The sequence below is a fragment of the Rhinolophus ferrumequinum genome, chromosome 25 (assembly GCF_004115265.2).
Source record: "Rhinolophus ferrumequinum isolate MPI-CBG mRhiFer1 chromosome 25, mRhiFer1_v1.p, whole genome shotgun sequence".
Taxonomy (NCBI): domain Eukaryota; kingdom Metazoa; phylum Chordata; class Mammalia; order Chiroptera; family Rhinolophidae; genus Rhinolophus; species Rhinolophus ferrumequinum.
The window spans coordinates 31,181,942-31,326,120 of record NC_046308.1 but is presented as its reverse complement, the minus strand read 5'-3'; the positions used below and the strand labels follow the sequence as shown (position 1 = coordinate 31,326,120).

At 39.6% G+C, this 144,179-nt stretch overlaps 1 non-coding gene and 1 pseudogene across 1 annotated transcript; both read right to left on the bottom strand.

Moving 5' to 3' along the window:
- Positions 1-26,161: 26,161 nt before the first annotated feature.
- LOC117017354 (histone-lysine N-methyltransferase SETMAR-like) lies at positions 26,162-92,961 on the bottom strand (annotated as a pseudogene).
- A 21,358-nt stretch (positions 92,962-114,319) lies between these two features.
- Positions 114,320-114,427, bottom strand: LOC117017905 (U6 spliceosomal RNA). Its single transcript, XR_004422139.1, has one exon. It is a non-coding gene; the product is annotated as a U6 spliceosomal RNA (small nuclear RNA).
- Positions 114,428-144,179: the final 29,752 nt, after the last annotated feature.

Genomic DNA, 144,179 nt, shown 5'->3' with positions numbered 1-144,179 from the left:
TATGGACATTGGGGCTCGGACTGTGGGGGTTGCAGTAATAGAGTGGGTTTCTGTGCTGCTCACCATTAACATGACCAGCTCTATTCCTTCATTTAAAGGAGAGCATGCTTGTGCATCTGCAGACTGACAATAAGAAGCGTCTGAGTGAGACTCTCAGGCCTGACTACTGTCAGGGACAAGACACAGAACTAAATGATCCATTGTTGGGTTCCGGTCTGGCAATTCCCATCTAACCTGCAAGTGCCAGGTAATTGGATTGGTAATGGGATATGGAGACTTTCACCTTGAGGTCACTGTTTCACTTCCAGCCCAAGGGACGACTGCAGTTGAGTCATTGCTCTTGGGGAGCAGTTCCAAAATCACTGGGAAACATCTGAATCTGAGTGTCAACTTAAGGCTGTGCCTGGTTTCAAGGACAGAGCTGGCAAGCCAGTTTCTACACTATTTGCACCTGTGATCCCCTAGAAAGTAACATAAGCCCTGGCTTAAGGACTAGCCAGGGCCATAGAGGAAGGTAGGAGCCCTGGTCAGACCCAGAGTCACAAACCCTCCTCAGACGTTGTGGGGACAGAGCCAGGAGTGCAGTTTCCAGGCTCTCGCCCTCACGTGGAAAGGTGCTGGCTCAGGTAGTAAATGGCCATCAACTGTGATTGGATGGCCATCAGCTGTGACTAGTTGGCTGTCAGCTGTAACCAGTGAGCCATTGGCTAATAATATAACTGCCGTGGCTATGCTAGCAGTAAATGGGGGGCTAGCAAGAAGATGGTGGCTGAGCTAGCACGTGAGGATTGTGGTTAGCATGGTGGGTTGCAGTTAGCAGGGCAGATTTCAGCTAGCAAATGGGGTTGTTCACTTGACAGAGAAGCGGACAGCAGGTTGCAGGTCATGTGGATCCTGCTTCCTGTGTCTCCAACCCAGCCGCCAGCAAGACTATAGTGGTGTGACTCCCCTTCCTATGGCTCCGTGGGTGTTCCTCTTTGGCCTCACCATGCCCTGCGTTCTTATGTGGGGAGCAGGAGCTGAGACCTAGCATGACACCCTGCATGACAGACGTGATGTGACACAACATCAAGATGCCACTGTTGCAGCAGCAGACAGCTGGGCTGTGACTTTACCTCCATTGTTTGACTTTTCTTATATAACTGTCATGTGGGGTCTCTGGTCCCACTCCATGCATAAGAACGCAGGATATGGGCAGACCAAAAAGGAACACCCACAGAGCCGTGGATAGGAGGGTTTGTACGCCTACAGTCTCTCTGGCGGCTGGGTTGGAGACACAGGAAGCAGGAGCCACACGATCTGCAACCTACTGTCCACTTCTCTGCCAACAAACCAACCCCCTAGTGTAGCCATGGCAGTTATATTAGTGGTTAATGGCTAACCGGTAACCGCTGATGGCCATCTACTACATAAGCCAGCACCTTTCCATGTGAGGCCGAGAGTCTGGAAACTGCACTCCTGGCTCTGTCCCCACACTCCACCCCTACAGGGTCTCGCCTCACAATCTACGTGACAAGCATCTTCCGCGAGCGGCCCTGTGCGAGGAAACTGGAAGTGAATGCAATATCCTGGGCACAGCCACACCCCCTGGACACAGCCAGGGCCTCTCAGGGCACTGCCACTCTCTCTGGGCCTCTCAGGGTACCGTGCTGGAACAACAGTGACTCACAGTCAAGGTGCTTATTCTCTATGGAAGCAGGTCAAGACACAAAAGAAAACATCCACCAGTTCCACTACATGGTGCTATGTTCCCAAACAAATAGTCAAACGGTCCATTAAATTAGGGATGGAAGGCAACTCCCCATAGTCCATAGTCATTCTCCAGGGCTGTCCTGGGGGTGAGGGACGACCTTGACCTCACCCTCATCTCCCATGGAGGACTCAGCAAGCCTTTCCTCCTGGGACTACAAGTCCTGCATCCAGGCTACCTCAGCAAGCACTTCACAGCCCACAGTGCCACAACTATCTTCGCTTTCTCCAGCCTATGCTGGTTGGGGAACCATCCACGTCTTCCCACCCCTCCATGGGGGTCCAGCTCTCGGGCAGCTGCTCCTGCTGGTCTTCCTGAGAATGAGTGTTCAGCACAAACTGCTCCTCTGCCCGTCGCGTAGCTTTGCCACCACCGTACCCTGCTCATTGCGCCATGTGTCATGCAGGGTATCATGCAGGGTCTCTAGTCCTGCTCCCCACATAAGAACGTAGGACATGGTGAGGCCAAAAAGGAACACCTATGGAGCCATAGATAGGGGAGTCACACCACTATAGTCTCGCTGGCGGCTGGGTTGGAGACACAGAAAGCAGGAGCCACACTATCCTCAAACTGCCAACAACTTCTCTGCAAACCACAACCTGCACTCCACCGCTTGCTAGCTCAGCCACCGTCTTCTTGCTAGCCCTCATTTTGCTGCTAGCATAGCCACAGCAGTTATATTAGTGGCCAATGGCTCACTGGTTACAGCTGACAGCCAACTAGCCACAGCTGATGATCTTCCAATCACAGTGGATGGCCATTTACTACCTGAGCCAGCACCTTTCCATGTGAGGGTGAGAGCCTGGAAACTGCACTCCTGGCTCTGTCCCCACAGGCTGGCCTAATAGTCAGATTGTTTTATCTGGTCATACACAGCAGGGGAAAGCCCATGCCTCTGAAGACTGAACACTGTGGTTTTGAATCCTGCAGTGCCCGTTCCTTGTTATGTAACCCTCGACCAATTAGTTAACTTCTCTGCTTTTTCCTTTTCTCATCTATAAGCTGTGGATAAAACACTCACCATGTAGCACTGTTGTAAAGGTTAGAGCTGATGTATCTAAATCATTGAGCAGAGTGGCTTACACAAGTAGGTGCTTGTCACGCAGGTTGTCATGCGGGGTCTCTGGTCCCACTCCCTGAATAAGAACGCAGGGTATGGTGAGGGAAAAAGGAACAGCAATGGAGCCATAGATAGGGGAGTCATACCACTATAGTCTCACTGGCAGCTGGGTTGAAGACACAGGAAACAGGATCCACACAATCTGCAACCAGCCGTCCACTTCTCTGTCAACCAACCGACCCCATTCATCAGCTGCAATCTGTGCTTGCTAGCTCAGCCACCGTCCGCTGCTAGCATGACCACGGCAGTTATATTAGTGGCCAATGGCTCACTGGTTACAGCTGACAGCCAAATAGCCACAGCCGATGGCCATCCAATCACAGTTGATGGCCATTTATTACTCGAGCCAGCACCTTTCCACGTGAGGCCGAGAGCCTGGAAACTGCACTCCTGGCTCTGTCCCCACCGTGCTTAAGGAATTGTAGCAACTGATCAGTAGGGACCCTCCTCCCAGGACCTAGAAAGAGGTATATTTATGGCTCTACCCAAGAAGTCCATTTATCTGTCATTCCTCAAATATTAATGGAGGACAAGCTAAGCGATGGGCAGAGTACTGGGTACTAACTGAATAGCTGGTATGCTAAGAGTAAAGAATGGGGGCACAGAACGAAGGGGTCACTGCTTCAGGAAATTAGGAAATAGTCATACAGCAATAAAACCACAGGCAAAAGTCCCCCCCCCCCCCCGCATGGGAACAAGAAACCATCTTTGGCCCTCCTCAGGGCCTTTGAAAGGGCTTTGCACGTAGTAAGTACTCAAAATATATCTGATCGATTTAAATAAAAATGACAAGGAATGCGAGCAGAAAGAAAGTCTGTGGCCGGACCAACCTCTTCCTATGCAACCAGAGTTAATTCCCAGGGACCTAAGTTTGAAGTCTCTCCCACCCTGATCACTGCATCCCATTCTGCAGGTTTCTGCAGCTAGGCTGGGCCGAACTCGCTGTGGTGTGCGGCTGCGGAGCTGACAACAGTGGCCTGATTTCGGACATGTGACTGTACTGCAGGCTGGCAGAGCAGAACGCAGGAGGGTGTGAGGAAGAAGACTCCCTATTGTATAAGCCAGGCCATCTGGGGACATGCCCCAGGCAAGAAGAGGTGTTTAATGGAGCTGTGAGCCACTCCAGCCACCTCTGCCCACATCTCTGCTGCACTGCACCTGGAGGCTGAGGGCATTTCAAAGACCAGCCTCAGGTGAAAATCAGGATGCAAATGTGTCCTGTTCTGAGATCTGTAAACCGAGCACAACCAGGCAGTGAGCTCAGCGCCTGAGCCTGAGGAGACAGAAGGGGGAAAGTGGAAAGGGCACTTGCTAACTGAACCAACAGGACTTCTCACCCAGCCCTCCAGCCAGTCCCCTCAAAGGAGAGTTCCACCGTCCTCTCCTTCTCTCCTCCAAAACGCCACTCTGCAAAGGCCGTGGCCTGCCACTGTGAAGCATGTCTCTGTAAGAAAAATGACTCTGTCCCTCCTGGTCCCCCACAGGAATGTTAAGAAGATAAAACTAGATGGCAGTGGTGGAAGCCCTCTAGAAGTAAAAACGCAGCTGGTGTCCAGTAATGCCCTCACTTCAGCTCCTCCGGGGTCTGTCGGAGGAGGGGCCACTCTCGAGCCCAGATGTCCCGCAGAGTGAGGACCATCTGGCCAGCACTGACGACAGAAACTCAAGGCTTTAGTAAACAGGTCCGCATAGCGCCAGACACAGCCATAGGAAAAGACATGGGGACGTAGGGAAAGCTTGTCGTGATTCTGTCTCTGTGCCAAGGCCCATGACTCGCTCTCATTCAGGCTTCCAGGACGTCTTCCAGTGACTGGGAAGTTGCGGCAGCTACCTATCCAGGAACTACTGCCTTTGGAAAGGCCACGTGGAGAGGACAAACTACTCAGCAAGGTAGTCTCTGTGGAGGTTCACCAGTGGAGGTTCAGCTGGATCACCCGGGATGGGGAATACTATTTGAGAGTGAAGGTTTTTCCTGCTCAACCATGAAGAATCAGAGTGCCTGGGGAGGTTGCTAGGCTCCGAGTCAACCGGTCACTATGCTGCTCTCCCCACTCCCTGCTTTCCTCTGTGCACCTGTGACTTATGTTCCCCTCCCACTAACCACAGATGTGCTGTGGCCTCGAGGTGCTTTCAAAGCATAGATTTCACGGAGGGCAAAAGTGGGCACAGGGAAGGAGTGTGAGGAGGGGTAGAGGTGTGAGAGGGGAAGGAGGACAGCTGCTTTCTAATGATGCATTTTTCATAACTGCAAGGAGACAGTTTTAATGCTCTTGTTTTTGTGCATATTAAACCACTAATCCACGTCCTGTTTTGGCAACACAGGCTACCTCACATCTGTATGCCTTACCTACAATCTGTAAAGCTAATTTGTTAAACAGCTTTCTTCTCCCATGGGAATGAGGTCGTTGGTCACAGAAGATTGATTAAGCTCTTGGAGAATCAACATTAATGAAAATCAACATTGCCTAATGAGTGCTTTTATGGCAGCCTCATAAAAAAGAATTTTAAAAGGAGAAACAAATAAACAAAAACCAGGAAGAAAGACCAGAAGCCTTCTTTCCTGATGTCTCTCAATCCTCATTGTGAACTTGGTATTAGGACAGTGGTAGAAATCTTGGTTCTGCCAGCTTTCCTCCCTACCACCCAACTCAAACTCATTGGCATGAGGTCTGAAAAGTTGGCAAGTGTATGTGTGTGCACATTAGTTTCAATAATGTGTGTACACATTAATTCCAAAGGCATTTGTTCAGTTCAACTGCTGTGTGGAGAGAGAAATAGACTCCAGGTCAGAAAACATGCTGTTTGAACACCAGCAGCACCATTTACTGTGTGACTTTGGGCAGGTCATTTAACCTCTGTGAGCCTGTTTGCAAGTCCCTAAAATGAGTATCCCAGTTTCCTCATATCTGTCCAGGAACTTTGTTGCAGTGAAAATCACATAAGCTAGTGTGTATAGAAAATTTTTAAACTGTAAAGCCCTTTGTAAATAGGCTTCTTATTGTTTGAAGTCACTGTTGGGTAATAGATAATAGGTCAAAGACTGGAGTAACACAAACTCGCTTTGAATCCCGGCTCTGGGGCTGGCTCAGTAACTTACCAGCTGCATGACTTCAAGCAAGCTACTTAACCTTCCTTAAGCCACACTTTCTTCATCTAGGAAATATAATAATTATAGCTTTGTACTTTTAGTGTTTGGGAGATGATTAAATGGAGTAATGAATACAAAGTGCTTAGAAGAGTACTTGGCACTTGATAAACAGTTAAGAGATATGAGTCATTATGATTAGAGTTCTTAGTCTCCTTCATCCACCAACCAACAACTTATCCACAGACCAAACTGGCAAGATCCATGAGTATACACACAGAAGCCAAAGGGAAACAGACAGCTGGTCAACACCAGCTCCCTTTGGGGCCCTGGGCTTGAGAGCAGGTGGCAAGGAATTGGTGGGGTGAAGCAGAGCTGGAAGAGAAGATGGGGGAGAAATTGGGATGCCCAACTGTAGAGACATGTGAGAAGTCTCCGAATAACTACAACTTGGGAGGATGGTTTAAGGGAGATGATGGCTAACTGTTTTCCATTGCAGTGCTTATAACAAGAAATGGGCTTAAATTGAAAAGGGAGTGTTTTAAATGAAGATGTGAAGACCAAGGGGATGGGGGTGGGAGAGAGAGAGAGAAAGGGGGGGGGGGGAGAGAGAGAGAGAGAGAGAGAGAGAGAGAGAGAGAGAGAGAGAAGAAAGGAAGGAAGGAAGGAAGGAAGGAAGGAAGGAAGGAAGGAAGGAAGGAAGGAAGGAAGGAAGGAAGAAAGAAAGAAAGAAAGAAAGAAAGAAAGAAAGAAAGAAAGAAAGAAAGAAAGAAAGAAAGAAAGAAAGAAAGAAAGAAAGAAAGAAAGAAAGAAAGAAAGAAAGAAAGAAAGGAAAATGTCTGGAAGGAACCTCTCCCCGCAACCCCCGAGAATGCCTTTTGTGAAATAAATATATAAAGAAAATGAATCAGTAAAAAATCTGTTCTTTCCTATTTTTTCCATTTTGTTTTTCCAGTTCTTCACATCTCTAATTTTACTTAAATGATAATTTTATGAGCAAATCAAGTTATACATAATACATTTTATGTTTCTTCTTAGCAAAATGATTTTAGATATGTAAATTGTACTACAAAAATAAATATTGCATGTTTTTCTAATTTTTCACCAAATTTACATTCCCTCCACACACACCCCCCCCAAATTCTCCAAGCCTCATCTCAATGGTTTTAATATTTCCAAGACCTTGACATTTATAAATTTGGCTTGAGTCTGAGGAAGAAGTGACTTCACATGAGGTTGGGTAATGCAGTCTGTTAATTGCCAAGGTTCTAAAATCTTCTTGGCAAATATCATTATTTCGTCTCTGGACCAATGATTAGAAAGGTAGATACGAGTATAATTATATGGAATAGAGTAGGTTGGAATCTGATGGCCCTCCTACATTTCTGTGGCAAGATTTTTGAAATATCTTCATTACATACAACATCTTCTTGAAACTCAAGTGTATTTGAAATTCCAGCAAGACCCCGTCTTCTTTCCCTGAGGAGTATGTCCAGTAAAATGGATATGTTCATTCTCCCGAGGCCTCAGAGGCAGAGGCGCATGGCAGCTGCCTGCCTCTGTCTTGCCCCTAATAAAAGCTGCTAGTTAAATTATATAGAGCTGTGCCATCCAATATGGTAGCCACTAGCTCTATAGGGCTATTTAAATTAATAAAACTAAACACAACTAAAATTTTAGTTCCTCAGTTGCACTGGCTCCATTCCAAGTGCTACTTAGGCATATGCAGCTGGTAGCTTCTATGCTAGACACACAGATAGAAAACACTTCTGTCATTGCAGAAAATTCTGGACAGACTGATGTAGTGGAAAATTGAGAAGAGTGAGGGCACTAGTAATTGTTAAGTGCAGGCCATGTACCAGGATCTCTGTACCACAGTGGCTCATTAAATGATCTGATAATCTATGCAATGAGTGGTATTATCCTCACTTTCCAGATGAAGAATTGGAGGTTCAAGAAGATTAATCTACCCAGAGTCCCATAGTTATTGGCAAAGCTGGTGAATCTATCTAATCTTGAAACTGCAATAGCTCTTACAATGGGACCAAAGTGAGTAAGATGGAAGTGTACAGTAAGTGTATAGGGGTACAGGGGCGAGAGATAAAGGATTGCGCCAGAAATGCAAATAACCAACTTTGAGAGAAGAAGTAGACTCTCTCTTCTTCACCATGCACCTCCAAAGGGAGAAGCAGGAGGTGTCATTTCCACGGATACGGAGAAGTCCATGAATAACAGCAACAGCTGTTCTGAGGCCGCTGAGGGCACTAGCTTGCAGAAGCAGGTTTGTGCAGCATAGAGGCATACACGTAGCTTTACTCACACACCACAGTGGCCAAGATCAGGGGTCTAAAGCTGCTTGGGTTAGGGATGGAGGCCATGATGTAATGATGGGGGTTCAGGGATGGAGTGGTAAGATCTTGCTGGATGATGAGATCACATCTGCAGGGTGCTTTACGAGGAGCACAGACTATTGTAAGGGTCAGAGACATGGATATACGTGTGGCTGATGGTCTGTGTCTCCTGCATCACAAGGCCCCAGAAGGAGGAGCCTTGTGTTAATTACCCTTCCCCTCACCCCCATTCATAGAACATGGCAGACACTGTGTAAATGTCCTGCTTCTTAACAATCACATTAACCAGGATTTCTCAAAGTTCATTTTATGGAAAACTAGTTCTGAAAAATGCTAATGGGTATTTTTTAAAGAGAAGGAAATTAAAAAAAAAAAAAAGAAAGAAAGAAAAAAGGAAACCTTCCATGGTCAACTTAGTTTGGAAAGCTTTGGATTAAACAACGCTCAACAGGGCAATTTACTGTAGGATCTCTGAGCCTTTTAAATGATAATGAGGGGAATATAGAAAGCAGCATTTCCTAAGCTTAATTGACCGTGGAATTCTTTTTCCACAGAGCTTCTTTTGGGACCATTGTTCTGTGGAGGCACTCATCAAGACCTCTAACTTCAGCTCACTGTTGCACTCTTTAGATAAAGTAAGCATGCTACTTTGGGGTTGATTGGCTAATCAATGAAATGCACCATCGTATAAAACATTACTGGAGGCACACCATCCCTGGATTTACTTATCCATCTAGGCAACTAAAGGGTGCCTCGTCTGTATTAATGTTCGTCCCAAGAATATAGTTTTCTTCTTCTCTGTTTTCATACCAATGTCACAATGATTACCAGCTTAGCAATCAGCCAAATTCATCACCACATCAACACTGAATTAATTCATCTATTAATATTTTTGAGCATCGACTATGTGCAAAATATTGTGATATGCAACCTGGGAAAACACAAATTTGTAAAAGATGAAAAGATTGTTCTAGCTATCTAAGAATTTGCAACCTAATTGAGGAGATAAGAAATGTACATTTCCCCCCAGGATATCTGTTTCCTGCTGCTGCTCAAACCCCCACCTTCAGATGCCTTCTCTCTCATCCCTTTACTCAATTATAGTTCTCCAAATGCCTTCATTTTCAAAATCTCAACTGGAGATAGCTCTGTGTTTTTGGGCCTGTGTACAGTATGTATTATTCATATGTTCACTTGTTCCTGAACAACTTCTGAAAACCAACTAGAGATTAATTCATAAAAATAAGCTTTTTTCCTCTCTCCCTTTACAGGACCAAATCTGTTTCTCTGCCACAATTCTACTGGCTGATTGGGTTTCTGCTCTCCCTTTGCCCCCATTCTGTAGGAAAATCATGTCTCTTTAGTATTGCTGCCACATATCCTTTCATGTGCCTGAAATATATACCATTGTGTTCTGACTTTTGTTTTGTGCTGAATCCCTTTCATGCTCTATCTTCTGCAAGGTCCCTCTGTCTTGGCAGCCAAAGATACTTCTATTTGCAGCTGGGAGAATTCCATTGTACTTTGCACATCGCAATTTTTTTGTTCTGTGAGGTGGCCTTTTGTAGTTGAGTTTGCTAATGTTTCTAACTGAAAACAGACACAGCCATGCTTCATCAGTCTCATTCTTCCCTAAGGCACAGTTGTCAAGCCCACTGAGGAAACCAAGATCCTCCCTGTTCACAACGGGGAAGGTGGGCTAAAATCAGCAGCATAAGGCATCCCTGTGTTACTCATTAAAGGTGAAAGATGCAAAAGTGTTTGATCGCTGGGAATTTTAATCTTCTGAGTTCCAGACACCTTAATCTTTTTTCTACATGAAAACATGCCTGTTACTCTTCTTCCTGAAAGACGTGCCTCAGCTTCCTCTTCCATCTTCCTGCTGTGGGATAACCATCATGGAGTTGCTCCCTGTCTGATTCCCAGGAGAGCTTGTGAAGAGAATTAGAGACAATGAGGTTCTTTCCCTGCCTAACTCCCTAAATTTCACTCTCAATTATGGACACAAACACAATTTCAACTTCACTGTGGTCACAAACCATATTTGTTCCATTCTCTAGTACCTCGTGCCCAACATATAGTTGGATTTGGGAATTCACAAAATACCTGTTGAATGAATAAATACACTTACCTCCTGAAGTTTAGCAGCGCAGACTTTAAGGAAGCTATCAGGCATGGCTGCTGCTTCTCATCCCATCTTCCAGGTACTATTCTCGCTTCTTGCTGGCACAGTTCTCCAGGCAGCCGGGCGGGGAGTAAATATGACACAGAATAGTGGTCTGTGAGGTGAAGGGGAAGGCATGAAAAGACATTGACCTATGAGGACAGAATGCTACCCCCACATATAATGCATCAATTCAGTCATGGAAAGGAGTACTCTTAGAAATTGTGACACAAATCATCTAAGTAAATTTGGCCTTGTATGATGTTTCCAAGCTGCTACTCTCCTGGAGTGTGTATGCGCACAGGTGTGCACACGTGTGTGTTTGTGTGTAATATTCCTCAAGTTTGTTATCTCAAATTAACTTCCTCACTGTTAGAACTTCAACTTTTTAAAACACACACACTTACACTAATAGTTGTCATTTTCTTCATCTCTCCTTCCATATTTTGTTTATTATCCTATGCCCCTACAAATATGTTATAAAACACGTATATCAATGCACACTGAAAAAGTATTCTTTTTTTTCCTTAAAGGTCTCTCTTTCTTTCTTCTTGTTTTTGGCTTGGTTTTTCTCTTTTTCCTTCTTCTTCTCTCTTTTTTTTTTTTTTTTTTTTTTTTTTTTGTACTCTTGACTTTATCCCTCTTCTCTGACTAATTACAGTTTATTAGTTGTTATGGCAACCCCAGATTGCTCTCTCTCCTGATGTGGCTACAGATGAAGATGTTAGCAAAATACAGATTTTATTCTCCCCAGAGTCTCTTCCCAAAGCCTTTCCCATCCTCATTATTGTCTCTACTTGAAACTTCCTGCCCCTCCCCCCCCCCAACCTACACACAGGTAACAAAGAAGCCAAAGACCAAATAAATAAAAGGCTATATGTCTCTGGTTGCCCACAGCAGTATTATTTACTACTGCAACAAAAATGGAACTGTAGAATGCGTGAGTTAGAGTAGCAAGTTGTGATTTGTGGTATCTTAGGATATGTGGTAACTTTGGAGGCAGCTTCTGGGTTTTGGAATAGCAATCATCACAGCAGGCCAAATGTGTTAGGGTAAGACAGGTGGCACATTCAATTCTAATTCTTTCTGGCATCAGTTTCTACCATTCATGCCCTACCTAAGACCCCTATGGGTGACTCAGATCACTGCTCATTAGGACTGCTTCATTTCCTTAACTTTAGCCAAGATCCTGTCTGCATCAGGACTAAGCTGCCTATCTACTGAATTCATAAAAAGATCTGCAAACTTTTCACTAAATTATTCCAGATCCCATGCTCCATACCCCTTGAGGAATGCACTCCATTCCTATATGTCTTCTTAACAAGTTATTTTGCGGTCACATTTTTCTCTGACGTCTGTCACCTTGGTATCTAAGCACTCTGGAAAATTCATGAAGCTAAAAACAAACACTTATGTGGAAAAGGGGAAGAAAGCTCTTCTCTTCTGCTCTCTCATCTCCATAGGGACGGACAGAGCAGGACAAAGAGGCTACGATTCTCCAGGGTCACTCTGTGCAAAGACAGCATAACAGAGCCAAGAAAAGACAGTGGAAGCCTACCTTCCAGTCCTCGGCCTCCATAATTCAACAATACCTGTCTGGAACCAGTGTTTCTATAGCAAGTATTTTGTAGCTGCTGGCCATAGCCAGAAAGGAATCTTCACAAAAATCACACATAACTCCTTCCCTTCCAAGCTTTGGATCTTTCCTCTTTTTCTCACTGCTGAGTATTCAAGCATTCTTTCAACTTTAATACTTATTGACATTAACTAAAATGTTCAAAGTTTTTATTCATTCATCAAATCATTCAATCACTGTTAATTGAGGCCTTTCCATAGGTAAACAAATGTTAGAGATGGGTAACACTCTACATATGCTCAAGGATTTATAATCTAGCAAGAATAGAAAAGATATACATGAAAAAAAATGTTTACTGAGAACATTCTATTTGTTATTTACACTCTGAAGAGAGAGTAATAGATAAAAACCTACAATGATTCTGTTCTAATGGACCTTACCAGTAGAGTGAGAAAAATAGACAATAAACAAATAAACAGATAAATTAATAAAATATATTACATTAAAGCATACTACAAGATGATATGTGATATAATAGAGAAATAGATGAAGTGCTAAATATTTCTTTTCACACAGGATTAAATAGATAAATCAGAAGTATGATCTAGTTTCAGAACTGGATTTGTTACACCTCAGACCTCTAAATATAAATTTCCTTCTCTAGTTAGCAAATATTGTTGCGCTTGTTTCATTTTCACTTTGTGACCTATGGGAAGCAAGAGATTCAGCACCTATAAGGCTAGTGACCCAAAACTTTAGAAGAATGTGTATGTAGTTCAAATATAAATGGTCCAATTCCAGCAGAGAATGGGTAAAAAATATAGGATCTGTGGGAGCTATTGCAGTCCACTGGCTATCTGATAGACTGTTCTCCAAAAGAGAATGAAAGTATTCCTCTACCCTAATTACTTAAGCAGATTCCCTTGTAGTTGCTGAAAATAACCTCTTTGTCTTTAAAACTCAGTGAGAATTGAAAGCACTTTTTAAAAAATATTGAAGTGCTCAGGTGTACAGTAGGTTGAAAGTTCTCTTCCAACATTGATTATTTCCATTATAAGAAGCTAGGGGGAAAAAGAGAAAATTAAATAGAAAATAAGTAGAAGAAACATAAAACAAAAAGTGGTCTTTGAAAGATTAATAAAATTGAGAAAATCTGAGCAAGACCAATCAAGAGAGAATATTGTAATTACCACTATCAGAAATAAAAAGGGGAACATTATTGTATATCCTACAGACATATACAGGATAATAAGGGACATCATAATAATCTTATGCCAATAAATGTAACAATTAGATGAAATAAACAAATGCCTTTAAAACACAATGTTATAAAACTGACAGAAAAAATACAGAAAATAAAAATAGCCCACATCTAGTTTTTATAATGTGAAATTCATAACCACAAGGAAAATTTATAGTTCAGATTCTTTTACTAGTAATCATGTATATACTTAAGAAATAATACTGGTATTCATAAACGCTTCAAGAAAATAAAAAAGGGACTATTTCACATTTGGTTTATGAAGACAGCAAAATCCTAATTTCAAAACTTGACAAAAGTATTTTAATTAAAGAAAAATTGTGATCATATATCCTCCCTGAACATAGACACAAAAATCTTTCACAAAATATTAGCAAATCAAACCCACCATTATACAAGAATTCCAAGTAATGACCATGTGGGATTTATATCATGAAACAAAGGTTGTTTAATATTCAAAAAACATTCAATATAATTTATATATTAACAAAACAAAGGAGAAAATTATATATTATATCAATAGATGACCATTTTAACTTAAAAATTATTTGACAAAACTCAATACCCATTCACAATTAAAACCCTGAGCAAAGTAGAAATAGAAAGGAAGGTCTTAATGTGGTAAAAGATATCTACAAAAAAATCCTATGATTAACAATAAATTAAATGGTGAAATATTAAACTCTTTCCCCTTTATTTTCGGAAAAGAATGAGAATGCTCTTTTTTTTACTTCTCCTATTCAACATTATACTAGAGATTCTAGCCAGTAAGATAAGGCATGAAAAGTAAATAAAAAGCATAAAGACTGAAAAGAAAGAACTTGTGTTTATTCATAGGTATTATGAGAATTTATGTAGAAAATCCTAACAAATCTACTGAAATAAAAAACACATATTAGAATTTAGAAGTGAATAAAGTAAGGTCACAGAATACAAAGTCACTATACAAATATTAGCATACAAAATATGGATAATAAATACTTTAAATACTATTTACAATAATATCATGAGTCATACAATACTTAGGAATAAAATTAACAAAAGATGTACCAAAGACTGCATTGAAATCTACAAAATACTGCTGAGGGATATTAAGGAAAATATAAATAAACGAAGAGATATACAACGTTCATGGATTAGAAGACTCAACATTGTTAAAACGTCAGTTTTTCCCAAATTTTCTATAAAGTTATTGCAATACCAGTAAAAATTCCAACCAGGTATTTTACAGAAATGAGCAAGTTGATTCTAAAAATATACGAAAACACAAAGGGCCTACAATAGCCTAGATAATCTTAAAAAGAACACATTACCTGAGCTCTCCAATTTTCTTCTTTTTAAGATTTTCAGGTTTTCAAGGTTTCAATGGGGTGTTGATTACACAGGTGTACAGAAGGTCCCCAACTTACAGTGGTTCAACTTACAATTTTTTGACTTTATGATAGTGAAAGCAATACACATTCAGTAGAAACCATACTTCAAATGTTGATCTTTTCCCAGGCTAACAAAATGTGGTGTGATTCTCTGTCAGGATGCTTCCAGTCAGCCAAGTAGCCCCCATTCAACCACGCAATTATGAGGGTAAACAATTCATACTCTGGAATATACGGTGTTGCCCACATTTTTTGGATATTGAGTTTTGTGTTTTCACATGCCATGATGTCTACAAAATGCCCATCTGTGCCACCTGCTTCTGGTGAAAAAGAGAAAGGCAAGTAAACGTGAGATGAAATTCAAGATAATTGCCCAGGTATCAGCTAATGGAAGTGTTCTTAACATGTTTAAGGTAGGCTAGACTAAGCTATGATGTTTGATAGGATAGGTGTATTAAATCCATTTTCAACTTATGGTATTTTCAATTTACAATGGGTTTATCAGGACATAACAATAACATAATTCAAGGAATATCTATATAATTTTTCAAAGTATACTGAATTGCACATGAAATCTGGGCTTATAACTGGGCCTATAACTTCACTATAATAAAAATGTAATGAATAATTCCAACATCCTATTGGAAGACTACATCACAAGAAGGTAAGGGGACTTTCAAGTGAGTATAGATGAGAAGACAAGCATATATGCAACAAATCTCTTTTTCTTTTTTGTCTCCTTTAGTAAATAACTCTGATAGATTATTCTGTGTCAACTTGGTTAAACTAAAACAACTTATCCAAGAAGCTCTTCTCTATATAGTTTCAATATAGAATTGGCCAAAACAAGAATTTGCACAAGATTTGGAAGGCCAAAGTGAAACAGTAGCTAATATTCTCTGAAGGCTGCCATAATCCAATGTGGTGATGGACACAGGCAGAATTGCCAATGGGTTCTCTTGTTCATTTTCTGGTTCATCTTGTTCTCATTCTTGTCTGTTCCTTATCCAGCCCTTTTTCTCAACTACTGACCCTGCTGAACAACAGCAGACTTAGACTCACTACTAGACACCTGTCTCAAGACCCACAGAGGTGATAGCTGCATAGAGGCAACATTTCCTCTAGCCCCGCCAGAGTTCCCTTTTATATTTCCACTTCAGAGAATGGACATATTCTCAGGTTGCCCAGTTAGTTGTTGGCTCATTTTCTGTTTTCCCGGGTCCCTTTCTGGACCTTCACTTCTCCAGTTCATTCCCAATTGTGAGATCTGACTACCAAAATAAATCCCTTTTCCCACTACACTTATAGAGATGGATTCCCTGACTTATGACATAGCAACCCTTTCAAAGGTTTGATGGGACGCAGTGCACTGCATGCAGGTGAGGAACGGGGTACAGCCCTGGAGCAGGGATAGATGTCAATCAAATGACATAAACATCAGGTGAATTTTCATGTATCATCAGAGCATCCGAAAATCATAAGATGTACCCTTGTATTAAAATATGCTTCTCCCTGAGGTCAGCTAACATAGGTTCTGATTTCAAAAATGAAGGCTCCAATATACCGTATCTTAATTCTTTGAGTCAGCCAATATACATAACAGAAAAGTCAGACAGTGTTGGGAGATGATAAAGTTATGTGTGTTCATACAGGCATACATTTATATTTACTTTTTTTAAAAAAAAGGAAAAACAATGCACCTCTTTAGAACAGAAAAAAAGAATAGCATATCAGAAACAATTAACCGGGCCTTTGCATTGAGAAAACTACGAAACCTTAGAAAAATCATCTTACCTTTTTATTCCTTATTTTGTTTACCATAAAACAGTATATAATACCAGTCTCAACTTCTTCATAAAGGGTATAAAATAACTTTAGTTCCACTATGTGCTAAGCATATTTCCTTTTTACAACTGTCCTGTAAAGAAAGTATTATTAGCCTCATTTTACACATGAAACTGTGATTCAGAGATATTAAATAGCTTAATTAAGGCCATACAGTTTCTAAGTAGGAGAACAATGATCTGATCTCATCTGTCTGAGTGACTCCAAGGCTTATAGTCTTTCTACTAAACCACCCTCATTTTGAGCATCGGCCTCCATTTTAGAAAAGGAGTAAAGCTATTGCATAGATGTCATCCCCATGAAATCATTTTGAAATAATTATTTAAAAAAATAATTTTTAAATACCTGAAGACTTTTGTATGCATGTATGTATTCGTGGCCAAATTAGGCACTTTGAGAGAGTGTAGATATATAACCTAATGGGTGCTAACAATAATGCCATTTTCCAAAATGTTTTTGGAACTCCTTTCTCAGAATTGTAGCTCAATTGCTATATATATGTACATTTTTACATGTGTGTGTGTGTATATATATATATACACACATATGTATTTATATATAATATATATACATACACAAATTTTATGTATTGTTATATACACAAATTTTACATAGATAGATAGATAGATAGATGATAGATAGATAGATAGATAGATAGATAGATAGATAGATAGATAGATAAATGTATATGGAACTAACTTTATATTCTCTAATGTGCACATAGAACCCAAAGTGACTTTTTTGAAAAACAATACTCCTTGGAGATGTTCATGCAGAATCTGGGCAAACACATATCAGGCATATTGTAGAAGAAATAACTGCGTCAGAAAGTTGAACAATATCGCTTTTGAGGTCCTTTCCAATGCTGAAATTCCCTGTAATATAATTTGGTATGTTTGTTTTAAAAAATCACTCTATTGCTTATGGTCACACCTCATAAAAAGCACTATGCAAATAGAAGGTGGATCTTTGTTATGAATAATAATATTACCATTGTCCTTTTAGTAGAATCTCTAATTGCTGAATTAATTTTCATTGATTCTCACAGTGAGGCCAGATAGGCCCCTGCTGGGTATTCTTACAGCACCCTGATCTTCTCTTATACTTAGCAGGAGTCACACTTGCTTGTTTGTTGTCCAAAGTCCCCTCTAGGTCTTAAGTTCTTTAATGATTAGTGCATACTTGTTTATCGCTATGAATTGGACTGGATTCAGAGGAAAACTTAATAAGTATTTTTAAATGAACAATAAATATTTGTTGAATGACAAAACTATAGCTTGAAGAATCAACATGAAAATTTTCCTGTCCCATTATCCCATGAAATAATTTATGTGGCATTTATTAAAAGTTCCCCGTGTGGAAGGCAGCAAGTGGATCCTGTGAAGGATGGAGAGTTCTCACGTGTAGGGAGCCTGCAGCTTAGCAGGGAAGCCAGTAAGCACCTTACACAACCAGAGGTAAGCAAGACCACAGGAATGGCATCCACTTCAGAGGGACTTGTTCTACCTGGGATGAACAGGGAGGGCAGATCATCATGGGGGAAAGGGAGCATTTCTGGTCCAAACAAAGAGAAAATCATAAGCAAAGACCCAGAAGCAGAAAGATGAAAAACTTTTGGAAGAGAACTGAGCCGTCCAGTTTGACTAAAGCATATGGTTAGTGGTGAGGAGTGATGGGAAATTAGATGTTGACTTTGGTCACGTGGAAAGAGCTTTCATTGCCAAGTGTGGGTAGGCTAAATAATGGCCCCCAAAGATATCCAAACTCTAACTGGAATCTGAATGTTACTTTATACGTCAAATGTGATTTTGCGGATATGATGAGATTCTCTTGGATTATGCCAATAGACCTTAAATGTGATCATAAGTGTCCTTATAAGAAGAAGGAAGAGGGAAGTTTGAGAGTAGAGAAGAAAACGATGCGAAGATAAAACAGAGAGAGAACTAAAAATGCTACACTGCTGGTCTTGAAGATGGTGAAACGGGCCATAAGCCAAAGAATGCAAGGAATACAGGCCTAGGAGTAGGAAAGGTAAAAAGACAGATTCTCCTCTGGCACCTACAGAGAGAGAGCACGGCCCTGCCAACACCTTGGTTTTGGCCCAGTGAAAGGAATTTTGGACTTCTAGCCTCCAAAACTGTAAGAGAATAAATGTGTATTGTTATAAGCAACCACATTTGTGTAATTTGTTACAGCCACCCATAGAAAATTAATATAACCAGGTTAAGTCATTTGAGTGTTATTTGTTAAGTAATGAAGAGTCTTAAAAGTTCAGGTGGAAATTGTTGGAGGGGAGGCAAATAGAAGGGGTGGGGTGAAAAAAAAAGTAAGGAACATGGTTTGATTTTAGAAATGGTTAAAATCTCCCTGGATATTTTGTTAGCAAAGCATTTTGGGATCCTCTGGGATGAAAGGTGCTGGAGAAAATGTAATAACACTAATAAATATTCTATGATTTCCAGAGAACATGTCCTCGGGTGAACTACAAGGCAGCTCTAAATGTTACGATAAGAGATGTGGGAGACTCAGCAGTTTGGGGTCTCAGGGGTGCCATAGAAACCACAACTATGTTTGTCTCCAGTCCCCAGGGACTGGCATCCTCGCATGTCTTCCTTTCCAAACCATAATTCATGGGAGCTCCAGGGAGCTGCAGCAAAGGGCAGAGTCAAGAGCTGTTCAAGGCAACAATAGCAGGAAGAGTGTCATGAATTATTTAGCATTTAACCAAGGCAGCTCCAGGCCTGTTCCAAATACTGAGCAAGCGAAGACTGGGTTAATCAGGACAGACTTGTCATGAATGGTCCACCTAGATCACTAACATTTATGTTCGGGACACTTGTCCACGTTGGGGCCTGAGACCTGCTAATTCATCTCCCTCACAGACAACAAACTGGCAATTCGGGCTCCTCACTCCAAACAGCTGATTTGTAACCGGAGATTCAAGATTCTCAACTCTCCATCACCTTCTGAGAGTCCTTAGAGAGTCAACAGAGACCATGACCTTGAAGATAAAAGACCCCGTACTCCAAAACAGGAAATATCCATTCCATGTTAGAGCTTAAGGAAGCCTTGGAGGTCGCCCAACCCTCTAATTTCAAAATTGAGAAAACAAGATCAGGAAAGTCATATGACCCAGTGAAAAAGCCTCTGGTTTCCCAGCCAGAGATGTTGCTCCTGGACCACACCCCTCCGGTCAGTTTCTCCTTAGGAGCAGGAAACCCAGGCATTGCTTGAGGCTGATGTTTTGGAGAAGTATGTACCCAAATATCATTGCCCTCTGGAGAAGGAAGAGATTTCTCCATAGAGACCTGGCTTTTCCTTTTGCATCAGGGTCCACTTTGGAACTGAGCCCTCCTGTAAGCAGAATTAATGGGAAAGAAAGTGAGCATGGATTCAAATAGACCTGCATCCAAATTCTAGCCCTGTCTCTTACTTTCTGTGTGATCACAGATATGTTATTTGATCTCTCTGAGCCCCAGTTTCCTTAGGTATAAATATGGGATAATAATTCCTACCTCAGAGTTGCTGTGAAGATTAAATTGCATGATACAATGAATGCCAACGTGCTTAATGGAATGCTTAGAATATACTAATACTGGATAAGCACATGCTAGATCTGAATTTAAATGAGTTGTTAGGAACACAAGTATGAATATGAAGGCTTCCCAAAATACCTTCATTCACAACCTGTTGTAAATATCTAAAAGTCTACCATTAGCAATATAGACCTTAGATTTTAGAAGGACTGCCCATCTTTGAGGATTCCCATTAAAATAAAGACACGCCAGAACCTCAAGCCAATATTACTTAACACCTCAGTAGGAATTAGTTACTAGGGGGAAACAATCAAGGTCCTGCAAAAATAAGAGAAAAGAGGTACAAGAGAGGGGAATGAGAAGTGGGCTGTGCTGAACAGAAGAAACCTCTGTCAAATTCTCAATTTTCCTTAGGCCAAAGGACATGAGAGCTAGAAATCCAATGGGATTTCTATATTCTGAAATAATCCTGAAACCAGTTTGTTTTATTTTCTTGTTTCCATGTTTTGTAATGGTAAAATTGTTGGTAGGGAAAATGGGCAAGACTCACCAACCTCCCCTAGATCTGTACACTTGTTTGGGCCTTGTGTTTGGAAAGCAGGGAATCTGCCCACTGCATTCATTTCTTCATTCATACATCTGGACTTTCACAATTTGACATGCATGTATGGAACTCTTGGAGACATCGAGAGTAGTAAAGCAACATCCTCCTCTTGAAGAATTCTCCTTCAAACAGAACATACAGGCATTGTAGTTTACAATTACAAGCAAGTAATTGTAGTACAATATGATAATTGCTTTATAGAAGCAAGAATACCAGGAGAAAACAGATAAGGAAAGGATTTTTTCTGGCCTAGGGGTAAGAAATAGGGGGAAACCTGGAAGGCTTCACCAACAGGGGTCAGTTTAGTGTTGATATGGGCCAAACAGACTGTGGTTAGGAAGAACATTCTAATGAGATAGGGTAGCATTAGTGAAAACTGAGATGTTTAAGAGCAAGCATATTTGGTGGCTCCACCACTTCAAGGGTCATGCCAGTTATTAAGCTATTGTCTCTCAGCACAGAAGCACCACATCTACTCAGCTACACATGGTGCTGGGGCTGGGCATCTGCAGATTACCTGTCTCCATTGTCAGCTGGCTCCCTTTTAGGTTACACAAACAGGGAACACTAGAGGGAGACTGGGAGGCAAAGGGAAGTATGAGATTTGCCTCTTCCTATTGGCTTGCTCTTCTCGTCAGCATTACCCCATTAATGGCTTTTCACCCTTCCGGTAGTAATTAGTTCTAATCTCTAGGATCCTCTGACTCCCAGCTTTATTGTGCCTCCTTGGAAGTACAAACCCCCAGGTCCCATCATCAGAGATGTAAGCCCAGGAGCACAAGGTCTTTTTCAAATTCTGGAGTACAGCAGAAGTTGAGTAACTCCTTCTCCCCAGATGTGCAGGTACCTCCTCTGAGGATCCCTCCTCGGAGCTCCTAAGGTACCAGTAGCTATAAGGTATCTCTCCCCCATCACAGAGCCTCATCACCACAGAGCTCCTTCTCTGAGCTTCTACGGTCCAATAATCCCAATCTCTTTTCTTTGAACGTCCGGTTTTAGGATTGTAGGTACTTCCTGTAGCTACAATCTCTATAATACTCCAAAGTTCTCTTTTCATTTCTCTGTTCAAATACCTAGAAAGGTTTCTGTTTTCCTGCCTGGATGCTGACTGATACATCATCCATGAGATACAGGATGAAGCCTGAAACTGTAGGGTGGGACCTGGATTGCGCAGGGCCTGGTATCTCATCAAGAGTGTTTGACTCCATTATATAGATTAGAAATGAGGAGTCTTTGCAAGTTTCTAGGAAAGAGAGTGGCATGGTAAATTTTGTGTTGGCAGTGGGTCACAGGACTAGAGGAAATGATGATTGAAAGCAGGGAGATGAGTTAGAAAGACATTGCAACAGTCCAGGCATGGGATGTTAAGAACCTGACCATGACAGAGGAAATGATGAGAAAGGAATTTATTTGAAAAGCTATTCAGAGGCTTCATTCTATGGGTAGGTAACACAGACGCCTTTGATGGGAGCAGGGTTAGGATTCTATAATTCATTATATAATGTGTCCCACCCTTTCCCTCAAGGTAAAGAGACATGGCATCTGAAAAAGAAAGAGGTCCTGGAAGAAGCAGTGGGACACTGAGGTAAAGAGAAGGCACTAAGTTGGAATTCTGCTTCCACCACAATATAGGAGGAATACTGTAGAAACACTTAATAACACATCAAGTCTCAGTTTTCTTACCATCTAAATGGAGCAAATTACACCTACATTAAATGGGCTCTTAAGTGCCATGTTTCTTAAACACATTGATCATGAAAATTACCTGGAGACCCTTTGAAAAATGACAGTTATCAGAACTTGCCCTAGACATACTTAATTAAAATTTCCCAAATATGGGTCCTAGAAATCTGAATTTTTCTTTTTTTCAGTTTCCCATGTAACTTGAGCAGAAAGCTATGTTTGGGAACCATTGACTTTGAATTTAATACAGATAATGCATGTGACTGTGTCTAGCTCACAGTTTGCTGTTGCCAATTCTCCACCCATATTTCCTCTTGGCATTTACCCCTCTAGTACATGCAGGTGGCATCTTCATGTGAGTAGCTGTTACTCTGCCTGAGAGCTTTCTCTGGCTGTAGGAGCTTGCTTGGCCCTCAAGTAAGACAACTCAGGAGCATGTTCTACACATCGAGACTAAGACGACTGTTCACAGAAGCAACCTGCTCATTATCACACACTGTCTCACTCAAACACTCTTCTACCAATACATCCTGACAGCATATCTCAAATAAACTACTTATACTCGAATCCTTTTCTCAAGGTCAACTTCTGGATGAACCAAACATATTTATTTAGTCACTGTTAGTCTCTCCCCTTCATACCGTAGGCATGACTAACCATCCCACATCGGTAAGGTGATTTAGAGATGACAACATTCCTCTATAGACATTTTTCATCTCTTCTGAGCATTACAACAACCTTGGGCATTGGGAAGCACTAGTGTCCTATTTCTATAGGAGGAAATTGAGACCACCCCCCCCCCCAATTATTAAATGATTTAGACAAGGCAACTTAAAATTCCGTTTTTTCATAATAGCAACGCTTATGAGAATCTGATAAACTGTGTATGTCTTCCCCTAATTCCCTCCCCCAAAAAATGCAGCCACTGACCTACTCACAAATTTTCATGAATTTCCAGATATTCATGGGCGTCAAGTGTGTTTACAGATCTCTATGGGAGTAGATGTTAGGGGTCATAGAGCCCTGATAAGAAGCCGTTATTTCTAGAAGGCTCTAAGTTTCTTCTTACTGGGCTCACCTTTCTCCCAAGATTTCACTCAAGACCACGTGACCCACCATAACCATCTCCTGATGTTTTGAGTTAGAATATCAGTGGGCAGTAGTGCTTATAAACACCTGGTCAATGCTGTACGTATAACAGAGAGGAAAGGAATGCCTCTGCTATCTCACAGCGTTCATAAACAGATAGAACTGACACCAGCAATCAAACTACAAGGGAAATAAATAAATAAATAAATAAATAAATAAATAAATAAATAAATAAATAAATAAAATCTATGAACAGATTTGTTTTCAGAACCCAGTCTGCAACAATAACGGATACTCAATAAATGCTCACCTTTCGATGCAGAGTGTTATAAGAATTTCATTTTGAAAGAAATAACACCTCTCCTTTATTTGTCAGGAAAGACTTTCTAAAGGTGCCAGTCCATATGGTATTTGAAATCTGAAGATCTTAGCTAATGCTCTGATAGTGGCCATTCTTCAAGCAGCGAGAGCATAACCTGAGGAGCCAGAATGTCTGACCTAAATTTTGGTTCTTAGGTGGACTTTTATGGTGACCTTGGGCAAGTCACCTAAACTCTGTTACACTTTCTTTATCTGTAAAATGAAAATGGCAATAATACCTACTTCATTGTGTTGTTATGGGGAAGAAAAGAGTTAATACACACATAGCACTGAGAACCATGTCTGGCACTCATCAAAAACTCAGTAAATACCAGGGTGCCAAAAAAATGTATACAAGCCACTTTGGTCAACATTGCTCAAGCAGTAGTTTGCCATAATCAAAAGTGTCTGGATACTGATGGTAACCACTTTGAGCACCTCTTGTAATTGCAGAAGTCAAACATGACTTGTACTCATCTTTTGTTATCAGTATATATTGAGTATTACCATTTTAATACAGTTTTCCTTTCTTAAAATGTCTATACATTTTTTTGGCACCCTCTGTATTAGTTATTTGCCTTAGTTTGAGTTCCCTGGGAAACAGTTCTTGGGATGAAGCTCATATGATATCATGTAACTGGGGAGGGGGCAGGTAAAAGATCAGGAACAAGAATGAGGAGGAAAGGAAAAGAAATAAGAAAGGACGGAAAGCAAATACAAGGTCCAAGGTCATGTGTTACCAGGATGACCACAGCTTCATAAGAAAATACCACTGGTTGTTCATCCTGATGGTCATATCCAGAGAGGCCACACAGAACCACCATATTTAAGAATAAACCATTAGGAAGAGAAAGACTGACCAACTTATCTGCTCTCTCCTTTCTATCTGCAGTCTTTTCCAAGTCATAGTTCACCTAACAGAGAATTACTCTATGTCCTTAGCTGTGTGGCCAGGCCTTTCCAGGTCACTTCTAGAGAAACCAAAGCCTCTGTGTGTCTGGTCAGTTCAGACGCAGACCCAAGAAAGAGGTTAAGACCTGGAGGAGAGGACAGCAGAAGTAATCAAATGGATCTAGGACATCATATTACCTGAATCTGCTAAAGTTATTATTGTTGTTCTCTCAAAACCATTATTTTCAAAGATACACACTTATCCTTCTCTGCCAACCAAGTTGCTATGGTCTTACAACCTACTTATGAACAGAAGTTTTTCTTCTATTTTCTGCTCCAATCAAAGATACACTGGATTAAACTTCATTCACTGAATTAGATTTAAATTCCATAAAAGAACCACAGTGAATTTATAAGAAGGAATGGATTTGTAGCTAAGAATCAGATGTGTGGTCAAGATCAATGGGGGATTTTCATTTTGAAACTAAAGACAAAATGTTTTTAACCATTCAGGCTTTCTTTTTTTTTTAAATTAAATTTATTGGGGTGACAATTGTTAGTAAAGTTACATAGATTTCAGGTGTACAATTCTGTGTTACATCACCTATAAATCCCATTGTGTATTCCACTCAGGCTTTCTAAACACTGTGTTTCAGGACCGAGCTGGAGCTAGAGAAGAGGTTTACCAAGACCAATTCAGGCTACCTTCAGCACCAGAATCTCAATACTGACCAACAGAAGCTAAACATAAGGACTGGAAGCATCCCAGCCAGAGGCTGAAAGGCTCATGCTAATGGGCAGTGCCATAGGTCGGGTCCTCTGGAAGCAGACTGTGAGACAGAGTGTGGGGTACAAGAGGTACATTAGGGATCAGCAACAGTGAAAGAAAAGAGAGGATTGGGCAGAGGGAGAAGGGGATCTATGATGCAGACCCAACAAGCCTCAGCCAAGTCAACCCAGCAGAGAGCTCTGGAGTGAGCAGTGCCTATCAGGGTATCTTGTGTTGGTCCCAAATGGCCTGGTCTTTAAGCCCCGTCTTGCTCGGGTAGCAAACACTTGCTGCCTCAGAAATATATGCCCTCAGGTGTGGCCACCTCTTCATCTGGGATAGACCCTGAGAAGCTGAGAGTGGAAGATGCCTGTCCCACATCTGAGCAGCAAGGTTTTCCCTGAAGGGGATCTCGATGACGCATCTCCATGTCTTCCACATTATACCCCCTTGCTACTTGGATCTATTTCTCAATGTACATTCAGAAAGTAGCTCCTCCAGAATTGTGGTGGGCCCCATCTCCCTGAGGAGAAACTTAGAAGAGGGTGGCTGGTGGGAAAACCAACAGCCCAGTTGTCTTGGGTTGTAATTGATGATTATTGTCTCCAGCCCCCAGAATCCAATCTATTAGGTTGTTGTAAACATAATTGTGGTTTCAGACTGTGAATTCTAAATCATTATAACTAGGCTCAAATACATCTTTATTAATCAAAATAGGAACCATTACAATCAACACATTTTTGCCAATGAGAAATAAGTTTGTTTATTCCCATAGCATCAAAATCCATGCTTCAGGATTCAATAAACTCTTGGAATACATTTTCTGCATCCTGTTAGTTGTGGAAGCGTTCTCCCTGCAAAAAGTTGTTGAGATGCTTGAAGAAGTGGTAGTCAGTTGGCGAGGGCTCAAGTGAATATGGAGGATGAGGCAAAACTTCATAGCACAATTTGTTCAACTTTTGAAGTGTTGGTTGTGCGACGTGCGGTTGGGCATTTTTGTGGAGAATTGGGCCTTTTCTGTTGACCAATGCCACCTGCAGGCGTTGCAGTTTTTGGTGCATCTCATCGATTTGCTGAGCATAATTCTCAGATGTAATGGTTTCGCTGGGATTCAGAAGGCTGTAGTGGATCAGACCGGCAGCAGACGACCAAACAGTGACCATGACCTTTTTATGGTGCAAGTTTGGCTTTGGGAAGAACTTTGTAGCTTCTTCTCAGTCCAACCACTGAACTGATCATCGCCGGTTGTCATACGAAATCCACTTTTTGTCACACATCACAATTTGATCGAGAAATGGTTCACTGTTTTTGTGTAGAATAATAGATGACACCTCAAAAAGACAATTTTTTTGATTTGTTGTCAGCTCATGAAGCACCCACTTATTGAGCTTTTTCACCTTTCCAATTTGCTTGAATTGCCGAACCATAGAATGGTCGATGTTGAGTTCTTCGGCAACTTCTCGTGTAGTTGTAAGAAGATCAGCTTCTATGATTGCTCTCAATTGGTTGTTGTCAACTTCCGATGGCCGGCCACTATGCTCCTCATCTTCAAGGCTCTCGTCTACTTTGCAGAAATTCTTGAACCACCACTGCATTGTATGTTCATTAGCAGTTCCTGGGCCAAATGCATTGTTGATGCTATGAGTTGTCTCAACTGCTTTACGACCCATTTTGAACTCGAATAAGAAAATTGCTTGAATTTTCTTTCTGTCTAATGTCATTTCCAAAGTCTAAAATAAATATAAAATAAACAGCAAGTATTAAATCATTAGCAAAAAAACATAAAGAGAGAAATGCACGTTAAAATGATGTATAACATAACCACACTTATTTAAGAATGTATTCCAATATCAAACAGCAAATTTCAACAATGCAAAAACCACAATTACTTTTGCAGCAACCTAATAGATTCCCCTATCCTTAGCTAACACCTTTCTGCTGGCCACAATGGCTTATCTAGCTGCATGGTTCCAGTCCAAGAGGATCCTGAGCCTCTAGTCATCATGCCGTTCTCAGGACTGGGTGGCTAGTCCTGTCCATTTACAGTCACAATTATACAAGGCACCAAATTGACTGGCACTTTGACCTGGGACTTTCCAATCTTCACAACTTTGGGAAATAAATTCATGTTGTTTATAAGCCACCCAGTTTATGGTACTTTTGTTCTATTAGCTAGAACAGATTACGATGGTAGCCAACTTACCATCACACGTCCAGTTAATCTCCTTAAGGAATCATGTTATTGAAGGCAGGTTGAACACTCAGCAGAGGCAGAAGTCAGCCTTGGTGAGTGGGAGTCCATGTTGTTGGGCCCAAGCATGCCCTCCATCTCTGCCTAAGAAATACCCACAAATATTGACGCCTGGCCTTATCGTGTCCTACAACTCCATCCAGTCCTGATTATCATGATTGATTACTTATGCAAAGCTGGGGACGCCTCTTTGTGTCCATTAACCCATGAATACAGGCACCCAAAGTGTGAAGAGCACAGTCACAGCACATAATTTCATGGAAGTCTTCCTCTTTTCTGGTGATGGTGTACCTTTAGGGGAACTAAGACCTATAACCCTGTAGAGCCTACAGTTGCATAAGTTCCCCAGTGGGTATTAAGGATGTCCTAGTGGGGTCAGTTCTGCTTCCACCCTTTGATTACTGGAATCGTGTGCTTTTTGTTCTTTCTTTTTTGATTTTCTATTGGGGACACAATGCCATGTAAAGGTTTTAGATTCTGTGAGTATAATGCATCACAAAGGATGGTACCCCACCCTTGCAAATTGTTGCCTCCAAACTAATGCTTCATATGCCATTAGCAAACTATTCCAATGCGCTATCAATTCAACAGAAGCTGGGAAGTGTGGAATATGATGTGTATGTATCCCTTAGTCATGGGACCACTCCATACCTCCTCTGCTGTAAATTGGGTTCCCTAGTCTGTTGCAATGAAATTAGGAGTCAGAGTGAATCGATCAAATTCTCCATGTGCTCTCTGATGATAGTGCTGGCTGAGACATGTAGACCAGAAAGGTAAACCCATGTTTAAAATTTTGTCTAATCCTGTGAAAATGAAATTCAGGCTCTTTCAGGATGGAAATGTAGTTGTAATGGACTAGATGTTTATGTCCTTCCCAAATTCATACCATGTTTCCCCAAAAATAAGACCTAGCCGGACAATCAGCTCTAATGTGTCTTTTGGAGCAAATATTAATATAAGTTCCAGTCTTATTTTACTATAATATAAGACCCGGTCTTGAATAGAATAGAATAGAATATAATAGAATAGAATAGAATAGAACATAATATAATATAATACTGGGTCTTATATTAATTTTTGCTCCAAAAGATGCATTAGAGTGGATTGTCCAGCTAAGTCTTATTTTCGTGGTAGCAGGGTATGTTGAAATTCTAACACCTAATGTGATGGTATTAGGAGGTGGGGCCTTTGGGAGATGCTTAAATTATGAGGATGGAGCCCTCATGAATGAAATTAGTATCTTTATAAAAGAAACCCCCTAAGGCCACCTACCCTCTTCTGCCATGTGATGACACAGCAAGAAGACAGCAGTCTATGAACTAGAAAGTGGGTCTTCATCAGACACCAAATTGACTGTACTTTCCAACCTTCACAACTTTGAGAACTAAATTCATGTTGTTTATAAGCCACCCAGTTTATGGTACTTTTATTCTATTAGCCAGAACAGACTACGATAGTAACCAACTTACCATCACATGTCCAGTTAATCTCCTTAAGGAATCATGCCGTTCTGGAGTCTCAGTGTTAGACTCTGTTGCAGGCAAGTTGAACTCTCAGCAGAGGCAGAAATCAACCTTGGTGAGTGGGAGTCCATGTTGTTGGGCCCATGCATGCCCTCCATCTTTTCCACTCTGACCCCTTCATTCATATGCACATGGTAAATGTCAACATGGCAGTCATTTTGTCTTGGCAATTGTTTCGTGCCTCTTCCTTGGGGGATAATCTCTGGTAGGCATTAACGTGTGGTACAAAGATCTTCACCCGCGGTGCTCAATTCCACATACCCATCCACATGCCCCCTAGTCTCCAATCTTCCCATCTTTGTCATTGCATGCCCCGACCAGTCAGCCAGGATCTCCGGTGTTACTAAACAGGCTCTGCCCACAGCTAATCTTCCTTGATTGTGTTGGGGTAAGTTGGGCCATTAACCATGTGATTGAAGTTCAACTGCTCTGCTGGGGAGTCCTGGGTTTTGTCCTCAGCTTTCCTCGCTCAGCTGCCAGAGTTCCCTGTATGCAATCAAAGACACCCTCTGGCTTTCACACCTGGTTCTCAATTGCCTGTTACTTTTAGCTATTTATTTTCATTCTGCAGAGTGTCAATAACCCCTAGCAAAGCCACCCAATCCTGTTATCCTTACAGCTAATATTTTCTCCATTCCTTTCAAATGTCTGATATATTGTACCCACTTGTGCATTCTCTTCTCAGTATATCACCAGTGACTTTTAACCATTGGACCCCCCCACTTTGTGCCAGAGGCTTTCTTTAGTCCACTTGCCTCCAGTGAAGGAGTCCTCTTGCCAGCCAGGAAGTGAGTGATGCAGCTCCAAAATCTCATGTTAGACAACATCTTTGTGGTTAGAAGCATCCTAGGTTGGATTCTCTAAAAAACCAGCTCTGAGATGGAGTTCAGGGTACAATATATAAGTCAGGGGTCAAAAATCTAAGAAAAGAAAGGATAAGAAGTAGGACTGGAAACAGGGAAGTCCAATTGTGATTCAGACCACAAAGCCTCAGCCAACCTACAGGGAGCGTTGAAGGGACCATTGCCCATCCGTGTTGTCTCTTATCAGGCTGAGGTGGCTGGGCCTCTACACCTCCACCAGGCTCAGTTACCAGGTGGGGGCCTCTCTGGGAGGGGCATGACTGGTGAGGCAGACAGCCCTTGGCAATTGAGATAAACCCTGAAGGAGCTGAGAGCTGGAGGCTGACTGCCCAGGGCCTGCCCCAGATATAGTTCTCTGGGTTTGGGCAACGCTTCTCTACTTCTCCACACCCAGGATGTACTGCATCCAATTCCAAGTTCACTTTGACCACTTCAAAGATAAAATATGCCTGCAGTAGCACTTCTGCTTCCTCTGTGGCTCTCTCTGTGCCTTCTTTGTGCTGATTAGAACTCACAATGAGGATGATTACTTAAGGTCTGTCCAGAATCCAGGGCTCTTGATTACTAGTCTCTGATTAGCAGTCCTTTGCTTATTCAGGTTTCTCCCTCTCAAACGTTCCTCTCATCTTCAGGGCATGTATTTGCATGGCATCTGTATACCTTATGAATATTTCACTTTGTAGGTCCCCTCCCCAGGCTGCAAGTAAATGCCATGTGCCCTGAGGGTCTTCATTTAGATAATAATTAACTTAAAAAGAGAGAACGAGGACCTGCTGTGAGCCCCAGAGTTCCTCATATTCTCTCTCTCTCTCTCTCTCTCTCTCTCTCTCTCTCTCTCTCTTTCTCTTTCTCTCTCACACACACACACACACACACACACACACACACCAGTCATTCCAGCTGGCACTTGATTAGCACCACCACCCTATAGTAGTAATGCTAGTTGTGGCTTCTATTCATTCACTGTGGCTTCTGTTTACTCACTGAGTGAGAGGCACTGGGGACACCTATGAGTCCTTGACCTCGTGGAGCTTGCAGTCTCTAGGGGAAGACAAATAAGGCGAGGCAATTGTAATGACGTGTGATAAGGGCTTTGACAAATATGTCCTGGGACTCTAGTAACACCTGTTCCTGCAGGGATCAGGTCAGGCTTAATCCAAGGGATGAAGAAAATGGGCTCTATTTAGTCAAGGAGGAGGAGAAATGTCTCTGCAGGGACATGAGAATATGACAGCAGGACTGGAGGGAGCTGTAGGGACTGCTTGAGGTTGGAGCACTCAGTTGTGGGAGAAGCCCCAAGACATGAGGCCCTGGAAAGCAGAAGGAGCAGAGGGCACCTCTGGAAAAATTTGATAAGATGTGCTAGAGGCCTGTGAAGGGCTTTTAAACAGGTGAGGGACATGAGCACCTGGTGTGTTAAGAACAACCTAGCTGTGTCATGGATGGAATATGATGGATTATGAGTCCCAAGAGTGGATGCAGGAAAACCAGTGGGACACCATCACTAAGCTCTCGGCAACAATGGGACAGTTTGGTTATAACAGTGAGAACAGAGATATGAGGAAGTAAGAGTAACCAAACTTATAGGTAGGAACTGGGAGAACGGGAGAGTGAAGACTCCAGGATTCTCAGGTTTCAGACGTATAGGGAGGGCTGAGGGATGGGTCCAGTTTTGCACATGCTGAGTTGGAACTGCCTGTATACAATTAGGTGGAGCTATCCAGTAAGCAACTGTATATATGGGTCTGAAGCTTGGGTATAATAGCTGTGTAAGAAACACAGATTTGGGGCAGCAGGTATGTCGATGTGACATTTAATGTCTTGGTTACTTCTACCACATAGGGCATCCACACCTGTCCTTATACCTTCAGTTGTTGGTGGGAGAAGTAGCAAGCAGCAGGAAGGCACACTGAGAATTAGGTACAAGTAGCTACTTAGATTTTGAAACCGGAAGAAGAAGTCCAGATAACGCAGAGGAAAGTAAAACCTGCCATTCAGAACAGTTTGCAAATCAAATCCCTCTCTTGGCCCTTCAGCGGAGAGGAAAGAGAGAACAAAGAATGGCAAACAGAGGGTTTTTAAATAAATCATAATTAGTAATACTCACATGGGCTCAGTGTAGGCGAACAATTAGGCAACTAATTATATTGAAGCCGCATGTTTATGAATCCAGAGAGTCACACCCCAAAATGAGGAACTTCCAGCTACTGCAAAGATGCCTGGAGGGACGGAGGCTGCCGATGGGACACATCCAGACCTCCACTAAATAGTTGGTAAAGGTAATGGGGGTGTGTGTGTGGAGAGGGCGAGACTGTGTATAAATCTACATACTGAGAATTTTTGAGCACCTGTAATGCAGCTAGGCTTCTGGCCTAACTGTAAGAGAAATGGATTCTCTTAACCAAGTACCATTCTTAAAAAATGCTGCCCTCCAGCTGAGGCTTCACTGGCTACCCCAGGGCCCTTGGGGGCTGGATTTATGCATAGCAAGGGCTCCATCTAGTGATGGAAGCTAGAATCACTCAGAGTGTCTAGGGCCCTGCAGCTCTTCAGGATTCTATCCTAGTGGTACACAACCGGAGGTCCTGGTGTGGTAAGGAAAGTATCTGTGTAGTTAGAGGACTGATTCCCGGTGACCCAGGTCCTGAACTACTAGTAGAAACAGACTAAATGTTTATTAACAGTGGAATTGTACAAATAGGCCAGACTCAGGGAACAACTGGGGGGTTTTCTTTCTTGTTTCTCTTTTGCAATTTCTTTTGCACAATCCTTTTTGTCTTCAACAGCCTCAGGCTCTGGGTAGCATTTGCAGTTTAATTGTGGTTTTTCTCTCCATTTTTAGTCTTTGTCTCTGTTTAAAAAAATTTCAACTAAGTAAATTTAAATATTTAATTGGGCTTATTTAATGATTCATGAATTGGGCAGCATTCCATCTAGCAAATAGAAAGGAGCTCCAAAGAGCTATACCAAAAAAAAAAAAAAAAAAAGAAGAAAAAAAGAAAAAAAGGCTTTTACAGGGAAAAAGGGATAGGAAAAGAAAGTTTCTAGCAAAGAGTGAATTGTTTCAGGCAAAACAGCCTTCCATTAAAGGACAGAGGGATCTATAGGGCCAATTACCTCACTTGTGCTGACCAGGTAATTCCAGATTGACTAGTTAAAGGTTACATTCCTGGGAGCGGCCAAAACTGCAATTAGGGTAGGTATTAAGTCTTGGTTTGCTGATGTGGAGTTTAGCACAAGTGACTCCATTTTTGGCCTGTTGTCTCTTTTTTAATATCTCTCACGAACATAAGTAACAAAGGCTCCTTCAGAAACAATATATTCTGGGTTCCATCAGGCTGGGTGCCAGATACAAGTATCCTGAAAATCTGTGATTAAGAAACCCCTGAAGGGGCGATAGATGGGTTCTCTCAAGAAGCTCCCCTTGCTTCAGTCTCTCCCTTCACCTCACCTTGATTTTCTCCCCTTGAGACTTATGTATCCAAACACAGGCTGTGCTTGGCCAAGGATGCACTGTGAAGATACCAGACAGAAGCCAGAAGAAAGGTGAGCAGACTAATGAGGTCAATGCTGGGGGGGGGGAAATTGGGGACAAATTTTTTTATTGTTGGTGGAGAAAGGAATTTGGGAATGAAGGCCACCTTAAGAAAAAATAGAGGGCAGAGGGCACTCCTGAGCAGAGAAACCAGTAATTAGGAAAGCTGGGGGTCTTGAGAGAGGGGGATTATTGGCAGGTCTGGAAACAGCAGCAAGTCAGCAAAGCTTGTGCGGCTTTAAGAGACCTCACCTTGGGAGAAATGACAATAATGTCCAGTGCATTCTGGCTCTAACATACACATACACAGAGCAAGTTGATTGTCAACCCTGCTGAAGGTGATTCAGGATAAAGAAGAGGAAAACAAGTTGACCCCCCACTGAACCATCCACCACGAGGAAAATCAGAGGTGAAAAGGTAAAAGGAAAGAAGAGCTGAGGGGACTCCCTTCCCCTGGAATGCATGTGGATCCCACCATGTCTGCCCCTGACACAGACCACAGCCCTCAAGAGTGGAACTACCACTCGGAATTCAGATGCACTGTCTATTTTGCACGTATGTGCAGAAACAAGGTTGTTGCCAACACTTCTAATGGAAAAAAATGGTAGTCTGAATACAAAAGGAAAGCAGACTGTTTCACTCTATGAAATTGTCTATATGAAATCAGAAATAAAACTGCAAGAGAAGCAAGAAAAGCTTGAGTACAAACTCTTCCCTGGGCATAAAAATGAGTTGAACTGAACAAAATCATAAATGCAAACCATCCACATCACCTTTGCCACAGGGGACGATGCCCCAGAATAGAATTTAATGCCAAATTAAATGTTCCATCCACCTCTTCTAGCAACAGAGCTGTAAAAGAGGAAAACAAATCAAGGTTGTTGCCGCTGTTGCTGCAGGATATTGGCTGACAGCACATAAATAAGTTTATAAGAGCCAGCTAATCCGGGTGTGGGATGTCTTGGGCCCAAAGGGTCAGAGAATAAGGGGGCAATCATCACAAGAGGCACACCTTAGAGGTAAGAGAATCCGTCACATTGATTTTCCTTCTGGCACTTCAAATGGCATTTACCTTTTCTTTGCAGAGGTTGTGGAACTTCCCAGACTTTGCCTGATGCACTGGAAGACTACCAATTACAATCAGCACAGCTGGACACAGGGAAATGAGGGGGGGGGGGTCTTAGCAGGGACTTAGTATCAGATACATAGTATCACCTTCTGCACTAGCTTCAGCAACAATTGCACCATGATAGTAAGGAGAAATGTGAATAACAAAAACCACCATGGACTTGAATTCAGATCTGCTAAATTTTCCAGCTCTATGGTCCAGGACAAGTAATTTCAGTGAGAACTCCAGACCTCAGCATTCTTTCTGTTTGTGCAGGTTTGGACTTAGACGGGATGTTCTCAACAACTGTCACCCCAATATACTTTAATTAACAATGCGATATATAGATGATGTATTACAGAATTAGACACCTGAAACCAATGTAATTTTACCCCAATAAACTTCAATTTTTTAAAAAAATTCCTGTCCAGTGTGTTATTTGATGTGGGAGCATTTGCAGAAGGGTCGAGGGAGGAGTGGCTCCAAATAGAACACCACTAAAGACCGACACTGGCCACGTCCACTGAGAGATCGAGAATCACTGTCACGTCCATGGGGCTTATCAGTAGTTCTTTCATGAAGAACTGTTATCTTTATCTTTAGAAAACAAACAGAATCAGCAATTCACCTCTAGTGAAAAATGCATATAGCTGCCTCATTTTGTAACTGCGTTCCTAGAAATCTCATAATAAAGTGGATTCTTATGAACCAAATATTATTTTCCCTGTAGGAAGATTGCTATAATTGGGAATTGTGTTCCACATCAGGCGTTTGGCATCAAATAATCATAGGCATCACCAACAACGGGATATAAGGGGAGAAATATAACAATAAACTTCTATAATAATTTAAAATACTAATAGTGTGCTCCAACTCACATAAGATAAGCACAAGTGTATTGTACATGTCGATTATACAAGAGACCCCAATGTGATATAAAGTAGAACGTTAGTATACCATAAATTCAACCTGAAATCAGTACACTAGCTATAATAAATTTAATTAAAAAATAAAAGAACCATAATTTGGTTTTTCTTCTACAATTTAGAAGGGCTTATTGAGGCTAATGCACGTAATTTGGATCTCTTAAAAAAAACAACAAGTTAGCTTAAGTTGATGTGTTCTTTTTCCTTTTGATAATTTCTTATAACAAGCAGGGGAATTTGAACTATTCCACTAACTATGGAGCCATCTTAAAGAGAGTCGATGCCAACACACGTTTGTTTTTTGAAGACAATTATGATGGTACCTCCCTCCAAATAAACATCATTTAAGTAAAAGTTTATTAAGCAAATCTCCCCTTCACCCCTTCTTGTTCAAAAGTTGTACTCTGTATTGGACCAAATAAAGGCCAACCAATAAGAGAACGGTAAGTGCTACTTAAATGACTCCACATGACACTTCGTTGACAGCTATTAGAGACCTTCCCACCTTATCAGAAAAAGGAAAACAATTACAAGTCATTCAAATGGCCTTTTAAAAAATGTTAAAACATTTTTCTCAGACATAAGACCGTTACAGGGATGCACATTGATTATCCATAGTTTTGCTAGAATACAAAATAAACTCTTATATTTTCATATATTTACAGTTTATAACTATTATGTAATTTGTTTATCATAGTTATCTGGTTAGGAAAATAAGTCAGGCACTATGGTTTCCTACTTTATGATTGAATAACTAAAAGTTTAGATAGTTTAAGGGACTCATTTGGGATTACAAAGCTAGAGAAAGGAATTAAGAGTTGAGGCATTATTATAGAAGCATGGAGAGGTGCAGTCCACAAGTATTTCATGAATATGAGTCCATAAATACCAAAATAATTAATAATAATGATAATAATAATAATAATAATAATAATAATAATACAAGGTAACTTGGAGGTAACACTCCATTCAGGAATATCCTGAATGGGGATTCAGTTCATTTAAATATTCAGTTCATTTAAAATGGCTAATGGTGCTCCACTTTCTGCAAGGATACTTCTAAGCGGGGTTATTATCCCACAAGGCAAAACTCCTCATTTTTTAACAAACTATTTTAATTGTTAGAAAAGTCTTTTTTCATTTATCCTAATTCTGCTTTCCAGAATCTCAAAGAATATGCAGAATCCTTCTTCCACACAATATTTCAAATATTTGAAGATAGTATCATGTTTCCCACTCACAAGTCATGGCTTCTAGACTCTTGGTCCTCCTGGTGTCTATTCTTTGAGTTGTACATGCTACTCTTAAAGCCAGGTGCCCAGAAGTGACCATCAAACTCCAAGAACACTTTTCTCAGTATATGGTGGACTGAAATTTATATTAATACAGCTTAAGATAACAGTGAGTTTGGGCTCTTGGTAAACTTGCATCCAACTAAAATCTGTCTTCTCTTTCACGTAATCTGCTATTCAGTCAGTTCTCTCCTGTCATAATCATATTAGGTTGTGACATTAGCAAATGTGGGAGGCTTATCTTTATGTATTCAGTGTTTCTCAATAGGAGTGCTAATGAAATTTTGAACCGGTAATTCTTTGTTGTATGGGGCTGTCCCATATATTTCAGAATGCAATTAAGTATTAGTGATATCATTTGATTATCATTGTGACAGTCCAAAATAACTTTCTACACCACCCAAAACAGTCTTAGGAAAGAGATTCCACTGAAGTTGAGAAATCTACATCAAATTATCAATTGAAATGTTGCACTTTGAAGAACAGAGCCCTTGGTCATGACAGTATAGACTACATTTAAAGTCGACATGTGTTTTATGGTGAACATTCTATGGATATGATTTTCATCCAGCTACATGTCCACCTAAATGTACAATAGTAAACCCTCATTTCTCCCATCTTATTTATAATGGTAGGATGGAAATGCTTGAAAATCATACTTTCAGAATAATAGCAGAGAAACTTAGCATAGTAAGACATGACAATAGTTGATTATCGTTAGCTGTAGGAGCTACCAAATCTCCAAAGTTAGCTCCTCCAATGAGCCATGCTACCTGCTATTCATGACATTCTGGTCTCCTCTTCTTGGACATGGGTTGGCTCTCTGACTTGCTGAACCAATAAAATACAGTGTAAATGATGCTCCCAAGGCTAGTTCAGAAGAAGCCTTGCAGCTTCTGGCTATGTCTCTTGGAATGCTTACCTACCATACAAGAAATCTGACTACCCTGAGCTGTTGTCTGATGAGACCACACATACTTGTAGGTACTTTCAGCTGAGCCCAATCTTTTAGCCATGGCTAACAAGGTGCCAGTCACAAGAGTAAAGCCATCTTCAACTTTCCAGACATGCTTATATATTAGTGAAATTTCATTGAATGACTTCACTCAATGCCATATGGATCAGAAGAATTGCTAAGAGGAGCCTTCCCATAATCTTGACCCACAAAATTGTGAAATACAATAAAATTTATCAGAAGAGCTTGTATTTCTTTCTCCCTAAAATTCATATTCTGCAGCCAATTGTTCATTCATTTATTCACTCATTCACTACACATTTATTAAACTCCTATTGTGTTCCATTTTGAGTGATATTGGACATAAAATGGGTAATAAAAAAAATCCATCATCACAGTAGAATGTAGGAGACTTATAAGCCAATAATTATGGTAGAATTTAAAGTAGCATGATAGAGGAGGATGTGGGGTGCTGTGAAAGCACAGAGAAAGACACAGAGTTTGGGGATAACGATGTCACCAGAGGCCCTTTGGCTGTAGGGAATCATAAAAGGCAAGATAGAGTTACCCAAGCAAAATAAAGAGAGTTAAAAAAAATTTTCAGGCAGGCGGAACAGCATGTAACGGCAAAGAGTTTTGAAAGACACAATGCATTGAAGGTTAACTCTGGCTAAAAGCCAGCGTGCAAGGCAGTACACTTGACCTTGAACAACATGGGGATTAGGGGCACCGACCACCCGCAAAGTTGAATATCCATGAATAACTTTTGACTCCGCAAAAACTTAACTATTAATAACCTACTGTTGACTGGAAGCCTTATCAATAGCAATCAATTAATACATATTTTGTATGTTATATGTACTATATACTATATTCTTACAATAAAGTAAGCTACAGAAAAGAAAATTCTCTGCAGAGTGTGTGTGGAGTAAGAATACAGGAAACCAGCAGAACCAAAGCCTGTTTAGTAGTTGGACCACATTTCTTCTAAACCCTGAACTAGACACATGGAGATTTAGCTCCTTCTCTGTAGTGAGAAATTAAAATAATTTTATTATCAGATGAGAAAATCACTCCTTACCCTAAATATGTGAGGAAGAAAGGAAATCTTTAAATATTTTATAATCATTTTCATTTTGTTTATTGCTTTTCTTAAGTCAAAGATGATTCCTATAAGCTTGGATGCTCTTTGCAGAAATCCAAGCCTGTTGTTAGAGATATAGATTAATTTTTTCACCAAGTCTCTAAGGAAATAGTGAGCAATGCTGCTATGGGAGAACCTGAACCTAGTCATAGACAACTTCCTCCAGAGGGAAATGTGCCCTAAAAAGTAACAAATCAGGTGAAAGAGAGAAGTGTAAAATATCTCTATTAGTCAGGGTTCTCCAGAGAAACAGAATCAATATTGTGTGTGTGTGTGTGTGTGTGTGTAGAAAAAAATATTTATTTTAAGGAATTGGCATACGTGATTGTGGAGGCTGGCAAGTATAAAATCTGCAGGGTAAGCTGGCAGGCTGGAGACCAAGGGGACATTCAGTATTTCTGTTCCAGTCCAAAAGCTATCTGCTGGCAAAATTTGCTATTGCTTGGGGGAGGTCAGACTTTTGTTCTAGTCAGGCCTTCAACTGATTGTCAGAGGCCCACCCACATTGGGAAGGGCAATCTGCTTTACTCAAAGCCCATCAATTTAAACATTAATTTCATCCCAAAGAAAACCCTCACAGGAACATCCAGAGTAATGTTTGACCTTATATCTAGACACCATAGCCTAGCCACATTGACACATAAAATTAAACCGTCATGATGTCTGTGGTGGTGGAAGTAAACTAATGTTTGCTGTTGTTTATCATTGAAGTCTCCTTTGCAGCCAATGCAGCACGCTGTACAGTGCACTGCACATAGTAGACAATCAGCTAAATGGTTCCTGATGACACCCATCGTCTGACATGTCCAAATAGTTAATTTGACAAATACAATGAAGTCATGGATAGCAATTTCTCCATTGCGTTTATCAAGAAGGTCAATAAAAGCTCACCCTAACAACCATGTCCTTTTCTGACTGTATTCCTTTCCCGGTTGTCTTCACAGCAGCAGGTGACGGGTTAGGACAGTTGACTGTCACCGGTGCTCCTTCTCCCATCCCTAGTGAACCACGCTTTGGTTGGGGGAGGGAGGTTGCTGACTAAGTCCACCTCTACTGTCAAAAGTGAAAATAAAATGTCCTGGAAAGAGACAAATTTCGCTGCATCTGAAAAGATACCCATCATTTTATGTGTGTTTGCTTTGCTTTCACTTAATGAGAGAGTGAAGGGAAACTAAGTGAACTGTTCTCACTTAGGAACTATGCAAAATTCAGAAAGGAGCAGGTTGTGAGAGGCTGCTGAGGGCACGGTGAACTAGAGAAGAAATGGAAAAAAAGTCAGGGCATATCTGGAGCTGAACAGGGGTAGAGTGGTGCACCTGGGGCCAGACAGACAACTTGCCACCCTCCTCCCCCCCCCCCAATTGATTTGAATCACCAGTGGAGATGCATCTAGAGTGGTAGTCAAGGTATCGGAGTCTTTGAAGCCTTGTCAATCCCTTAAAAATGCTTGTTGATGTTTTCCTTGCCCATTGAGTTGCTTCCTAAGGAAGAACTACCTAATCTAGGATATACAGACACCTCAGGAGTCCAAGGATAAAATACAGGGGGTCCATGAACTTGGATGCCAAAAAAAAATATTTTTTTACTATTCTCTAGCTGAATTGAACATTTCTCAATAATTTAAATGTATGCAACAAACCCCAGAAATATTAGCAGTTATCTGTTAGAGATGTTTGAAAATGTCTTTTATGTTCATCTCTGTTTCATCCTGCTCAACTTAGTGGTCCATGACCACACCAGGATTTTACAAGTCCCAAAGTTTAAACTAATTGAATTTTCCTGTATTATCCAATCCAGGTGTACCAATAATAAAGAAAATGCTGTATTTTTATCTCCATCTGGATCCTGGGATCCATCTCTAATTAGTTAGAAGCCAGAAAACAAAAGGAATGAATAAATTCTTTCTCCAAAACACCTCCCAGAGCAGGTGGGTTTATCATTCATTTGAATACCAAATTATACAACCAAATTATTGTACTGAGCTCCCATTTGCATAACTGCAAGAAATCCAGTCCCTTCCCCAAGTAGGAATACTTGAACCTTGCACAAATCTATTCAGAGCTGTCCATTAGCTTTCTCTCTATGTCATTGCTTCAGGTTTTTTCTGCCCATTACCACAGATTTCTGTAGCCTCTTTTCAGCTCTGCCACAGCCCTCCTCCATCTCCTTTCCTCCAAAGTGTAGACATAAATACTTCCATTACGGCTCTAAGCACAGCTCAGCTACAACTGTAATAGTTCAAAAACATGACTGAAGAATAGAGAAAAATGAAACTATAAGAATTAAAAGGGAGATTGTACTCTTTCTTGGACAACTCTCAGAAGTGCATGGGCCCCAGGCAGGCAGCGGCTGGCCTCGGTGTGCTCTGAGACTTTTGCTGAGTAGCTCCAGGTTCAGAACTGTCATCAAACCAGAATCTAAATCAACCTGGTGAACAATACTAATCCCACCATGGTGACTCCCTGAGACCCTGCCTCACGAACTTGTGAATCGCACGAGGCTCTATCAGAGGCTGAGCCTTACAGGAGTTGGCAGGTGGAAGCAGGCCTCAGGGTGTCCTGGGTTTTTGTGGAACTACCCCAGGCATCATACTTGTGGCAGCCATTCTTGGTTGGCAACATGGCCTCTCCCATGAGCCTCCAGTCCCAGCACAGGCAGTGACCAAGTGCAGACCACTTTGTAGCTCCTACAAGGTAGTCCCCAGCCAGTGGCAAGCAGTGGGTGTGATCTGGGCCTGCACCAAAACCTCTCCCAAGAGGCCCCAGAACCAACATGCCTGCCGGTCGGTTTCAGACCACAGTATAATACCACCCAATTAGCCCTACAAGTGGCATACCCAAAGGATGGTCTCAACAAGTACCAGAGCCAGCTACAGGATAAGCCTCCCACACAGCAGCCCATAAGCTGTGGATGTGGCCAAACCCCACAGCCAACCAGCCTGAGGGTCAATTCTACCCATTCACAGGCCAATAGCAATCAAGATTCAACTATAACAGGAGGGCACACAACCCACACAAGGGAAACTCTTGGAACACCCAGCACAGGTGACCAGGGAGGCTGTGCCACTGGGCCCCACAGGACACCTACTAGAGAACACCTTCTATAGCCAAGATTGGGAGATGTAGCAGAGCTACCTAATACATAGAAACAAACACAGAGAGGCAGCCAAAATAAGGAAACAAAAAAACATGTCCCAAGTGAAAGAATAGGAGAAAACTCTAGAAACATAAATGAAATAGAGGGAAGCAACCTATCAGATACAGAATTGGAAACAATGGTTATAAGAAATTAAATGAAGTAGAGGATCAAATCAGAGATTTAGAAGACAAGGTAGCAGAAAACACCCAATCAGAACAGAAAATAGAATTTTATGTGTCTGTTTTTCTGCCAATACCATGCTGTTTTGATTATTGTAGCCCTGTAGTACAAGCTAAAGTCAAGGAGTATGATACCTCCAGTATTGTTCTTTTTTCTTAAGATTGCTTTGGCTATTCAGGGTCTTTTGTGGTTCCAAACAAATCTGATGATTTTTTTTGTTCTATTTCTTTAAAAAATGCCATTGGGATTTTGATGGGGATTGCATTAAATCTGTATATTGCTTTGGGTAATATGGCCATTTTAACTATGTTGATTCTTCCAATCCATGAGCACGGAATGTCCTTTGATAGACGAATGGATAAAGAAGTTGTGGTATATATACACAATGGAATACTATTCAGCGATAAGAAAAGATGATATAGAAACATTTGTGACAACATGGATGGATCTTGAGAGTATAAGGTAAGTGAAATTATTCAGACAGAAAAAGCAGAGAACCATATGATTCCACTGATATGTGGTATATAAACCAAAAACAACAAAAGAACAAGACAAACAAATGAGAAACAAAAACTCATAGACACAGACAATAGTTTAGTGGTTACCAGAGGGTAAGGGGGGTGGGGGGTGAGAGATGAGAGTAAGGGGGATCAAATATATGGTGATGGAAGGAGAACTGACTCTGGGTGGTGAACCCACAATGGGATTTATAAATGATGTAATACAGAATTGTACACCTGAAATCTATGTAATTTCACTAACAATTGTCACCCCAATAAATTTAAAAAAAAAGAAAATAGAATTTTTTAAAAATGAAGATATTGTAAGGGACCTGTGGGACAACATCAAGAATAACAACATTCACATCATAGGGGTAACAGAAGGAGAAGAGAGAGAACAAGGGATTGAGAACCTTTTTCAAAAAAATAATGACAGAAAAATATCTTAACCTGGCAAAAGAAATAGACACACAAGTCCAGGAAGCGCAGAGAGTCCCAAATAAGATGAACCCAAACAGGCCCACAACAAGACACATTATAATTAGAATGCCTAAGGTTAAACACAAAGGGAGGATCTTAAAAGCAGAAAGAGTAAGGCAGTCAGTTACCTACAAGGGAGCTCCCATAAAACTGTCAGCTGGTTTCTTAAAAGAAACTTTGTGGGCCAGAAGGGATTGGCACAAAATATTCAAAGTGATGAAAAATAAGGAACTACAACCAAGATTACTCTACCCAGAAGGCTATCATTTAAAATTGAAGGAAAGATAATGAGCTTTCCATGCAAGAAGCTAAAGGAATTAATTACCACGAAATCAGTATTACAAGAAATGTTAAAGGGACTTATTTAAGAAAAAGAAGGGGGGACGGAGGAGAACATAAATATGAATAATTAAAGGACAATACTGTGTACCTATCAATAATTACTTTAAATGTAAATGGACTAAATTCTCCAACCAAAAGACTTAGGGTAGCTGAATGGATAAGAAAACAAGACCCATGCATATGCTGTATACAAAATACCATTTCAGATTGAAAGACACACAGACTAAAAGTAAAGAGATGGGAAAAGATATTTCATGCAAATATCAAAAACAAACAAACAAACAAAAAAACCTGGGGTAGCAATAGCTATATCACACAAAATAGACTTTAAAGCAAAGGCTATAATAAGAGACAAAGAAGGACCTTTCATAATGATAAAGGGATCAATCCAACAAGAGGATACAACCCTTGTAAACATTTATGCACCCAACACAGGAGCACCTAAATACATAAAGCAAATATTAAATCAACATAAAATGAGTTATTCACAGTAATAGGTCATAGTAGGGGACTTAACACCTCATTCACATCAAGAGAAAGATCTTCCAGACAGAAAATCAACAAGGAAACAGCAGCCTTAAATGACATATTAGATCACATGGATTTAATTAGTATTTTTAGAGCACTTTACCCCAAAGCAACAGAATATACATTCTTTTCAAGTGCACATGGAACATTTTCCAAAATAGACTACATGTTAGGCCACAAAACAAGTCAATATATTTAATAAGATTGAAATCATACCAAGCATCTTCTCTGACCACAATAGTATGAAACTAGCAATCAAAACTGAAAAACACAAACACATGGAAGCTAAATAACATGCTACTAAATGATGAATAGGTTAAAAATGAGATCAAGGAAGAAATCAAAAGATATCTTGAGAAAAATGAAAACGAAAACACAATGACCCCAAACCTATGGAACACACTGAAAGCAGTCTTAAGAGGGAAATTCATAGCAAAACAGGCCTACCTCAAGAAATAAGAAAAATCTCAAATAAATAATCTGACTGTACACCTAAAGGAACTAGAAAAAGAACAGCAAACAAAGCCCAAAGTGAGTAGAAGGAAGGAAATAATAAGTATCGGAGGCAGAAATAAAATATAGCCTAAAAAACCAATACTAAAGGGCTGGTTCTTTGACAAGATAAAAAAAAAATTGATAAAACTTCAACCAGATTCATCAAGAAAAAAAAGAGAGAGGACCCAAATAAATAAAATCAGAAATGAAAAAGGAGAGGTGACAATCGTTACCACAGAAATACAAGCATTATAGAAAAATACTACAAACAACTGTATGCCAAAAAATACGACAATATGGAAGTAAAATGCCTAGAAATATATAATCTTCCAAGACTGAATCAAGAAGAAACAGAAATTCTGAACAGACTGATAACTACTAAGGAAACTGAATAGGTAACCAAAAAACTCCCCACAAACAAAACTCCTGGACCAGATGACTACACTGGTGAATTTTACCAAACATTCAACGAAGAATTAACACCTATCCTTTTCAAATTATTACAAAAAATTCAAGAGAATGGAAGACTCCCAACCACATCTTACAAGGCCACAATTACATGATTCCAAAGCCAGAAAAGATATTAATACATATACAGTGATATCCCTGATGAACATAAATGCAAAAATCCTGAACAAAATATTAGCAAACCGAATTCAGAAATACATTAAAGACATCATACATCATGATCAAGTGGGATTTATTTCTGGGATGAAAACTTAGTTCAATATACACAAATCACCATGATATACCACATAAACAACATGAAAGATAAAAATCATATGATCATATCAATAGATGTAGAAAAAGCGTTTGACAAAATCAAGCATCCATTTATGATAAAACTCTCAGCAAAGTGGGAATGGAGGCAATATACTTCAACATATAAAAGCTATATACAGCAAACCCACAGCTAATATCATACTCAATGGAGAACAGCTAAAAGCATTCTCCTTAAGATCAGGAACAAGACAAGGATGTCCACTTCCACCATTTTCATTCAATACAGTACTGGAAATCCTCATCACAGCAATCAGACAAGAAACAGAAATAAAAGGCATCCAATTGGAAAGGAAGAAGTAAAACTGTCATTATTTGCAGATAACATGATCCTATATATAAAGAAGCCCAAAGATTTTACAAAAAAATACTGTTAGAACTGGTAAATGAATTGTGTAAATTAGCAGGATATAAAATTAATATTCAGAAATTTGTTGTATTTTTATACACCAGTAATGAACTGTCAGAAAGAGAAATTAAGAAAACAATCCCATTTACAATTGCATTAAACAAACAAACAAAACCTAGGAGTAAATTTAACCAAGGAGGTAGAAGATGTATACTCAGAAAATTATTAGACACTGAAGAAAGAAACTGAAGAAGATACAAATAAATGGAAGCATATGTTGTGCTCATAGATAGGAAGAATTAACATCATTAAAATGTCCCTACTACCCAAAGCAATCTACAAATTCAATGCAATCACTATCAAAATACCAATGGCATTTTTACAGAAGTGGAACAAATAATTTTAAAATTTATGTGTATCCACAAAAGACCCTGAATAGACAGAATAATGTTAAGAAAGAAGAACAAAGTTGGAGGTATCACACTACCTGATGTCAAACAATACTACACGCCTATCAAAACAGCATGGTTCAGGCATAAAAACAGAACATACTCGCATACAAAAATAAACTCAAAATGAATTAAAGATTTAAATGTAAAACCCGAAATCATAAAAATCCTAGAAGAAAACATAGGCAGTAAACTCTCTGACATTGTGATATTTTTTCTGATCTATCTCCTTGGGCAAAGGAAATGAAAGGGAAAAAAAAATGGGACTACTTCAAACTAAAGTTTTTTGCACAGCAAAGAAAACCATCAACAAAACAAAAAGATAGCCTACTGAATGAGAGAAGACAAGCGCTTCTGACAAGCGCTTAATATCCAAAATTTATAAAGAACTCATATAACTCAATACCAAAAAAGTGAACAATCCAATTAAAAAATGGGCAGAGGACCTAAATAAACATTTCTCCAAAGAGGACATACACACAGCCAATAGACATATGAAAAGATGCTCTACTAATCATCAAGATACTCACTAATCATCAGAGAAATGCAAACTAAAACCACAATGAGATATCACTCACACCTGTCAGGTTGCCTATTATCAATAAATCAACAAACAAGTATTTCCGAGAATATGAAGAAAAGGGCACTGTTAGTGGGATAGCACTCTTGCACTGTTGGTGGGATTGCAAATTGGTGCAGCCATTATGGAAAATGGTTTGGAGGTTCCTCAAAAAACTGAAAATAGAACTACCTTATGAACCAGCAATTCCACTTCTGGGTATTTATCCAAATAAATCCAAAACACTAATTCAAAAAGATATATGTGCCCCTATGTTCAATGCAGCACTATTTACAATAGCCAAAATATGGAAACAACCAAAATGCCCATCAGTAGATGATTGGATAAAGAAGAAATGATACATATATGCAATGGAATATTATTTGGCTATAAAAAAAGAATGAAGTTTTGAGACGTCATCAAAATGGCGGCATGAGGTGAGCCTCTGTAAATCTGCCTGGAATTTACAACTAATCGAACAACTATCAATCCACAAAGGACTCCCTGCACAGCAGACAGGCAAGACGAAGAGGCCCAGTACTGAATTCACCTAAAGGTGGGTGAATGGCGTGGGGGGGTGGTGCCGCGGGAGGTGGGGGAGGGAGAAGTGCGGAAACGGAGCTGCGCTGGCACAGGACACAGACCTAGCTCAGTGCTCCGAGCTCGCTGCATCCCAGAACTACCGCAGCTGCAGGAGAGGGAAGAATTAGAACTCAGACTGCTAGGGCTCCGTTTATGGCCCACAGGGCTGAGGGGACAGCATATAACACCGCTGAACCCAACGCTCATGGCAGAGACCTAGGAGAAAAGACTGAGGGAAGAAGGTTGAAAACGGTGGTTTAAGCCCTCACTGCCAAGCAGAGAATGGAAGCCTTAGGCACAGAGACTAACCGCCCCTTCCCTAACCTCCCAGAGCTCGCCCCGCCCCCACCTGCCCAGTGCTAGAAGCAGAACAGTAGCAGTGTCAGATCAAAAGAACAGAATATTTGCTGTTCTGGGAACTGTGGACCGCAGACACAGATTCGCAGTCCAACTAGTTCCGGCAAAGGGGAAGGAGCTGTGGAAGCAGGACAGGCTGTGGTGGTGGTCGTCGCCATTGCTCTGGGCCACCTCTCACAACTCACCCTGACCCTGTCCCCACCTATCTGGGTGGATCCCTGCAGGAGTAAACAGAACTGCTGAAACATATGGGCTCTGAATCTGGTGCAGGAAGAGCTTTGGAACTTCAGAAGCTCTCTGCATACCCACACAGACACTGCGCCCTGTTACCCAGGCGAACTATTAACAGAGGAGAAGCCCATTAATAGTTCTTCTCCTCTGTTAATAGTGGGATCCCAGGAATCCCCCCATTGTGTGAGAAGCTGGAATAGTGCAGAGAAAACATAGCACTACTGTGTGAGAGAGAAAAAAAGGCTGCAGGAGACAAAATAAAACATTCTACCAACAAGTACTGGAAAACAAAGGAAAGACCTCTTCCTATCAACCTGTTGCAGAAGCCACTACTGTAGAGGTCTAGGAAGAGAAATAATAAATCAGTAATTGCCATGAATAACCAAGGTAACAAGACAGCTCAGAAAGAAAGTGAAAAGCCTCCAGAAAAGGAACTTAAAGATACGGAAATATGTGACTTAAATGACACAGAATTCAAGACTGCAGTTCTGAAAAAACTCAACGAGATGCAAGAAAACACAGAAAGGCAGTTTAATGAACTCAGAAACACAATCAAAGAACAACATGAGCATTTTACGAAAGAGATTGAAATTTTAAAAAAGAACCAAATACAATTTCTGGAGATTAAGAACTCAATAGAAGAAATTAAGAATGAAATAGCCAGCTTAGGTAGTAGAGTTGACCAGATGGAGAAAAGAATCAGTGACATCAAAGATAGAAACCTGGAAATTACACAGATGGAAGAGAAAGAGACTTGAGACTTAAAAGAAATGAAAGAACTCTACAAGAACTTTCTGACTCCATCAGAAAGAGCAATATAAGAATAACGGGCATAGCAGAAGGAGAAGAAAGACAGAAGGGAACAGAGAATATATTCAAACAAATTATTGATGAGAACTTCCCAAACTTGTGGACAGAACTGGATCCTCGAATCCAAGAAGCAAATAGAACACCTAATTACCTCAACCCCAACAGGCCTTCTCCAAGGCACATTGTATTGAAGCTGTCTAAAATCAACGACAAAGAAAGAATCCTCAAAGCAGCCAGGGAAAAGAAGACGGTAACCTACAAAGGAAAGCACATTAGATTATCATCATATTTTTCAGCAGAAACTCTACAAGTCAGGAGGGAATGGAACCAAATATTCAAACTATTGAAAGAGAGAAATTATGAGCCAAGAATAATATATCCAGCAAAGATATCCTTTAGATATGAAGGAGGAATAAAGACCTTTCCAGACATAGAGAATCTGAAGGAATTTTCTAATACACGACCTGCACTACAAGAAATACTAAAGGAGGCTATTCGACCACCATCAACAGGGACAATTTGTGGCAACTGAAACATAAAAAGGGGGAGAGAAAAGGCCTGAACCGGAATATGGGAATGGAGAAAGTAAGCATGCTGAAGAAAATGGAATACTCTAAATATCAAACTTTCTTTTACATAAACTTAAAAGTAACCACTCAAAAAAAAAATCCAGAACTGAAATATATACTATAACAAAAGAAGAAACAGAGGGAAACATCATCGAATACCACCACACAGAAATAACAGACAAGAACAAAAAGGCAAAGAAACAATGGAGACACAGCCTTACCAGAAAACTAAAGATAGAATGACAGGAAATCCTCACATGTCAATAATCACCCTAAATGTAAATGGATTGAACTCACCAATAAAAAGGCACAGAGTAGCAGATTGGATCAAAAAATGAAACCCAACCATATGCTGTCTCCAGATACACATCTCAGCTACAAGGACAAGTATAGATTCAAAGTGAAAGTGTGGAAATTGACACTCCAAGCAAATGGTATCCAGAGAAAATCAGGTGTAGCCACAATGATATCAGATGAAAGAGACTTCAGGGTGAAAAAGATAACAAGAGACAAAGATGGACATTTCATAATGGTAAAGAGGACTATACAACAAGAAGACATAACAGTCATCAATATTTATGCCCCTAATCAGGGAGCACCGAAATATACCAAGCAACTACTAACAGAGCTAAAGGGAGAAATTGATCAAAACACAATTATACTAGGGGACCTAAATACATCATTGACAGCTACGGATAAATCATCGAAACAGAAAATAAATAACGAAATAGCAGGCCGAAATGACACATTAGATGAAATGGACATAATTGACATTTATAGAGCACTTCATCCTAAAACATCAGACTATACATTCTTTTCTAGTGTACATGGAACATTCTCAAGGATAGACCATATATTGGGACATAAAATCAGCCTTAGCAAATTTAAGAAGATTGAAATCATACCAAGCATATTCTCTGATCACAAGGCTTTGAAATTGGATATCAACTGCAGAAAGAAAGAAGGAAAAAACACAAATACATGGAGATTAAACAACATACTTCTAAAGAACAACCGGGTCAAAGAAGAAATTAGAGGAGAGATCAAAAGATACATAGAAACAAATGACAATGAAAATACATCCTACCAAAATATTTGGAATGCAGTGAAAGCAGTTTTAAGAGGGAAATTTATATCATTACAGGCCTATCTCAAGAAACAAGAAAAATCCCACATAAATAACCTCAAGTTACACCTTAAAGAACTAGAAAAAGAAGAACAAGTGAAACCCAAGGTCAACAGAAGAGAGGAAATAACAAAAATTCAGAACAGAGCTAAATGAAATAGAGAACAAAAAGAGAATACAAAAAATTAATGTGACAAAATACCTGGTTCTTTGAAAAGATTAACAAAATTGACAAACCATTGGCTAGACTCACTAAGATAAAAAGAGAGAAGACACTAACAAAATCAGAGATGAAAAAGGGGAAATTATCACGGACACCACAGAAATACAAAGGATCATCCAAGAATACGATGAAGGACTATATGCCACCAAATACACTAACCTAGAAGAAATGGACAAGTTCTTAGAAACATATAGCCTTCCTAGGCTGAACCATGAAGAACAGGAAAATCTAAACAGACCGATCACCAGTAACGAAATTGAATCAGACATCCAAAACCTTCCCAAAAGCAAAAGTCCGGGACCAGATGGCTTCACTATTGAATTCCACCAAACCTTCAAAGAGGAACTAATACCAATCCTGCTCAAACTCTTGCAAAAACTTGAAGAAGAGACAGTACTCCCTAACTCATTTTCTGAGGCCAACATTACCCTGCTACCAAAACCTGGTAAGGACAACACAAAAATAGAAAACTACAGACCAATATCTCTGATGAATACAAATGCAAAAATCCTAAACAAAATTCTAGCAAATCGAATACAACAATGCATTAAAAACATTATTCATCACGACCAAGTGGGGTTCATCCCCGGACCACAAAGATGGTTCAACATCCACAAATCCATCAATGTGATACATCACATAAACAAAATAAAGGACAAAAATCATATGATTATATCAATTGATGCAGAAAAAGCATTTGACAAGATACAACATCCATTTATGATTAAAACACTTAATAAAATAGGTATAGAAGGAAAATACCTTAACATAATAAAGGCCATATATGACAAGCCCTCAGCTAATCTCATAATTAATGGTGAAAAACTGAAGCCCTTTGCTCTACGTTCAGGAACACGACAGTGCTGTCCCCTATCTCCTGTGCTTTTCAACATAGTATTGGAAGTCCTAGCCAGAGCAATCAGGCAAGATAAAGAAATAAAAGGCATCCAAATTGGGAATAAAGAAGTTAAATTATCACTCTTTGCAGATGACATGATGCTATATATAAAAAACCCTAAAGACTCCACCAAAAAGCTATTAGAAACAATCAACGAATACAGTAAAGTTGCTGGCTACAAAATTAACATACAAAAGTCCACTGCATTCCTATATGCTAACAATGAAATCTCAGAAAAAGAAATACAAAAAACAATTCCTTTTGCAATTGCAGCAAAAAGAATAAGATACCTAGGAATAAACTTAACTAAGGATGTGAAGGACCTATATGCTGAAAACTATAAGACATTTTTGAAAGAAATTGAAAAAGACACAAAGAAATGGAGAGATATTCTGTGCTCATGGATTGGAAGAATCAACATTGTTAAAATGGCCATACTACCCAAAGCAATATACAGATTTAATGCAATCCCCATCAAAATCCCCATGCCATTTTTTAAAGAAATAGAACAAAAAAAATCATCAGATTTGTTTGGAACCTCAAAAGACCCCGAACAGCCAAAGCAATCTTAAGAAAAAATAACAATACTGGAGGTATCACACTCCCTGACTTCAGCTTGTACTACAGGGCTACAATAATCAAAACAGCATGGTATTGGCAGAAAAACAGACACATGGACCAATGGAATAGAATTGAAAACCCAGAAATAAAACCACATAAATATGGACAGATAATTTTTGACAAAGAAGCTAAAAGCATACAATGGAGGAAAGACAGCCTTTTCGATAAATGGTGCTGGGAGAATTGGATAGCCACGTGCAAAAGAATGAAACTGGACTGCTATCTGTCACCATGTATCACAATTAATTCAAAATGGATCAAAGACTTAAGCATAAGACCTGACACAATAAACTGCGTAGAAGAAAACATAGGTACTAAACTTATGGACCTTGGGTTCAAAGAGCATTTTATGAATTTGACTCCAAAGGCAAGGGAAGTAAAAGCTAAAATAAACGAATGGGACTATATGAAACTTAAAAGCTTCTGCACAGCAAAAGAAACCATCGACAAAATAAAGAGGCAACCAACTGAATGGGAGAAGATTTTTGCAAACAGTGCCTCCGATAAGGGGCTAATATCCAAAATATACAAGGAACTCATGAAACTCAACAACAAAAAAACAAACAACCCAATTGAAAAATGGGCAGAGGACCTGAAGAGACATTTCTCCAAAGAGGACATACAAATGGCAAATAGACATATGAAAAAATGCTCAACATCACTAATCATCAGAGAAATGCAAATAAAAACCACAATGAGATATCACCTCACCCAGTTTGAATGGTTATCATCAACAAGACAAATAGTAACAAGTGTTGGAGAAGCTGTGGAGAAAAAGGAACCCTTATACACTGTTGGTGGGAATGCAGACTGGTGCAGCCATTATGGAGGGCAGTGTGGAGGTTCCTCAAAAAATTACGAATAGAATTACCATATGACCCAGCAATCCCTGTCTTGGGTATCTACCCCAAAAATCTGAAAACATTTATCCATAAAGACACGTGTGCTCCAATGTTCATTGCAGCTTTGTTTACAGTGGCCAAGACATGGAAACAACCAAAATGTCCTTCGATAGATGAATGGATAAAGAAGTTGTGGTATATATACACAATGGAATACTATTCGATGGTAAGAAAAGATGATATAGGAACATTTGTGGCAACAAGGATGGATCTTGAGAGTATAATGCTAAGCGAAATAAGTCAGACAGAAAAAGCAGAGAACCATATGATTTCACTGATATGTGGTATATAAACCAAAAACAACAAAAGAACAAGACAAACAAATGAGAAACAAAAACTCATAGACACAGACAATAGTTTAGTGGTTACCAGAGGGTAAGGGGGGTGTGGGGTAGGAGATGAGGGTAAGGGGGATGAAATATATGGTGATGGAAGGAGAACTGACTCTGGGTGGTGAACACACAATGGGATTTATAGATGATGTAATACAGAATTGTACACCTGAAATCTATGTAATTTCACTAACAATTGTCACCCCAATAAATTTTTAAAAAAAGAATTTACAAAGTTCTAGACATAGTAATAGACACTGAGGGTAGAAAAGTAAATAATAATGCTCCTTGTCTAGGGAGAGAGACAGGAATGTATGGATCAGCATAATGCAGAGTAATAAATTTGATTCAACATAAAAAAAGAATATAGTTAATAATGTTGCAACAACTATATATAGTGTTGGTGGTTACTAGACTAATCAGAGGGATCACTGCATAAATAAATGTTTAACCACTATCCTGTACACCTGAATCTAATATAGAATAATATTGACTATCAATTGTAAGTGAAAAAGAACAAATTAACTAAAAGTAAATAAATGCGTGAAATAGAAAAATAAAAACACATGTAATTAAAAATAAACAGCCCCTCTATTAAAAAAAAAAGAATTAAAGGGGACATTAAAATTAAATTGTGATATATAACTCTCCCAAAATCCACTGACAAGTCTGTCTATGTTGTTCCTGCATGGACATCTCCTTTCTCAACCTTTTGCTACATGACTGGGGCTCACTGACCACTCAAGCCAGGAGTCCCTTCAACTTGTCCACCTTCCATCAAGTTCAGGTTGCCCTTCGCAACTCTCTGGCTCCAACTAGAGGAATGAAAGACCCATTAATTGCATGATATTCTCTTCATACACACACATATAAAGAGAGATTTATTTTATTATTAAACAGAATATCTAAGGCTGAAGTATCTGATTAGATTATTTCCCCCCCAGTCAAAGTTTCCTAAGAACTACAGGTGATAATCTGCCTCAAAGCTGCATGAATACAATGTTTGAAAAGGTGACCCCTCCAAGTACAAAGGAAGCTTAGCAGGACACATCTGAGCTTCTACCCTCGAATGTATAATAGAAGCTGCATATGATTCCCCAAATGGTACGTTTTCAACAATTTTAATATCCAGTTCCTATCTCAAGAAATATGGAGCAACCATTGGTAGTATTGAAATGACACTTTTGGCAGAGGAAAGGAGGTGCCGCTCTTACAGAATATAGAAGAAGTACCTAATTAATTCTAGTGTTCTTAGACATTAAAGAAGGCTGCGTGGAGGAAGTGTCATCTGAGTAAAAATGGTGGATGAGTGTCCATTATCTGTGGATACTGCCGAACAGCTAGCAAGCTCATCACGTAGGTGATAAAGAATGGTGAAAACAAGAATCAGAATGCTCTGCTAGGTCTGTCTCAACCTCCACCATTCATTTTATTGAACCTTGAAATGGCTTTTGAAGTTAACAATCATCCCAGAGGATACAAAGTTATACACTTAAAGAAAAAAGACATTAAAGTTCTGTAAGTTACCCAGTTAATCCGTCAAACATATTTCAGTCTGAGGTAGCAGTGTATAAACTATCAAGGGCCTATTAGGTTCCCTTAGGAGACATCTACAGTGAGACAAACAGATAACACTTAACAGAGATAAAGAGAGTTTCAAGGAAGCTATGAAATCATCTGTCAGGTGAGATGTGTTAATTTAAACCACATATTTTTTTGTAACGTCCTCTTGGAGTTGAGAAGGAAAGTGGCAGAGGACAGGTGTCATGCTGGGTGTCATGCGGGGTCTCTGTCCCGCTCCCCACATAAGAACGCAGAATATGGTCAGGCCAAAAAGGAACACCCACGGAGCCATAGATAGGGGAGTCATACCACTATCGTCTCGCTGGCAGCTGGGTCGGTTGGAGACACAGGAAGCAGGAGCCACATAATCCGCAATCCACACTCTGCCCTTGCTATCCCCCATTTTCCTGCTAGCCTAGCCACAGCAGTTATATTAGTGGCCAATAGCTCACTGGTTGCAGCTGACGGCCAACTAGCCACAGCTGATGGTCATCCAATCACAGTTGATGGCCATTTACTACCTGAGCCAGCACCTTTCTATGTGAGCCTGAGAGCCTGGAAACTGCACTCCTGGCTGTCCCCACAACAGGTTAGAATGGGGGCTAGAAGCATGAATGAGCAGAGTCAGATTTGTTAAATATGTCATTTGAATTTGTTTTTGCTCATGTTACCCAGCTTATTGTCCCAAACTTCTCCAATTCATCAAAGGAGCCTACAAATATACAGTATCCTTTCAAAGCACAATTTCAAAAAAAACTAAGATGGCAGTTACCTGACCACTTCCTGAAGGATATCGCATAGCACTCAGACTGCCTAACAAACCTCTGCAAAACAACAATGTCTTAGGAAGTTCTAGTTTAAGGTCTTTATATTTTAGGGGAAAAGTTTTCTTTAATTAAGTGACGGCTAATGAACTATTAAAGCAACCCCCTTGCTAATTAAAAGAATAAATTAAACTTGCTGGACCTTTCAGCTGTTCTGACACCCTCTGCTTCTAATGCTTTCTAACTGAAAAGAAGATTTCAACACTAAGATAAGCCAACCTGTTAGGGAAAAGTGGCAGCAAGGACTGGTTAGGGTGGTTGGATCAGGCCTCCTGAAATAGTACCCAGAAGTGCCCGGGAGAGTGGTCCATAGCGTACTTTGGAAGGTATATTTCACCTTGATGCCTGTGTGTTCACTACTGTATCTCCAAGCATCTACTAACAGTTTTGGCACTAGTAGAGGTAAGAAGGAGAAGGAGGAAAAGAAGGAAGGGAAAAAGGAGGAGGAGGGGAAGGAGAAGGAGAAGGAGAAGGAGAAGGAGAAGGAGAAGGAGAAGGAAAAGGAGAATGGGGGGATGTATTTGTTGAATAAATAATTGAATGACTGCTTCCCTGACAAATAGCCCTTTTGTTTTTAATCTACCTAGGGTGCAATCTGACTTTTCCTAATCCAGAGTGTGAGTCAACCAGAGTCAATAGCAGGTGGTAAGTGAAATGACTAATATTAACTTGGCAAAAGAGGTTAACAGACTTGCCCGGTGTCACAAACTAACATGCAGACCACGGCTAGGTCAACATGTTCCCTCTCTGAAGATCCTATTGAAGAAACACCTAAAATTTGTATCCTTGATTCAGCCCATTTTCTACCAAGGAAAAGCACTCAGTGCAATTGTAGAGGGTTTGCAAGGGCTCAGCAGCTCTGCTAGAAGTCATCAAGAAAGCTGTTTGTTTCCTCCTGTAATTCTGGAGTCAATGTATTTGTCTCAGGCTTCTGGTGATCTGGGACAGTGCATTATGTGATGTCGTCCAGGCCATGCCACTTACGAAGTTTTGCTTATGTCAACATTATGCTCTGTACACATTTCTTTTTCTTTTGCTGGGGGCAGCTGAAAGTAAGTAATACTAATTTCTATTCTGCAGTTATCCAAATATTGCACTCACAACACAATCCATAAACATAATGACTACTCATCAACAAAGCAGAGGAATCTCTGAAAACCATAATTGTCACCCCCCCAAAAAAAAAATTTTAAATAAAAAGAAATAACAAAAACGCTGGCAAATTGTATGTCCCTTATCTTAATTACAGGCTTATTTGCATTTAAATGAAGGTTATTCTATAATTACTAGTGAATGTTTTGTTTGGGAGTTGAAATACCACTCTGCAGGCTGTCAGCCCATTTCTTTTTCATTTTCTCTTGTCATTCTTCTTCTCAATAATCATCTGACACAAGCAGGCCCGGAGAGATGCTGGCTTTTAATTCCCTTTTCAAAAATATCACCACCTCAGGGCACCTTGTGGATCCTGGAGCATCTTACTGCAGTCCTCTAGGATGTCATCAAGAGAATTTAAGAAACCTCCCTCCACCAACAATAAATGACCACAGGATCTGCCAACTTACGAGCAGATTAACTGTCTATGCGTTGGCTGGGATGCTCAGAATCCCCACCCTTCCCCAGTGCCCCCACTGCACACCATACAAACTGTAACACTCATCAGGAAACACAATCCATTCTGGTTATTTGAGGTAGGAATGGTCTATAATCGTCACGAACACTGAATTAGAGAACACTGAGCCATTGCTCCTGGGGGGAAGTACAGGGTTCGGTTCCTACAAGACTTTGGTCACAAGATTTTGTCAACCCATCAGTACAAAGCCTTGTTTATGTTTAGAACCACATTATTAACATACATTGTCGATCTAGTAACATCAAACTCACAGCCAACAACACTATACCTCATGCCTGAACAAAGCTCGTCTACAACATATATTTCTCCATACGGTACAAGGCAGCCTTCTAGCTCTCAGAATCACTAGACAGCACTGCAGCACTACACTTATAATGGGGGCAAGTGAAACAGCAAAATCACCAACAAAAAGCACAAAAGTGTGAAAAAGCAATAAACAGATCACTAAAAGGACACCTGGTTAAGTAGGAGAGTTGAAACAAGAAGACAGAGCATCCATCACCTTGCTTGACCTCAACTGGGAACCTGCATATGGGTGACTCCGATTTTTCAGTTTTGCACATACACGGGAATAACTGCAAATGCACCACGGGTATTGATTTGGGAGGTTACAAATAAATTTTAGTGAGCCAGTGAATCCACAAATATGGAACCCATGCATAATGAGGATGGGTTCTACTTACAGAGCATTTCCATGTGTCAATCCCATGTGACATGCTCTGCAAGGACTAAGAGCATAAAATGCTGAGTAATATAGAGGTGGCCCTGCCTAAGCAGAACTTGTAGGCTTGGGGAGAAGGCAACAGGATGCAGAGAGAAACTGATCAAAAAATATAAATAATAAATAAATAAATAAATAAATAAATAAATAAATAAATAAGCAGTTTCAAATGGTGATAGTGCTACGAATTTAAAAACCTAAAAAAGTACTCAGATAAAGAATACTGAGGGGAATAGGGTGGGTTTGTTTTAGTTACCAGGTAGCATTTAGATAGGAGAAGCCTTGCAGAGTTAGGGGAGACACGGAGAAGGAGAGAGGATCACCAAGCAGAAAGAATAATGCGCACCAAAAAGACCCTGTCCCTGGGAAAGTTGTGTCCCACAGGACTGACCAGTGGGGCTGGAGACTATTGTAGGGGAAGAGGAAGAGACAGTATGAAATGGGTATGAATGGGTGCGTAGGAGCTCGGTCTGACAGGGCCTTGAAGACCCGATGAAGGCAAGTGCACTTACTTGGTGATCGTATCACTGGAAGGCAGGAGTCTCCTAGGCAACCAGGTGTCACACACAGCAGGCACGCAACGTTGGCTGACTCACTCACTAGGGTATCTGCAAAACATGATGGGTGTAACAGTTCAGGATCATTTTACTGCATGTAACAGAAAACCCCCAAAATATGGTCGTTTAAACAAGATCGGGGTTTATTTTTCTCACTTAATGAGAAATCCAGATGTGGGCAGTTGCTGACATTGGTGTAGTGGCTCAAGGATGTCAAAGCTAACGTCTCTGGACTTTGCTGGGTCTTTGCCTCATGGTTGCAAGATTGCTGCTCCAGCTCTTGTCATCACATCCTAAGTCCAGAGTGAGGGAAGTGCAAAAAGTGTATGTGCCAGCTGAGTCTAGTCCCCTTATACAGTTTTCTTGGAAGCCCCACCCAATGACTTCCACTGATATCTTATTGACCATAACTGTGTCATGTGTCCACCTCCATGTGCAAAGAAGGCTAGGAAATGTGTTCTTTATAATTGGATATAATTGCAACCCCTAACACCATCATGTTTGATAGGAAGAAGAAGAGAATGGAATTGTCCAGCAGCTGGTAGTCTCTGTTCATTGGGGAATGCAGGCATATAGTCCAGCCAATGCATTGGAAGTGGTAAAGCTATCAGTGACAAGAGGGTCTCTAGGACATAGAGTGAGTTTGTACAGTGTATATGGGACTTGAAAGATGATGGAAAAGATCCACTAGGTCAAAATATCTCTATTCTTTCCATAGACCAGGCAGCCTTTTCTATTGGGGTCTGAGAGCCTCTCATAAACCAGTAAGGAATGCCTGAAATTCAAAGAATTAACCATCCCCTTTAGCTTAAGCAAGAAAGTAACATGCTTAGCCATGTTCAGTCCTAACATTATATTTTGAATATGTTTATCCATGGCTTTAGTCAGTCATTTAACAAGTCCTTCAACCTTGAGAGAGTACATCATGGGGCAGATATGTTTTGAAGGAGAAAGAAAGCAGAAAACAATAAAAGATCTAAAGCAGGGCCATTGCTGAAGAGATAGGTCCTGGAGAGACACAAAACAAGAGAACCAGGGGCGGCTGGATGGCTCAGCTGGTTAGAGCGCCAGCTCTCAACAACAAGGTTGCCTGTTCCCACATGGGATGGTGGGCTGCGCCCCTTGCAACTAGATTGAAGGAGAACAACTTATGGGTCCTGGAGAAACACACTGTTCCACAATATTCCCCAATAATAAAAAAATAAAAAGCGAGAGAACCAAAGCCAATCTATAGGTTGAAAAAGGTTCCTCTGAGGAAGTGACGCTTTAGCTGTGACCTAAAGGATCAATGGGATTCAATTAAACACCAGGGTGAGCGGCGAGTAACAGCATTCCAGTCCCAACATCCTGTGCAAATGTCAACAAATGAAAATTAAAAGCAGGCAAATGCCATATTTAAGAGATAAGGGGGAAAAGGAGATAAGGGATAAGGGGAGTGACGAGACCGTCTTAGTTGTCTTTGCTAACTTGTCAGAAAGTCAAACCTATTAGAAAGCTTCTTCATTTCTTGGCTTCTTAAGGCAATTCCTGGGCAAATGTCAGTGCTAGTGTTTTGGTTGCCTTCACTCTCTTATGATTTGCACTTTATGTCCTTTGAGCTGAACATTTACTACCTAAGCCTAAAGGGCAGGTAGAAAAGCAGCCTACTGTGTGGCTTGGCTCAAACCTGCATGGAGCAGGTGGCTCTTCCCCTGTGTGGGACTGAGAAATCTAATACCCTTTGCTAGGCCCTGCCAATTCTGCTCCTCCTATGATCCTACCTGCTGGGCCTTGTCCCTGTGTATAAGCAGGTAGGCACCTGGCACAGCAGATGTACCCAATGACCACAGTACAGATGTCCCCAGGCATCTCTATGTGTGTGCATCCTCTACCCAGCTGCCAGAGAGGGCTTTCCAAACACAGACTCCATCATGCCATTCCCCTACTCAAGAACCTCCAGGAACTTCCCTATAGGATAAAACCCAATCTCTTTAGCATGATTTAAAGACCCTCCCCAATCTATCCTCAGCCTAATTTTCCAGATTCACTTCCCACATTCATATCCTGCTCCCAAGTCTCACCGAGGTGCTTACCACTTTCCAAACACATTATGCTCTTTTATTGCCTCTGTATCCTCTTCCAGGCATGTCACCCTCACCCAACTCTCCTCACCTAGCACTTAGAGGCCAGGGTCTCATGTCACCTCCTCTAGTGAAGCCTCCTACTGTGCTCAGAGTTAATTGTTCTCTTTTTGCAATTATTCTTGCAAATAGTTATTTGTATATCTGTCTCCCTTGCTATACTGTAAGCTTCTTAAAAACAGGGCAATTATAACCATTTGTGCCCCCTCAGCACTTGCGTAGCGCCTGGCGCATGCTAGAGTTTCAAAATCACTTGTTTTGAAATTAACCGTGGTCCAATGAATGTGAATGACTTTGTGGTATGCAGTAGCATCTGTCCTCCTTAGAGCAGCTAGTGCTAGTGGTTCTTCTCAAGTTCCCCCACCTTTCCCCAAACTAGTGGAGATGTGGCCATGTCGTTCTCCTCCTAGAACTACTCGTTCTTCTGTCGTAGCATGGTTTCACGTCAGCAGCCTCCTTCCCTCTAAAACACTCCTAGAACTCCTAAAACCTCCAGCTTTTTTGCAGCCCCCATAGAACGAGAAGCAGCTGAAGGACTGAGAGGGCTTCACACTGATCAGGCGTGAATCTGGGGGTCCCTGACCCTACCCTCACCTCCTTCCTTGTATGACTTCTATAGTTCAGGTCATCTGCAATGTAGAGAGGCTGTGAATGGCTACAAAGCAATAGTGTTCTCCTGGGCCTCTCCTCCCCTCCTCCAGCCCCACAGCCCCTTCATTGAAGTCCCACCCTTTGTAGGGGGAAGAGAGGGCTGTTTCCATCAGCTTCCCAAGGAACTGGGGCTTTGTGCCACTGTTGTTCTCCCTGCTCTCCAGCATGCTTCCCTGATTATTTTCCTCTATGCACACAGCCTCTTCATCTCTTCCTCCTTTGAAAGAAGCCTCCTCTGCACGTCCTCCCCATCCCCCTGACAGGTGTGGGGAATGACCCTGGCCCTCTGCTGGGGGCCATTTGCTTTGATGCTCCAGCTTTACAGAGTGTCATTTGTATTCCGTCCTTCCCTCTCCTGCTCTTGCCCAGTGTGTTTTGATGAGCTTTCTCTCTGCTCTCATATTGTCTCAGTCGTTAACCACCATTTGCAAGTCTGTAATTTACTTTTGATCATTCACTTTATGAGGCACACAGGGTAAAAAGCCGATTCTGTTCTTCCCTTCTTTTTTCCCTACTTCCCCATCCTTGTTTGCAGCTAAAGATTCTCTCCTAGTCCCATACCCTATTGCCTTCTCAGCTCATGGAGAGGCATGTGCTGCCTTGACCTTCCTGGGAGAGATTTTCCTTCTGCTTTGCCTTCTGATGTGGTTCATTAGCTCTCTACCCCTCTACCCCCCACCCCTTTAGGGATTAGCTTCTCTGGGAAAAGGAGTACTTGGTAGAGGCAATTATTTGTGGGTCTATTGATATGATAACCCCTATTGACAGCAGGGGGAATCACTGGCAGAACTGATAGGATTGCTTTGCCAGGCACTGAGCCCCTAGGAGGAGGAGTTACGAGCTGAGGCTCAGCAATGCCTTCCCAAGCTGACATTTCACAGCCATTTTTTTGTTCAGCAGGAAGCAGCCTCAGCCCAGGGTGAGAAAGCAGCCGCCTGCCAAACAGGCGCTCTGAGTATCTGGCTACATTTCACTCCTTCCCATGGTCATCAGAATTTTCAGTGAATAAAACCTGCTGTCTCTCTCTTACCAGATGAGAGAAGAGTTGGTGGCAGGAGAGGCACAGGCTCATTAAGTCCAATTTGAGCTGAGCCTTTCAGGTTTTCGCCATTTTTTCCTCCTCTTTTTCTCTTTGGAAACAAACACTTTTCCTAAAGCAGAAAACAGCACTCATATTATTCCTCATGGTAGACTTTCCTCAGAAACATTTCCTGGCCTGCGTGGTCCACAGACCACCTATGGGGACTGCAATCAGCAGATTGCACACCTCAGGACACCCACCCTTACACAGACACTCCTTGGGTCCCCAGGCTCTCCCCACCCCCTTCCTTCCCTGTTATTGCGCATAGAGCCTCAGAAGTAGCGTCATTCTGGCGATCATATATTTTGTGGATATCATTGTATTGTCCAGACTGTGAACTTTTAAAAATAAAAGGAAGCACCAGTAATAGGTACACAAGGACAAAATGTCCAACCCTGAACTCTCCCTTGTCACCTGGCCTCCAAGTCCCACTCCTAAGGCCGACTCTCAATGTAGAGACAAAAATCTGATGACGCCCTCTCTTTCCCAAGGTTGCTCTAGGGAGAAACATGAGTGCTTGAGTTTTGACTTGAAATTCAAAACGGACTTTCCCCAAAAAACAATGACATAAATGTTGGTTAGGTTGGATAGTACATTATGAGCTGTGAGCTCAATATTGCCCTTTAGAAAACAATCTGGGTTTATATAAAAATGTTCAACATGGTACCACTCTCAGCTGTGATACAACAGCTTTTTGTTTGTCTTTATAGACCTAGAAATTTATCCCAATGATCTCAGGTAACCCACTGCAGACCATTCCTGGAGCCATGTATCCCAGAGGGAATGAAATGAACGTAAAACTTCCTGGCCAAAAAAAAAATAATAATAATTTAGGTGAAAGGCTTTCTTACATCTTCAGGACACGTTGGGTATAATGAACTTCTGAGATGCAGTTTTGAGCTGCTGCAAGCCTCAGAGTCAGAATTCTAATGATGAAATAGCATTCTACAGACACCTTTTGATTTGGGAGGCCCAGCATCAAGACATTTCACCCAAGATGAGAATGCTAAGAGTGCATTTTGAGGGCCCTGAGCAGACCTGGAACATGCCTCAAAATATACCATCAAAATTTTAAGTAGCTCAAGGAGCTTACTTGCAATTCCCGTTTATTGTGAAGCCAGACAATCTTTACGGGAAATATCCTTTAGAGGAAATAAGTGAATCTAACATATCTTCATTGCTCATTAGTATCCCTGGATAAAAAAATTTTTTTTTTTTTAAATCTTAAAAAGAACTTATTGAACAAATGAGCTTTCCACACAGGCCTAGAATATTTTCAGTCTAATGTCCACAAAACACAGCTTTGTGAAATTGCCAGCCTGTTCTAAATCCTGCAGTAGCCAAATCAAGATGATATCCTAAGGCTTATTCTAATTGCCTTGTATGACCTGGCCCTACTCTTCTGTTAGTCTTGCTACCCTGCAGGATTCAGCACAAGTTTTCCCCAGGCTTTTGCTGGTCCACCCCAAACATAATTTGTTTGGTCCTCCAGCATTACGGTGTGTTGGAGAGTAACACACCCCCGATACCTGTACTACTTTCAGAACCCAAGGCATATTGTGCTTCTTCACCTCCTAATGGCCCAACCACACATTACTCCTCCCGTGGCAATCCTGTGTGGGCATAGGCACCCTGCCCTGGTCTCTGCCTGTTCAATATACGTCCACTAAGCGACCCCAGCCATATAAAAAGCTGCTTTTATAGAGTCAAATATTGGCAATTCTATATAAATAAAATGAATTTCTTTCTTTCTTTTCCCGTTCACCCTCCACCCCATATCACTAGGGGTAGGCACGGCACAGGGACTCAATACCACTACTTAATAGGTCAATTGATCTGTCATTTGAAAACCCCCTCCATCTAGTACACCCACATGTCTAACTAACTATTTAGTATGGACAGAACACTGCCTTATGAAAATGTATGTTAAATGACAATACCTGTGTATTCCAATTGGCAATGATTATTCAGCGGCTGGGTAAGCCCTGGGTACGAAGGGGGCTCCCAGAACACCAGATGAAAGGCTCAACCTTCTGGTTGAAGGCAAAGAAGAGTGGAAAAAAGAAAGGAGAATAAGTAAGTGGGGTGAACTGTGTAGAAAGTGAAGACTTGGTTAGACAAGTGGCTCAGAGACTGAGGCCTGAGACACTATTCTCATTCTTTCACTGAGTCTTGCCTGAGTTTTTGTGGGACATGTAGCACATGTCATTCCTTCACGAGGTGCTTCCTTCATATTGAAGAGTAAGGCAAAGCCTCTGCCCCCTGGGAGTTCCCAGCATGGTCTGGGAAACATGTGGAAACAGCAAAATCTGGTGCATTGTAAGAAAGGCTATAACATAGATGCAAAGCAAAAACTATGGAGGTGGGGATTGGAGATAATTAATTCTTTCAGGGAGAACCAGGGAAAACTTCACAGAATGTAAAACTTTGGAGTTGGGTCTTGAGGGATGCATAGGTGTTTGCCAGATAGGAAACCAGGGAAACACATTTCTGGTCAAGGGAACATCATGTGCAATAACAAGAGAGTAACAACCAGGAGCCAGATGGGGAACTAGGTTTGCATAGCCAGAGCCCCAGAGAAACTGAAGTTCGGATTGAAGGATGATCAGAAAGAACAGGAGAGTAAATACAGAATCTCAAGGAGTCAGGGAGAAAAAGGCAGAAATAAAATGGTTACCGGTGACCAAAGAACCCAGAATAATATCTCAGTAAGACATCTCTAACCCAGGCCTTTGGTCTCCTCTGGAACCTGACTGCTAAGCTGTACTCCATGTATACTCAGGGTGTGCCCTCATATCTGCATTCCTTCAGGAGTATAAAATAGCTCCAGGTCACAACTATCCTTAGAAGGATATTTAGGTCCCCAATATATACCAAACACACTTAAACCTAGAAATACCAAGTCAAAAGACACATAGTAGTAACAAGCATTGCTACTAGCTTGTGGTCTAGTCCAGGAGACAGAGAAGTCAAACCACTTATGGAAGTGTGGAGGTTATGGTGGGTAAAGCAAACGACAAAGATCCAGAGTATCAGGAAGGAGCCTCAAGAATCTGCAGTGGCTTCGTGTAGTTTTAATCATCATTTTCCTTATTTACTGCTTTTAATGCAGAGATTCCGATCTGCATCACCTATGCCCTATCCCGTCAGCTCCATGATAAGATCTATGGTTGCCAAGTCAGGAGATTCATGTCTTTTTAAAAGAAATTCTAGTAGTTTTATCCTTGCTTTTATCTGGCTTAGTAATACAGAACACAATTTAATCTTACTTCTCCTCTCCCCTTTCAGCAGCTCCCACAAGAAAGAAAAAACAAAATATTAAAACAAAACAACACTTTTCCTCAAAGGTTTTCCATATACATTGATGTAGAATATGTGTGATATATTTTGGCTATAGGATACACATCCCAGGCCCCACTGGAAAGCAGCTGTTAGAAAAATATATGTACATATTTCAAAATTATGTGTCTGTATATGTGCATGTACCTATGAATCTAGGGGAAAAAAGGGAAATAATTCAATGTTAAAAAAAAATAAATTGAGACAAAATGATTTGGGTGGTGTTTCCAGTCCTCTTTTTCTATACTTCAGATACTATCTCCTCCCCTGATGCTTGCCGTCCTTGCCTAATACATTGTTTGACTCTCCCTTTTCTAAAATAAACGAGAATTGAAGAGAGGGAGGAGAAGGAGGAGGAGCTGGAGGAGGAATCATGGAGGGGTCTTGTCCCCACTCCCCCCCCCCGCCAATGAGCTATGGTCTTCTCTCCTTGGAAGAGTAGTTGCTACTTCTTCTTTCCATTCATCACATGACAATCCCTGAAGCAAACACTGGGTGACCACCCAACCTCCATCCTTCCTTCCCAACAGGATTTCTAACTGGTCAGGATTCAGTAGCCATGTGCTTCCAGGCAGACTGGGTCCCTCCCAAACCCAGGGATAAATTGTGTTTCTTTAAACTGGCATTTCCCAAACTTTTTCGTCTCAGGATCTGTTTCTACTCTTCAGAATAATTGAGGGCCTCAAGGACTTTTGCTTATGTGGATTGTATCTATTGATATTTACCATATTAGAATTTAAAACTGAGAAATTTTTAAATACTTGTTTGGAAATGTATTCTAAACGAATGATAATAAATCCAGTACATACTGATATAAATCCAGTACACACATAAATAACATATTTTTAATGAAAAATAACTACATGTTCCAAAACAATTTGGTGAGACTAGTGGCATTGGTTTACGCTTTTGTAAAGCTCCTTAATGTATGGCTCAATAGAAGACAGCTGGATTTCCTCTCTGCTTCTACATTTAATCTATTGTGATATTTGTTTTTGTTGATGTGAAGGAAATTTAGTGTTTAATTACATAGGTATGTGATTAACAAAAGAGAGGAGAATTTTCTTTTCAGATAATTGTGGATAGTCTTCTTTGATATTCTAAAACTTGCAAGTGAGGATACTTAAATCTTAGTTGCAACATGGAATCTTAAAACAAGTGAATGACTGTGGGGACAGAGCCCCAGAGAGCAGTTTCCAGGCTCTCGGTCTCACGTGGAAAGGTGCTGGCTCAGGTAGCTTTGGCTGTCAGCTTTGGCTACTTGGCCATCAACTGTAACCAGTTAGCCAATTAGCCACTGATATAACTGCCGTGGCTGCGCTGGTCGGGGATTCGGTCGGTTGGCAGGCAGGAAGGCGGACGGCGGGTTGTGGGTCGTGTGGCTCCGGCCTCCAGTGAGACTATAGTGCCACCAGTGAGACTTTAGTGGTATGACTCCCCTACCTATGGCTCCATGAGTATTCCTTTTTGGCCTAGCCATATCCTGCATTCTTATGTGGGGAGCAGGACCAGAGACCCCGCAGGCCGCCTCGCACGACACATGGCGCAGCGAGCAGGGTATGGCACCAGCCAAAACTTTCCGAGGGATGGTGGAGCAGTTTGTACACGTGAAAACTCAGTCTCAGGAAGCCCATGAGTAGCAGCGCCAGAGACGGGGAGCGCAGTCTGCCTGGGAGAGACGTGACCTCTCGGTGAATTGGTGGTCCTCTCGAGCCTCCGGATGGCATGCCGCCCTGTTGGCCATAGCAGGCATTACCGGCTTTTTGGTGGACTGCTGCTGTAGGCTTCAATGGTTGCGGACATCTTACCCCGAGGTCATCACCCACTCAGACACCTGGCACGGCGAGCAGGATTCCGATCAGGTAGGAATGGCATCTGACTCGGGGCAGCAGGACAGGTGGCCCCCACACAGTGTGTGGTGCCCGGTGGCCACTGTTCTCAGGAGTTGGACCCCCCAAGGAGGGGTGGGAGGACATGGATGGCTCTCCCGCCAGCGTGGAGAGGGCCCTGCAGGCTCTGGCTGAGCGGTTGCCGGAGGAGGCGAAGGCTACAGCCGGCCGCGTGGGCTGGATGTTCCTCACGGCCTTGAGTCTCAATACGGAAAATGCGCTTCATGAAATAGCCCAGGTGCCGGACCAGGTGTCCCGGTTGGAAGCGCTGGAAGCTCAGGTCTACCTGTTAGAAGAGGGGCCCCACAGTGGAGACTCTGAGGCAGAGGCGGAGGAAGCGAGTGGAGACAGTGTAGCTCCCAACCCCCAAGCCCGGCCAATCTTGAAGCAAAGGGTAAACCGTGAGCGACCTTTCGGCCCCTGGGGGGTTGCTGCAGGCAACCCAGCTGTGACTGAGTTCACAACCTACACCCCTTACACTCCCACTGAGTTGCAGGAGCTGGGGAGACAGTACCGACAGCGCCCTGGAGAGCCAGTCTCGGCTTGGCTTTTACGTTTATGGGATCAGGGAGCAGACAACATTCTCTGCTCCCCAGGTGAGATGGAAAAGCTAGCCTTTGTGACGGTGCATCCATCCCTGCGACAAAGGTTACAGAACTGCCACAGTTTGGCCCAAAACCAGGGCAACCACTCTCTAATGGAGTGGCTCACTGCTGCGGTACGCACAGTATGGGGACAGAGTCCCAGAGAGCAGTTTCCAGGCTCTCGGCCTCACGTGGAAAAGTGCTGGCTCAGGTAGTAGATGTCCGTCAGCTGTGGCTGATTGACCATCAGCTGTAACCAGTTAGCCAATTAGCCATCGGCTGCGTTGGTTGGTCAGTCGGTTGGTTGGCAGGCAGAAAAGCAGACAGCAGATTGCAGGTCGTGTGACTCCAGCCTCCAGTGAGACTATAGTGGTATGACTCCCCTATCTATGGCTCTGTGGGTGTTCCATTTTGGAGTAGCCATATCCTGCGTTCTTATGTGGGGAGCGGGACCAGAGACCCCACAGGCCACCTCGCATGACAAATGGCACAGTGAGCAGGGTCTCCCACATGACAATGACTTTTTCATATTCTACTGCCCTGAAATCCAGTGATTCATCTTGTTCTTTGAGTGGATCATTTACCCATGTATAATTTTATAACAGCATGCCTTGGTCATTTGAATAATACTGGTTCACTAATTTATACAGATCTTCCAAATATTGACTTATTTCACAATAGAATGTTTTTTAAAAATTGTTAACATCACCACTAATTTCATCAGAAATGTCTTTAAGTATTGGAAAAATGTCAAACTGATGGTAGCAGGCACAGGTTTCTCCAAAATTCTAACTTTCATTTGAAAACTCAAATTTTATCATTAGCATCAAATATTGTCAGCTGTTTTCCTTGAAGTGATTTACTTCATTTTTGGAAATATTTCTGCCAAGTTTATAGGTCTGAATGAACATAGTTTGTCATTATTCTTTCAAGTACAAATGGTATTCTGTGAAAAAAAATGGATACTTCAGCTTATTACTCAAATAATCGCATGTGTTTATGCCTCGAGACAACCATCGTACTTTAGAACACAGCAGAAGTGCTTTATGTGTACTTCCCATCTTGTCACATAGAATATTTTTTAAAATAAGTATTTAAGGGCCAAAATTTAATAAGATGAGTCATTTTTACTGTTTTATCAAGGACATTTTTAAAGTGAAATGTTTTTGTTGTTTTTTTTTTTTTTACTGTGAGCTTGTGGCTGTGGAGAACACAATGGCTACTGTAGTACAGTTAGTGACTTTCCGTTGGTTTATGCTGAAGTGCCAGCAGTTTACCCACCATGGCTTTGCACTACAAGTGCAAATATCTACACAGTTAAAACGACCAATAAGATCTTAGTACTATTACAAAAACAGCTTGACTTTGCTGACCCTCTGAAAGGCTCTTGGAAAGCCCCACCTGTCCACAGTCCACAGTTTGAGACCTGCTGATCTAAGTCAATCATGGTAACTTCATTCTGCTTTGTCAAGTGATCAGTTTAGTCTGGGCATATGAGTCAACTTTGGCCAGTGATGGATAAAGATAAGTATGTTGAAAGACTTTTTAGAAGCTACCACATTCCTGAAAGGAAACAAAAATACAGATATTTCCTTTTCTGACTCTGGACATTGACACTGTGATCCCTGGAACTGCAACAGCCATCTTGCAACCAGGAGGGAAAAGCCAAGAAAATCACAGAGAAGTGGATTCTGGAGCTCTGGCATAACTTTGAATCAGCAAATTCATCAACATGGTCATACCCTATCTGTACTCTTTGCTCTATGAGATAATAAATGTCTTCTTAGTCAAGCCATTTTTAATTGGATTTCCTTTTACTTGAGATGATATAGTCCTTGAACTTGCAAAGTCTATAGTCTACCTGGGTGGAATATTACCATATATACTTTTATATAAATCCAGTCTTCCCAGCTACATGATAAGCCTCTTGAAGGAAGAAATACTTTAGTGCAGCTTTACTAGTGATAAACTAAGGCAGTAGAAAATCAGGACAAAGTGATCAGCTTACCTACAAATAATTTTTGTGTACTTTTGTGCCTTGGCTTCACTCTCTGGTCTTGCTGTCAGAGTTTGGATGAATTCCTTCCATTCTGTAAGACACAGATCCTTCTCCATAGGAGTCTCTGTTCGTTATGTTGTCTTTCACAAATCTTCTCCACATAATTTGTTTCATAAAATATTACTGACCTATCCTCCACATCTCCAAGACCCATGATAAATAATCAAGCAAGCATGCTTATAAAAAAGTTACAATAATAATATAACAAGTTCAGTTATGAATATATACATATATATATATATATATATATGTATATATATATATATATATATATATATATATATATATATATATATATATAATGAATATTAAGGGGGTAGATTGAATTAATCATAAATGTATCTTAGGAGACATATCCGAAAACCATTCATCTCACTCACTATCATGGGCTTTGGTTTTCTTTTCTGAATATACATGTGAGATTGAGGGGACTTTTCTTCTATATTCAGACCCTGGAAATTTTCCTCAATGTTCCTCACTCCATGCATTGACTCTTGGATGTAATCAAGAATTTCCATTCATCTCCATTCCCAATCAAATGTGCTAAATCTCAAATCTGCCGTTCTCTGGTTATGTGACTTGGGCAATTAACTAAACCACTCTGTACTTCAGTTTCCTCATTTGTAAAATAAAGATAATAATAGGATGTACCCTATAGACTAACTGTAAAAATGAAATGAATAAACATAATGCACTATAGAAAATGCCAGACACATCTTAAGAATTCAATAATCAATAGCTATTATTACTATTTTTAACATTACCATCATCATTGTTACTTTGCCTAAATGTGCTGATCTTGCACCCCGTTTAGGTTGCAGATTATAGGGCCATAATCTGCTTATTTCCCACCTTCTGGCAAGTATAAACAGAGCTATTAGCAGTTGCCTATTTATTCTATTCTACACTTGAACTACATGAAAAAATTATAGAAAAATAGCTTATACAATGTTTCAGGAAAGAAGAATTCACTGGTTGTTGGTTTTTTTTCTGGTAATTTCCATTATATCTAATTCCTTGATCTATTACTTTTCTTTCCTTGACCATATCTTCCTCTTTTGGATTCTCTCATTTCTTCTTTATTCTTAATTTTCAAATGCCCCTCTGCACAAGTCTCCATATTTGAGTTCTATTCCATTTGTGTTCTAAGAGTGTTTTAGGAAAGAACAAATTTATCTTTGTCATTTTTATTGACTTTGTGGTCAGAGCTGGAATCTCAAGCAATTGATTTTTGTTTGTGTATAGTTTTGATATACTACTGTTCAGTAATTTTCCAGAAGGACAAAGGGCCTATGGCAGATGGTGAATTTCCCTTGTCTGATCAAACAACAGTTAAACTCTCTTGTTCAAGAAATTGATAATTCCCACAAGAGTACTTTGGAAAATAAGAAGAATATGTCACCACTTCCTTTGACAAGAGGCCTGGTTGATCCTTTATCCATATAAAATCTCAAGAGAACCTAAGGGACAAGGGTCTAGGAAGAAAGACCAAAGGTTCCTTGTTGATAAATACCTTACTGTCTAAACCCCTTCACACAAAGATTACTCTCTTTCCAAACTCAAGGGTGGTAGCCATGAAAGGCTCCTTGCCTACCAACTTTCACCTCTTCAGTTTCCCTGGAACCTCCTAGTTTGTGTCACTTCTTCTCTATCTCCAGTACTTTGCTTGGTTACGTATTCTTGTTCTCTTTCCAAACCTTTCTTCATTTGGACATAAAAATCATTTCCCTTGACTTTTTGACTCTTGGCCATGGCTGTCACTCCCACAACTGGACTCATCTGGGGTTTAAAGAAACCTATGGGTAGGACGACCATATAATTTATCATCCAAATCAGAATACTTTTGAAAGTGAAAGGAGGTGCTAACCCAGGACTTTGGATATAAATTGGGACTATGCTGGGCAAACCAGAAAAAAAATCCACTTAAATGGAGATGGATACTAATATTTCCAGGGTGAGCTGATAATATAATGTAAGTTATCGGAAACTGAGCTTTCTTAGTCTCATGCTGACTTTGAATTAACATTTTGGGCAGTTTAGTAAAGAATGCATTCAAGCCATCAGTTGTGGTCACTGTAATTTTGTTTAAATCTGCCCCATCTTAAGTTTATTCATCTACAAACGTTCTACTGCTCCTATGTGGTACGTGTTGGTTTCAAAAGTCCTTGTCTGAGCAAGAACACCCTTCCCACCCTCCCATTCCCCATTCTGGAGAAGGATTAATAAGGTAAATAAATGACTTCTGTGGGGAAGAGGAAAGTGGGAGAAAAGGAGGTAAAAGTAATAATTTTGAGATGCCAAGATCATTTTCCCTTTTTGATAGACTTAAACATAATTTTACTCCTTTACCTCAACCCTTTCTTCTCACAAGAGTCATTATTGTCCTGTTGTTGGTTCCATTCCCAATATGGGAATAGGATTGGTGGTTGGAATTCTGTGCCAGAAAGAGAGCTGCATGAAACCACAATAGACAACATGAGGTCAGCAGAGTCGATTTGGGATCAACTCTTTAAGATACAGCATGCTTGTGAACTTCTCAGGGAAGCCCTACAAGAGCAGAGGTGGATAGAGTTTTGGGGGTGGGGGTGTGGGGAAATAAATGTAAACCTAAACCCAGCCCCACGTCAGGAACTGGATGGGATGGGCAAGAAGGAATGGAGCAGGAAGATGAGAAGGCAGGAACTGAGCAGGAGCAGAGGCCTTGTTGGGATATCCTCACAGGCAGCAAAGCAGTTTTTCAGAGGGCCCGTGCTTAGGAATGAGAAGGCAAGAACTCAGGCCAGCAGGGAATAGCCGCAAATGACTTTGATGAAGAGAAGTGAGTGTCACCAGTTTCCACCATCACAAAGGCATCTAATGATGAGTATCCTAGGTATGAAAGGGGCCAAATCTCCAAGGGGCAACTGGCTACATAGACTCTAAAAACACTTGATGAGAAAACACCAAAATCCTATCCAGGTCTCTCAGCCCATCAAGTTCTGATCATTTAGAATAAGGCTTCAGTGTGCTACACAATTCAGAAATGTCAATAAAACAAATGATCATTTCTTTCTGTATGTGGCTCACTATCCAGCATTAGATGTTTAATGCAACCAGGTCTTAAAGAATGAGAAAGAAGAAAGCCAATCAGCCCTTCTCTGTCTGGCTTCCTTTCTCCTCCAGAAGTCCCCAGTTTCCCCTCTACTTGATTTGGCCACTTTAAGTGCTTGAACCCAGATGTCAATATTTGCCCTCTGAATCTTTGTATTTAGGCCTCATAGAAAATGGCTTACTTGTGATGGCTGATCATACACCTGCCAAATTGCAAATACGGCCAAGATCCTTCTGTTGGTTTCTCACATTCCAAGAGCCTTATTTTTCTTCAAGTACCATCTGAGATGTCTCTGTGGATTAGTGTTTATATGCAGCAAGTGCTGCAGTTAGTTAATAATGTCAAGATCGCTGAGCCTCCCTAATGAAAGAGATACACAACATCAACTGTCATTTTAAACAAACATGTAATCAGGATAGCAGTGTTGGAAATATGATCTGCCTAATTTCATGGAGATGATGCAGGAACCAGACTGCTTTCACAGTATTTCCTCTGGCGAGCTCCATTTCACAAGATTTCAGGAGGGAAATGGTGGATTTTTCACAAGAACCGCAAAATTGTCAGTTTTGTGAAAAAGAAATTGCTTTAGCAGCTGGAATCCAGGAGGACAAATAGGTGCACTGATTATATCTTCATTGTTCACCAGCGCAAGTTGTAATTATGCTGTGAAGAGCTCGTTTCTGATAGTCAAGTCTTTCCCCATGCGAATATAAACAGTATTATTCTATTTGTTATCAAAGGCTTGCAGCCAATCCTGCAGCATACACACACACACACACACACAACATATGAAAATGTATAGAATCAAGCTCTGGCCTGTTTTGTCCAAACAGAGTAAAGCCATAGACACCTCAGCATTCTGTCCAATCAAGTGTTAGCACAGACATGACTAGCTGCATTCTGCCGACTCACTGGGCAAGGGTCATGCAGAAGAAATAAAAGAAGTAGGGTAGAAAATAAAACTATGGAAGAGTGAGTTATGAATTTTGATTATGCAAAATACAGGAAAACTAAAGACAACATAGTTTGGAGACACCATATTATGTCTATTAGCCAACTCTGAATAACTTTCTGACATGCCATTCGGCAAATGGCACGTTCCTACTGGTCTCATTTTCATTGATATGCCTCCACACACAAATCTCTGGTAGTTACTAAGGTGTTGCAATAGCCATTGGCCCTTGATTTCAACATTCCCTCTGATTATTAGAATCTGATTCTTTTTGACATCAACTAAGCGGCAGCTCTGGAAGTTTCTGCTCCCCTCTGCATTTCCCAGGGTACAGAGTCTCTTCACAGGTCAACATTAGCAGCCTTGACTGGGGGCAGCTATTCATCTGACCTAGGGAATCTCTCTGCGGATATTATATTAAACCTTATGAAATGACATAATTGCAGGGCTAAATTCCACAGAGTCAGAGTCCCAGAGCCCAGCTAAGAGGGAGAGAGCAGTGACACAGATATGTTCCTTCTACGAAATGACAGTCCCTCCATCTATGGATTGTGGTCATTTGTGCACCAAATGCCAATAAATCAAATGTGATCTGCTGATCTCATATTTCTTTCATATTTTTTATCATTCAAAGCTTCTATTTGAAGGAAACAGAAGAACAAAATGGAGAAAGATAGACTGGCACTTGTAAAATTAATTTTAATTCATATTAATAGTCATTTCTAACACATAGTGAATTGGTGTCTCATACTTTTGAAATCCTACGATAAAAGAGTATACCTTCAAAATAAACTACAGGGACAAGACAGATTCCATAATAGAAGTAATCATTAGTACTCAACAACTGAAGATAGAAGTTCACAATAAAGCAGAGGCCAGAAGGAGTTGGAGGGAATGGGAGGAGAGAAACACTTTTTATGTTCTTTTAAAGATGCTGGGTCTTAAATATTTAGAAAATGTTCAAGTAAGAATTTTTATAATATTAATCGGTGACTATCAATAAAGATGAAAGGGATAAATGAGTTGGAACTAGTTAGCATACACCATTATTACTAACCATCCACACCTGGAAAAGGAAGACAGCTGGAAAAGAAAAGATGATTCCAAGATGTAAGATTCATGTGTAAATGATGGTATTTGGAATCCATTAGCACAAGTAGAGAAGAATGATATTTATGTCTTAGGACCAAGGGTAACTATAGAAGAAAAAAACATGCTGAGGTCATAGCTAGTAGTACAATAAATGACTCAGGAGAGAAGGGAGTTGCTTAGCATGCAGAATAGAACAGTGGATACACAATTAGAAGCCATGAGTCCTGGCTGTGAATTTGCTGGTGATTGTCATGTTATCCTGAAAACTGCAGTCCCTTGATTTTCCTCTTCTGGAAAGAAGAAGATTGGGTTAAATTATTCTATCGTGTTTCCCTGAAAATAAGACCTAGCTGGACAATCATCTTGCGTCTTTTGGAGCAAAAAGTAATATAAGACCCAGTATTTTATTTTATTATATTATATTATATTATATTATATTATATTATATTATATTATATTATATTATATTATATTATATTATATTATATTATATTATATTATATTATATTATGTTATGTTATACTATACTGGGTCTTATATTAAAATAAAACCGGGTCTTATATTATTTTTTGCTCCAAAAGACACATTACAGGTGTTTGTCTGGCAAGGTCTTATTTTCGGGGAAACACAGTAATGTCCCTGATAGTTCCAAAACTTCACAACTGGACTTCGCCACACAGTGACTGTAATCATGCAATATGAGAAGAAATCAAATAGGGCTGAAAACAGGAGGAGAGCTAAGACCATAGACCATGCTGATAGAGGACTAAGGAATTATTAGGGACTGTAGAAAAATGAAGGCAGCCCATACTTGAGAAGGACTGCTGAGCTCTTTCAAGGTTGAATCCTCACTTGTCTTGGCAGCGAGGTGATTGTGCGTACCTAGGCCTCAGGTGATCTGATGGCATAGGAAAGATCTAATACCCTCAACCTCATAGCTTAAATCTCTAAATGCCCCTCATAACAGTTACTATTTTCGTAAAAGAAGCTGTCACTGTACTTAAGGACATAGCTTCTTATGGGAGAAGAGCCCAACCCTTTCACCTAGGTCTTGAAAGAACAAAAAGAAAAAGAAAGCATGCTGTGAAGAAGACCAGGATCGGGAGTGGGGGTGGAACTGGAACGCTGGGTCAGCTCTAAAACAATCACCTCCCACCAAGTCAATTTCATTTAAAACTCTGTTCCCTCTCTTTATCTCCTCAAAAAGTCTCCCCTAGGTCTTACCAATAAATTTCAACCAATCTTTTAAATAATCAGTATATCCTGAGCCACCACCCTGAGCATAACATGTACTAGGACACTGTGCTAGCCTGGGGTGGAGGGTAGAGGTACAAAAGGAAAAGAACAGGAAATCTGCCCTCACTTAGCTTTATGATCCTATTAGAAGAAGATGCAAAGATAAAGGAACCACATTTTTGGTCTGACTTTGATCAGGCATTGATCATTTTTGCTGTTAAATTTTCTGCTATGTAAAACTAGAAGATAAGAGCCCCACCTGCCTCATACATTACACATTCCAGTGTGGCCAAGGGGAGAAGGGACGGGATAGGAAACATAGTGCAGATTCTAGGTATCAGCTTGAAAGTTCTTTTGAATACGTGGTCAGGTGAGAAGCACAGAGAGAAAAAGAGTTATTACAAAAATAATAGATGTCTAATAATCACTAACACAAGGTCCAATGTTACTCAAAATTTATATGAACCATGCTCAGGGCTGGCTTCCTGAATATGCAGGCTGTGTAGTCACATGGCCCTGCACTCAGAAGGGCTCTGTTGTCACCATTTTTGAACAAGGGGCCCTGCATTCCCCTTGGGCACTGGGCCATGCAAATTATGTCACTGATTCTGGCTGGACTCAGGGGCAAGGATTATAATACCAGTCCTAACAAGGGATCTGACATCCTAATCAGAGGCTGAAATAGCCCTTTATTCTGGTCCGTTTCCTTTCACATTTCGTCTCTTTGTTTATTTTCCGACTCCAACTAAGTGCATTGACTATCCTTCTTCCATTCTACATGTCCTCTCATCTAAAATCTTTATGACTTTTTCCATAGAGATCTAATCTTCCAACTTATTAAATAATATTATGTAATTTAGGAGCTTTGAAGTATAGATGCTAGACATTGTATAAACCCACAAAAATATGGAAATACTGAGTGCAGTAGTGGGTCTAAAGGGGCCTGGGACTGTGACACATGCAGTTGGCAGTGTTGTCAACAACAACCAAAAGAAAATCAAAGAGGAGATGAGCTCTTTGAAAGAAATATCAAAAGCCTCTTCTAAGGTCTCTTCTGTCAAGGATATTATAGGCTATGAGTTGATAAGGCATAGAAAATTGAAGAAATAATTACAATATTGAACAGAAAATCATCTATAAAAACACTTTTGAAAGAGGCAGAATAGAGAGCTGGTTAAGAATGTGGCTCTTGTGTCAGACCTCTGGGTTCAAATCCCAACTCTGTAGCTTTACTAAGGATGTGAGCTTGGGCGAATTTCTTAATCAGCATTAGTTTTCTATTGCAGCATATCAAATTACCACCAATTTAGCAGCTGAAAACAACACATATTTATTATCTTACAGTCTGTGTGTTAGGAATCCCAGCATGGCTTAACTGGGCCCTCTGCTCAGGTCTCATGAGGCTGCAATCAAGGCGTTACCAGGCTGTGTTCTTATCTGCAGGCTCGACTGGAAAAACTAATTCCAAGCTCATTCAGCATGTTAACAGACTTTTATTTCCTTGCGGACATGCAACTGAGGGCCTCCACTTCTCACTGGTTGTCATCCAGAGGCTTCCTTCAGGTCCTAGAGGCCACCAGCAGTTCCCTGCCCTGTGGCTGTCTCCACAGGAAGTTCATAGCTGTTTGCTTCTTCAAGGATAGCAGCAGAATCTCTCCCATTCTTGTTTGCTAAGAAAAGTCTTACACATAACAATATCATAGGAGTGACATCCCATCACCTCTGCCATATTCTATTGGCTAGAAGCAAGTCACAGGTCCCACCCACACTTACAGAGAGGAGATTAACACCAATGGGTGGACATCGTGGGGCCTTCTTAGAATTCTGCCTACTACAGTCCACTCTCTAGTTACCATTTAGACAAAAAAATATTATAATATATAAAATCACTTTTGCAAGACGCAGAGTAGAGGAATGTTTAAGAATATAGATTCTTTAGTCAGACATCCAGAGTTCAAATCCCAGCTCTTCAGTTTTGCTGAGGATGTGATCTCGGGCAAGTTTCTTAACCTTTCTACGTTTTGGTTTCCTCTGCTACAAAATGGGAATCCTAATAGTAATTACTTCATGGGTGGATGGGAGGATTAAATGTAATAACGCTTGTAAATAATTTAGGAAAGTGTATGGCACTTAACAAATGCTCAATACATTTTAACTTAATAAACATGTTCCTCTTTGTCCCAGACTTGGATAGTCTAGTCCTAGGTTGTTTAAACCAGCACCTCTTGGCAAATTAGAGGCAGAGCCATTGCTAAAATCCAGGGGCAGTGTAAGTATCACTAGTGTAAGTAAGCCTCTTGTGCTTGCTGACGCTGATTCTGCCACTCTAAGCTGTCTGTTCCCCGGCTGAACCATCCTGCCCAGTGGGTGGGGAGGCAGGGGCACATTCCTTTAGAGTGGGCGGGTAATGGTCAAGGTGGCAGAAGGAGCAGCACAGGGTAGGAAAAGTGGCTTTCCTCCTGGGATGAGTGGACCGTCAGGCTCAGAGGCTGATTTGAGAGAGGAGGCACAGGGCTGTGAGGCTCTGAGTGAGAGGCAAGGGTTTGAGGGTGGAGCAGAAGGGGAGTTAGGGAGACAAGGGCAACAGCAGATATGGATGTGCTGAAGTGACCTTGCTTTCTGCGGCAAGCTCAGAGAAGCAGAGGAGGTGATGACTTGCAATTTTGCCATTGGTGCTGCTTGAGTCACTCGCCATATGGCTGGTCTCGTCTATCTCCATATTTCCCATATCCCTTTAAATGAATGTACTGCATATATAGGTAAATGTGTTTTACACGCCTGGAGAACTCAACGGGTCAATGCGTGCTATGAGGAACTGAGATCCCTCTCCCAGGAATCAGGCAAAAATTTGGACTTTAGTAATGATAACTCAGCTAAATGTTACAAAATACTGCTTGTCAGTTCAAGGATCTTTGCAAGTTTTAAGGAAATGACTTTAAAATAGCACCTTCTTTGGAGTAGAAATTAATCTCCATTAAATTGATGGGGACCATGGGAAAAAGGAGATGGGAGGGGAAAAAGGAAGTCAAGTGAAGAAAACAGACTTGGTTTTACATTTGCAAAACAATTCACCATTAACCAAAATACTTTTCCATACATTATCTCTTTAGTCCTCACCAAAACAAATAAAGAAAACAAAGGCGACATTAGCTGCATTTGCATGGGAAGCAGAGTCTCCAGGAGGTAAAATAAGTAGCGGAGAAGAATTCTAGAATGCAGGTCTTCAGACTTCTAATTCAGTGTTCTTCCCTCTACGGAATCTGAAAACAGACCCCAGAACGGCCTTCTCTAGCACCCTGATGTCCACGTAAAGGTTATTGTCTAAATGTTGATTGAGCGAAGCTCTGCAGTCACTGCCAAAATAGAGATGCATTACAGTAAACTGTCTGCACCTGTTTCCTCATTTGTAAAATAGGCATAATAATAATATTCACCTAATTGGTTTGTGTGAGGAATAAATCAGTAAATAATGACAAAGTACATAAGAAACTGTCTGTATAAAAAGTTAAATTACGTGTTAGTTTATTATTTTGGCCTCTTCTCCTGCCTTCCCCATTTAAAATAAAAATACTTCTTCAGGGAGGAATTAACACTAACCTGCTGAATGAATTAATGAATAAACGATGGAGATTGAATGCAGATGGGAGAGGACACAAAAATAAAGGCAAACCCCCAGAGAACGTAAAGACGTCCTTCATGGTTTCTGTGACTGATTTTTCCACAGTCATGTAATTGATGGCCCAATCTTCAGTTTTAACAGACAGCATGAACCTAAGTTTACTAAAATTCCAGGGAGTTTCTCTGGCCCTCCATTTCAGTATCACCTTCTGATTTATGACTATAAAACACTATTTTTCATGCAGGATACAAAACAGTTTTAAAGGACTCATCTGACACCCTAACACACTCAGATCTCTTTACTCACTCTCATTGGTGCTTTGGTGAACTGGCTTGGGGGTGAGGGAGCCCTGAGTATAGTGTTTGCTGATATCTGTAGTGTAAATACAGTAAGTCCTCACTTAACATCATGGATAGGTGTTTGAAAACTGCAACTTTAAGCAAACACCAGGTGATATAAGGAAACCAATTTTTACCATAGACTAACTGATATAAACAAGAGTTAAGTTCCTCTCCCATACTTCTGGTCACAAAAAGGTCACCAAACTTCTAAATAAAGACCCCAAACACTTCTGATATTAAACATTGAAATAAATGTGAGCTATACATACATTTAAGAAATATGAATAGAAACAAGTCATTTTTTTCCAGCCCTCTTACTCCAGTCAGGGTTGCAGGTGGCTAGCCTCTCCCAGCAGCTCAAGGCACAAGGTGGCACCCACCCTGGCTAGGACACTCTTTCATTGCAGGTCACACATGCCTGCGTGTACACATTCACTCAGACAGGGACAATTCAGACACATCAATTCATCCCACATGTACATGTCTGGGATGTGGGAGGAAACTAGAGCATCTGGAGAAAACCCACGCAGACATGGGGGGAACCTACAAACTCCACACAGACAATGGCCCCAGCAGGGAAGTGATGTTTTTTCTCTCAGCCATGTTATAACAAAACAACATTGAACAACATGACATCTTTCGAGGACCTGCTATACTCCCATTATGACTGATTTCAAGCTACCTCAGATTTAACAACCAGCTAGCAAATTTCTGAATAGTTAACATGGCTCTTGCACAACTGTGGTACTCTCCTTCCCTCCTTTTTATTTCCATAGAGGATTTAGTCTCAACTGCTTGTTCCATTAAGCATCATTGTGTATGGGTTCTTAAACCCGGCTCCCAACTCTATCATCTCTATGTGTGTACATTGGGACCTCGTTGTACAGGGCAAGGAATAGAAAGTCTGGACACTAGCAACAGGAAATGAAGCAAGAAAGCCTTGGAGTTGAGGTTTCTATGTTTTATTCCAAACCATGACATTAATAAACAGTTTGAACTGAAGACAAGCCAAGTTCACCGGTCTTGATGGCTTATTTTCTCCACTCATCAGACAGCGGTAACAGCGACCTCAGTCACAGGGGAGGCAGGAAGCTTCATTAGCTCGTGGTTTGTAAAGGCTCAGCTACAAAAGCCAGTGTAATAGGGGTGCAAAGCCTCATTATTAGGTAATAACTCTCATCTGGCTGATTCAAATTGCACATCTCTTCCTACCTAACCTTTTTCCAATTACATTGCTTCATTTTTGTTTCTTCTGGATATTTTTTAAAGTCCTTTTGAAGTGCCATAATTACTATTTCAATAAAAAATCTCACAACGATGAGTTTAAACTAAATGAAGAAAGCAGGGGAAAACATGCCTGCCTGCCTCCCTCCCCCCCCAAAAAAAATTAAAATCTCATCCCCTGTTTTACAAGCAGTGAAATCAGTGCCTTATCTGGAGGGTGTTCATTCAAGGAGATAATCTTTTCTATGTGGAAACTATCATCGTACACTTGCCAGATAGTTAATTACATTAGGTTGTTCTGCCTACGATTGCAAATCAGCTTCATGCAGCAGGGGCTTGTGGTCAAGATAATAGCAAAAGATAATGCAGTAAAACAACTGTGAAAAGAAAATGGTGCAAAGCATAAATGTTGAAAATCGCTGTTTGTTTTTATATATATGTATTTTGAGGAGGGTGGTAACATGCTCTTTGCTGTTATCACAAGCATTAAAGTTTAATAGAGCATCCATGAGTTATTTACTGCTCAGAAACACCTGCTCAGCGAGATAAAGTAGCAGCTATCTTTCTAGCTTTAAAATTGACATTCAGCCAGTTATATTTCTGGTCTCTCTCATCACTTAGATGGTTGTTGACTTTTCTTAAATGTCAAAGGAGATTTTCAACTTAATTTTATTCCTCATGCTAGTTTTTTCCTTAGGCTCTCCAGAGGACCCTCTTCTGGCCTCTAAGTCAGCCCCAGGAAAGCGTTGCTAAGAGGAAATCTCTCATTTGAAAAAAGCCAGTGTATTTACAACCGTCTTTTTGCATACATTGTAAAGAAAACGGAATTTACCATACTCCTCAGTCATTACTCCTGCTTAGTCTTCTACTGTGTTCACTAGGATGAATAATATAGTGGGGTAGTGTGGTATATACATATATCTAGAGAATCACAGATTATAATTATGTTCTATGTCCCTATGCAAATGGCTTCACCTTTCTTGGTCTATCTCAGGGCCTGCATGGTTTCTCTTGAAATCTCCCTTCTTTCTGCATGTTTTCTCCATTCTCTATCAGCTGGCCGATGTTCTCCATACTCCACAATCTGAATTCTGGAAAATAAAGTCTGATTAGCCAAGTTCTTTATCTCAGACTACTTCATGTAATAACAACCAGACTATGGCTAGACATCTCATTGGCAGGAGGCACAAATCCGGTCAATCAGTGGTCCCCTGTGCACAAAGACTACCCATCACAACTCGCTTGGTCACACGCCATAGCCTTGCAGTCTCACCCTAAAGATGTTGGGTGTTTCATACAGGCTGACTGACCAGTGCTGTGTCATATGTTAGGTTCTAAGTCAGCAGCTGCTAACCAAAGTGGGGAGCTCCAAGAAGTGTCAAGGTTCAAGAAGAAATAGAGCTCAAAATTTTGAACACTAGAGCTTGGCAGCTGGACTTAGTTCAAATCCTAGATCTACCATTTGACCTTTTTATGACCTTGGGCAAGCGATTTAACCTTTCTGAGCCTAATACCCTGTACTAGAGGAAAATCTTTTCCTTCTTCCCTTCTAGGTGCTTTGGCTCACCTAATTATTAAATTGACATAAGACAGATCAACAGTAGAAAAGCAAGTTTAATTTCTTATGTGTAGAAAAATGAGCCCATAGAAAAATGAAACTCAAAGAAGTGACCAAAGCAGGCAGCTTTTATACCTTTTAGACAAAGAAACAATGATTTTTGAAGAGTTGACAAGGCATAGGGGTTTGGGCTTAGAGTAGTAAATTAGTGAAGAACAAGGTTTGTTTATACAACTTTCTCAGCTCTAAATCTCCATCTCTGGTGATAAGGATGTCCCTTTACCTCCTGGTGCAGGGAGGGTACCTTTCACTTGGGAGATTTATTTCCTGCTTTCAGGGAAACAAAGAACATTCAGGGTGTCCTTCTTGCACCGGCTGCTTCTTAACTAACTCTAATTCAAAATAATCAATATGCCGAAGTGGCATATTTGGGGGCAGCGTATGCTGTTCCCCTTTAACCCTCATGTAAAATGAGGTTTATAACATTACCAACCTTATAAGTGGCCATAGGATTAAACGCGATGACACATACAAAATGCTGAGCCCAGCGTCTGCCCATGAGCGCTTAGTATCTGACTTGTTATGTTCAACTGTTGGTTTACTATTTGTCTATGGGTACGTGTCTGTGTACACATACATAACATGGCACATTATCCCAGGTTTTCAGAATTGGAATTAATGATAATCCATGGTCCATCGTTGTCTATGCAGCACTCTTTTATTTCACACCATTGTTTATAATGTAACGAACATCCAATAACCTGTCAACCTCTAAGCTCCTCCCCACTCATTTCCCCTCTCTAAAATATAACCACTATCTTAAATGATGTGTGAATCACTTCTCAGCCTTTTTCGTATTACTCTTATAAAACTATATATGCCTAAAAATTTGTTTAGTTTTAGCTGTCTTTAAACTTTATAAAAAGAATATCATATGACATGTCCGGGACGTGCTTTTTATCTCTTAAAGTTATGTTAGGTATATTCATTCATGTTGTCATGTAGGTCTTATCCCTTCACTTTCAATTCTGTGTAATATCTTGTGAGACAAACTATTTAAGGGCTCGGCAACTATTAGCTATTATTTTCAGCTATTATTCAATACTAGCCACCTCTCCTTGCCCTTTTCCAAGATTTGACCATCCTTTGCTAACTCCTATTATTCAGTGGACATCATCTTCAGTCTAGAAGTGCTCTTCTGACCAGCAATGGACCAATGTGGACTGCACCCACCTGTTTCCTTCTTCCCTTTCTCAGGACTCTGCATCTCCTGAAAGATACCCTTGCTGTTTGGTCATCTAGATCCTCTGTGGAGAGAAGAGACCCAAACAAGTAACTGGTAGGAATAATGAATTGATTGTGGCCTTTTAATTTTTTCAGTGAGAATAGGAAGAACTTTTATTGACAATGTTGTTATGCAAATGTGAATCTATCACAGAACATTATTGGCATTCTTATTATCTGGCACTACTGTAATCCTGCCGGTTCAACTCCCCACCCCCCACTTTCAATTTAACCTTTCACTGATGGTTCTAGTAGAAAAACTGCAGACTACAATACTACATGGAGTCATGGATAGGTAAGAAACAGCTGGAAGATGCTCCCCATGTGTTGTCTGAATACAGAAATGGAAAATAAAGCAGGAGCTCTGGGTCCCAGCCGAGTTTTCTTTCTACTGACTGTTCTGGGCCCAGTAGAAAACTCATGAAGTAACCCATATTAGTGCGGCCCAGCTCCCTCCCAGGCAATTACTGTAGCAAAGCTCAGACACTGAATTCTGATTGATTCTGGAAGATTAAGCAAGAAAATGAAGGCACCATAATACTGTAGCCACAAAGGTATCCTGGCTTTCAATTCATGCACTGATTCAGAAGAAAAAGGCAGCCTGCCAGCATTTCATGCCAGGTTGCCTAAGTCACATCACATTTTTTTAATGCTGATTTTGACCTTCCCCTTCCAACCCCCAGAAATATATATTTATGCTTCTGATTAAAGACTAGATGTGGGATGTTTAGTTTCATATTTCTTCCTCTCTCTAAATTAATCACATTTTTCTCCCATGTTCTTTGTGTGCAAAAGGTAGGGCAGGAGGAGGAAGACCGGGAAGCCGTGTAATGAAGATGTTGAACACGTATTGAAGGTGTTCCCTGTAAACTGTAGCACAGCCAGTTACTGGTACAGGAACCACATTTGGAAATTTTCTTTCATTGATCCTACAAACATTTTCAATATTTGTATATTTGATTGTTTGTAAGCTCTGGCCCTGACTTCAAGAAGTTTACACGAGAGGACGGGCAGAGACTCGTAACTGGCATCTGCTATGAGGAGTGCTGTGATGGAATTTGAACAAACAGCTATGCTTGCCATGGTGGGAAAAATCATTTTTCTATGAATAGTGAGAAGCAAAATCATCTACACCCACACCAATACGCGCATATGACTTCATTCTTCTGCTGTCTTCACTAACATGACTTTACCGTTCTAGGAAACCCTTGCCTAGGAAGATCAATTTTGCAAATAACTGAACATTCTTGAAAATTCATTTAAAATTGATCAACTTTTCAATAGATAACATCAAATTGATTGTTTATGAACCGAGTCACTTGTGATCCTGTCCTCAAAGCCCTCACCTTTGTAAACTCTTATATCATGATCTTTATCCAATCCTAATCACGCTTTTGCATTTGAATACCCACCCTAAGGAGACTTCAGAACCTCATAAGTATCCTGGCTTTGCCTTACCACCCCACCGAGACCCTACAAGAATTCTGCCAACACAGTGTTCTTTCTTACCACAGTAAGCAATAAACTCAGCTCTGACTTATCAACAGGTTTTTGGTGCCAGCGTGTGACAATGATGAAAAAGAACAAAAAGATAGGTGACAACTATGGCTTGAAAAATGATTGGGACTCCAGCAGCTATAGAAGCAGAAAAGAAATTTCCAAGAGGGGAAAACAGCTGAGCAAAGACAGGAAGACTTTCAAGGATGCCAGTCCCAGGTCATCCTGGGGCTTAAACTGCATTGCATCTGAGGGACCACTTTAACCTTCTCCCATATAGAGAAGGGCAGGGACTTAGTAAGCTCCCCCCTCCCATGACTGAGAAGCTTTGGCTTGCAGAGCTATCATGTTAGAGTCTTTAGAGATAATGAGCCACTCCCAGTCACCCAGAAACAAACCGTTTCACTTCCTAGCTGTAGTTCTCTCACCTCCTAGGTTCTGTCTCCACCATATTACCTGTCCAGCTTTTTTCAGTTCTCACTTCATTCCTTTCCAGGAGGTCATCCTGATTTCACATGGGCCAAATGCAAATCTACTGCATGTGTACATCATTTAGCCAGCCGCTCTGTCTTCGTGACCATCAACATCGTCATCATCATCAGGCCAAGATCTATATTGGGAAAGCTGGGCAGTGGAACACATTTCACCACTACGCATGTTGCTCTCTAGGCTCAATGATTTCTTATTTTTCCCAAGATACACTCCTTCCTAGAGGTTTAAATAAAACCACAAACAACCTTTTAGGGATAATATTTTCTTCCCAGAAGCCTCAAAGTCTTGGGTATGGAGTGCAGAGATTTTGTAGATTGAACCCAGGAGCCTGACAGCATGGGATCTAGTTAATATGGCTCTCACACCATACTGGCCTGGCCTATATTAGCCTTCCACAAGGAATGCAATTTGGGGACTGGCTCAGGATGCACCCTTGACACCTAGAAAAGAAGCTATGATGCTAATACACTCACTTCTATAGACCACTTTTCCCTATAACAGTTTCCCTTCAGTTTCCCCACAGAAAATCTGCACTTTCCCCGGAAGCCAAATGAGTTACGTATATAGGAAGTGTCATGCAGGGACTCAGCTCCTGCTCCCCGCACAAGAACACAGGATATGGTGAGGCCGAAAAGAAAAAACAACGGAGCCATAGATAGGGGAGTCATACCACTATATTCTCGATGGTGGCTGGTTGAGACACAGGAAGCAGGAGCCACACGATCCACAATCTGCCATCCACTTCTCTGCCAATCACACTTGCTAGCATAGCCACAGCAATTATAGCAGTGGCCAATGGCTAACTGGTTACAGCTAATGGCCACCCAGTTAGAGCTGATGGCAATCTACTACCAGAGCCAGCACCTTTCCACGTGAGGTCAAGAGCCTGGAAACTGCTCTCTAGGACTTCGTCCCTACACTCCACCCCTCCAGGGTCTTGCCTCAAAACCTACGCAATCAGCTCCTCCGCGAGGGGCCCTGTGTCGTATTAGCCCATAGGCAACTACGGGCAGAAAGAAATAGTAGTCATAGGAACCAACAATGGCAAATCCCTTCCATCTGGGAGGATATATGCTAGCTTTTTGTCCTTGAAAAGGAGGGTCGCTGCCACTGGTACCTTTCCCAGTTTGTGGTACCAGACCTTTATAGCAGGGCTTGGGGTCACTTGCACAGTTTCAACATGTAACAGAACAGGGGAACCCATAATAGCCCATAGTGAGAGCACATAGGTTCCCTGCAAAATCGTCCTGGCATTGGGACCTTTGTATACCACAGTCACTTGTGGTGGCCACTAGGACACCACTCCTGGCATCACTTGCAAATCATGAGTCAAATCAGACCCCATGGGGCTATCAGACCAAACCACCGACAGTGGGGGCTTTTGACCCGCCAGGGCCAAGTCCATTGCTGCCATTCCCCTGCTTTCAAGCATGTGGGTGCTGGCAGCAAAATGTTTCCATTTCTGCCATAGCCTGGCTTTAACAGAGTCTCACTTGTGGTAACCTGTAACTGAATGGGAGTGGCTGTTCCATGTAGCAGAGTTTCTACTGGTGTGGGCCCTACCTTCTGTGGTCTCTCATTCAAGATTCTCAAGACGTCCCACAGACACAAGGCCCAGTCGTGTATCGTGGGAGGGTGTTGTGACACCCAGAGGCCATGTTTCAAAAGGCCATTGTAGCGTTCAATCACGCCAGCTGCTTGTCGATTGTACAGAGAATGAAACAACCATTGCACGTCCATCCTGGCAGCCCAGCGCTGCACTTCTTGCCCTGTAAAATGAGTAACCCTATCACGTTCAATGACTTGGGGGCACCCATAGAGGGTGCACAGCCGTGTAAGAGCGACCACTGTATGCGGCTGATCCACAGCCGGACACGGCCAAGCAAACATCAACCCAGTATCAGTGTCCACTGCTGTGAACACAGACATCACATTGCAGTCTTAAGGCAGGGGTCCAATGTAATCCACTTGCCAGCAAGTGAGGGGCACCCTCCCTCACGTAATCTGCTGTGTCTCCCAGGGGAGCCTCCAACATTGGAGGCTGTCCTGGGCACAGATGGCACAGTCATAGCAGGCATCTGCTATCTCCTGCCATTTCAAAGGCAGACTTCAGTGTCTGCTCACCTGCCACATGGTTCGGCTCCAGCGTGCTGCAATTTCCTATGCAGCCAATGGGCCACATCATTGGTAAGGGCCCGTTCTAACTATAGGACCCGTGCTAGGGCGTCTGCTTCATCGTTACCTGGGGACATCATTAAGGAAGAGTGACTTGTGACATGCATTAGGGTCACCTCCTTTCTCTGCCCTAGGTCCCAGAGGTCCTGCCACATGGCTTGACCTCACAGTGGACGGTATCCTACCAACCAGTTTTGGTGTTTCCACATGGGAAGCCACAACATCAGGCCCCGGAACACCACCCAGCTGTCAGTACAAATAATTAGGGGCCAGGACTTGTGGCTGATTATCATCCACACAGCTCGTAGCTCAGCCCACTGGCTACTCTGGCCCGTCCCAGTATCAAACCAAATGGTGTCTGTTTTGGGCTGCACACCAATAGCCGTCCAAACGGCTACAGCTCCCAGCTAGAACCATCAGTATACCAGGCATCTTCAGGTACTGGGGGCTGTCCTTCTTTATAGGGTGAGGGCTCCAAGTCCTCCCATAGAGGCAGAGCACTTGGCTCAGCCTGGGCTACAAGCTCTGCAGGCCCCAAGACTTCCTGTAGCTCTGTGCTCAAAGGGCTTGAACTAAGGGTGTTGCATTGCTCCAAATAGGTACCCCACTTGACTAGGTCTGTGCCACTCCCGTTTTGGTTCCCGGGGTCCACGTATGGACTCACCCCTGGATGGGATAGGTTGTTCGATCCAAAACCCATGCCATCCCTGTGATGGCTTCTTTGGCCACTAGGGCTGCGTACACAGCAGCCAGTTGTTTCTCTATTAGAGAATAGCGGACTTCCGCTCCTTTCCACAATTGGGACTAAAATCCCACTGGCAACCGGACACACTCCTGCCATTGCCACAGGCCCCAACCGTACCCCTCTTGGGTTACGTGAACATCAAGTTCAAATGGGCGACCAGGGTCTACTACTGGCAGATCCTGTGCCTGCCGTACTGCCTGTGTTGTGGCATAAAGCCTTGCTCTATAGCCTCTGTCCAATCCCATGAGGCCCCCTTTTTTATCATATTGTACAAGGGCCTTGCCATTTGTGCTAAATGGGGTACAAACACCTGCCAATATCCCAGCAGACCCAAATACGTCTGCAGTTGAGAGACCTTGGTCAGCTGGGGAAAGGCTTGTATTTTATCAATAATCACCTCAGGTATGACCTTTGTCTTACCCGACCACACGACATCCAAAAACCTGAGAGATAAGCCAGGGTCTTGGGCCTTTTTCTCGTTCACCACCCAGCCACGTGAATTAGGTAGCAGAAAAGAGAGGGAGCTGCTTGCTCTAAATCTGAAAGAGAATCGGAAGTTAGTAATATGTCATCAACATAGTGAAACAAGGCCACAGAGGACGGGTGATCCCACTGTGCCAAGTCCTGGGCTACGAGCCTGTGGCAGATAGTGGGGCTGTGCAAGTATCCCTGTGGATGGACTTGAAAAAATCCATTGCCACCCGTCCCAAGAAAACGCAAAGTGCTCTTGACACTCAGGTGCAATGTCAATGGAGAAAAAAGCATTGGCCAAGTCCACTACATAGTGATATGTCCCCAGGTGGAGAGTCAGACGATCCATCAAATTGTGAATTGAAGGCACTACAGTGTGCAAAGGTGGCGTCACCTTATTTAACTCCCTATAGTCCACAATCATTCGCCAGTTCCCATCTGGCTTCTTGACTGGCCATACTGGGGAGTTAAAGGGACTGTGCATTGGCCTCACAATATGTGCCTTCTCCAATTCCAATATTGTACGACCAATCTCCTCCTGCCCTCCTGGCAGGCGGTACTGTAACCATGCGCTGGGGCTGCGGCAACACTTGAGGAGGGTGGTGAGCATGCCCACGTGTCATCACTTTCACCACCTGTATCCAGAGATGGAACTCTCCAACTGATGTCTATAAACTGAGGCCATGTAGCACGTCCACCTCTACAATATATTCCGGGACAGGGGAGACATATACTGTTTAGGTTCGGGGAAGGGAAGTCTTCCTATATCCAGTGGTAAGGAAACACCTTTTACCGTCACCGTCTTTCCGCCATAGCCATCAATGCAGATTGCTGGTCCGGGGAACAGTTCTGGGTTCCTATAAACAAGACTGCAGTCTGCGCCAGTGTCAACTAGGGCCAAAACCCTCTGCACCTTAGAAGGGAACCAATATATGGACAGTTCCACGTGGGGCCTCCGGTCCCCGTTCATCCCCTCTGACTAGGTACCTTGTCTCCCTGTCCCCCATCAAGCTGAAAGGAGTCGGCCTCAAGCGGCCGCATGAAGTCCTGGAGTGACATGGGTTGTGCTTTCCCGGACTTCTCCTTTAGGCTTCACCCGAATTGCTGTTCTGGACGCAGCCGTTTCCAAAGTTCCAACAAGAGTGCATTGGGTTTTCAGTCTATTTTTTCCTGATCAACCCCTGCTGCCATGAAGTCACGCCACATCTGCGTGCGTGTTACTCTAAGACCTGCGACCTCGCCCCCTTACTTTTGACTTGGGCCTCCAGGCCTTGACTTCTTGGACCTCATGTCTTAACTTCTCTTGCTGCCGGCTTTCAACATCCCCCAGGGTAGCCATGGGGGTGGTAACTTCATGGATCCCCCGGCCCACATAGGGCATAAGAATGGCAACCAAGGATCCAAAAGCACTTGCAGGGGCAGTATCTAAAACCAGATCTCTCATGCTGGTTGTGAAACGCTCGTCATCCGGTCCCCGCATAGTAGGGCTGAACATAGCATGTCTCATACCCATTTCACGGATGATTTGAGTAAGTTCAATATATGATTGCCATTTACTCACAGTGTCTGGCAACTCGCCATCCTCTCCCCATACTGTGCGTACCACAGCAGTGAGCCCCTCCATTAGAGTGTGGTTGCCCTGGTCTTGGGCCAACCTATGGCAATTCTGTAACCTTTGTCACAGGGATGGATGCCCCGACACAAAGGCTAGCTTTTCCATTTCGCCTGGGGAGCAGAGAATGCTGTCTGCCCTCTCATCCCATAAACACAGTAGCCAAGCCGAGATCGGCTCTCCAGGGCGCTGTCTGTACCGCCTCCCCAGCTCCTGCAACTCAGTGGGAGTGTAAGGGGTGTAGGTTGTGAACACAGTTACTGCTGGGTTACCTGCAGCAACGCCCCCGGGGCCCAAAAGTTGCTCATGCTTTACGTTTTGCTTCAAGATGGGCCAAGAGTGGGGGTTGGGAGCTACACTGTCTCCACTCGCACTGTCTGCCTTTGCCTCAGAGTCTCCACTATGGGGTTCCTCCTTTGATTGGTGGTCCTGAGCTTCCAGAGCCTCCCACCCAGACTGCTGGTCCCACACCTGAGCTATTTCAACAAGCGCTTGCTCTGAGCAACGCGGTGAGGAACATCCAGCCCACACGGCCAGCTGTACCCTGCACCTCCTTTGGCCACCGCTCAGCCAGAGCCTGCAGGGCCCTCTCCACGCTGGCCGGAGAGCCATCCATGTCCTCCCACCCCTCCTTGGGGGTCCAACTCCTGAGAACAATGGCTACCAGGTACCACACACAGTGTGGGAGCCACCTGTCCTCCTGCCCAGAGTCAGACACCATTCCTACCTGGCCGGAATCCTGCTCACCATGCTAGGTATTCAAGTGGGTGGTGGCCTCAATATAAGACGTCCACAACCCTCGGAGCCTACACCAGCAGCAGAGTACCAAAAGGAAGGCGACACCTGTTATGGCCCATAGGGTAGCGTGACATCCGGAGGCTCGAAAGGATCAATTCACCAGGCAGTCACGTTTTTCCCAAGCAGATCATGTTTCCTGTTCCCAGCGCCACTCCTCATGGGCCTCCCAAAACAGAGCTTTCATACGTATAAACGGCTCCATTACCCCTGCGGGGATTCTGGACGGCGCTGTACCCTGCTCGCTGCGCCATGTGTCGTGCAAGGACTCAGCTCCCGCTCCCCGCACAAGAACACAGGATATGGTGAGGCCAAAAAGGAACAACAACGGAGCTATAGATAGGGGAGTCATACCACTATAGTCTCAATGGCGGCTGATTGAGGCACAGGAAGCAGGAGCCACACGATCCGCAACCTGTCATCTGCTTCTCTGCCAACTGCACTTGCTAGCCACAATCCACACTTGTTAGCTTAGCCATGGCAGTTGTATCAGTGGTCAATGGCTAACTGGTTACAGCTGATGGCCAGCTACTACCCAAGACAGCACCTTTCCACGGGAGGTCAAGAGCCTAGAAACTGCTCTCTGGGACTCCGTCCCTACAGGAAGATTTGGTCTCTTTAAACTCTGAGTGTCCAGTGTTGATGGGTGGAAAGAGCCAGAACTTTGTAGGCAGGCAGATCTGGGTCCAATCCTGTTTCTGACACTGTGACCTCAGATGGGTTCCTTAACCTTTTTTAAGTTTACCACATGGCAAAAGAGAAGAAAGCAGTCCTGATGTAACAAACCTATAAGTGCTAAAGGAGGAAAAGCACTAGGCATGTCACAGCTGTTCGTAAATGTTATTTTTCTCCTCTTATCCCCAGCAGTCAGCCATAAGGCCTGATTCCCATTCACCCCACTATTAATAAGAGATTTGACCTTTAAAGCAAGAAATGAATGATTTCATACTCCCAGCATCTGTCTATGATAGGAGACCACAGATATTCTTTCCATAACCTCCCCCTTTGCACTCATATAGATACCTGAATACTGTCAGTGAAAGTGTGAAGGTGTCTTACAACCTCTCTCTGGGGGTGGAGATGGCTGCCAACGTGGAGAGTGGTGCCTAAGTAGTGCCGTCAAGCATACAAAGTGTAAAACCTCCAGCATAAGCCAACCTGTCACTCTCCATGTCGCCTATGAAGTTGTTATGGCCCAGAGCATGTAAGCCCGTCCCCTTAGCAGGAATCCCAAAGGCTTTAGCATTCATGACTGCCCAGCATTTCCCAGGGTTCCTGCGTGAGCTACAGAGATGTCCCTTAGCTTGCTGTCAAATGAAACATATATTATTCCGCTGTCTTTCTCAGCTGTCATTTCCTCACACGTTCAGCTAATTTACTGGGCAGCACATTTCTCCAAGACAAGCGGTTCTTAAACAGAACGTGCACGCTCCCACATTTCTTTACAACCTGAAGAAAATAGGTCTGATTTCAAAGCCAAGTGTTCAAAGAAAAGAGGAAGCTGGGCCTGCGAGAATAGATGGAGCTGCTTGCCTTGAAATCTTTCTTGTTAATTTTAGTTTCAGTCCCTGTCCCCAGGTCTTTGGTGCCAACGAGAAAGAGCTCTTTCCATCCAGAGAAAGCGAATACAGTAGTTCCTATTAAACCTTGAACTATTGCCCAAACCTCAGATCTCGAGATTTTCCTAAGGTTGTGGTAGTCACCAAAGCTGGATCTTAAAAGTAATGACCAGAATACAAAACTGCAGTGATCAAAGGAGGCTGGGAGAACCTAGACTTCACACAGACCGACAGCGCCCTCTGCTGAGGACAGGCCTGCCATAGCACCAAAGGTGGTTGTGCAGCAATGGCAATGTCATTGCCCACCGCATTCTGTGCTCACACAACTAATACCTGCACCTCTCAAGACTTCTTCCCCTTCCTACCTGGGATCCGACCAGAATTCTTGTGCTTCTCCGCTATTTTCCTTTTATAGGCCCCCAAATGCCAAAATAGCCAAATATATACAAATAATGCATTTGGAAACAACCCCATGTTTTGTATATTGAACTGACCTAGGTTTTGAGTACATTGTCCCTTGGAAATTCTTTGGATTGTTGGAAGGTGTGAGGAGAAAGAGGAAACTTTCCAGAAAAAGAAATATAATTGGTGATGAAATCTCTGGTTTATTCAGAGGGAGTATTGCTATAGATGTTTCCATTTCATTTTTTGCCTGAGAAACTCAGCCGTAATATTTTTATAAATAATCTTATAAGTGATGAGGGAAAGATGATGACGGGTATACAAAAAGAAACCTTCAAAGTTTGTAGTGCAATTAACCATCAAAACTTAAAGTAATATGCTCATAGCAAAAGCTATTTCAGGGAAAGACAAAACTACTATCTATACCTATATTCAGATATGGCTTAAATGCTACAATTCTTAGAAGTCGAGATCATTAGAAAATATTGAATTGTCCCAATAAAAGAAGACTAGATACAGAGTCAGAAGACTTGATATTTCTAATTATCATTTTACACACCTGTGAGACTTTTTAATACATTCAAGAAATATTTGAACACCTACTGTTTGCCAGACACAATAATAGATCCTAGGACACAACAGTGAACAAGGCAAAGAAAATCTGCCCTCTTAAAACGGCAGTTCAGGGAGGGAAGCAATTTAATCAAACACTATAGTTCCGTGGGATCAGTGCTGAGAGGTTAATTCCAGAATGATGTGGAACAGCATGGCAGAAGTATAACCCAGAGAATCAAAGAAAATGTGGCAAAAGCATTTAAAGACTTAAATGAGTAAGTTATTTTTCCCAATATTTTTCTTTTTTATTGGGACAAATGTACATAACATGAAATTTACCATTTTAACCATTTTAAGTGTATGATTTAGTCGTATTAAGTACATTCCCAATGTTGTGAAACCATCACCACTATCCATTTCCAGAACTTATTCATCATCCCAAACAAACTCTATATCCATTAAAAGATAAATTTCATCCTTCTCTCCCCGCAGCATCTGGTAACCAGTGTTCTACTTTCTGTCTCTATGCATTATGACTACTCTAGATACCTATATAAGTAGAATCATCCAATATTTGCCCTTTTGTGTCTGGATTATTTTGTTTAGCATAATATTTTCAAGGTTCTTCCATGTTGTAGCATCTGTCAGTACTCGTTCTTTTTTAAGGTTAAATGATATTCCATAATCTGAATATGCATTCATTGTATGAATACATTTTTTTTTATCCACTCATGTATTAATAGACATTTGGATTGTTTCTACCTTTTGGCTATTGTTTATAATGTTATAAACATTGGTTTATAAATATCTGTTTGAGTACTTGCTTTTAACTCTTTTGGGTATATACCTAGAAGTGAAATTGCTGGATCAGAGGGAATCTGTGTTTAATTTTTTAAGAAACTGCCATACTATTTGTCCCAGTGACTGCACCATTTTACATTCCCACCATTACTGTGCAAGCATTCTGATTTCTCCATATCCTCACTAACACATTATTTCCCAATATTGTCTTTGTGGTTTTTATTCTTTGTTTTGATAGTTGCCATCGTATTGGGTATGAGTGATATCTGTGGTTTTGATTTTCATTTTCCTAATGATGAGTAATGCTGAGCATTTTTCATGTGCTCATTGGGTATTTGTCTATCTTCTTTACAGAAATGTCTGTTCAAGGCACTGGCCCATTTTTTAATTGAGGTGCTTGATTTTGTTGTTGCTGTTGCTGTTCTTGAGTTGTAGGAGTTCTCTATATATTCTGGATATTAATCTCTTTTTTTAATAAAGTTTATTGGGGTGACAATTGTTAGTAAAGTTACATAGGTTTCAGGTGTACAATTCTGTAATACATCATCTGTATATCACATTGTGTGTTCTCCACCCAGATTTCTCTTTCCATCACCATATATTGGATCCCCTTTACCCTCATCTACCACTCCCCTACCCCCTTACCCTCTGGTAACCACTAAACTGTTGTCTGTGTCTATAAGTTTTTGTTTCTTCATTTGTTTGTCTTATTCCTTTGCTGTTTTCAGTTTTACATATCATATATCAGTGAAATCAAGCTGCAGTGAACATAGGAGCACATATATCTTTACAGATAAATGTTTTCAAACTTTTGGGGTAGATACCCAGGAGAGGGATTGCTGGGTCATATGGTAATTCTATTCTTAATTTTTAATTTTTTTTTTATTGTGAAACAGTGTGTTTTGTTTTTTTTCCAGCTCCGAGTCGTTGTCCTTCAATATAGTTGTGGAGGGCGCAGCTCAGCTCCAAGTCCAGTCACTGATTTCAATCTTAGTGGCAGCGAGTGCAGCCCACCATCCCATGCAGGAATGACACCAGCAACCTTCTTGTTAAGAGCTCGTGCTCTAAACAACTGTGCAACCCGGCGGCTTCTATTCTTAATTTTTTGAGGAACCTCCACACTGCCTTTCATAGCAGCTGCACCAGTCTGCATTCCCACCAACAATGTATGAGGGTTCCTTTTTCTCCACAGCCTTTCCAAAAATTGTTATTATTTGTCTTGTTGATCATAGTCATTCTAACTGGTATGAGGTGATATCTCATTGTGGTTTTTATTTATATTTCTCTGATAATTAGTGATGCTGAGCATTTTTTCATATGTCTATTGGCCATTTTTCTTTGGAGAAATGTCTATTCAGGTCCTCTGCCCATTTTTAATTAGATTATTTGGAGTGGGGGTGCCTGGACCTTGGGTTCAAAGGGGATTTTATGAATTTGACTTCAAAAGCAAGGGAAGTAAAAGCTAAAATAAATGAATGCGACTATATCAAACTAAACAGCTCTACACAGCAAAAGAAACCATCGACAAAATAAAAGAGGCAACCAACCGAATGGGAGAAGATTTTTTATATTAAACTCTTATCAGACATAATTTGCAAATATTTTCACCCATTCTGTGGATTGCCTTTTCAATCTCTTAACAGTGTCCTTGATGTTCAAAAGTTTTAAATTTTGATTAAGTCAATGTTACCAAGTTTGGTCTTCTGTTGCCCAACTTTGGTGTCACATTCAAGAAATCGTCACCAAATCCAATGTCATGACAATTTCCCTGTGTTTTCTAGTTTTCTAATTTTACCTTTTTTGTTTAGCTCTTTGGTCCATTTTGAGCTAATTTTTGTGTAGGGAGTACATTTTATATATATTCTATAGATCTTTTCTGTAGTTACCATGAGGTTTACATATATCTTATGGTTGTAACTATCTATTTTGAATTGATACCAACTTCAATTGCATATAAAACTCTATTCTTATAGAGCTCCTGTCCCCCTTTTATGTTATTGATATCACAAATTACATTTTTACACATTGTGTGCCCAATAACAGATATATAATTATTTTTATGCATTTATCTTTTAAAACCTATAAAGTCACAAGCCAAAATTATAGTAATGGATTTTATAATTGCATATGTATTTACATTTACCAATTTTATTCCTCTTTTTCAGAACTGTTTTAGCTATAATAGTTCTTTTGCCTTTCATATCAATTTTAGAATACTAATGTCTATATCTACAAAAATGTTTGCTGGAGTTTTTATAGGCATTGTATTAAACCTGTATGTCAATTTGCAGAGAATTGAATCTTTACTATGTTGAGTCTTCCAATCCATGAACATGGTATCTCTCTCCATTTGTTTAGGTCTTCTTTTATTTTCTTCTTCTTCAGTGTTGTACAGTTTTCACATTCAGGTCCCATACAATGTTTTATTCAATTTACATATAAACATTTCAATTTCTGAGCAATTGTAAATAACACTATTATTAATTCTAGTATTCATTGTTAGTATATCAAAATGACAATTGATTTTTATACTATTAGCAGTTCTTTTTAAAATATTCCTTAGTATTTTCTATGTAGACAATTATATCTTCTGTAAATAAGAATAGCTCTCTTTCTTCTTTTATTATCAGTATGTCTTTTATTTCTTTTACTTGCCTTATTGCACTGTCCAGAATGTCTAGTACTGTGTTAAATAAGAGTAATGAGAGCAGATATCTTTGGCTTGTTCCTAATCTTCGGGAGAAAGTGTTCAGTCTCTCACCATTATGTGTAAGGTTGGCTGTAGGGTTTTTTGTTGTGCTTTGTATTTGTAAATGCTCTTTATCAAATTGAGTAAGTTCCCCTTTATTCTTATTTTTCTAAGAATTTTTATCATGAATGGATATCAAATTTTTTCAAATGTTTTTTCTGTCTGTGTTAATATCATCATTGATTTTTCTTAAACTTGCTAATATGGTGGGTTATGTTGATTGATTGTAAATATTGAACCAGGTTGTATTTCCAAATGAACCCCACTTGGTCATGGTATATAATAATTTTTATATATTTCTAAATTTCATTTGTAAATATTTTACTAAGAATTTTTGCTTCAATGTTTATGACACACATTGGTCTGTATTTGTCTGGTTTTGCATCAGAGCAATATTAGATTCATAAAATGAATTGGTAAGTTTTCCCTCCCCTTTTATTTTCTAAGAGAATATGTTGATTGAGATTCATTTTTCCTTAAAGTTTTTGTAAAATTATACAGTAAAATAATCTGGGCCTGGAGATTACTTTGGAGGAAGTTTTAAAATTATGAGCTCAATTTCCCTAACAATTATAAGGATACTCAAATTACTTATTTCATATTGGGTGAGTTGTGGTAGTTTGTGTCTTTCTAGGAAATTTTCCATTTAAATGAAGTTTTCACATTTAAGTGTGTACAGTTGTTTGTATCAATCTCTTATTACTCTTTTGATATCTGCAGGGTCTGTAATAATATCCCTGTTTCATTCTTGATATTGATCGTTTGTCTTCTCTTTTTTTTTTTTTTTTTTTTTTTTTTTGTCAGTCTTGCTAGAAGTTTGGTGATTTTTAAAATCTTTTCAAAGAAAGAGCTCTTTGTTTCATTGGTGTTCTCTGTTGTTTATCTGTTTTCAATTCCTTACCTCTTAGTTTTATTATTACTTTCCACTTACTTTGGGTTTATTTTCTTCTTTTTCTAGGTTCTTGGGGTGGGAACTTATAGTATTGATTTGATACTTGTATTCTTTTCTAACATATGAAGTTAATGCCATAACTTTCCCTCTCAGCAATGTTTTAGTTGTGTTCCACAAATTTTGATATATTGTATTTTAATATTTATTTAATGACTGTTTTGATTTCTCTTGAGGCTTTCTCTTTTACCCATAGATTTGTCAAATGTATGCTGTTAAATTTCCAAGTGATTGGACATTTTCTTATTTCTGTTTTTTATTTTTTTTATCCCCTGTAGTTATAGAACTCACTCTGTATGATTTCAATATTTTTAACTTTGTTTTATGGTCCAAGATATTGTCTATCTTGGTCTGTTTTCCATGGACACTTGAAAAAAAACATGTATCTGCTGTTGTTATGTAGAGTGTTTTATAAATGTTAATTTGATCCTGTTTGTTGATAGTGATTTAAGTTTTTCTATATCTTTACTCATTTTCTGTCTAGCTGTTCCATTAATTGTTGAGAGAGGGTTTAAAGTCTCCAACTATACTGTGGATTTATCTATTTCTCCTTTTAGTTGTAACAGTTTTCACTTCACATATTTTGAAGCTCTATTGTCTGGTACATATATATTCAGTATTGACTCTTTTGTCACTATATAATGTCCTCTTTGACTCTGATCATTTTCTGTGCTATAATGTCTACTATATCTGATATTAATATATCCATTCCTGTTTTTCTTTCATTGGTATTTGCATGATTGAGTCTTGCAAAGGTGGAAGTTTAGGCTTCTCACTTTGTCTTTTCTAGTAGGGATGTAGGTGGGCCACAATTTCTTCTGTTGTATTTGGCTGCAGTAAAAGAGTTATTATCTAAAAGTTATAGATATTGCTAGGCTTCCCTTTCCTGATCTTTCAGCTAGAAAACTCAAGCTTTTGTGGGGGCTTTTTAAAATCTCTGTGCTTGTTGGCATTTCTGTGTTGCTGGTTTCTTCACCAACAATTCTGGGATATAGGAGGCAAAAAGGAAATCCAGAAATTTACCACCATGTCCTTCCTTGAGGCCCAAGTCAGCATTCTTCCCTCCACCTTCCAGAGTCTTTTTATGTTTTTGTTGTTGTTGTTGTTTTCTTTTTTTTTTAATAGGATAGACTGGGTCTTTAGTTTTATATAACGGAAATAATCAGAAAAAAAAGTGCTAACTTATTTTAAAATGTTTATGAAACTTAGTATAACAATAATAAAATTGTTATGTAAAGTTGCAGGTATCTCAGGTCAGATGTAAAATCAATTACTCAGTATTTGTTGGGTGTTTGTGAGGTGCCAGTTTTCTGTGCCCTTAAAATCTACATTAAATAATAGGCAAAGTTTTGTTTTCCTGCTAAGGGTGTTTGGCCTAATCTGGAAGACCAAGAGGACAAAATATGTCATCATTTTAGCTTGACTCACTGAAACTAGTTACCCCCTTACTCAGGAGCCATATGTTGTCACAAGTCATGAGAAGAGACCAGGAATGGAGAATTCACTTTATACCAAGACTTGTTACAGAAGTCCCATTGTCTCTTCACCCTTACATCCTCCCCCAAATGACAATCCTTTTCTCCTGGGATCAAAAAGGGATTGAGCCACCTCTCCTTTCTCTTTGCTTGCTGAATGGACAAATCATTCCTAGTTGATAGAATAATGTAGGAAAAGTGAGTTACTTCCAACAAAATTACATCCTTAGGTACCAACCTTCCTCACTATATAAGCATTGTCTTCTTTGGTAGTACTGTGCTTGGAGAATGAAGTGGGAAAGGGGTAGAGTGTTGTGAGGGGCAGAAAGAATTATGTTATTATATAGGAAATAGGGATCTGGAAATTGACTTAACAAGGGATCCAACAGAATGCAGTCAAGTCAACTGTGAGGAAAAACAAAATAAAACAAAATTCAGTAACTCACATTGATAAAACCAGCCTACACTCCACCAAAAATTCCCCCTACTATCACCTAGATTAAAAGAATGAGATTTCTCTTCACAAATAACTTTCCAACTACGTATTGTCACTTAAACAATTGTTTCTTAGAGACTACCCTGGACATTCATTTTAACATTATTTCCCCTTTAAAAAATGCTTAAGACCAAAGAAAAGTAAAACAGAAATACCAAAATATGAGGCCAGGTAAAAACCATACTCAGAAGAAAATGTATAACAATAAATGATTTTGTTATTAAATAAAACTAAAACTAAAACTAAAAGGAACTTAATAGTCCTTTTAAATGAGGAGAATACAACAAAAACTATTTCAGGGTAGAAGTCAGAGATTTAATAAAGTAAAATGCAAAACTCTATAAAATGAAAAGTAAACTTTTAACAATCTGATGTCCTACACATACAAACTAAAAATACTAGCTAATATATATTAATACTAAATACTAGCTAATCTTTTACATGTTTGGTTGAGCTACCATGAAAAAAAAGATTTGAAAGATTTGAACAAGGCAATGAACAAGTTTAATATGATGGACCTATAGAGAAAAATGTTAAGAGGAAAAGACTCCTGGTATGTCATTTTATGTGGTGGAGATTCCACTGTAGTAAACCTTTTAACTTCTCTCCAATTATAATACACTCTTCTGCAAGAGATTAATCTGACTGTTCAGTGAAGAAGGAAAAATATGGCAAAGAGATACTAGACTCTCCCTCTTCTCTTTCTCTTAAAACCAAGTTCACAACAGGGACCACATAGACTGCTTTGTTACTCTATGCCATAATTTGACTATAACAGCCACCACCCATTATCAGATAGGGCCACCTGAGACCAGCACTCCCTATGTCCAGATGGGTAATTATGCCTAAATCTGAGGTTTAGTGTTAAAATGCTTATTTTTCCATGGATATAAGCCATACTCCCTCACATCAGCTTGATCAGTAATAAAAGTGATACTTTAGACTCCATCTGTCAACTCTTCGTTTTACTTTTGGATTGCTACCAGAACTCTTGTGGAGAAGATAGGTTTATTATTGTTGGCTGCCCTCTAAAATCTAACAATAACTTGAAGAAGCATGTTTTATTCAAATTCACACGGGAATTTATGAAAATTTACAACACACTATTACTAAAGCATGTCTCAAAAACATTCAAGGAACTGGTAACATGTAAAATATATTCTTCTTTGACTAAAAATCATTTAGCAGAAACCAATAAGTAAAAAACAATTTTTAATACTAATTTTTAAAATTATAAAATAAAACATTTCTAAATAACTCAAAGATCAGAGGAGATTATAATGGAAATCTGAAAATACTTAAGACTGAAGGATAACAAAAATAGTGCATATCAAAACTTGTGAGATAGAGCTAAAATGCTACTTAGAATAAATTTCTGACATTAAATCTTCACATTAGAAAAGAACAAAGGCTGAAAAATGAAATAAGCACTAATAAGTTTTAAAAACAACATCAAAATAAATATGAAGCAAGTTGAAGTAAGGGCAAAACAACTTAAGAGCAACCATTAATGAAATAGAAAACAAAAGATAATGAAGAATTGGTACAGCCATTATGCAAAACAATATGGCATTTCCTCAATTAAAAATTGAACTATCGTATGATCCAGCAATCTCACTTCTGAGTATATATCTTAAAGAATTGAAATCAGTATCCCAAAGGGATAGCTGCACACCCATGCTTACTGCAGCATTATTTGCAATGGCCAAGATATGGAAACAACCTAAGTGTCTTTCAATGAATGAATGGATATATACATATATTTATATAATGGAATATTATTCAGCCATGAGGAAAAAGGAAATCCTGCCATTTGTGACAGCATGGATGGACTTGGACATTGTGCTAAAGGAGGTAAGTTAGACAGAAAAATAACATATAATATCACTTATATGTGAAATCGAAAAAAACTAAACTTGTAAAAATGGAGAGTAGAATTGTGTTTACCAGGGTCTGGAAGTGGGGGAATTGGGGAGATGTTGTTTAAGGGTACAAGCTTACACTTAGTAGATAAATAAGTTCTGGAGATATAATGAACAATATAGTGATTATACTGAACACTGTATTATAAACAAAGTTGCTAAGAGACTAAATCTTAACTGTTCTTAACACAAAAAAGAAATGATAAGTATGTGACACAATAAAGGTACAAATACAGCTAATGCTACTGTAGTAGTCATACTGCCATATTAAAAAATGCATTAAACCAACATACTGTACACCTTAAACTTACACAGTGTTATATGTCAATTATATCTCAATTTAATTATTAATAAAAAGATAATGAAGATCAGCAAAGCCAAAAAAGATATCTCGGAAAAAACAAATTTATAACAAGATAGAGAAAACACCAAAACCACCACTACTACCACCAGCAACAACTAATAAAATGTATAAAATATTAAGTATCTCTAGCTATGTATAACTAGACATATAGCAGATATTAAAATGATTGAGTATTATGAAAAACTTCATACCACTAAATTATAAGCCATAAACAAAAGACACCAATTCTGAGGGGAAAAAAAATAGATTATTAACACTGATTAAAGAAGAAGTAGAAAATATCAATTGTCCCATAAACTGTAATAGTTTTTTAAAAATACTGAACAGTAGTTAATTTTTCCATTATGAAAACACCAGGTCAAGTACATTTAGTCAAATTCTACCTAATATTTAATAAAAAGAAAAACAAAATAGTTATAGACAAACATTTCCACACTATTTCAAAAAAGGAAAAACACACCAACTTATTTTAGTCAATTGGCATATTCTTTATTCTAAAACCTGCAAGGAATATAAATTATAGCAAATTTTAATTACAAATCTCAATGTAAAAATCCTAAGGCAAATATTAGTGAACCAAATTAAGTAATATTATAATACTAGAGTAATTAGATTTATATCAGGAATGCAACGTTAGCCAAATATTACTGGAAAAATTCAGAATTGTCAAGTGGCAGAATAACTTGTATCAGGTTAACCATCATGCAGCTAATAATGATATACTAAGGAAATGTGTAAAAACTATTTAAAGTCATAGAAAGTGAGTGGCGAAACCAGGCAGAAATTGAGAGGATTAAATTTTTGAAAAAAGGAAAGTGCACTGGGAGAGACTTAAGTTTATATGGTATATTAGTCAGGGTTCTCCTAAGAAATAGAACACATAGGATATATATACATATCCTTGTATAAATATATAAATACAAATGTGTGTGGATATATATATAGAGAGAGAGAGAGACAAAAAAATGTATACAAGTGGACACTTTGGTCAACGTTGCTCAAGCAGTAGTTTGCCATAATCAGAAGTGTCCGAATGCTGATGGCTTTGAGCACCGCTTGTCATTGGAAACATGATTTGTATTCATCTTTTGTTATCGCCATATATTATTACAATTTTAATAGTTTTTTTTCCTTTCTTAAATGTGTATACATTTTTTTGGCACCCGGTGTGTGTGGGGGGGGGGGAGAGAAAGAGAGAGAGAAACAGAAACATATACCATATTTTTTCATGTATCATGTGCACTCTTTTGCCCAAATTTGTGAGGGAAAAGTAAGGATGCGCATTATATATGGGTAGTACTGATTCCATTTCCCTGAAAGTTTGGGCCAAAAATGTGGAGCACATTACACATGGAACACATTATATGTGACAAAATATGGTATTTCCTTTTACTCACACCATTGTGGGGTCTGGCAAATCTGAAATCTGTAGAGTAGGCTGGAAGAATAGAAACTCTCAGGCAGGAGCTGATGTTACAATCTTGAGGCAGAATTTTATCTGCGTCAGGGAAACCTCAATTTTGTTCTTAAGGATTTTCAACCGATTGAATGAGTCCTACCTATATTATAGAGGATAATCTCCTTTACTTAAGGTCAACTGATTCTAGCTCTTAACCACATTTACAAAATACCTACATCATAACAGTTAGATTAGTGTTTGATTGATAAAATGAGAATTATAGCCTAGCCAAGTTGACACATTAAACTAACCATCACATATGGCTTTTAATTTAAGGGCACTAAGAGCACATGATATGTAGCATCTACAGCTCAAGAAGAAAACCACAGTTTCCTTACCTTGAACAATCAGGTAACAAAGTTCAAGCCTTCCAGAGTAACTGGAAATTAAAAAGGAAAATCCAGGAATGGAGAGAACCAAACATGGACAAGCCCCAAAATCTGTGTATAAACTCTCTCAAATCCTTGGCTGACCAATGAATTACACATGCATGGACAAGGCTTCAGTGAGAGGAGCAGAAAGCAACAGCTGATAGGCAAACTGAGGAGACAATTCAGCTACTGCCCCCTGCTATGAAAATAGAATTTGAAGCTTGAATCACACTACATTAGAAGTACTTAGAAACATTCTCAGCTTCCATTGAAATCCCCAAAGTATCAAATTTAGGAGTAAAGGCTACATCTAAGAGTGTCACCATAGAACTGAGAGCAAATACAAAACAGAACTTCCCTAACAAAGTATAAAACCAAGCCTTCAAAATTTCAAGGTAATTAACTAATTAACTGCTTACTAGAATAATAATCACTCTTCAGAGGAACTCTAAAGAATCCAGAGTCTGCAACATTATATTCACAACAACCAAAATATAATGAAAAATTTATTAGATATGGGAAAATAACAGGACCCAATGTTAAGAGAAAAAGTAGTAAATAGAAATAGACCCCAAAATGATCCAGTGTTGAAAGTAAATAACAAGGACTTTAAAGCTGCTGTTGATCAAGAATTTAAAGAAAATGATTAACATAGTGAATGAACAGATTGAGAACTAGCAAAATGGAAACCACAAAGGAGAACCAAATGGAAATTCTAGAACTGAAAAGTACAATATCTGGAAAAATAACAACAAAAGAGTGGCTTGACTTACCCCTATGCTGAAAATTGCAAAACAAAGTATCACTGAACTTCAGGACAGAAATATAAAATTTTTTGAACGTGAAGAACAGTGAGGAAAATAGATTTAAGAATAAAATGTTTCAGTTACTTGTGGGAAAACATTTTATGGTTTAACATGTATATAATTGGAGACAGACCAAAAAAAGAAGCAGTAAAAGAATAAAAACAGATTTGAAGAAATAACGGTCAGAACTATCCTATATAATTTTTAAAGCATTAATTTATAAATCCAAGATGACCAAAGAAGTCTAAGAAGGACAATACGAAGAAAACCAAAACTGGGCACATTATTATATTTGTACATGACTATATAAATATGGAGAAGGCTATGCATACAAGGTGCATCCCATGTTGTTATTCTCAAGGAGTGTGAGCAGGATGGGGGAAGACAGAAAATGTAGGAGAGAAAAGAAGAGAATTTAAAAATGTATCCACAATAAAGACATTATTATGATTCCATTTATTTGAATTAATGTACAGTATATATTATAAAAGGAAATAACATGTAAGATTAGTCACCAAAATATTAATGGTTAATGTTTCAGTATGACCTTTACTTTTTCTTAATAATTCATGATTAATGGAATTTATTATAATAATCATGTATTATTAATCTAACTAGATTTTAAAACCTTTTTTTTGCATGTTAAAAAAAAAAAAACAACTTAAAGTCAGAGGCCTGCACTTTCACCCACCCCAGTGATGTTCCTGCGTAATGTTTTTCCTCATCTATTCATTGTAAAGCAACACACACAGACACTTTGGTCCAGAACTCACTTGTACAACACAAAGACATTCAGCAGTAGAGATCATATACAATTTAGGATTTTGTTTAGTGTTATACCGTGGGTTTAAAAGTTAACTTAGCGTAGGTTTAAAAGAACTTAGTCACCCTACTGCTAGGCAAATGACACATAAATTTTAAATGTACCAGCTGAAACCTGCAAGATGTAGCTCATAATTTTTTCTATATTAATCATCAAGAAGAGAAAATCATTTTATGTGATTCTAGTCAATCACACAGAAAATATATTTATTGACAAATATTTATTCCCCTTTGAAGATTATCCCAGGGAAGGAAGACAGAAAATAAGTAAAACAAATAAGTCAATTACATAGCACAGTAGAAGGAAGGAAATGCAAAGGAGAAAATTTAAAGAAGAAATGAAAATATAGAGAGGCAGGAGTGGCAGGAATTGTAATTTTAAAGGCTTCTATAAAGGAGAGATTTTAATTCAAAGCGTGGATGGAATTCTGAGAGTGAGCCATGTGAACATTTATGAAAGAGCATTGTAACCCAAAGACAAAGAGAATACAAGTCTCAATGCAGGAATATGCCATCATGTTTCAGGACCAGTAAGGAAACCACCAAAAAATTAGTCAGGGGGACGATAGTAGGAGATATCATCTTCTATGCCATTGTAAGGCTTTGGGTAGTGGAAGTCCTAGTCAGAGGAATTAGGCAAAAAAAAAAAAAATAAGAAAAAAAAAGAAAAGAAAAAGAAATAAAAGTCACCTAAGTCAGAAAGAAGTAAAATTGTGTTTGTTTGTCAATTACATGTTATTATGTACAGAAAATCTTAAAGACTCCACCAAAAAACTATTAGAACTAACAAACAAATTCGGTAAAGTTGCAAGATACAAAATCAACGTACAAAATCAGTTTCATTTCAATACTAACAACTAACTATTGGAAAGGAAAATTTTTAAAACAATCTCATTTACAATGGCATCAAAAACAACAAATTATTTAGAAATAAATTTAACCAAAGAGATGAAAGATCTGTATCCTGAAAAGTGTAAGACATTGATGAAAGACATTGAAGAAGAAGACACAAACAAATGGAAAGATATTCTGTTAATGGATTAGGAGAATTAATATTGTTTGAATCTCCATACTACCCAAAATGTCTACAGATTCAGTGCAATCCATGTCAAAATTCCAATGACATTTTTTCACAGAAATACAATAAATAATCCTAAAATATTTATGGAACTGAAAAAGACCCCAAACAGCCAAAGCAATCTTGAGAAGGAAGATCAAAATCAGAGTCATCACACTTGCTGATTTTAAACTATATTACAAAGGTATAGCAATCAAAACAGTATGGTACTGGCATAAAACAGACACATAGACCAATGAAACAGAATAGAAAGCCCAGAAATCAACTCATGCATATATGGTCAATTAATTTATGGCAAAGGAGCCAAAAATATACAATGGGGAAAAGGAAGTCTCTTTAATAAATAATGTTGATAAAACAGGATAACTATATGCAAAAAAAAAAAGAAAGAAAGAAACTGGACCCCTACCTAAAACCACTCACAAAAATTACTCAGAATAAATTAATGATTTGAACACAAGAACTGAAACTGTAAAACTCCTAGAAGAAAACACAGATGGAAAGCTCCTTGACATTGGTCTCAACGATGATTTTTTTTTATTTCAAACCAAAAACAAAGAAACAAAAGCAAAAATAAACAAGTGGGACAACATCAAACTAAAGAGATTCTCCACAGCAAAGGAAACCATTGACAAAATGGAAAGAAAACATATGGAATTGGAGAAAATATTTGCCAACCTCATATCTGATAAGGGGTTAATATCTAAAATATACAAGGAACTCATACAACTCAATACCAAAAAACAAAACAACAACAACAAAAATAAAATAACAATGGGCAAACTACCTCAATAGATATTTTTTTCAAAGAAGACATACAAATGACCACAACTACAGGAAAAAGTAGTCAGCATCACTAATCATCAGGGACATGCAAATTAAAACCATAACAAGATGTTACCTAACACCAGTTAGGATGGCTATGATACAAAAGACAAGAGATAACAAATGCTGGTGAGGATGTGGAGAATAGCGAACTGTTACATACCATTGGTAAGAATGTAAACTGGTACAGCCACTGTGGAAAACAGTATGGAGCTTCCTCAAGAAATTAAAAAGAACTACCACCTGATCCAGCAATCCCACTTTTGGATACATAGCCAAAGGAAACAAAATCATTATCTCAAAGATATATCTGTACTCCCATGTTCATTGCAGCAGTATACACAATAGTCAAGGTATAGAAACCACCTAAGTGTCATTAGCAAGTGAATAAAGAAAATCTTTCTCTTTCTCTCTCTCTCTCTCTCTCTCTCTCTCTCTCTCTCTCTCTCTCTCTCTCACGCACACACATACACACACACCCCGAAATATTCAGCCTTAAAAAAGAAAGAAACATTGCCATTTGTGACAACATGGATGAACCTGGATGGCATATGCTTAGTGAAAAAAGGCAGACAAAGAAATACAAATACTGCATAGTATAACTTACGTGTGGAATGTTAAAAAAAATGTTGAACTAATAGAAAGAATAGAATGGTGGTTGTCAGGAGCTGGTGGGTGGAGGAAATAGGGACAGGATGGTAAAAGGGTACAAACTTTCAGTTATGAGGTAAATAAGGTCTGAGGAGCTATTGTACAATAGGGTTAGTATAATTGATAATATTGTATTGTAAATTGAAATTTGCTAAGAGAGTAGAACTTATGTATTCTCACCCCCAAAAAAGTAAAAATATGAGGTGATGGATATGTTAACTAACTTGATGGTAGGCATCCTTTCACAATGTATGTGTATATCAAATCATTATATTCTACTCTTTAAATATCATAACTTTTGGCCAGTTATACCTCAGTAAAGCTGAAAAAAGCAGTGGCAATGCATTATAGATCTTATGACATAAATAGAGGTAAATGTATGATAAAAAATATAACACGGCTGAACCCAACGCTCACAGCAGAGACCTCGGAGCGAAGACTGAGGGAAGAAGGCTGAAAACAGTGCTTTAAGCCCTCACTGCCGAGCAGAGAACAGAAGCCTTAGGCACCGAGACTAGCCGCCCCCTCCCTACCCTCCCAGAGCTCGCCCCGCCCCCACCTGCCCGGTGCTAGAAGTGGAACAGTAGCAGTGTCAGATCAAAAGAACAGAATATTTGCTGTTCTGAGAACTGTGGACCGTGACACAGATTCGCAGCCCAACTAGTTCCGGCAGACGGGAGGGAGCTGTTGTTTCTATTGTACAGCACTGAAAGGAACTGGAAGCCTAGTTTATGGTGTGTTGTACCGCTGTCGTTTCTCTAAAAGTGATTCTTTCCAGTTGGAACTATCCCCCTTGAATTTCATGAGGGTTCACAGCACCAGCATATAAAACATCAATAGTAATTATACGTTTAGCAGTGGGAGCAATAAAAGTGGTGCACAACAATGTTCCAAACAGCCCCACCCAGATGGTTATGGCACCTTCTGTAGGAAGCAGCAAGCAAGACTCTCTCTCTCTCCCCCTCCTTCCCTCCCTGCCTCCCTCCCTCCCTCCCTCCTCTCTTCCCACCAGAGAGTGAGAAGTAATCCATGCTACTGTGGTTGCTTGACCTACTTGGTTGCCTAGGTGACTCGCTATAGAAAGTGCTCAGTTTAAGGGACAAATACGCCTTGCAGTTTGGCACACTCATCAGGAACGTTCAGAGATGCTCAGGGCTCATGGTAGACTGCCTGTCCTAAACACATAGCAATAAAATAAGTAGGTATTGATATAAGGTAAGAACAGACAGACAAATAGGTCATTGGAACAAAACAATGAACTCATAGAAAGACCATGTATAGGTGAGAATTTAATATATGCTAAATGTAGCACCACACATCAAAGATGAAAGGATAGGTTGTTTTGTATACGGTGTTAGGAAGAAAATACAATTGGATCCTTAAATAACATCACATATGAAAGTAGAACCCAAATAGATTAATGAAAGATAAAATAGAAAATCAATAGAAGAAAATATCAGAATTTATATTTGTGATTTAGAGATAGGGGAGAATTCTTTTTAAAATACTTGAAAAGCACAAATCCTCAGGCAAAAATTTGTTGACTACAATTACATCAAAATTAAGTATTTTTGTTTCATAGAGAAGAGTATGGATAGAGTTAACAGAGTAATGATGAACTGTAAGAAACTGTTTGAAATATCTAAAACTGACAACGAACAAATATACAGGGAATTTATTTAAGTCCACAAGAGACAACCCAAGAGAAAAATTAGACAAAAATCTGATAGGCAATTAAAATAGAACAGATCCCAAGAGCTAGAAATAAAAGCAAGAGATGTTCAAACACAGTAGTAATCACAGAAGCAAATGAAAACAATAATGAAATATCATCTCATCCATGTTAGTTTAGCTAAACTGGAAAACTAAACAATACCATCTATAGGTAGAATACAGGAATTATAGGAACCCACATACACTCCTGGTGGGAGAAGAATGATGAAACATTCTCAAGAGCTATCTGTCAGCATTTAGTCAAATCAAGTTTACACACATTTTACATAGATTTCAGGTGTACAATTCTGTATTACATCATCTATAAATCCCATTGTGTGCTCACCACCCAGAGTCAGTTCTTCTTCCATCACCATATATTTGATCCCCTTTACCCTCATCTACCACACCTCTTCCAAATCTATGTAACTTTACTAACAACTGTCACCCCAATAAAATTTAATTAAAAAAATGAAATCAAAAAAAAAAAAAAACCAAAAAAACACCCTCCCACGATGCGCTACTGGGCCTCACGTCTATAAAAAAAAAAAAAAAACATTTTATGACCCAGCAATTACATTCTTAGGTGTGTAGCCCAAAGAAATTCTCCGATATATCTATAAGTGAAAAACGAAAATGCCCATCATCACCTTGGTTGTTGTGATAGGGTTTCAGAGCAATCTGAGTGTTCATCACTTACTGGGAGAGTGAACAGATCAGGTTTGGTGGATACACATGGAGTTTTATGAAACATTTAAAAAGAATGAACTAGATGTTCACAGAGCGCCATGGTTGGCACTTCAGTGCTAAGTAAAAGAAGTAAAATGATATCTATAATTTCTATGATTTCCATAAATTAAAAAAGGCCCATAGAACAAAACTTATTTTGTAACACTTCATAAAATCAAATAATACATATGAAATATATTAAAATGTTTGCCAGTGGTGAATGAGGAGAATGAAACTTGAGGATGGGGACAAATGAAAAAAAAGAAAGGAAAAGGAAGGAAGGAGAGAGGGAGTGAGGGAGGGAAAATTCTTTCTCTTTTGAAATAGTTTGAGGGAGGTAAAAGGAGATAACAGCATGAGAAAAAGCACACAAGCAGGGAAGCATGAATCTGTAAAAACAAAGGCTAATAACCCAATTTGAATGGAATAACGGAGTATTTCAAGAGGAGTAGCAGAAGATAAGCCTGGAAAGGTAAGTTGCTAGGCTGAACCTGGACTGTTTTTATTTGTTTTTATCTAAATATATATGGGCTTTACTAATATTTAATATATGGGTTGACCCTGGAACTCTGGCTCACAACTGAAAACATTTGGGATCAATATGGAAGAAAAATTTTAAGAATCAAATTCTCTATCATTTCTCTTAAAATTTATCCTAAATCTCTTCTGTCTCAGTGCAACTAACATCTATGTGCACTTCCTATGGCTTTGTGATGTCATTTCCTTTTGTAGCTATTAGTTCCCTACAGTGTTTGTGCTTTACTCAATCCAGACTGTCTGATAACAGATGTGATTTCCAGCTGTGTCTATATACCAACCACAGCAGGTTCATTAATAACAATTATTAAGTAGTTTATGTTACAAATTGAGCCTGTAGCAATAGAGAAAACATCCAGTCATTTGTTTTATGGCCTCTTGTCAGAGCTAACTATAAATTCCCATTATCTCAAAATTATCAACACTGCAAAACAGATCTAAGCATGAGTCATAAATAAAACTACCAAACAGCTCAATCACTCTGAAAAGAACAGAGCATAAATTAACATTTGAGGATGTAATGTTATATATGAACTTAAATAATAGCGTAGGCCTTCCTGTCAGCTAATTATGCAAATTATTGTTTTTAAGACTTTCATTTATAGCTGCATGGCTGGTACATTCATTTAGACACGAAGTTAAGAGTTCAGTAAATATGCAGTCTATGCATTGCCCTCCCATAATCCAAGAGTTCCTACTAATGATGTATGAAGAACAGTGAAAATGAAAAGTTTCAATTGAGAGAATGTCTCTTAGAACTATAGGGAGTAGGAAAAAAAATCACATTTTCTCTTAATACTACATTTCATACCAGAAATTACATTGGGGAAGATTAATAGAGGAGGAGCCACAAACTGTATGCATTATTGGTTCCTGGGTGGAAGCCCATATGGATTTTCAGTCAATTGCAAAAATATTTATTTAGTTATCTCTCTGTGTTGGGTCCAAGCTGTCTTAAATGATGAAGACAGAATAGAAAGATAAACTGAACACACAAATTTAATTTGCAAGAGAAAAATAGCTAATAAACACATGAAAATTGTCAAAACTCACTAGTAACCAAAAACATGTAAATTAAAACCACAAGATATTATTTTTCATGTTTTAAAAGTTAATTCCCAGTATTGGGGAGGAGGCAGTGAAACAGGAAATCCAGTCATTTGTAAACAGGTGTATAAAGGGATTCAAACCTGGAAAGCCATTTGGCAATATTTACGAAGAGTTCTAAAGTGTCCATTACATTTTTTAATTGAGGTACAATTGACATACAACATTATACTAGTTTCAGATATACAATTGTATATGTTATGAAACGATCACTGCAATAAGTCTACGTATAGTTAACAACCAAAAATATGGAACACTTCACGAATTAGCATGTCATCCTTGTACAGGGGCCATGCTAATCTTCTCTTATATTATTCCAATTTTAGTATATGAGCTGCTGAAGCGAACACAACTGTTCACTACTTTTGATCAGTAATTCTAATTTTGGAAAGTTTATCAGTTACAGATTTAGTATATGAAGTTAATGACACTGAATTTATAATGGCAAAAAGAATAGCAAATAATAAGATCCATTAGGGGAATGAGAGAATAGCTAAAGTCTAAAATGAAATACTTAAATAATTCATAGTACACCCATATAATGAACTATCATCAAAAATTATTTTGTGAAGATTATTTAATATCCAAAGTGTTCATAGAGCACTTTAAATAGGTTATAAAATGTTATGTATCATATCATTTAAAATATGAATCATATTATGAAGTTTTTACACACATATATACATGCACCCATACACAAGGTTAAAAGAAATAGCCTAAAATATTGAAAGTTTTTTAACGATAAACTATGAATTTTTTAATCATCTTAATCATTTTCTATGTTTTCTGAAATTTCTTTTAGTGGGAGAGATAGTTTATAATAAATCTGGCTAGTAACAATTTCAATTCACATTTTTTTTCAGGACTTCCACAATCCATATTCAATGGACCTATCCAACCTTGCCTTTCACAAAGGCCAACATAAAACTAGTCAAATCCATTTTCTCACTGCCCCCAAACCATACTTGGCTTTCCAAATCAGCCTTTATTCAAGTTACATGTCATATCCATTTTCAAGGTAACTATATTAGCTGAACAACATTAAAGTTAGAATCTTAATTAATTTAATCTCTGCCTGGAACTGCAAAGAAACAGAAATACCCCAACAGTCAAAAGTAATTCCCCCACCAAAAACAAAGTATTTTCCTTACATCTCTTAAAGCACATCAAAAGGAGATCCAATTCATCAGCCACAGCCACACTGCTCAAAGCTCATGGTGCCACCTCCATATTTCCCTCGCACCCCAATGACACTAGCTTCCGTCCACTGTGCCCACACTTTTCTCACCTTCTTCTAACCTCCCCTCCTTTCAGATTAATTTGACCTCTTTGGCTATGTCCTCTCTCTTGCCCGCATCACATCTTTGTCTCTGACCAGTCTCCTATGAGAGAGTGAGCCTCAGTTTCCACATCAGTAAAGAAGGTAAAATAATAAACTCTGCTCTACCAAAATCATAAGATGTGAGGTTTAAATATTTTAAAACTGTAAAGCATTGTACATGTTGTGACTATTGCACCCTGCTTTTTCTCATTCATGCAATAGATATTATTAGTATATAATCAGTACTCTGCCCGTACTATTTTACCAACGACTATGGAAATTATACTTGATTATTACCTCTCTATGCCACCCTAAACTGAATTCATTATTAATTCTATTTTACCTCCAGAATATGTCTCAAGCCCTCCATAGCTCTTTGTATCCATTAGCACCAATCTAACCCGAGCACCCATGGTGTCTTACCTAGACGACTGGGCTTATCTTCCCATCCACTCTTGCCCTCTCCATCTTATTACCAATATAAGGAGTCAAACATTTTCTTTTAAAAGTAAATCAAAAGTAATCAATTCCGAGAGTCTGGATGTCCAGTGGTTTCTTTAACAGACATGATAGGTCCAATTATTTGGGTAGTACACAGATAATGAAGCTCATCTATAATGGCATAAGAGTACAAAAGAGAAACTAGAACCCATGAAAGGGACACTTACTTGCCAGAGAACTCTGCATGTCTGTACAGTTGGAAGAGAGAGGGAAGTCTACTGAAAGCACCTTTGGATATACACAGCTGCATTTTCCTCCTTAGATGTATGAAGTACTCGATGTACCCAGCAAAGTAATTCATTGAATACATTGAAACTGACAAATTACTTATTCAACTTTACAAAAATATTTGAACACATTTAAATTGTTTTTCCCATGGATGACTGCACTAGTGAAGTTTGTAAACTAAGTATGCACTCTGTTTGAATTAAGTACGTGAACAGCTTCTTATTGCACTTAAAATAACATCTTTGATCCTTACCGTTAACCTACAAGTACGCATGCCATGGTCCCTTCCTACCTCTCTAGCCAACCTATCTATAGGTTATTATACTTATACTGAATTTTTATTTCTTTACTATTTCCCACATTTGTTTAGTGCCATTTCCTCTGCCCTACTCTTCACCTGAATAATTTCCACAGGGTTCAACCATGTTGAGGCATGTATGTCAACTTGATGTTAGGATTTTACAGAAATCTATTCGCATGCGTAGCTGAGGAGACTCCTGAGACAATACTCCTATTAGGGTAGAAAGCATCCAGCTTCTGAAATGAGCTCAACCCTTTTAGCACTATTCATTGTAATAAAAAAGTGATTCTGAGGATGGCATAGGTCTATTGCTAGCATTTGTTTGATTTCAACCCCACATACCAGAAGAGTTGTGATTTAAAGATTGTTGTGTAAAATTAGTAATTGCTTTTTCTCTTCTGGGAAACTGGTTCACTATATAAAGAAAAATAAGTTGGATCCCTACCATGTTAGATAGCGCCAGTCACTTGTTCATTATCTATTTCCCCCTTCTTCTTTGCTGAACTTTGATTTTTGGGGGGATGTCACTATGTCAGGTTAAATGTTTGCTTCTGCATCCTCCCTGAAAGCTTACAGTGTCCATATGATGGACACATTGATGGCTAATGACGTATATGCAGGACACTTCTGGAAAAGATTATGCTTTCTTGGGAAAAGGAATGGATGCACAAGATCTTTCCCCTGTTCCCATATCTTCCTTCTTTGAACTTTTTATTCTGAAAAAGGAGGGCATGCTTTATTTTTCAAGTGTCCATGGAATCGTCATATCAACTGGCTTCTGAGTCCTAAGTACCAAGAGGGCTTTAAATAAAAGTTGATTGTACAGTTTCACTAAAACCCTAGAGCTTCTCTGTCCAATACTACAGCCAATAGAGACACAAGTGGCTATTTAAATTTAAATGAGTTAAAATGAAATAAAATTTAAATTTGAGTTCCTCAGTCATACTAGCCACATGTGGCTACTGGACAGCACAGGTATAGACATTTCCAACCTTGCAAGGAGCTCTGTACAGTAACTGCTCTACAGTTTGAGACACAGGCTGTCTGGCTTGGGCACTCCGCAGAATGAAACATACATAACTGGTTTGATTATCACTCAAAAGTAAGTTCCATGAGGTTAGATATTTTTTATGAAAATTATATACTGTTCTATCTCTAATACCTAGGTAATAGTTTATACATACCTGGTGGTCAATAAATAATTGCTTGGTGAATTCAATGTTCACAATTCAGTTAGGTATAACATGAAATATGTTTTATTCTCAAAATTCCTTGATCTTGAACATTCAATCTGCCTAGAGCACACATCTCATTTTCTCTCCATTCTATTCCTATTTAAATTTTAGTCCAATCTAATGATTTTTATAATCTCATCCACTTATTAAAATCTCAGTCTCATTCAGGAAAATATTCTGTCAACTTCAAGTATTATTTTTATAATCACCATACATACTTTCCAGGTAGGATACTCACTCTTGCCCTGTCTTTCTCGTCCTCTTTCCTCTGCTTATCGCTGCTTCTCTTATCGTCACTTGCCCATCAGAGTGCAAACTTCAGAAGACTCACTCTAACCCATCTTATTCAGGAAAGGAGGCAGTGGCAGGGAGAGAAGAGATTTTGACTACGTGACTATCAGCCCACTTATAGTGTGCAGGGCCTTCCCCAGTTTTGGTCTGCTTTTCATACTCTCTGTGGCCTTTGTTTTCACGGTGATCTTATTAAATGAGATTGCTCTACTTTCTTGGGGCTTCACATAGGTCCTCTCCACATTGAAGGCGATTCTTCAGCCTCCTCTCCAACTCTTCCAGAGAGACAATCACCGATGTCACTCTAATTTTTCTTAATAACTGCTCATTCTGCTTCATATTCTAATATCTTTATTTCTTTGGAAACACTTTCTATACTTATTTTAAATTTTGCTTGCTCTATTCCATTAATTTATTCCTTTCGAATAAGTATCATAGTGTGCATCTCCTTTTTTAATCCTATGTAACTCAGATGCTGCCTTATTTTTGTGACCTCATGTTCCTTTAACAGCCTCAGTTTCCTTGGATGCTCAGAACAAGATGGTGGCCTTGGATATATAACTTAGCATTGTTGACATATATGATATTTAAAACCATGGAAATGGATGACATCATCTAGGGAGAGAGTATGCAGAGTGAGACAAGAAGAGGATTCTGACAGAGCTTAAAGGAATTTTAATATTTCAAGGTTAGAGAAAAGCAGAGGAATCAGCAAAGAATTCCGAGAGCCAGAGGAATAAAAGGAACAGAGAGAGGTTGTAGTGTTACAGATGCCAAGAATGCTTCAGGAAGGAGGACATGGGCATTGTGTCAAACTCGTGTCAAATAGGGTTCAAGTAAGATAAAAAGTGGAAAACCTTACTTTGCAAACAAAATGCAGCAGTTTCACTCAGTCTTTTGAATTTCATGAAGTCTGTGGAGACATTCTTATTGCTGTTTTTCCAGGTAGCCGGCACAAAGATGGACATGAAATACCAAGAGGCTATGCTTTCCACCTTCCCTCCACAGAATAAATTCACTTACTCCACAGCCACCTCAATCATCATCCTACTGCAGGAGGGACTGACAGACAGTTTATAAAACAAGGAAACATCTGCCACGGACTTCTGTATGCAAAAGAAAATAGGAAATTTCGCCCAGAGGTTACTAAAGCTTTGGTTGCCTTCTTGGCAGGCTAACCCTCAGAAACAGGGAGACAGCCTACTTCCAGAGAATGACTCACATATCCAGCCACCATGTTATAGTCAATCGGGCAGAATGTTAGAACGGGATGAAACAAACAGTTCAGGGGTTCCAAAATTGTGACTCGCCACGTTTGGGGGTACTGGGTACCTTCATAGTTGATTTAAATTTAAATATATACTCATTTTTTAATGCATTGGAGACAAGAAAATACACTAACTTATAGAATGATACTAGCTAGATTTTGTGCAGACCTTAGTTGAAAGTATTCCCTGGGGAAGGCCAGATGGCTCAGTTGGTTAGAGCACTAGCTCTTAACAACAATGTTGCCAGTTCAATTCCCACGTGGGATGGTGGGCTGCACGCCCTGCAACTAAGATTGGAAACGGTGACTGGACTTGGAGCTGAGCTGCACTCTCCACAACTACATTGAGGTACAACAACTTGACTTGGAGCTGATGGGCCCTGGAAAAAACTCGCTGTTCCCAAAAAAAAGAAAAATTTTTTAAAAAAAGTATTCCCACCATCCTGAAACTACAAGGTGAGCTACTTTAAATATATATATATATATACACACACACACATATACATATGTATATATATATATTGAACTACTTATCTTTGTAATTCACGGATGTGTTGATAGAGAAGAAAATAGGTCAGTGGGTGACTTATTGCAAATGTCATGCGTAAGTGCTGATTTGTAGTAATTAAAATAGACTTATTGTAATTGAACCTCATAAGTATTGTTAAATTTCAACATGGAAAATTATTTCTTTTTTTTTTAATTAAAGTTTATTGGGGTGACAATTGTTAGTAAAGTTACATAGATTTCAGGTGTACAATTCTGTATTAAATCATCTATAAATCACACTGTGTGTTCACCACCCAGAGTCACTTCTCCTTCCATCACCATATATTTGATCCCCCTTACCCTCATCTCCCACCCCCCATCCCCCTTACCTTCTGGTAACCACTAAACTATTGTCTGTGTCTATGAGTTTTTGTTTCTCATTTGTTTGTCTTGTTCTTTTGTTGTTTTTGGTTTATATACCACATATCAGTGAAATCATATGGTTCTCTGCTTTTTCTGTCTGACTTATTTCGCTTAGCATTATACACTCAAGATCCATCCATGTTGTCACAAATGTTCCTATATCATCTTTTCTTACCGCCGAATAGTATTCCATTGTGTATATATACCACAACTTCTTTATCCATTCATCTATCAAAGGACATTTTGGTTGTTTCCATGTCTTGGTCACCGTAAACAAAGCTGCAATGAACATTGGAGCACACGTGTCTTTATGGATAAATGTTTTCAGATTTTTGGGGTAGATACCCAGGAGAGGGATTGCTGGGTCATACGGTAATTCTATTCGTAATTTTTTGAGGAACCTCCACACTGCCTTCCATAACAGCTGCACCAGTCTGCATTCCCACCAACAGTGTATGAGGGTTCCTTTCTCTCCACAGCCTTTCCAACACTTGTTACTATTTGTCATGTTGATGATAGCCATTCTGACTGGGGTGAGGTGATATCTCATTATGGTTTTTATTTGCATTTCTCTGATGATTAGTGATGTTGAGCATTTTTTCATATGTCTATTTGCCATTTGTATGTCCTCTTTGGTGAAATGTCTCTTCAGATCCTCTGCCCATTTTTCAATTGGGTTGTTTGTTTTTTTGTTGTTGAGTTTCATGAGTTCCTTATATATTTTGGATATTAGCCCCTTATCGGAGGCACTGTTTGCAAAAATCTTCTCCCATTCAGTTGGTTGCCTCTTTATTTTGTCGATGGTTTCTTTTGCTGTGTAGAAGCTTTTAAGTTTCATATAGTCCCATTCATTTGTTTTAGCTTTTACTTCCATTGCCTTTGGAGTAAAATTCATAAAATGCTCTTTGAACCCAAGGTCCATAATTTTAGTACCTATGTTTTCTTCTATGCAGTTTATTGTTTCAGGTCTTATGCTTAAGTCTTTGATCCGTTTTGAATTAATTTTGGTACATGGTGACAGATAGCAGTCCAGTTTCATTCTTTTGCACATGGCTTTCCAATTCTGCCAGTACCATTTATTGAAGAGGCTGTCTTTTCTCCATTGTATGTTTCTTGCTTCCTTGTCAAAAATTATCTGTCCATATTTATGTGGTTTTATTCTGGGTTCTCAATTCTTTTCCATTGGTCTATGTGTCTGATTTTCTGCCAATACCACGCAGTTTTGATTATTGTAGCCTTGTAGTACAAGCTAAAGTCAGGGAGTGTGACACCTCCAGCATTGTTCTAGTTTCTTAAGATTGCTTTGGCTATTCAGGGTCCTTTTTTGGTTCCAAACAAATCTGATGATTTTGTGTTCTATTTCTTTAAAAAATGCCATGGGGATTTTGATGGAGATTGCATTAAATCTGTATATTGCTTTGGGTAATATGGCCATTTTAACTATGTTGATTCTTCCAATACATGAGCATGGAATGTCTTTCCATTTATTTGGATCTTCTTCAATTTCTTTCAAAAATGTCTTATACTTTTCAGCATATAGGTCTTTCACATGCTTGGTTAAGTTTATTCCTAGGTATTTTATTCTTTTTCCTGCAATTGCAAAAAGAATTACGTCTTTTATTAATTTTTCTGAGATTTCATTGTTAGTATAGAGGAATGCAATGGAATTTATACGTTGATTTTGTAGCCGGCAACTTTACTGTATTCATTGATTGTTTCTAATAGCTTTTAGGAGGAGTCTTTAGGTATTTCTATATATAGCATCCTGTCATCTGCAAAGAGTGACAATTTAACTTCTTCCTTCCCAATTTGGATGCCTTTTATTTCTTTGTCTTGCCTGATTGCACTGGCGAAGACTTCCAACACTATGTTGAAAAGCAGAGGTGATAGGGGACAGCCCTGTCGTGTTCCTGAACGTAGGGAAAGGGGCTTCAGTTTTTCACGGTTAATTATGAGATTAGCTGAGGGTTTGTCATATATGGCCTTTATTATATTAAGGTATTTTCCTTCTATACCTATTTTATTAAGTGTTTTAATCATAAATGGATGTAGTATCTTGTCAAATGCTTTTTCTGCATCAATTTATATAACCATCTGATTTTTGTCCTTTATTTTGTTTATGTGATGTATCACATTGATGGATTTGTGGATGTTGAACCATCCTTGTGCTCCGGGGATAAACCCCACTTGGTTGTGATGAATAATCTTTTCAGTGTATTGCTGCATTCAATTAGCTAGAATTTTGTTTAGGACTTTTGCATCTGTATTCATCAGAGATATTGGTCTGTAGTTTTCTTTTTTTGTGTTGTCCTTACCATATTTTGGTTGCAGGGTAATGTTGGCCTCATAAAATGAGTTAGGGAGTACTGTCTCTTCTTCAATATTTTGGAAGAGTTTGAGCAGGATTGGTATTAGATCCTCTTTCAAGGTTTGGTAGAATTCACTAGTGAAGCCATCTGGTCCCGGACTTTAGCTTTTGGGAAGGTTTTGGATGACTAATTCAATTTCGTTACTGGTGATCGGTCTGTTTAGATTTTCCAGTTCTTCATGGTTCAGCCTAGGAAGGCTATATGTTTGTAAGAAGTTGTCCATTTCTTCTAGGTTATTGAATTTGGTGGCATATAGTCCTTCACAGTATTCTTGGATGATCCTTTGTATTTCTGGGGCATCCGTGGTAATTTCCCCTTTTTATTTCTGAATTTGTGTATTAGTGTCTTTTCTCTTTTTATCTTAGTCAGTCTAGCCAATGGTTTCTCAATTTTGTTAATCTTTTCAAAGAACCAGTTTTTTGTGACATTAATTTTTTTCTGTTGTATTTTTATTCTCTATTTCATTTAGTTCTGCTCTGATTTTATTATCTCCTTTCTTCTGCTGACCATGGGTTTCATTTGTTCTTCTTTTTCTAGTTCTTAAGGTGTAACATGAGGCAATTTGTTTGGGATTTTTCTTGTTTCTTGAGATGGGCCTTTAATCACATAAATTTCCCTCTTAAAATTGCTTTCGCTGCATCCCAAAAATGTATTTTCATTGTCATTTGTTTCTATGTATCTTTTGATCTCTCCACTAATTTCTTCTTTGACCCAGTCCTTCTTTAAAAGTATGTTGTAGAGACGTCATCATAATGGCAGCATGAGGTAAGCCTCTGTAAATCTCCCCTGGAATTTACAATTAATCGAATAACTATAACTCCACAAAGGACTCCCTGCACAGCAGACAGGCAAGACAAAGAGGCCCACTACTGAAATCACCTAAAGGTGAGTGAATCGCGCAAGCGGGGAAAGACGGAAGGGAGAAGTGCGGTGACGGGGCAGCGCGGGCACAGGAAGCAGACCTACCTCAGTGCTCTGAGCTTGCTGCAACCCAGAACTACCAAAGCTGTGGGAGAGGGAAGAATTCTGACTGCTAGGGCTCCGTTTATTGCCCACAGGGCTGAGGGGACAGCATATAACATGGCTTAACCCAAGGCTCACGGCAGAGACCTCGGAGAAAAGACAGAGGTAAAAAGGCTGAAAATGGTGGTTTAAGCCCTCACTGCTGAGCAGAGAATGGAAGCCTTAGGCACTGAGACCAGCCGCCCCCTCCCTACCCTTCCAGAGCTCACCCCGCCCCCACCTGCCCGGTGCTAGAAAAGCTGAATGATAGCAGTGTCAGATGAAAAGAACAGAATATTTGCTGTTCTGAGAACTGCGGACCTCAGACACAGATTTGCAGCCCAACTAGTTCCGGCAAAGGGGAGGGAGCTGTGGAAGCAGGATGGGCTGTGGTGGTGGTCACCAGCCATTGCTCTGGGCCACCTCTCACAACTCATCAGGTCCCTGGCCCACCTATCTGGGCGGATCCCTGCAGGAGTAAACAGAAGTGCTGAAACATATGGGCTCTGAATCTGATGCAGGAAGAGCATTGGAACTTCAGAAGCTCTCCGCATACCCACACGGACACTGCGCCCTGTGACCCAGGCGAACTATTAACAGAGGAGAAGCACGTCTCCCAGGGAATCCCCCCATTGTGTGAGAAGCTGGAATAGTACAGAAAAAACATAGCCGTACCGTGTGAGAGAGAAAAAAAGGCTGCAGAAGGAGAGAAAATAAAACATTCTACCAACAAGTACTGGAAAACAAAAGAAAGACCTATTCCTATCAACCTGTTGCAGAACCCACTCCTGTAGATGTCTAGGAAGAGACATAATAAATCAGTAATTGCCATGAATAATCAAAGCAACAAAACAGCTCAGAAAGAAAGTGAAGAGCCCCCAGAAAAGCAACTTAAAGATATGGAAGTATGTGACTTAAATGACAGAGAATTCAAGGTTGCAGTTCTGAAAAAACTCAATGAGATGCAAGAAAACACAGAAAGGCAGTTCAATGAATGCAGAAACACAATCAAAGAACAATATAAACATTTTAAGAAAGAGATTGAAATTTTAAAAAAGAACCAAATAGAATTTCTGGAGATTAAGAACTCAATAGAAGAAATTAAGAATGAAATAGCCAGCTTAGGTAGTGGACTTGATCAGATGGAGGAAAGAATCAGTGACATTGAAGATAGAAACCTGGAAATGACATGGATGGAAGAAAAAAGATACTTGAGACTTAAAAGAAATGAAAGAACTCTACAAGAACTTTCTGACTCCATCAGAAAGAGCAATATAAGAATAATGGGCATACCAGAAGGAGAAGAAAGACAGAAGGGAATAGAGAATATATTCAAACAAATTGTCGATGAGAACTTCCCAAACTTGTGGACAGAACTGGATCCTCGAATACAAGAAGCAAATAGAACACCTAATTACCTCAATCCCAAAAGGCCTTCTCCAAGTCACATTGTATTGAAGCTGTCTAAAATCAACGACAAAGAAAGAATCCTCAAGGCAGCCAGGGAAAAGAAGACGGTAACCTACAAAGGAAAGCCCATTAGATTATCACCAGATTTTTCAGCAGAAACTCTACAAGCCAGGAGGGAGTGGAACCAAATATTCGAACTACTGAAAGAGAGAAATTATGAGCCAAGAATAATATATCCAGCAAAGAGATCCTTTAGATATGAAGGAGGAATAAAGACTTTTCCACACATACAGAAGCTGAGGGAATTTTCTAATACATGAACTGCACTACAAGAAATACTAAAGGAGGCTATTCAACCACCATCAACAGGGACAATTTGTGGCAACCAAAACATAAAAAGGGGGAGAGTAAAGGCCTGAACCGGAATATGGGAATGGAGAAAGTAAGCGTGCTGAAGAAATGGAATACTCTAAATATCAAACTTTCTTTTACATAAACTTAAAAGTAACCACTCAAAATAAATCCAGAACTGAAATATATACTGTAATAAAAGAAGAAACAGAGGGAAACATCATCGAATACCACCACACAGAAATAATAAACAACAAAAAGGCAAAGAAACAGTGGAGACACAGACTTACCAGAAAACTAAAGATAGAATGACAGGAAATCCTCACATATCAATAATAACCCTAAATGTAAATGGACTGAACTCACCAATAAAAAGCCACAGAGTAGCAGATTGGATCAAAAAACGAAACCCAACCATATGCTGTCTCCAAGAGACACATCTCAGCTACAAGGACAAGCATACACTCAAAGTGAAAGGGTGAAATTTGACACTCCAAGCAAACAGTACCCAGAGAAAATCAGGTGTAGTCATACTGATATCAGATGAAACAGACTTCAGGGTGAAAAAGTTAACAAGAGACAAAGATGGACATTTCATAATGGTAAAGCGGACTATACAACAAGAAGACGTAACAGTCATCGGTATTTATGCCCCCAATCAGGGAGCACTGAAATATACCAAGCAACTACGAACAGAACTAAAGGGAGAAATTGACCAAAACACATTTATACTAGGGGACTTAAATACATCATTGACAGTTATGGATAGATCATTCAAACAGAAAATAAATAACAAAATAGCAGCCCTAAATGACACGTTAGATGAAATGGACATAATTGACATATATAGAGTACCTCATCCTAAAACATCAGACTATACATTTTTTTCTAGTGTACATGGAACATTCTCAAGGATAGACCATATATTGGTACATAAAATCAGCCTCAGCAAATTTAAGAAGAATGAAATTATACCAAGCATATTTTCTGATCACCAGGCTTTGAAATTGGATATCAACTGCAAAAAGAAAGCAGGAAAACACACAAATATATGGAGATTAAACAACATACTTTTAAACAATGACCAGGACAAAGAAGAAATTAGAGGAGAGATCAAAAGATACATAGAAACAAATGACAATGAAAATACATCCTACCACAATTTTGGGGACGCAGCAAAAGCAGTTTTAAGGGGGAAACTTATATCATTACAGGCCTATCTCAAGAAACAAGAAAAATCCCAAGTAAATAACCTCATGTTACACCTTAAAGAACTAGAAAAAGAAGAACAAGTGAAACCCAAGGTCAGCAGAAGAAAAGAAATAACAAAAATCAGAGCAGAACTAAATTAAATACAGAACAAAAAGACAATAGAAAAAATTAATAGACAAAGAACTGGTTCTTTGAAAAGATTAATAAAATTGATAAACCCTCGGCTAGACTCACTAAGATAAAAAGAGAGAAGACACTAATTAACAAAATCAGAAATAAAAAGGGGAAGTTATCATGGACACCACAGAAATACAAAGGATCATCCAAGAATACTGTGAAGGACTATATGCCACCAAATTCAATAACCTAGAAGAAATGGACAACTTCTTACAAACATATAGCCTTCCTAGGCTGAACCATGAAGAACTGGAAAATCTAAACAGACCGATCACCAGTAACGAAATTGAATTAGTCATCCAAAACCTTCCCAAAAGCTAAAGTCCGGGACCAGATGGCTTCACTAGTGAATTCTACCAAACCTTGAAAGAGGATCTAATACCAATCCTGCTCAAACTCTTCCAAAATATTGAAGAAGAGACAGTACTCCCTAACTCATTTTATGAGGCCAACATTACCCTGCAACCAAAATATGGTAAGGACAACACAAAAAAAGAAAACTACAGACCAATATCTCTGATGAATACAGATGCAAAAATCCTAAACAAAATTCTAGCAAATCGAATACAACAATGCATTAAAAAGATTATTCATCACAACCAAGTGAGGTTCATCCCCGGGGTACAAGGATGGTTCAACATCCACAAATCCATCAATGTGATACATCACATAAACAAAATAAAGGACAAAAATCAGATGGTTATATCAATTGATGCAGAAAAAGCATTTAACAAGATACTACATCCATTTATGATTAAAACACTTAATAAAATAGGTATAGAAGGAAAATACCTTAATATAATAAAGGCCATATATGACAAACCCTCAGCTAATCTCATAATTAATGGTGGAAAACTGAAGCCCTTTGCTCTAAGTTCAGGAATACGACAGGGCTGTCCCCTATCACCTCTGCTTTTCAACACAGTGTTGGAAGTCCTTGCCAGAGCAATCAGGCAAGTGAAAGAAATAAAAGGCATCCAAATTGGGAAGGAAGAAGTTAAATTGTCACTCTTTGCAGATGACAGGATGCTATATATAGAAAACCCTAAAGACTCCACCAAAAAGCTATTAGAAACAATCAACGAATACAGTAAAGTTGCCGGCTACAAAATCAACGTACAAAAGTCCATTGCATTCCTCTATACTAACAATGAAATCTCAGAAAAAGAAATACAAAAAACAGTTCCTTTTGCAATTGCAGTAAAAAGAATAAAATACCTAAGAATAAACTTAACCAAGCATGTGAAAGACCTATATGCTGAAAAGTATAAGACATTTTTAAAATAAATTGAAGAAGACCCAAATAAATGGAAAGACATTCCATGCTCATGGATTGGAAGAATCAACATAGTTAAAATGGCCATATTACCCAAAACAATATACGGATTTAATTCAATCCCTGTCAAAAACCCCATGGCATTTTTTAAAGAAATAGAACAAAAAATCATCAGATTTGTTTGGAACCACAAAAGACCCTGAATAGCCAAAGCAATCTTAAGAAAAAAGAACAATACTGGAGGTATCACACTCCCTGACTTTAGCTTGTACAACAGGACTACAATAATCAAAACAACATGGTATTGGCAGAAAAACAAACACATAGACCAATGGAAAAGAATTGAGAACCCAGAAATAAAACCACACAAATATGAACAGATAATTTTTGACAAAGAAGCAAAAAACATGCAATGGAGAAAAGACAGCCTCTTCAATAAATGGTGCTGGCAGAATTGGATAGCCACGTGCAAAAGAATGAAACTGGACTGCTATCTGTCACCATGTACCAAAATTAATTCAAAACGGATCAAAGACTTAAGCATAAGACCTGACACAATAAACTGTGTAGAAGAAAACATAGGTACTAAACTTACGGACCTTGGGTTCAAAGAGCATTTTATGAATTTGACTCCAAAGGCAAGGGAAGTAAAAGCTAAAATAAACGAATGGGACTATATGAAACTTAAAAGCTTAAGAGCTGGCATGTGCTTAGCTTTTCATTAAAAGCAGCTCTGGAGAAAGATGCCATTCTATTGATTTAAGTCAGATCACCCTTGAAATTATTCACTCTACCCTCATCATGAGTACCACATATGCTTTCCCGAACTACTGATCTTCAGGTTTCCTTCTTGGCCATATCTCTGATCTTCTCAGGGTCAGTGCTCAATTCTCCCTACTGAGCACCTTAACCCATACTTGATCCTGGCTGTCCCCCAAAACTCTATCTTTTAGGTGTACATAAATCCATGTTCAGTTATTGCTTCTACAACCTGCAATCCTGCAATCTTACTGTCATGCAGGATCTCTGGTCCCGCTCCCGACACAAGAATGTAGGACATGGTAAGGCCAAAAAGGAGCACCAATGGAGCCATGGATAGGTGGTTCATACCACTATTTCTCACTGTCAGCTGGGTTGGAGACACAGGAAGTAGGAGCCATACGATACGCAACCCGCCGTTGGCTTCTCTGCCAGCCAACCCACCACCCTAGCCATGGCAGTTATATCAGTGGCCAATGGCTAACTGGTCACAGCTGATGGCCATCCAGTCACAGCTGATGGCCATCTACCACCCGAGCCAGCACCTTTCTGCGTGAGGCTGAGAGCCTGGAAACTGCTCTCTGGGACTCTGTCCCATCAACTACTCTTCATCCTGCCACCCTTCATGCTGAGGTAGCAATATTTCCTATTACTATTTTTTTATTTTGGAAGAAAAATTACCAGAAATTTGTAATAAGTTACAAAGTAGTGATGTTTTTGGCAGGACGTTGGCCTTCTCTCAGCAGATTTTTATTTATTTTATTTTTTTTATTTTTTTTTTGCCCTGCAAGGCAGCTTAATCACAGCCTTAGTGATGTCTCTACTGCTTAATGTGGTGCTGCTCTTGTCTCCTGAGCCAGGCGCAGTGTGGACACATAGGTACCCTGGGGCTTCCACACATTTGAGTTGTCAAGCTCAGCTCTTGGAAAGCTGTTGATTTCCTCAGAGGTAATTTGACTGAGATTAAGTTAATCTGCCACCAGATGAACATTGGAGCCCTAGTTAAGCCATTTTAATCTCAGCAGCCAGACTCCCTATAGGCATGATAAAATGAAGGGAGAATGTTGTTTGAGTTCCACTTGTTTTTAAAAATAAACAAAAAGAAAAAAATTGTGTTTCAGCATACTACTTAACTAGAATTAAAATAAAGTAGTATAAATACATCTTATTCATGTATTTAACCAATATTTATTGAGTACCCACAATGTGAAAAAGATTTCTCTAGAATCTGGGATGGAGCAAAGAACACGACAAACCAAGTACCTGACTTCATAAAGCTATATCCTGAGGGGCAAAAAAAGTTACAGGTAAAAGTACATATTTATCCTATATAACATCATATATTATGATACATGATTTATATTATAATAATTATATACTATTATATAATGATATATATTATGGTTATATATATAGTATGCCCTCAAACACTATAAAGACATAAAATCACAATAATAATAATCTAGACTGTACTTACTCTCCCTGCCCCACCAATTTATCCACAAAGAAATTCATTCCTATAGAGTTTTCCCTGTCCCCAACCCTGAAGTACTTCTGGAATTTTTTAGGACATATCCCAGATATGCTTATAGATAAGTCCAGTCAGTAACTTCAGTCAACTACCATGGGGTTCACACCAGCAACCATTAATGTTTATTCTGAGTACCAGTCACCCACCAGGTACCATGGCCCCTGCCACACATAACTGCTTCTATCTTCTCCTATTTATTGGTCAAACATTTATTAAACACCTACTTTTATCCAGCAGGGAATAAAACAGTTATGTTTCTGACCTCATAGAGCTTATAATCTTGCAGGGAAGAAAGACAAAGAATAGAAATATAGCTATGAATCAGCGCAAAAGGAGAAGTACGAAATACCATGAAATCATCTAAAAGGAAAAGTTTAAAAAAAGGAAAGATACTCATAAGACAGGCTTCTGAACAAAGTTATATGTAGATTGAGACTCAGAGGATGAAGAGGAGTTAACTGGGTGAATAATATGTGGAATAGTGTTTTCTGCAGAGGGAACATCATGCTACATAATCCTGACATGGCACATTTTAGGCAGAGTAGTCTCCTGCCCTGGACTTCTATCAATGTCCCAGAACAGTCACGTTATAAAACCTGGTCCAAGAAGAAGTAACAGGAACTGGATATAACCTCCCACCTAACACAACTAAAAATCAAGACATATATATGAAATAACGGTCCTGAAGACATTAGACATTAGGTATCGAGGGACAGTGAGTGCTGAGTGATGACAAAAAAACAAAATCAGCCCTATTATTGCCCCAGTCTACTGCCTAGAGAGTTTCAGGAGGGAAACTCCGGCAGAGCCCAGCACTCCTTAAATTAAGGAGATGGAGTTGGGAGCCCAGAGAGGTAAATTCAGTAAGGCAGAGTACCAATAAGGAGAGACTCGCACAAAAAGAGAACTCCAGATATCTGCAAAGAATTCCTCTAAAGTATTCAACTGAGTATGGTCAGCACATGCTGTGAGGAAGCCATGTGAGATTGGAAAAGATGCAACCAAAGGGATTATGAAGAACTGAACATGATGTTCCCAGAGGGTTGGGAACAATGCCTGTTCTCACCAGCAGTAACGGAAAACTTCATAATTAACAGTGTACTGGGAAGAGTACTTCAGAGGGTTTCACCTATATGGTGGTGCAAAACATATCAGCCTCAAAGTAAATGCTTTCTTAGTCTTGTTTAACAGAGATTAAAAGTGAAACCTGATGAGGTCAAACTCATTCCAATTAACTTAAATACATTCTAGAACAAAACTCAAAAATATTAACAAGAGAACAAAACTATCAAGCACCCAAGAAGAATCACAATGTTTGAAATCTACTAAGAAATTATCAGGCATGCAAAGAAGACAAAAAAATACAACCCATAATAATGAAAAATTAATCAATCAAAACCGACCCAGAAATGAAAGAGATGATTGAACTAGTAGACAAGAACATTAAAACAATTGTTTTAACTCTCTTCTATATGATTAAGAAATTAGATAAAAAGGTTAACATGTTAAGTAGAGACATGAAAGATATTTTTTAAAGGCTTAAATTGAACTTCTAAAGATGAAAACCACAATGTTTGAGATGGAAAAATCAAAGGATGGAATTGATGGCAAAATAGACATAGCATAAAATATTAGTGAACTTAAATATAGTGCAATAAAACTATACTAAATAAAAACAGAGAAAAACTGGAAAAGAGAACATCAGAGGATTGTGGGAAATTTTCAAGTGATCCAATATGTACATTTGGAGTTACCAAGGAAAATAAGAGACAGGAGGGACAAAGATATATATATATATATATGAAGAAATAGTAGCTAAAATTTTTCAAATCTTATGAAAACTATAAACCCACCAATCCAAGAATCTTAACAAATCCCAAGCACAAGAAATGTGAAGAAAACTACATCATGCCAAATTGCTTAAAACTAATACTAGAAAATTCAGCAGTCATAGAAAAATCACACAACATACAGAAGAACGTATGTCATGAAGATGACAGCAGATTATCCATTAAAAACAATGCAAGCCAGAAGTACTTTAAAGTACTGAGAGAGAAAAACTGTAATCCTATATTTCATAACAAAATGAAAGTATCTTTCAAAAATGAATGCGAAATAAAAACTATTTAACACATAAAAAAGCTGAAAGAATTAATTATCAGAAGTTCTGCTCTACAATAAAAGTTGAAGTTGTCTCAAGCAAAAAGTTAAAACAAACAAAAAAAAATCCAGATGATAGCCTCAATACATACCAAGAGCACCCAAAATGGAAACAATATAGGTATATGTTAAGATAATTTTTCTATTATTTAAATAAGTTTAAGAGACAATTAACTGTTTAAGCAGAAACAATCACAATATATTGTAAGTTTTATAACATATACAGATGTAAGAAGTATGTCAAAAATAGCACAAAGGCTAAGAGGAGAGAAATGGAAATATACTGTTGTAAGATTCTTATACTACACATATAATAATGTTATCACTGCAAAGTAGACAAGTTAAATGTTCGTATATGAGTATAATGCAACTAAAGTAACGCAACAAAAATATATAGCTAATAAGTAAGAGAGATATAAAATGAAATTATAAGAAATACTCAATTCAAAGACAGTCAGAAAATATGAAAAAAGAAAATAAATAATAGGACAAACAAAAAACAAATAGTAAGATATTAAATAGATTTAAATCTAGCCATAGTGATAATCACGTAAAATGTAAGCGGTCTAGACACATGAATTAAAAGGTAGGAATCCCAAAATTAAATTAAATAACTTTTTAAAAAGAAACAACATATTACACTGTCTACAAAAAACTCCCTTAAATATAAAACAAAATAAATGGAAATTGAAATAATAGGAAAATATATAACACTAATCAATAGAAAGTTGGAGCGGCAATATTAACATTAAACAAAGTAGATTTCAAAGAAAAGAATATTACCAGAAATAAAGAGCTCATTTCATAATGATAAATGGATTAATTTATCAAGAGGACATAGAAATCTTAAAAGTTTATACACTTAAACAATTTTCAAAAAATATAAAGAAAAAAGCAGAGTAAACATAAGATAAATAGACAAAACTGCAATTATACTTGGAGGTCTCAATGCTGTTCTCTCAATAACTGATAGAACAACTGGACCAAAAATAAGTAAAGATATAAAAGACATGAACAACATTATCAACTAATTTAATCTAATTGACATAATCTATAAAACATCTCACCCAACAACAGGAGAATACATATTCTTTTCAAGTGCACACAGAACACATACCAAGCAGACCATATTCTGGACTATACTATAATAGATTTAAAAGTCGTCATTGTATACAAAACATATTCTCTGACCACAATGAAAGTAAATTAGAAATGAATCACAGAAAAATATATGGAAAAATCCCTATCTATTTGGTAGCGCATTGATCAAGGAAGAAATTCATAGCAAAATTAGAAAGTATTCTGACCTGAACATACCGGGAGTGCCAAAAAAATGTATACAAATGAACACTTTGGTCAACATTGTTCAAGCAGTAGTTCGCTGTAATCACAAGTGTCTGGACACTAATGCTAACCACTTTCAGCATCTCTTGTAATTGCAGAAGTCAAACGTGACTTGTATTCATCTTTTGTTATCAGCATATATTGAGTATTACAATTTAAATACAGTTTTCCTTTCTTAAACTGTCTATACATTGTTTTTGCATCCTCTATATACATTTTACAGTCCTGTGGTTATATATAATTTTGTGCATGTACACACATGTGCACATGCACACGCACACATTTTATATATAAATATACAAAATGTTCTCAAATTGAAATGTATAGACTTCCAGTCAAGATGGCAGAGTAGGTAAATGCTGTGCTCATGTCCCGCCACTACCACACCAAAATCACTGCTAAATTACAGAACAACTGCCCTTGAGAACCACCTGAAGACTGGTTGAACAGAACTGTAACTAAGAAAGAAGACACATTGAGACTGGTAGGAGGGACAGAGATGCAAAATGGGCTGGTCCCACAACCATGTGTAGTGGTTAAAAATTGGGAGGGACATCTTGGCTACAGAGGTCCCCACTGAGAAGCAAGGAATCCCAGACCCAAACTGGGATGCTCAGCCCAGAGCATTAGTTCCAGGAAGAGGAGTCCCCACAACAGCTGACTGTGAAAATCAACAGGGCCTCAGTCCAAGTGAGATAAAGGGCTGCTGTAGACCCAGACATCCTCTTAAAAGGCCACAGCACAGTCACTGACTCACAAACACTCCCCCTAACCTCCAGAGAAGGGACAGCAGCTTGAAAAGCGCCAGTGACATATAGAGAGGAACTGAATTGTCTGGCTGCAGGGAAAGGGCTGGAGGGACAGCTCTTTCTAGGACTAATGTGCACATGGGCCCAAGGTTCCTTTATTGGCTCTCCCCATACACAGCCTGCAGGTGCAGGCAGACACCAAAGCCGAGTCTCCATTGACCTGAATAACACTGCTCTTGTCCTACCCTGATGATTCTCTGAGACCCTGTCCCACCCAATTCACTCCCAGGGGCCTGAACCTCTTTCAGAAGCTAATCTATACAAGCAGCTGGCCTAAGTTGGGACTGCAAAATTTCCTGAAATCTCTCAAATGTCCACAAACTCCAAACAATCAGCAGCTGGCTTTGGCATATGCTGGACCTCTTGCTAAGCGGCCCCAAACCTAGTATTACTGGCAGCCAGCTTTGGATCACAGCATAACCACTTCCAGGCACCTCCAAGCCCAGCATAGGCAACAGCCAACCACAGATCACTGCACTCCCCTCTATACCTTGTCTACTGAAGTCACAGCTATTATTCACAGCCAATCAGCCTGAGGGTCAATCAAACACACTGATCTGCCAACTGCAATCAATGTTCAACTACAACAGGAGAATACACACAACTCACAAAAGGGACACCCCTGCAGCACCAGAATCAGGAGAAAAGGCCTCACTACATAAGGCCATTCTGCCAAAACTGGGAGATGTAGCAGATATTCCTAGTACATAGAAACAAACACAGGGTGACAGCAAATATGAGGAGACAAAGAAACATATTCCAAATAAAACAAATAGGACAAAACTCCAGAAAAAGAACTAAACAAAATGGAGGCAAGCAATCTACCAGATTCAGTGTTCAAAACACTGTTTTGAGGATGATCAATGCACTTGCAGGAAGAATAGATGATCTCAGTGAGAACTTTTACAGAGATAAAAAACATAAAAAGGAGATTAAAAAAAAAAGAACCAGTCGTAAATGAAGAATACAATAACTGAAATGAAGAATACACTAAAAGGAATCAACAGCAGATTAGATAAAGCAGAGGATCAAATCAGAGATTCAGAAGATAAAGTAGCAGAAAACACCTAATCAGAACAGCAAAAAGAAACAAAGAATCCAAAAATATGAGGATAGTCTGAGGAACCACTGGGATGACATCAAGTATAACAACATTCACATCATGGGGGTACCAGAAGAAGAGAGAGAGCTCCTGCTTGAAAACCTATTTGGAGAAATAATGACTGAGGATTTCTGGTCAAGATGGTAAAAGAGTCTACACTTTGGGTGTGTCATTTGTGGAGTCAGTTGAGTGGTACTCTGGTGTAGTCTAAAGCTGGCCACCAGGTGTGTTGTTTCTGAGGCCTCTTGGGAGGTGCTGTGGTGCAGGCCAATGTCAGCTGCTGCTTGTGCCCGGCCTGGAACACCTGGTAAGTACTGCAGTGATCTGAGGTTGACTGCCACCTGTGTTGGGCTTGGAGATGGTTGGGAGTGGTTATGCTGTGCTTGCCTTCTGTCACGATCAGATCAAAATTATAACTAAACTACAGAACAACTATTATTGAGAATTGCCTAAAGTCTATATGAACAGACGGTCTACAACAAAGGACATACAGAAGAAGTCACCTCGAGACTGGTAAGAGGGGCGGAGACGTGGAACGAGCTCTTCTCACACCCTCATGTGACAGTTAAAAATAGGGAGGAATATATCAGCTGCAGAGGTCCCACCAGAGCAGTGATCCCAGGCCCACATCAGACTCCCCAGCCCAGTGTTGCAGTGCTGAGAAGACCCCACATCTTCTGGGTGTGAAAACCAGAGGAGATTGTGGCTGAGTGAGATGGAGGGCAGCTGGAGTCTCAGGTGTTCCTCTTAAAGGGTCCTTACACAGATATACTCACTGGTGTACTCACTTGCTCTGAATGCCAGCACTGGGACAGCAGCTCAAAAGGTGCCTGGAACATACAGAGAGAAACTGAGACCTAAGACTCATGATGGTCGGCCTTGGTTCCCAGTGTGGTCTTGCCCACACACCTCCAGGTCCAGCATAGGCAACAATCAACCACAGATCACTGTAGATTTTACCAGATAGCCCTGGACCAATCACAGGCAACAGCTGGCCTTGGTCTACATAGAAGCCCCTCCCAAAAGGCCCCAGAACAAGCACACCCAGTAGCCAGCTTCAAACCACATCAGAACACCACCCTATGAGTGCTACAAGCAGCACACCCAAACGGTGGTCTTGACAGCACCAGAGCCTGCTGGGGAAAATCCCACTCTGTGGGGTCAGCCCCCCAGAAACACACAGCAGCTCATATGCTGTGGTCGTGGCCAATCTTCACAGCCACACACTGACTTGCCAATAACAACCAAAGCTCAACTACAACAGAAAAGCACATACAACCCACACAAGAGACACTCTTGGAGCATCTGGCTCAGGTGAACAGGGAGACTACGACACAGGTCCCCACAGGACACCAATGCATAAAGCCATTCTACCAAGACTGACAGACGTAGCAGATCTACCTAAAATATACAAACAAACACAGAGAGGCAGCCAAAATGAGGACACAAAAAATGCATGTCCCAAATGAAAGAATAGGAGAAAACTTTAAAAAAAGAACTAAATGAATTGGGGGCAACCAACCTACCAGATACAGAGTTCAAAACACTTGCGATAAGGATGCTTAAGGAACTCAGTGAGAATGTTGACAAAGAGATAGTAAACACAAAAAAGGACATAGAAATCATAAAAAAAAAAACAACAACCACCCAATCAGAAATGAAGAATACACTAGACGGAATCAACAGCAGATAAGATGAAGCAGAAAATCAAATCAGCGATTTGGAAGACAAGGTAGTAGAAAACACACAATCAGAACAGCAAAAAGAAAAAATAATTTTAAAAATGAGGACAGTTTAAGGGACCTGCGAAACAACATTAAGTGTAACAACATTTGCATCAGAGAGAGCAAGGGATTGAAAACATATTTGAAGAAATAATGACTGAAAACTTCTCTAACCTGGTGAAGGAAATAGACATAGAAGTTCAAGAAGTGCAAAGAGTACTAAACAAGATGAACCCAAAGAGGCCCACACCAAGACACAACCTAATTAAAATGAGAAGTGTTAAAGAAAAAGAATCTTAAAAGCAGTAAAAGAAAGGTAGTTACTGACCTACAAGGGAGCTCTCATAAGCCTGTAAGCTGATTTTTCAACAGTAACTTTGTAGGACAGAAGGGATTGACAGGAACTATTTAAAATGATGAAAGCAAAGAACTACAGCCAAAACTACTCCACCCAGCAAATGTTATCATTTAAAATTAAAGGTGAGACAAAGAGCTTCCCAAACAAGCAAACCTCCCAAGCTCATTTTACGAGGCCACCCTTACCCTAATTCCAAAACCAGACAAACACATTACAAAAATAAAAAGTTATAGGCTGATATGCCTGATGAACATATATACAAAAATCCTCAACAAAATATTGGCAAACCGAATTCAGCAATACATTTAAAAGATCATACACTATGATCAAGTGAGATTTATTCGTGGAATGCAAGTTTGGTTTAATATTCACAAATTAATTAATGTGATACACCACATTAACAAAATGAAAAATAAAAATCATATGCTCATACCAATAGACGCAGAGAAAGCATTTGACAAAATTCAGCATCCATTTATGATAAAAACTCTCAGCAAAGTGGGAATAGAGGGAATATACCTCAACACAATAAAGGCCATCTACAACACACCGACAGCTAACATTATTCGCAATGAGGAAAAGCTAAAAACCTTCACCTTAAGATCAGGAACAAGACAATGATGCCCACTCTCACTACTTTAATTCAACCTAGTATTGGAGGTTCTACCACTGCAATCAGATATATATATATATATATATATATATATATATATATATATATATATATATATATATATATGGCATCCAAATTGGAAAGGAAGAAGTAAAACTATTCTTTGCAGATGAAATGATGCTATAGAGAAAACCCCAAAGATTCCACCAAAAAACTATTAGAATGATAAATGAATTTAGTAAAGTAGCAGGATACAGAATTAATATTCAGAACTCAGTTGCAATTTCATACACCAGTAATGAATGGTCAGAAAGAGAAATTAAGAAAATAATCCCATTTACAATTGCATAAAAAAAAAGAAAAGAAAAGAAATCTAGGAATAAATTTAACAACTTATACTTGGAAAATTATAAGACATTGATAAAAGAAATTGAAGAATAAATGGAAACATATACTATGCTCATGGATAGGAAGAATTAACATTGTTAAAATATCTATACTACCCAAAACAATCTATAGATCAATGCAATCCCTATCAAAATACCAAAAGCATTTTTCACAGAACTAAAACAAATAATCCTAAAATGTATGTGGAACCATAAAAGACCCCAAATAGCCACAGCAATCTTGAGAAAAAAGAACAAAATTGGAGGTATCATAATCCCCCATATCAAACCATACTACAAAGCTATAGTAATCAGAACAGCATGGTACTGGTATAAAAACAGACACATAGATCAATGGAACAGAATAGAGAGCCCAGATAAATCCACATCTATATGGTCAATTAATCTATGAGGAGACAAAGGAGACAAGAATATAAAATGGGGTAAAAACAGTCTCTTCAATAAGTGTTGTTAGGAAAACTGGACAGATACATACAAAACAAAACAAACAAACCAAAAAAATGAAACTAGACCACCTTCTTATATCATATACAAAAGTAAATTCAAAATGGAATAAAGACTTAAACATAAAACACGAAATCGTAAAACTCCTAGAAGAGGGCATATGTAGTAAACTCTCTGATATTGCTCTTAATAATATTTTTTTCTGATATGTTGCCTCAGGCAAGGGAAACAAAAGAAAAAATAAACAAATGGGACCTCATCAAACTAAAAAGATTTTGCACAGCAAAAGAAACCACCAACAAAATGGAAAGACAACCTACTGAATGGAAGAATATATTCATCAATGATATATCTGATAGGGGTTAATATCAAAAATTTAGAAAGAACTCATGCAACTTAACATCAAAAAAACTAACAATCGAATTTAAAAAATGGGCAGAGGACCTGAATAGACATTTCTCCAAAGAGGATATACAGATGGCCAACAGACATATGAAAAGATGCTCAATGTCACTAATCATCAGAGCAATGCAAATTAAAACCACACTGAGATATCACCTCAACACCTGTCATGATGGCTATCATCAATAAATCAACAAACAACAAGTGTTGAGGATGCAGCAAAAAGGGAACCATCGTGCTCAGTTGGTGGGATTGCAGATTGGTGCAGCCACTGTGGAAAATTACTTGGAGGTTCCTCAAAAATTAGCAATAGAACGACCAATTTGTTCTCTGTAACTATGAGTTATATAAATGCCTAAGCACTATGCTGTATACCTGAAACTAATATATTGAATGTTAAGTGTAATTGAAAACTTAAAAAATTAATAAAATTAAAAATTAGAAAATTGCCGATTAAAAAAAATAGAACTACCTATGACCCAGCAATTCCACTTCTAGGTATTTATCAAAAAAAAATCCAAAACACTACTTCAAAAAGATATGTGCACCCTATGTTCACTGCAGCACTATTAACAACAGCCAAGATATGGCAGCAACTGAAATACCCATCAATAGACGATTGGATAGAGAAGAGGTAGTATATATGAGGTGTGATCAAAAAATATGGTGAATGTTCAAATTAAAAAAAATTATTACAGTAAAAGACACACTTCCATTAACCCCTTCAAAATACTACCTCTCCCTTCAAACACACATATCCCATCGTTTTTGCCACTTTTTGAAGCAGTTCTGGAAGTCCTCTTTCATGAGTGTCTTTAGTTGTGCGGTCAGGGATGCCTCGAGTCCTGAAATGATTGAAAACGTTTACCTTTCGTGGTCATTTTAACTTTGGGGAAGAGCCAGAAGTCACACAGTGCCAGATCTGGTGAATAAGGTGCATGAGGATATACTGTAATGTTTTTATTTGACAGAAATTGCCATACCAGAAATGATGTGTGACACGGAGCCTTGTCATGATGGAGGACGAAACCATTTGCCCATTTTATGTTAATGTATTGTTCGTGATCCATGATTTACAGCACACTTTAAAACACACCTTCTCTCAACCGTAGCTCACACCCAACTGACTGCACCAAACAAGTTGAAACTTGTCACACACTGTTACTAAGTTTCAATGTGCTGCTTCCCATATTGAAGATCCCTGCCTTTCCATTGGATGGAACTGGGCAGCAGCACTCACCATAATATTTTATCACACCTTGCATATACAATAAAAAAGAATGAAATCTTACTATTTTCAACAACATGGATGGACATGGAACATGTTATGCTAAGTGAAATAAGTCAGACAGAGAAAGACAAATACCATATGATTTCACTTACATGTGGAACGTATAGGACAAAATTAGTGAACAAACAAAACAGAAACAGACTCACAGATACATAGAACAAACTGATGGTTGCCAGAGGTGAGGCAGCTTGGGGAACTGGGTAGAAAAGGCGAAGGGATTAAGAAATAGAAATTGGTAGTTACAAAATAGCCATGAGGTTGTAAAGCACAGCATAGAGCATACAATCAATAATGTTGCAACAATTATGTATAGTGCCGGATGCCGGGTAGTTACTAGACTAATTGGAGGGATCACTGCATGAATTATATAAATGTCTAATTGCTATATTGTACACCTGAAAGTAATATAAAATAATACTAAATTTCAACTGTAATTGAAAAATTTTTATATAGGGGAAAAGCTGAAGAGGAATAAGAATTTCAAATTTCCAGGTATAAAACAAGTAAGTCATGGGGATGTAATGTACACATAGTCAATAATATCTGATAATGTGTTACAGTGTCAGATGGTTGATGGACATCATGGTAATCACTTCTTTACATATATAAATGTTGAATAACTATGGTATATACCTGAAACTAATATAATATTGTATCTTAGCTATATTTTAATAAATATAGCTAAAAAAATTTTAATCTTTTGAAAAAAGAAAAATATGGAAAAAAATCAATATGAAGGACCAAGACTATCCAGGGGTAGAGGAAGAATGCATAAAGACATAGAAAACAAGAATAGATGAAGCATGTACCAGAGACAGAAGAGAACCACCAAATTAGAGGGATGCACTCACTTGGGGTGAACCTTGACCTTGTGAACCAGACTGAAGAATTCTTGCTTCATCTTATTTTGCACCCTCCAGTCCCTCCATCATGCCCCAGAAACATACACACTTAATTTCCCATGGAAGCTACACTACCATGTTCATAGTTTACTGGTAATGAGAAAGAATGCAAATAATCAATAAAGACTGCTATGTAAGTCGGAGCCAGTAGCATTCAATAGAGAATGCCTATTAACTCACAATTCTCTTCTTCCACCTTTTGATTAAATCTCTTTTCTCTCTGCTGAATGTCCTAGAGCCTAAATCTTTATTGACTTTTAGCCTGAAAAATGAATGTCTTGGTTGTTATGTCACCACTGGGCCTAGAGCAAGTATAACCAAAGTTGTAAGAGAGCAGGATTAATCTGGTGCACTCACTGAATATAAGGGTGTAGAAAACTTAAGCCCAATGAATATTTTTTTAGAAAATTAAATATTAAAGTGCTGAGTATAATGACTGGCACATAGTAAGGGTTCAGAAATTATAACTTCCATTAGCAACAGCTGCCGGACAAGTTGAGAAACAACTCATAAAACCTTCATCATACTATCAACATTTTAACATCTAGCCTATAGAACACAAAAGTTCTTAAAGAAAAATAACATTCAGACCACTCTTGGGAGGAGGCATAATTGTTTCTATCTAGGACACTCAATTCCTATCCTTCAAGATCCTTTCTGATGCATGCACCTAGGATGCCACTCATGACAGCAGCTTCTGCAACAACCAAAGTTACATCTTGGTGCTTTGGTTCACACCTCAGGACTTCCTAGCACAGTTGAATGATTGCAGATAATCTGTTTGATCCCAGACTTAGAGAGTTCTCTCTTTTGTACCTGTTTTTTCTTTAACCACGGATTCAATTCCTGAGTATCTTCTAATAAGAGAAAGCATGAGCTTTCAAGTAAGGCATTATACTGAAAATCATCAGGATGAGCAGGGCAGGAGAGAATTCAGTTTGGGCGCAGGTACAGCTCTTGATTTAAATTAATCTGAAATGCTATTAACATTCTAGAGCTTCTGCAAGATACCAGTACTGGTTCTATTGAGGGACTGCAGTGGGCTCATGTAAGAAAGATCTTTTCTTAAGTAAAGTAGACACACCCACCACTTTCTGATTGGGTGCTTTCTGAAGCCCTGAGACTTCAGAAGTCTTCTGTCAAGCCTTGTGAAAGAGGAGGCTCCAGAAATCCTGGGCTATGTTGTGCTTGAATGGTCAGGGCCAAATTCCAGCTCCAGAAAAGATTTTGGATCCCAGGGTCTGACCCTGCTCCCCATCTCTCATAGCTCAAACTTGAAAGTGGCCAGAAATACCTAAAACGTTATGCATTAAGATGATTACCTGATGTCTAATAACATCAAGGAAGAGATGCCACACTCTGCGCTGGGGATTCCTGCCAGGGAGTGGGAGAATGAAGGACACGAGATGCTGAGGAGTCATGAAGAAGAAATCTGTGATTTCCATATGGGCAATGCCAGGGCTCCGGAGACCCTTTCATCTGGCTTTTATAAATTAACAATCAGCATTGAGGCAACAGAGCTAGTGGGGTGGCTCCAATGTGGAAGTGGGTAAGATATAATTCATGAAGTCTTTTAGATGTGCAGGCCCCTGACGAGTTTGAGAAGAAAAGGTGAGGGGATGCGATGATCAAGGGCTTTAAGACAGGAAGGGATGGTGTTGAGAGGACGAGCAGCCGTGTTTCCTTTCCTCCTACATTATCAGAAGGACCAGACTGGTTTGCAACCGGAGGGCCCAGGTGAGTCTCAAGCCCAGCAACCCCGGCAAGCTTGTAGCTTCCACATGCCTTGCCACGTTCGTGGCCTCATTGAATGCTACACTCACTGCATCTCTCCTTGTAGTGATTTCAGCAGGCAGGGAGGTGAGAGGCATCCAATGCTGAGGAAACGTAAGGAGATTTATAATTTTCGTATGAACAGTTTCCAGGGCTCTGGCAAAACTGCCCTCCAGATCCCCTGAGTCCATCCCAACGTCAATCATTTCTCTTTGGCGACGCCCAGCATCTGGTGGGCTTGTTCAGAGTGGCAGGTACTGCACCTCAACCCATAAGAATGCTGAGTTCTCGTGCCCCCTCCACCACCTACCAGCTCCATTCCACTTGAGAACTCCATGCTCATGTGGTTATAACAAGCTGTCAGATTGGGTTGTGTACTGGTTATAAATTAATGTTTTAATTGGTTTTATTTTCAGTCGAATGTGTAGAATAAGGCCAGGGATGGATCCCAGTGGAATTTCAGAAAAGCATTTTATTTTACTCTCTCACAGCATCTTAGAAGTTACAGTAAAATAAAATGCAGATGCCCCTTCTCCCCAGAACCTGCTTGTGTCTCAGAGTAATAAACTTTCCATTTCAGTGGTGGAATAAAGCTATTTGTCAGTTCCACTGTCAAGAATGAATGCAATT